We start from the raw sequence: 144179 nt of genomic DNA, 5'->3' as shown, positions 1-144179 counted from the left end.
CCACCCACATTTAAGGGAAACAGTTATAGCTCACTGGGAACAGAGGGAAACGCCTCACATTCAGCAAATCGAGCTCATGCACATTGCTGTACAGAAGTTCTTGCTTGGGCCAAGTGCATGTGCATGAACATCTTTGTACCCCAGCTGATCTTACGCTGTTACTGGGACAAACTAAACCATTCTAATTAGAGGTGTGTCAGTGAAATTTGTCAAAAGACTGTTTCAGAAGTTAAGAGGTCCAAAAGTCAAAGCATGCTAAAATTCTCCAGAAGAGAAAATGCTGACCTACCCCTCGGTGAGGGCACCCAGCTACCCTCCTGTGGAAAGAAGCAGCAGCTGTCAAAGGATTCGGCAGGTAAGAAAACAAGGCACTTGCATGGATTCACAGTTCTGGCAATGTTAAGGTTAATTTAACCTTCTCAAACCCTGTTCGCTGTGCTCAGACTATTATTTCTTCCCCTTCAGCTTGAAAGACTTATAGCTCTCTAGATTCCCCCTCCTGCAGATGAGGGGTGGGAAGCAACTCACTGCAGCCGCCCATGCCAAACTGTGCTAGTCTGTAGATTATATGATTAAAAAAAAAAAGACTTGCCATGCTAACCTGAAGATACAGGTTTTACATCTTCTTCACCAAAGCGGGTACCTAATTACCTTGTCTCGCCTAGGCCTATGTGTACTACATCTTGGCAACATTCTTGTCTCTGAAAAAGGATGACACCCAGTATCCACATCCCAGGATTAGGAGAGAACAAATCCTTCTACTGCTATCTTGCTAGTACCCTTTTTTCTAAAACAAAACAAAAGAAAAAAACCCTGTGTATAATAAACCTATTCTGCTAATTTCTTTCACAATGTATCTAAAGTCCTAAATAATTAGAAGGAAAGTTAGAGGACTTTGCACACTCACAACAGCAAATCTTGCCCAGCTAATTTTCCAAATGAATCGAGAATCCAGATCCAACCAACTACATGTTAGTCACTTGGCTAGCAAGGAGGACTTAACTTACATTAATGAACACAAGACTTCATTAAAATGTAGTTTTAAATGTAGCTATATGACAGAATAATCTATTGAAGGAGGAAAGGGATGGGATTGAAACTGCAGACGCAGTTATTTCTTGCTACTTATCACTAACAAATTAACATAAATTAAAAATCAATACAGCAGGACACTGGAGACAAATGCTAATGTCCATGAAGAGAGGATGCGTTAAACTCATCATCCCTGTGCTGCCAGGCACATCACTGTAATTCTGCAGGACTGGAGACGACAGGGACAAGCTGCTTTCCCCAGCAAAGGCAGAATTTGCATCAGCTTCCCCTCTGCACTTGATTTCCTATTCCCTCATGCCCAAACCATTATTTTCTTACATAGACGGGACCAGTACCAACTTTCAATTTATTATAGTGAGGAAGCCTGTCACAGAGCTACTCGAGCTATTTGCTTCTGTCATTAAGAATGACCACAGAGTGAATGGGAATACATTTATATTTCATCCTAAGCATCATATCCTAGATTATTTGCAAGGCCACTGATGACACCAGTAATCTTGGGCAGTCAAAATCCCAATCATACCAGCCTCGGGTGGAAAGCTGAAAATGAACACAAAGGATCCGATATGTGACACTAGCCACACACCATGTAAGAGCAGTTTTTCCATTCTCCAAACAAAGCTAAATATAAAGCTCTTGGACAAAAAAAGGGGTTTCCTCACAGGTGCTTAGTATAAAGTTAAATTTTGACAAATCTATTACACAGTGGCACTTACCACAAGGAGGAGGAAGGAAAACTGGTGCCACACAGCCGAGAGAGATTCCTTCTTCTATATGACCTGTAATTTAGGCACATTTCATATACAAAATGCAGAAATTTCACCATCATGGCAAGTCAGAAAATATTCATGAAGGTGACTTGCCACATATTACTTAAACTGGATTCATACCCTTTTATTTTTTAATTACACTAGGTAGGGAGACTATCTAAAAAAAAATAATCATCTCTCTTTTACATTCAAAAATATCGATCCTCTTTCAGTTCAGTAGCACGTTTCTCATAAGCACACGTATGCTCGTTCTTCTATCAAAAAGGCAGCTACAAATACCTAACCTTCAAAGTATTTAACAGAATTAAGCATGTATTTAATTTTAATTTTTAAAAAAATAAAAATCAAGTGTCTTTCCCTTGTCAGTAACTCCCCACCCATGGAACTCATCTTTAAATCCTAACTTGTTACTCATTTAATGTAGACAACTATCTTTGCATGCATACATAAAGATGACACTCCACTGCACCTTCTTTCCAACTACTTCATAGCAACCTAAACATTTAATACATATTCCTTTAAAGAAATTTGAGTGAATTTATTGTATAAAATTATGATTGGCATGGTACAGAAAAGTTCCTTTTAATGCACATTTCCCATTAACTTGTACACAAATATTACAAGTATCAAGCAAAATGCAAAAGTCTTAAGAACTAATTCCATACTACAAAAGTGTTCACATTGTGAAGTTACTCTGGTTACAAAACGTCATGGAAATAAAAGCACTTCAAAATACGTATTTGGGAAATGTTCTCGAATAATCAACACAACCTTAAGTTAGTTAAAAAATGCAAAGAAAGAGATACCCTCTTCAAAACACTACTGTTGATTTGGCAAGATGGAGCAAAGTTCAGATCAGTTCATTTATTGAAGGATTGTTCTTTTCAAAAAACAAACAAACAAAAAAAAAACCTTTAGTTAAGAAAGGGCTCAATTATACTATGATGACAAATAACGCCATCAAAAAGTTATCTGGCTCTCTTGTTTTCACACAGGAGCTGTCAGAGGCAGAGATGTGTAAATGAACACTTCCACGTATATACAGATTGCCTTTACAAAAACCAACCAACCAACAAAAAATACCAAACCCCAAAACGATAAAAAGGAGACAATCTGAACTTTGTTGTTTCATTAAACTAGTTCAGTTCCTTAGGTCACAAGACCCAAGCAAAGCGGTCTGCAAAGGATATATATTTAAAGAACAAAATTGAACATCCACTACCAAGGAATGCGTAGATGTCACGTTATGCGAGTCTCGTACATCCTCACAGTAAGACTGTTAGAGGCTATCAAATCTCTGCTTCCCAATGACATGAAGACCTGCTATTCTCAACAAGACAAAAATGCTTGAACCCAACAAACAGCCTTACAAAAACAGCCATACTGTTAGAAAATAACAAAATCTTGACAACTGAAAGCATCCTTAAAAACTTACACAAAATAACTACAAAGTAAGCAATACATTACATTATTTTTGTACCAGATGACTTGCATGTGTTTGAGCAGTTGAACATTGGCACATATATCTACATGAAACTCACGCATACAAGACATCGTGTTCAGGCATTATTGTTGTTTTCCTTTTACACACACACACACACAAAAGTTACTGTCAGGTTATCCAGTCTATTCAAATGCAGTGAAAAACAGTCCACAGCACACGTAAAAGGAGCATTATCCGATACAGTGTTGTCTTGCAAAAATGGAGTCAGAATTCCTGAGTCTCAGAGACATTACTGTCCTCCTCCATTACTGGATTGTTTCTTTTTCCAAGGAGAACCCCTAGTTTTCATTTCTTCATGCTGATGAAATTTATAATAGATTGCGTCTTTTAAAAAATGTAAAACTTTTAGAAAAAAAACATGCCAACCAAAGTGAATTTTTAAAGCTTTTTAAAGGGAGGGGGGATTCACTTACAAAAGAAAGGCCACCTTCATGTAAAATTAGTACTGCCAGTATCCAATCATTTTGTTTAAAGGAGATATTTAGCTCCCTGTTCTGGAAGCCTTATTACATGCAGTCATGCAAGTTGAAAAACTCCATCTGTTAAAATTGTTAAAATTAAAAATATTATAAATAGGACTAATGTGGAACAGCCCTTTGTTACAATCACCAGGGTGGTAAAACCAATGCAACAGTTAAGTCATGAAGTCTCCCTCGAATAGTCACTGCAATCTATTATAACTTCTGTATTTTCCCTTTTACTTTGCATATTACACAGTGTAACTTAAAATGTTATTTAAGAGCACTTCAGTCCCACAATGTAGGATTTAAGCTTGTGTGAATACATATGCATGGCTCTGCAACATTTTTAATGACTTACAAAAATACATTCAACCAAAACTTTATATAGGGTTCTCTTTTTTTTTTTTTAAATCAAAAATTAAGGAAAAGCCAAATGGTCCCATCATTAGCTAAATAATACACTCCAAGTTCTGGAAGCAATTCCAAAGCAAAAGCACATTCAAGAATAACATACACTGAATTGCATACTTTCTCATTCATCTTTATCAGTAATAAAATTCTACTGCATATAATTATTCAGCCTTATAAATAATGCTAAGCAGAAAAATATTTACCTCTGTGCTACTTTTCTCAGTTTATAGAAGCATTTCTCAGTTTATAGGAGCAAAGGAAAAAAACCTAAAGTGCAGACTACAGGCCATGATAGGCATAATAAATGACCAAAGGTGCAGCCAAATTTGCATTTACATCTTAAGTTACTTCACCATCTTTCTTTTCTTGCTAGAAGTCACCCCGTGTGCAACTGAAGAGCTGGTCGATTGGTTTGTGCCACAGTACAACCTGTAACCACTTGTAATTTTTTTTTAAAACTACTTGAATTGTCCATAGATATTTCTAGGCAATAGCTTAGGTTCACAAAACCTTACTTTATTAATACTTGAAATCACACAATATTGGCACCTCCTCCAGAGAATGCTACTGTCCTTTTGTTGCAGTATGTGGTTGAACCACTGATGCTCGGTTGACTGTCTTTAACAAGCGATGTCTTCATTTCCATTTCACACGCTACAATAGCTGCATTCAGTTCCACTTGAGCTCGGTGAACGACATAAAACATGAGTCCTATGCTTATCACAATCTGCAAATAAAACAAAAGGGTGTTGTAGGCTATATAAACTGTAAGCACGAGTACAAAGCAACTGTTCTGAACAAAACAAAAAGTCACCGACGCACAGATTCATGGAGGCATCTGTTGACTCAATGTTTCACAGGCAAGACATTAGAAGGGAGATGAACTTAACCTATGAGTGGCTCTAAACCTACATACGCTAACAACGTAACTAGCATATCAGAACACAGACATTACATCGAACTTAAATATTGATATGAAGTGAAAAGATATTTTCTTTCTTTCCATCCACATACTTGTTAGAAAGCAATCCCTTCACTTTCTCTCTTGGCAAAAATGTTTCCACAAAGAAATGACATGGTGTATTTCTGTAAGTCAAAAGGGCTGTTTTCCATGTACCAAGTGAATAATAGGTTGAAATTGTACTGGGCATCTGCAACTTGCAAAACAGCAGAGACAGAGGATGATGCAGAATGAAGGAAAGAAAACGTCCTTGCCCCTCTGGTATGGAAGATAGCAAAGAACAGCAGTGTCATTGTGCTTCTCAGGTATCAGGACTAAACAGGACAGAATCAGAGTTTCTGAGTGACTTACAGTAGTCTGTATAGGAAGAACTTCGTTTCTGGAGGATGGCTTGGGAAGGGGATGGGATGTTGGAGGTGTGGGGGTTTTTTTGTTTGTTTGTTTTAAGGAGGAAATATTGTCCAAGATAAGGGAACTATGGTTTTAGTTCAGGTTTTTGCTCTGAATTTTATTGCTAAGAATTTTTAAACTTTCACTACAATAGTTATCAGGAATAAACCTGGACAACTTTTGCTTAGAAATTATTCATTCAATAACATTGGCATGCACTGCACTCCCCAGAGGTGGCCTTTGGTTTCAATAAAACACCAGTTAAGTTTTCAGCTGAGATCCTCCTTAAAAAAAAATAAAATCTTCAAATAAAAGTCAAGCTGTCTCATAGTGACAGTCCCTTTGAAAGAAGTAAATTCCTCTGCTTTTTTAAAGAATGTTTTATGAAACTAGCTGGAATCTGCAACTTCCTTTCAAAAAAACAAAAAGATTATATTGTTTACAACAGAACCTAAAGTTTTGAGTCCAAAATCTGAACTTTATTATTAATTGGTAGGGCTATGTTTTCTTTAACATTAAGGACTATCACTTAAAACATCTGTCAGCATGGCATAGAAGATGCTAGAATATCACCAAGTAAGATGATTGACAAGTATGGTCACAGGATAACTATGGCTGGAAGGCATCCTGGCAGTCTCTAGCCCAACCTGCTGCTCAGAGCAGGGCTGGCTGCAAGATCAGACCAGGCTGCTCAGGACTTTTGTCCAGTCAGGTCTTGAAAACTTGCAAGGATAAAGATTTCACCACCTCTCTGGGCAGCCTGCTCCGCTGCTCAACTACCCTTGTGGTGAAAAAAATGTTCCTCACTAATTCAAGTTACACACTTCAAAAGCTGGCCAATGCAAGAGTCAAAAAGAGACTACGGACACCAAGTTCTGAATATATATGAAAAATCCTACTCTAAAAGCTTACCCAAATATTTAAATTTTACTGGTTTTAGAAATATTACTACCAGTAGCCTAGTTCCCTAGATTAATAATTTAAAAAAATATATACACACAGACAACCATGAAACAGGAAGGATTTTTTGAGCTATTTACTAAATCAAAGTCCCATCAAAGCCCAGTCAGGCAAAGCACCAGGCAGATGCCTGAAAGAAAGTGGGAGAACATAAGTAATTCCTCCACTAACAGGCTCCCCTTCATTTATTCAGTCAGCTCCCAAGGATTGCTCTCAAGGAGGTGAGCACTCCTATTCAAACATTCAGCCTCTCCAGCTAGCGCTTACCTGAGTGACAGTTATGTTACAACTTGTATAATCTACAAAGGAACATTAATGTAATTTTTTAAAATAAAAAAAAAAGGGGGGAAAAGACCACTAAAAACTACTGCCCTGGAAATAACATTTCACAACTAAAATGAAAGCTGATCAACTAACCATTTATTTTCTCTTCGATCTATCAAGGCTATTCACCCCACATTTACAAAGGTATTTTTAATACTCATAAAGCTGTTCTATGAAGCCTATAAATTATACGTTCCATTTAAGAACACAAAAGTTTCGGGGGGGGGGGGGTAGAATGGTCCTAGACTTAGTTTTATATCTTCGCATTGTTAAACATCAGCTTTATGATTGTAAAAACTGAGGAAGATAAATGATTGCAGTACCAACTGAAAGTCTGCAAACCATGGTTAACTGCTGTTCAAACACAGCCTGCAGTACTGATGCTTTCAGAGGAGGTTTTAACATATAATCTGGTTCTGAAATACTCATGACCTCTATGCTCATAATGGTCTCAGACTTAACACTTACCCCCAAGATTTATTGACAAATTATTTCATCAGCTAAGCTCATGTAAAGGTACTATATACTTCTCATGAATTTACTCACTTGCAAAATTAGGAAATTCTGATTTAGGCATTAACAAAATGGTATTTCTACAGCACTTTTTGTCCTTTATACCTATGCAAAATCATGAGTGTTCAATGCTAACAGTGAACAGTGCACAGGTGGTGGGTCTATGCACCCTGAGCGCACTACTTCACAGCTGGTGGCACATGGGCTTTTGTGTAGGGGCAGTTTGACAAGTCTAAATTTCAGCAGGACATTACCACAGAGGGCAAGAGAAGAAAACTTGACAAAACTGTGGCAGAAAGAGAAACAAGAACACTGAGCAAGTTCTGCTTTGTGTCATGTGAGGTATGAGAGAATTAAACTTTTCTAACAGAAGAAAACAAAATCAAAAGAAAACAGTACACTGGAAACCCATTTCTCTGGGTATCTAGCAGTCAATAAGCCTGTGAAAAAGAAACGTCAGCTCAGTTTTACACAATCTACTGAAAATACCAGAGTTAAAAATTAAACACTTTTTAAAACCTGCTACTTTTCAATACCACATGCCATACTTGCTTGGCTTTCAGTCTGTAAGAGGTAAGCTGCCTCAGACTACGGAGCTGTTATGCCATCAGAAAGCAGCTCTTAACCCCGGAGACATGCATTCCCTCAAGCCTCCTGCAGCCCACCCCTTTTACACTCGAGGCTGTACAACCTGAAACACAAACTGGCAATACTGAATCTCTCTCTGTCTCACACACATTCCTATGGGCATGCAGCTTCCAAAGCAAAGATTCAATGACTTGAAGAGACAAAGCTACAGGAAGGAAACTTTTCCACTGTCTCCAGAAGAAAAATTCTGTCTTGAATCCCACTGGTCCGGTAGATGAGCAAGAAATTAGGGGAATACTGAAATAAACTCAAACACAAGAAGATGACTGTTTCCAAGAGTAATTGGTTACCCAAGCAGTCATAAAGAGACTGACAATACTGTCACCAAGGTCTGTTGAAGCAATCATTTTAACTTACCTGTAAACTGAATATAAAATAGCCACTAACACTTTGTTCTGCAATCACATCCTCCATGGTGCGCAAGGTAGTGCCCAAGTATGAGTTCAGGAGCTGAGTAGGAAGCAGCCCAACCGAAGAAGCCATTAGGTAGTTGGGTAGTGACAAATCTGTAATCTGAGTAAAAGACAGCATAAGAAATCGAGCACAGCTCCAACACAATCTACGTGCACAAACAACCAGGCTGCCGCTCCCACAACCATCCATGCAAAATAATGAAAGAATTTCTTACATTCCTTCACTGAAACTTTCCACTGTGCGTGAATCCAAGATAATACAATAAAACAGTATGTGGCTAGTTTTCATCTGGCCTTTTTAAAGTTCCTAAGTTTTATTTCATTTCATCTTACATTATGCAACACCTCTGTGCAAAAGTCATTAACTAAGGCTGCAATTACACTGTTCATTGAAGATGTTTATTTCTTCATGGTGAACAGAGGCCTACAATTTATGAGAATTTGCTTGCAGGAAGAAATTACTTTACGAAATGTGAAGGGCTAAAGCAAAAATCTATTTGCTTTGCTTTTTACAAGTATGGCAACTAATAAAAGAGGCAATTGTTCAAATTGTCACTGTATTAAATATAATCTAGGTAAACAGAATGGCAGATACAATTTGCCTCTGCAAGGGAAGTTATATACTCATTAAGATACATATATCTATCAGTGATCTTTAGCAGCGATATCTGTCTCTACCTATCAGTGACATACATGGGTATCATTAAGATTCTTTCCCAAAGATATTTTATATCACACTTTAATTAGTGAACAAAACAGTAGACACTGCTATGGCTTTTGTTAGTTTCTCTGGAAAAAACACTAATAATACTTCAAGATATTTTCCTCTCTTTGCTGTGAAACTCCTGTTTTGAGTCAGTATGTGGACAGTTTACATGGGAACAAAGTCACAGTACTAGCTAAATTAGTATCAGCAGCCATTGGGAAATATTAAATGCAAGAGCCAAGAGGCCAAAAGATATTTACACAAGAAAAATTAAAACAGGAGGAAACTATGGGTTAAAAATTAGTATGAAAAGGGTGATTTTGAAACAAGCAGTCTAAGGAATTTTCCAGACAATTCAGTTGATCACACAGTAATAAAAACAAGTTCTAATTAAGAACAGCCCCTAACACTGGGAGCCTACATGGAAATTATTGACCTTGACAGTTTTGTACAATGTCGAAGACAAGAGAATAGCAGCAAAGTTACTCATTTCATCATGCTATTCTTAAAATAAACTTTGGTTACTATGAAAGTCACAGTGCTGAATTCTCAGAGCTCTAAGCACCATCAGTGGAAAGTTCTGGGGAGGAAGGAAGGGCAACGGAGGAGGAAAATGCAATGAAACATAAAGATTAAGAATAATTCACTGGAACAAGATCCAATAAGCTGATTCCAAACTCCACATTGCAAATTACACTTCCCACAGACTGAAATATATGAGCAACACAAATAATACATTTCCCTCTCTATACAAGATTAATTTAGATTTCTAATGAAAAGGCACTACGCAATTATGTCAGAACTTCATATTTAACCAATGCTTTGAAAAGACTTACTTTTTTTTAGTTTATTTTAAACGTTATAGTAATCTGGGCCATGTAGTAAGAATGCAGAACCGAAACTTCCATATTGCCAAGGGAATGATGGAACTGCTATTAAAAGTCTCAGCAAATCTTGCCTCAGCATTAGTATTTCAAAGTAGGACACTGTCATTAAATCTAATGGAGCTGGGAAACTTCCCAAAGATTGTTTTAACACTCCTGGGCACCTCTTTGATTTCTGTATACATATTAAGGACACTTTGGTTGCAGAGCAACACGTCTGCACATCTGGACCCCTGTCCTGAAGCAACTGGACCTCCTGGACCATGAGAGAGACTGTTTCCAAACGAAGAGGAGGCTGCCAACAGACACACTGGACCGAGACTTATGCTCCCCACTAAGATGAAAGTCGGGGGGGGGGGGGGGGGAATTTGCAGGTGCCCTTTTAACTCCTGCTTTGCAGGGTTTAAACCTATAGTGGTAACCCATTCCCCCAGAAGGCATAGGAAGTGGACGGCATCCATACCAAAGAAACCTGAGAAATTTTCAATAAAACTTACAGCTTTCCATGTTTTTCCTTCTGTGAAACTTCACCTGTTCTAGAAACCTGCCAGACTGGGGTATACGTGGCCAAGCAGCCAAACAGAGGCTACCAGGACTCTGTTTCTACGGAAAGCTCAAGCCAGCAAAAATTAACAGTGAAATCCCAATGCAAGCATGGATGCAATTGTTATAGGCCATACCAATGTATTAAAATAAAATTAAGAACTACCTAACCACTCTGGTAACAAGAGTGTTAGCCAGAAATTCTCCCACTAAGCCTTGGAGAGGCTTTGTCCAGTAAAACTTTTGTGTATTCTTTGCAGCTGTCACCTTTGGTTCAGTCCTGTCAAAGAATAAACGCTTGTGTCAGGACTTTGTTGGGGGCTCACATGCCTTTGGGGATCGCAGCAGATTTCTCTCCCCTCAACTTACTAAATCCCGTGTTTGAGATCAGGTAGGCTTAGTAACCAAAAGCAAAGGACAATTTTGATGCTCTTTACTTTCGGAAACAAAACAAAACAAAAAACCCACAACAAACAAACAGACAAAAAAAAACAGGTAGAGACTAAAAAACAAAACAAAAAATAGTTAGCAACTTTCCAACAAGCAGAGTAAGCATCCTGCATGTTCCTGCAAAGCAGGTACTGTTTCTTGAACTCTGATTTCACTGTGTGCATTTCTTGAACCAGAGATGCACACCCGGACACATTATTTCTTCCATGCAATACTCCTCTCAGAGGAGAAAGAAGAAATATGAATTCTGATCTAAGCTACACCTGGCACAACAATAATCAGTTTGCACAAATCTAGCTCCAGAGACCCAGTAGGGGGAAGGAGGTGATAACCTGCATACCAGGCCTCCTTACAGACCTGCCTTCAAAACACTCAGAGTTGCCAAGGGGAGAGGGCTGTGCATGGGCAAACACTTCAGTAAGAGTTATCAGGCCACCCCAGCGGCCCAGGCCACCCCGGCGTCACAGTGAGCAACAATTAAGCAAAACTCACTCAAAGAGAAATACAAACATGCTTTCAGTTAAGAAGTTTGTAGGTCTTCCAGAAAGGCAACTAAATGCAGTGCTCCCACTATCAGTGCTTTCCCAAAAAGCAGCAGAATGACCTTAAGAAGCAAGACGTTCATGTCTGGCTGGTGAGAAACTAAGAAATTCATGTTAATTTTCTTCTTGTGCTGTTTCAGATAATATGACCCCATCACTAATCAAATGCTAGGAAGCTCTTCCTTCCTCTGTACTTTCCCCTGCAATTCAACCTCCCCAAAACCCTCAGCAGATGGTACACGCCACAGAACAAGTGCTTGTAGAAACCCATTAATCCCAGCCCTGCAGATGACCCCTCTCACATCAAGGTTACGCCTTGTCCTGGACTTCATGTGTCACTTCCTCCCTTCCGTCTCATTTAAGCATTCTCAGTGTATCCAGTTTACTTATAAATATGCACATAGAAAACACGCATAGACCAGACTGCTGGAAAATTAAAGATGCGTAGGTTTTCTTAAGTTCACTGTTCTTTCCTCTACTATTAAGAGCAATCCTTTTCAAATTCATTGCTGAAGTTGCTAGCATGGGGAATGGGTAGATGGTTAGGACACTCCAAATCCCCTTGCATTTTAAAGGTAAGTAGAGCATTAAGTTTTCAAATAAGTCAGATTTCAAAGAAATAACAGCTCTGTTTGTGTAGGTAGAATTCTGTATTCTATACGTAGCTTAAATGTGACTCACAGTGAGAAACTGCCTTGAATTCCCAGATTTGCATACAACATTTTTATTTTTCACTAATCTAGTAGTTCATGTTAAATGTTCTCAGTTAAAAATTGAACACACTGTGATTTGACTATGCTGCAAAGTAATAAATCCAGAGTAATAAATGCAACCCAAACTAATTTTAGCAGGCAACATCCATGTTATTTGGCATACTCAAGAATCCAGTTCTCATTTTCTATCTGTTATTTTAACACTGAAACCTTCCACTCAGAAAGAAAATTATTTAGCTTGCAGTACTTAGAGAATACAAAACACTGATTTACAGCATCATTTTAATATCACGCTGGCCTGAATACTCTGCTGAATTGTGTTTCCAACAGAACAGTTATGCCAGGAAGGAAATCATTTAAACTTGGTAATTCTCTGGTCAGTTCTTCAGATCCAATACTGCTCTACAACATTTGCTGACTACTTCAAGTGACACCCAGAAGCTGTGAACAACTGAAGCACAACAGCTCTCCCCACTTTAGGAGGGTCACACTACAGCAGAAGCTTCATCTGCTACACCGGGACCTTGGGCTCTGGGGGGACTCTGCTCCCAGCAGCACGGGTCTAAGCTTCCTCAGTCCTGCAGTAGTATAGGTAAATAAATAAAACAGCTGAGGTTATTCTCATTCATAGCAAGGAAATGGTTAAAGGATCTGCTTAAAAAGAGATAAGTTCCTACAGCTTTTATGGGCAGAGATTGCAGCCCCCAACACGAATGCCCCAGCACACATTGTTTTATACATAGCAATTTTAAATACTTGATGTGGGTGTTTGTGGGTAAAAACTGTTATTTAAGAAAAAATTAATCCATACAAATTTGACATTCAGTGACCTACTCATTTCAACCAGATGATTCTGTCAAAATTAAGCAAGCGCTTCAGAAGGGTACAGGATCAGGACTGCTGATTGGGGATGGAAAGCATGCTATAAGAAAGTGGCAGACCAAAACACTTGTTTACAGGGTCTCTTACATTACAGAACATCCGAGCTACTGTTAAACATTTAAAGTATTTCACAATCTGGTTTGCTTTGTTTTGATTTCACCGAGTTAGCAGACACAACTGAAGCATAACACACAGCCAAAAACAGAACCTTCAGACAAAGCACTCAAGAAGAGCTGAGGGTCTGAAATTGTCATCATCAGCATGATGGTACTCAAAAGCAGTACCCTCTATGTTCTGCTTTACTTTCTCCTTTAAGATGATCAAAGAGAACAGTAAGATCATAAGTTTTAAATAATTATTCTCAAAGAATGTATCAAACTTCATCTAAAAGTAGAAAGAAAAGCAAGTCCAACCCTTTTCCAAACTCAAGTTTAAATTAACTTTCAGTACCACTCTGGTGTACCAAGTCCCTTTTCAGCTCTGAGCCTACATCTTAATGCTCTGCCCAAAATGCACGACCTCTCTTGTGTGCATGGACTTAACACTCTTTATGGATTTGCTAGATGTATGCTACAAACATCAACCAAACTGAGCAAGAATTTTAATCTGTCCACTTCTTTCTTTCCAACATGGTTATTTAAGTAGTTGAGGGAGATCTGGCAAGACTGCTTAAAAATACTTTTCCTCCCACTCATATAACTTTAAAAACACAAGTACTTTAAAACTGTTGAGTTCTCCCCAGATATTACTACACAGCTCCTCGGTGCTTCCTTCTAACACCAGAACATAGCCTTGAAAGCCAGAGAGCAACTCTAACGCAATGCCACTGGACGAGGCACCTTGAGAACCTGCCTGCCGTCCCTCTGCAAGCATGGAAGAGCCACTAGCAAGAGCTGGCAAGGGGGTTGCTTTTACTCTTGTTAAAAGTGAAAGAAACCAAGGTTTCTTCCCAGGAAAGGAGGCAACCTCCACCAGTTGACACCGGCCACTATGCTGCAAGCCAACCTTCCAGCCAGAGCTTCTTCCTTGGCCGCAGCCACTGAGCTGTGGCCCACAGCCCGGGCCGGGACTCACCGCGAAGATGGCGTTCTGCAGCCCGAAGGGGATCGGCGTCAGCCGCGCCAGAGCCACCACCTTGAGGCCGCTGCCACCCTCCACGACGCGGACGACAGCGCTGAGCGTCTCGCTGCCCTGGATCCTGGCCCGCACCCAGTGGGCCAACAGCCGCTTGCAGGCCACATGGGCAACAAGGGTGCCGACGAGGACGCCAAGCACCATCAGCCCCATGCCCAGCACGAAGCCATAGAGGTAGCCGGCCGCCACGTTGAGCAGGATGTAGCCCCAGCCGCAGGGGAAGGACACGACGATGAAGCCCACGGTGAAGAGCAGCACGCCGGCCAGGCTGTCCAGGCTCTCTGCCCAGAGCAGCAGGTCCCGCAGGTACTGGCGCACCAGGGCCAGCGAGGCGAAGCAGAGGGCCGCCAGGACGCACACGCTGAGGCAGCTCTTGCACCAGCAGGTGCCCAGGAGGCAGCAGGAGCAGCGCCAGCCCCGGGCCTCGGCCAGCCCGGGCCCGCCGCCCGCCTCGGGCAGCTGGCAGAGCAGCAGCTCCGCCGGCGGCAGCCCGCCCTGCTCCGCGTAGGGCCCCAGCAGCAACCCGCCGGCCCCCGCCGCCTCCGCCGGGACGAAGCCGACGGTGTCCCCGCCGCCGCCGCCTCCCGCCGCCGTCCCGGCGGCTCGGGACAGCCAGCGGCCCAGGTCCTGCCGGGCCCCCTGCGCCGCCGCCTGCTTCACGGCCCGGGAGAGGAGCTGTAGCGCCGCGGCCCCCGCGCCCCACATCCCCCCGCCCCGCCGCCCGGCTGCAGCGCCGCCGAGCCGCCCAGCCCCGTCGCTCCCCGCCTCCCCACGCAGCCTGCGGACAGGGGCGGCCGCTCCCTCATCGCCCCGCCATGGCCCGGCTCCCGGCGGCGGAGCCCAGCCGAGGGCCGGACGGGGGCGGGGAAGCGGCAGCGGGGAGGGCGGGGAGGAGGTGGCCGCGCTTCGCCGCCGCCGCGCGGGGCCGGCGGTCGGAGGGGCCGCGGCGGCCTCGGCACTGCCCCCCCCCTCGGCCGCGCCGCCGGGGCTGCGGCTTTAGGCGGCGGCGCCGCGCTCTCCGTCCCGGCAGCGGCGGCCCTGGCGGAACGCGAGTCCCGGGGGGCGGCAGCGGCGGTGGCAGCAGCGGCAGCGGGGCTCCATCTCCCGGCACGCTGGACTCCCGCTCCGCTCCGGGAAGTGCCTTCTCGGCGCGGCGGTGCCGATGTGGCAGCCCAGGCGCCGCTCGCAGCGGAGGGGGAGGAGGCTCAGCTCCGGCGGCAGCAGCGCCCTGCCCCGCTGCGGGGCTCGGCGGCAGCGTCGCGGCCCGCCCCCCGCGCTGCTCTGCTCTGCCCCGCCCCGGGACCGCCGCGCCGGCCGGGGTGTGCCCAGCGGGGCGCCGCGGCCCCCCCGCCTCGCCCTCTTCTCAGGCTGCCGGCGGGCTGGGGCTGGGGCTGGGGCCGGGGCCGGGGCCGCCGCTCACGCCTCCCGCAGGTGGCCCGCCGGGGGCCCGGGCCGGCTGCGCCTGCCGTTTCCCTGACCCTTGTTCAGAAGTCCTCGTTCACGGCAGAGCCTTAACCGGCGAGGTTTGGAGCCGCCGTGCCGCAAGGCTGATCATTTTCTGTCAGAGGAGCGCGTGGCTGAGGCGTCTCTGACTAGGCGGTTGCTCTCGGGCTCCTGTGACACGTTGGCCGCTCTCCCTCCCTTACATGGAGGCTTTGTTTCACAAACACCCTGGTTTTCTCCCCTTCACAAGCGAGAAGAACCTCTCCCAGCCAGCAGCCCGGGGCTTGAGCCAAGGGGCGACGACCAAGGCACCTCGGCTCCGCGGCTGCTGGGTGGTGCTCGCGGCACCTCCACAGCTTGACTCACTTGACTGCTTGGCGCACATGTCGGAAGGCTCAAGAGACAGTTTTGGATGGTTTCAGCTTGAATTTTGAGCCATTGCTAGAAAGAAAGAAACAGCCTGAATACGCAGCGAGGGCTCGATTTAGACTGGTGTTTTCTGAGGAGCCTCACCGAGGCTCGACAGCTTCGTAGGTCACTGTTGCTCTGGTGTTACTCGTGACAGGAGCCGTACAGTGCGGAAATGGTTTTGTTTTCTTTACAACACTTAAACGTACAATGTGCTCCAGTGGAGTTCTGTTCCTCTGCTGGGAAATTTTGCAAGCGTATATAAAATGACAGTGCGTGGGAGAGTTGTAAAGGTTAAAGGGTGATTGGAAAAAAAACCCCAGATCTCAAAATGAAGAACGTATCTTGAAGAATATACCACAAATATGTTCACTTGCAAAATACACCATTAGAAACTATATAACCTGGGCAATCCAACAAATCAGCCTAAGCAAATGACAGATGCCTTTGAGCACCACAGCAGAATAATACAATCCTGGGAGACAGGATAGTTGCAGATAGGGTAGTTGCAGGGTAGTTGCAGATAAGTATCTCCAGCATAATCTGCTTTCTTGCTGTTACCTGTATTCGAATGTGAGCATTCGATTTTGTGTGTGCTCTTTACTTAGGATGCAAACACAAGCACGGTGTACATCCGTAATAACAATAATAATAATAATAGTAATAATAATAATAATGTCAAGAAAGCCCTGCTTTACGGCTTGTAAAGGATGATGGGCGTACTTGTACATTCAGTAAGGCATTTCAGCAAACTGGGGAGGACTGGAAGTTCAGTAGAAAAACAAGAAGACAAAATAATTAATTTCTGATTTTATATTAAGAGCATGTAGGTCTTTGATGTAGATTCAGCTTGTGTATATTTTTGTTCAGTACAGTTGCTTTCATACAATATGAAAAAGCCTAAGTGGAAATGTCTATCAGAGTTACATGCTTTATGCTGCCCCTACATTTCTGCATTTAAAGTGCATAACCTTGTGCTCAGAGCTGGAATGAATCTCCTGCTGCCACTCCTAAAAGCTACAGGGTTCTGTATTTATAATCACAGAAAACGTACTTGAAAAGGGACCACGAAAGGGTATGAGGAACATAATGGTCTATCTAAGTGACAGGCCTGACATTACACTCCAACCTATAAAAATATTTTAACTAGTTAGTTAGTGGAGGTGCTTCTCCAGTCCCTAGGAATACACAGGCTGAAACTCCTTGACCTCATCCAGTGCCCGGCCCCCCTAAAATAGCTAATCCTGGCATTGTACAGGTCCTTGGAGCAATAGCTCGGGAAGGAAAGACAACACGCAGTCAGATTTTGAGTGACAGAGAGCATGGTCACTGAGCAGGAGCTGAAGCATCTTTGGATAAACATCCAAGCGAGGCTGCAGGAATTCAGCAGGACTCTGGCGGAGCTGGGAGCCTCTCCCGCACAGAGAGCACATACAGCCACAGAGCTGAGAGGCAGCATCAGCTGGCTCCTGCGAGTCTTCCCGGCATGCTCTTACCGTCTGAAGGGGAAAAAACCCAACCTCACACACCCTTGAAAATTTGCCAACTGCTGGACGAAATGGTTTGCCTTTCAGACTTATTAGTTAGTGAATCAAGATATTCCCATACTATGAATGATGCAGTTCCAATGGTCTGATGATATGAGCAAGGCAAGATCTCTAAGGAAAAGCAGTTATCTTTTAACAGACCAATCACTACACTTAGAAAAACAGACAAGCTCTTGAGCACACAGCTCCTGGACAAACACTTTGTGTTCCAAAAGATAGTGCTTTTTTTTTTTCCCCCAAGTAAGTTAGTTAATTTAGTGAATAATTTCCAAGAAATGTTGTCTAACTTGTTCTTTAAAAAAGCACTGCTGGCCTGGTTAGCTTCAGAAATTATTTGAAGTAATAGGAATAAAAATTACAGGTTTAGTACTTATGGGTTTAAATGATTACATTACATCAACTGCTCCTATACTACTATACAACTAAAACTACTCCTGTACTTCCTCAGACTGAATTACTTAGATTCTCATTAAACTCATCTATCTGAGCTGATTTCTTACCTGTCTTTATATTTTTTTGGTATTTGTCAGCAAACAAATTTAAATCTGAGAGGCACAGGGTAACAGCCAGAGGACTGTACTGCTTCAAGAAAAGGTGTTTCTATAGAAAGAAGCTCTCATAATGATGTAGATTGTAGTGGATATTGAAGAATTTTTGCCATGCGGGTGTTTTTTCCAGGCCCATGTTGTAGGTCCAGGGTATTTCCTTGATCTGACACGAGCAACAGAAAAATGCTATTTTGCGTTATGAAACTCTGCTTCTCCTGTCTCATTTTTTATTTCGAGGAATATTAGCATGCAAACACACCCAACTAAGCATGTGAGTCACCTTATTGAAATGAAAGACATGACTCATTTAGGCCCATGCGACTGGTCCACACTGAATAGGGGTCCTGAAGCTGGAGAGTAGAATACATTAAGCTACAAGTCAGGAACCAAAATAATTCTGAGCTGCGAGCTCCTGAAAACTTGCCATAGTTATTTCTGAATTGCTCTTTGGGAGGGAGAAGCAGGACTTTTTTGAGAAGACGGTATTAAGGACAGTAACTCCGATGTACATCTAAATGCCTGAGCTGTTTAATTCTGTCAGCATTAATGCGAAGGTCCTCCGGTGGAAACTGCAACATTGACTAATTTATGTCAGGAGTAAGGATTCTTTGGCCACAGCAGACTGTCACTAGAAGTGCCTCCATCTTATCTGCAGTCTTCCTTGTCATACGTTCTTTTACACCCACATGAAGGAAGGTGCATACACTTTGCTCATGCAGGGCATACACTTTTTGCTGTTTAACAGAGGATGAGTTGCAAGGATTTAGGGGAAGATATTAGCAAGGAGCAAGCCATGACAAGATAAATTGTTTTGGTAGACCAAATTAGGTCTGCAGGCCCTAGCCTGGGCACCACTGATTTGGGTCGTTATGTTTTAAATACATGTGCATTCACAGTTTTGTCAAAGCGAATGAGAAGATGCTGAAGGAAAACAAGCTGTCATGTAGCTTTATATGAGATTGGTTACATTCCCAGTGAAAGGTGATAGTTATGAAGTTGCTACATCAGGAACAGGAGGTGTAAGAGGAGAAATGGCACTATTAGCAACTTTGCATCATCCAGTGCTTTAATTTTGTAGACAAATATCGATCAAGATGTAACAAAGCTTGCATTGCTTTCACCTGGAGCTATCCTAGATCAGAAAAGATCTTTAAATAAAAGTTACAAACATAAAAAATGAAATGCCCATAAAATTCAATAAATGTATCCATTGAAGAGTACACTTTTAAAGTCTTAGGGTGGGAATCCAGACTGTTATTTTGCAGCTTGATTGATTAGGTGTCTACATATAGGACTAGAAACTTTATTACTTTATTTATACTCCCAGCCTTCCAGATAAGTGCCATACAATCATGTTAAAAACATTGAATGATTTGATATACTACCATAAACTCATATAATTCAGAAAATGAATGTGTTTATTTTCATACATGTTTGTACATAAAAAGTATGTTTAATACAAGGATTTTACAAGAAACATTTCAAACAGATTTTATTACAACTATATGTAAGGCATGAGCACAATTAAATACAGTAAGCAATGTGCTGAAATATTTACATTGAAGGGAAGATTCTGAGACATCACTCTGGTATTAGTTATTATATAAATAGTGACACACCTAAAACAAGTCCATTTCAGTAGAACCGAGGATTTGTGATGACTTGCATGATATTCCTTAGAGTCTCCTAGCCCAGAAACAGCAAATGAGAAACCTTAAACATTCTTATACATAACGCAAAAATACAGCTATATACTTAGTACATCTATAGCTGCTTTCAGCTGTTGCAGTAATGGAAAACTTAAGCTTTCCATTAAAATTAATCTAAAAGACTCACATGGGATTCTTCCTTGCAAAAGGATATCCTTAGGTTGACAGAAGAAACTTCCACCAATTTTTCATTCCATTAAATGACTGCTTTGTTGCCAAAAGACTGCTTTAGTCAGGGGCTGTTGGTGTAATGCAGAGTAGTTAGCCTAAAGTTTGGAAGTCATGAAACTGCTCGTGAGGACTAGACTAGCATTGGCAGCCCTAGGAAATGGTAAGCTATAGAAGAAAGACCAAGTTTATTCATAGTGTCCTCTTGAATTGCACAGTGCAAACATTAGATGCACCTCAAAATGTTAACCATATAATTACTTCTACCAGGGCCACAAACTGGGAATCTACATTTTCGTGCAACAGAATACTTGAGGCAGTTCTTGAGAGCACTAGCGTTTAGAAGTTGTGCTTTCAAAATGAATTTTATGTGTTATGAAATAAGGTACAGTGAGCAAAGCTTATTTGAGGAATAGGAAACTCTCTCAGTAAAGTAATTTAGTGAGGTTGTTTACATAGAGATTCTTCTCCACTTAAAAGTGACTAAAAGAAGAAGTATATCTAAATATATACCATGCTCAGGGCACTTTTAATGGGAGGAGTTTAGGAAAATTGAAATGTTAGCATATCCTTAGTGTTGTATTTTCATCAGTTACCACACATCTGTGGCTTTCTAGCAATATACTTTGAGAGTCTTCAACAAGCTATCACATTCCTTTTGATACATCTGCAACGCTTTTTATCCAATCCCATATGTAAATGCTATATCTATCTCCTAGTTTCGGCTGGGATAGAGTTAATTTTCTTCCTAGTAGCTGGTATAGTGCTGTGTTTTGGATTTAGTATGAGAATAATGGTGATAACACACTGATGTTTTAGTTGTTCTAAGTAGTGCTTATACATGAGTCAAGGACTTTTCAGCTTCCCGTGCTCTGCCAGGGGCACAAGAAGCTGGGAGGGGGCACAGCCAGGACAGCTGACCCCAACTGGCCAAAGGGCTATTCCATACCATATGATGTCATGATCAGTATAGAAACTGGGGGGAGTTGGCTGGGGGGCAGTGATTGCTGCTTGGGGATGGGCTGGGCATCAGTCGGTGGGTGGTGAGCAGTTGCATCATGCATCACTTGCTTTGTATATTCTATTATTATTATTATTATTATTGTTATTATTATTATTATTATTACTACTACTACTACTATTATCATTATTATTTTACTTTATTTCAATTATTAAACTGTCTTTATCTCAACCCATGAGTTTTCTCACTTTTACTCTTCTGATTCTCTTCCCCATCCCACTGGGCGGGGGAGTGAGCGGGCAGCTGCGTGGTGCTTAGTTGCTGGCTGGGGTTAAACCACGACAATATATGTATTTTGAAGTATACTAGACTAAGTTGCAAAGAAAAGTAGACTGCATTTTCACTGCATTTTACCCACAGCAAGGGTATAGTCCTAGCAGGTTATGGATTGGAGGTCAGTTTCTCCTTATATTTTTGGATCAGTGATTTTTGTAAGAGTATTTAACATTAAAGGTTAACCCAAGATCCAAAGATTCTATTTTAACAGCACAGTGATATTCAACAGAGTTTTACTATTAAGCTTTATCAAGAAGCTTTAAGGTTAGCTTCAAGTCAGCACTGAAGCAGAACATTGAATATGTTTGTGGGTTAGATAAACAAACACGTATTCAAGTTTGCAGGTATAAAGCAGGCCACTGATCTCAGTTACAGCCATCTAAGATCAGAAAGAAGCTCATGGATATATTTTTTTATGTTGTCTTGATTTATAATTAGCTTTTACTTAGAAAAGTTTGAGCAGCCCTTTCCCATCCTTGTTATTCCTTTATCTGAGAAACCACAATGTGGTATGCGCTGGCAGGCATTGAACATAGGTGGATTTTATGCCTTGGAAGAAGGATGAGGATTGAAAAAATCCCAGCTTCTAGAATCAATGGCAGAACCCTTGTCTGAGCATTACACTATATGAGGCACTGTTGCTGCAACAAAGCACAATTATATCAGTCTACATGTTTACAAACCTTGTTGTAGTATATCTATTACATTATTTAGTTTTCTTAGTTTCCAGCCAGACTAACTGATGAGTTACAAACTTCCTCCAAGGGAACATTCACATTTTACATTAAACACTGGTGAAAACATGATTTGGAGCCTAATTTGCCTCCCATTTTAATTGTTATGGCCCTAATCCCATGCAAAGGAGCATTTTAACTAGAAGCCCCAAAAGTCAGAGTTCAGTAGGCAGCCTGGCTCTCCTCTGCTGTTTAGTTTAAAGGAGAGGCAGATTATGACTGAGTTTGGAAAACGTTTCCCAGTCTCTGCTAAATGGTCTCACCTCTTATGTGCTAAGACTGCAAAATGGAAACTCCATTTTTTGCCTGCTTTTTCTAGGCTCTGGTGTCTGCACCGCTACTCCAGCAGCTGAGATCGGGGACACAATGTAGTTGCAAGATCTCAATCCATTAGATTTGCAATAAAGATTTTGCCAAAGGCTTGGAGTATCCTCTCTTTCTTTTGAAGAATTCAGTAGTCCTCAGCAGGCTTAGTTGGGCACTCAGGAACTCTTTAAGAGATGCTCCACATCAAGCAGTTTAGGAGACAGACACAGAGTTCAAACAAATGATTGATCAGATGAGACAGTGAGGGCTTAAAGAAACTTGAAGGGACTTAAAGAAAATGTGTTGATAGGAAACCACATGAAAAAGGGTTGTGTGTTCTTTTCAGGTGGTGTCCTCCCTTGAGTCACAAGAGGTCCTGTAAACATAAAAATGCCCTTTAGTATTACTTAAATGGAGTTATATAGGAGAGGCTACAAGAAACAGGGTAGAGGGGCAGGGTGTGTGCATAAAATAGCCTTCTCTCTCTCCAGCCCTAAAACCACTCTATCCAAGGCAACCTCCATGCACCCTTTTCTGCACTTGAGGGCACCTTTCCATAGCAAGAAGGAGGAACCTCTAACGCTGTAAGAGACAACCTTGCACACAGTAATTAAGATTAGTGTGTTTGCTAAATATGAAGCCTGTGTACAGAGCAGATCTCTATAGGGCAAACAGCTTAGGCAAGTAGGAGTCCAGGTGCATGGCAATTTGGACTTTTGAAAACAAACATTCCCAAATTGCACCTCTTACCAGGTTCAACAGAGCCAGAATAGCTGTGTTAAAAAATATTTAGACATGTTGAAACTATTTATTGACTTTGAGACTGACTTAAACTGTTCATACATTGATACCCAAAAGCATGTGTTTAAACTGAAGTTATTTAGTAAACCTGGTTTAAATAATATTGTTAGATAAAACCAGAAAAAGGTTTCCAAACCTGATCTTGCAGTGTCATAGCAGCACATGGGTTTTAGTCCTGTAAGTAGATACTTTGGTCTGCCCTCTTTTGACTGTATCCTGGGCAAAATTGTGCTTTCTGCAGCCAATAAAACCCAAAGGAATATTGTAAACAATTGCATACAGCATTATTAAACACACAGAAAAGTTATACATGTGACTGGTAGACATGTTCAGGCAAAGACATCCACAAAACCTGAAAGCATCCAGAGGTTTCCATTGCTATGCTCTACGGCTCATCTCTCCTTTAGCTCAGATCTTTACCTGGATTTAGAGTTTGTTTGTGAAGGTGGTTGGTTGGGGTTTTGAGCCATCTACACCATTGCTGCTCAGTCTTTGTTATAACAGTTTCAATTTCAACAGTTTTCACTGGGCTACAGCAATTTGTTCAACTGTCAGGGTCTCCTGTACTTTGCATCCTCAAAATACTATATAAGCATTTTGTGTTGGATTTATTGCCTCCACCTCTCCCTTGAAGCACTTAAAATTACCTTTATAAAATATGCGTATGTTAAATCAAACACATGGTACATTTGAATGAATCTGCTCTAAAGTGCTTTCCAAGTCATCAGGCAGAACAGGCAGTCTGCAAACCCAGCTATCCCCTTAGAAAATAAACACATTGGCAGCATATCAAAGATATCCCAGGAAGATGTTCCCAGCCACAAAATACAGTCTTTCCCCATCATTCCTCCCAAAGTAACACAAATTATGTGAACCATTGTAGAAAGTCCTAACTTTGGTAGAGAATTTCTTCTTTATTGAAAGAGCACCTTAAAAGCTTTCTCCAACATTGAACTGGCTATCTCTATAAAACCTCTGCGTAGGAGGTAGTGTGTTTGCTTGCTTGTTTACTTCTTGTGATCAGAAATAAGGCAGAAGGGTTAAGTTAGACAGAAAGGGAGTTAGTACCAAATCTGGGGTTTGAAATCAAAAGTTCTTTGCTTCTATTACACAAATTTATATTTTTGTGAGTTCTTTTTCTCTTAAAAAACTTTAAGAGGATCATATTTTTCTTTAAAAGCAAGTTTGTGCAGCAGTAAAAGTTCCCAAAAATTTCTTCATGTTTTTCACAGTTTCTTTAGTCTGAAATCACTGTTTCAACATAGTTTGTATTCCTTCATGAAATCGCATGCTTTATTAATATACAGGCACCTCATACTGCTCCATCTTTAGGAAAATGTTAGCTTTCATCTTTATGTACAGTCCCAGTGGTAACACTGAACATCATCCGTTATTTCCTCTTTCCAGTCGATAATGGTGGGAGGTTCACCTCTGTTTTCCTTCCTCCTCTGTCTCCTTTCTGGCATTCTGCCTATTGCCATGGGGTAGCAGGTGTATATTATTTCTTCAAGCAGTTACACCAGTTACTTCAGGCATGCATATCTCTTCAAATTAACTTCTCCATGGCCCTTAGCAGCTGTTGCTGCTTTATCACTTTACTGCCAGATGGGCAGCAGGCACCGTTCCTGAGCCAGGACCAGCTGAGATGCCATTCCATCCTTATAGCAGCAGCGCCGTTAAATTCCTCACTGGAAACTGGATAACATAATCAGCTATATTTTTTCATTGGAATATAGTTTCATTCTTCTTTTTGTGTGTTATTAATAATTGTCGATAAGGCAGGACTAGTTTTGTACTAAAGGAAATAGTGAAGAGCTATTATGTGGACATGTAGGTATGATTCTTTCATGAGTTCTGAATGCAGCTCCACACCACTCCAGCACAAAATTTACCTGAATCTAAAGTATTCCTAATTTTCTTCTTTATGTATCAAGGCCTTCCAGATCAGTCTCACCTCTAGCAAGATATACAAGAATATTAAAAATGTTTTGCTATAAAATAGTTACATTTTAATGCATCAAGTCTACCTCACATCCTCTGAAGCGCACAAAAATTTCCATAAAATAATTATTTGACAAGGAAAAAAAGACAAAAATCATTAAAATACCTTTGGAGTTGACTTTGATATTTAATAACTTGAGCAAATAGTTAGTGTGTGATAGCAACATTATGCTTCAGTATAAAAAGCAGACCAAGTTACACTGCTAAATCTAATATATGTACTTTTGTGATATTCTCAAACACACTATATGGTTTATAGGAACTAATATGCTATTTGCTACTTATGGCTGGAGTAAAACCATGGCATGCTGTATTATGAGCCTCTCCATTCCACAATAGCTTATTGCAATCATAAGAGAGAGGCTGTGGTGCCTTTTTTCTTGACCTATGACTTTTTCTGTAACACATACCTTCATCCAAGGTGCCAAAAGAGAACTGCTGGATTCCTGCAAAAGCCTTTACTGTCTCACAAAGTAGATGTTGTAAGCTGTTTCCTTCTAGATCGGCTTCATCAATTGTATCATAGACACACAACCCACTAATGAGAGAGACATACATTACCTCTAGTCTGAATTCATGGACAAACTGTACTTGCTGTGCCTCAGAACCTGTACTACTCTCAGGACCACTGACATCAAATGTGCAGATATCCCAAACTGCCAAGCTCAATACAGGTAATATCGTTTATTTTGCACTTAATTTTCCTTAATGCCAAGGAAATTTGTGTTATGAATGCAAACTACTTGTATGGTTTATGCATGGCTAATGTGCTAATAGAGGCTGACAAGTATAGAGGAGTATCATGTCTTATTTGCATAAGTGGCATTAAAAAGGTTTTGGGGTTTTGTTTGCTTATCTGTTTGTTTGTTTGTTTTGTGGTAGCTGTTATTGTTTTTCCTGGATTTTTTTTTTCTTTCTTTCTTGCATGGAGGTAGAAATGAAGTAACACGAAGCAGATCCTTAAAGAAATCAGAAAACTGGCAAGAAAACTGGATGCGAGGTATTGAGTTTTGCTGAGGGCAGAGATCAAGTATCTTGGGTCTGTGTAACACCTTCAGTCTTTATGGTTTCTCTCTCTTGCTTGCCTTGTTGCCCCTTCCTTTAACATTTGTCATGCACTTGAAACTTTCAGCCCTTCAGATGCTTCACGTCACTTCAATACTCACTACTCCTCTGCTTGCCCATTTGGCCAAAAGTTGCTGGACAGAAAGCAGGCTACATTTCTTAGGCAATACCTTTGGAGATGGCTTCAGAATTAAGACAACGGATCATAAATCTGGTGTGTAATGATAAGGTCAATCCCAGTAACGTCCCAAGAGATACAGGAAGCTTCTTCCAAAGTTATCCTTTACAGGCATACCAAATACAGGAACAACGCATTGCACTGGCATTTGGAATCCATGAAGCATTTACTTATTTTTTATTGGCTTGATTTTTAAATAGCATTTTACTTAGCTAAGTTTGAGCAGCCTTTTCCCATCTTTGTAGTTATTCCTTTATCTCAGAAACCACAAATGGAGTCCATCGAAGGTCATCAAGTTGCTCAGGCATGATTTTCCCTTGGTAAATCCATGCTGACTGCTCCCAATCACCTTCTTCTCCTTCATGTTCTCAGAAGACTTAATTTGCACTGTGTATCTTTTAGGTAACATGCAGAAAATATCTAATCAGAGTATATTTTTATTGCCGCTACACATTTCTCACTACATATTTTATGGTGCAGTATGTATACTATGAGCACTGAATGTCACCAATACATAGCAAACAAGCAGGGCTGGATCCAACCCTGATCCAGAACAGGGGACTGTGCTGTGTGTGAGGCTTCACACCATGTGCCTGAATCCATTTGCCACACAGAAAGAGGCTAAGGATGGACAGAGAGAAGGAGAAGGTTAAGGGCCATGTTACCTGTCTCCCTTCCCTTCCTGCCATCCTGCCTCTTCTAATAAACCCTACCTGCAGGGTACTGACCTCTCATTAGGAACTATTTCTGTAAACAGATAACAAACTGGAGGAGGGAGATTAATAAAAACTCTATACAACAAGTAGTTACATAGCTGAAGACTTGATCTGATTCAACAGAGTGTTACAATAGCTCTAGGACAAGTTATCCTCCTTGACGTTTGGTTTTGCATGAGCAGAAAAGCAGGAAAACACACGAGCAGTCATACTGACCTGGTCTTCAGAAGGCTGCAGAAGGCTGCTTCAACAACAGAGGCAATAAAGTAGTTGTAACTCTGCTGCAACCAATTACGAAGTTTCTAATTGTGAAGAATTATTTAGGTTTTCCCCCAAGGAGTTATTTTTAAAGAGTACCGGAGATTATCTCTAAAGACGTCTTCTAACCTGTCACATTTAAAAGCATCCCAGCTTCTCAGATGTGCTGCTCAAGGGAGCTCTTTCTATTTTATTGGTATCCACTAGAGAAAAATAAGCAACAGCCAAGTCATTAAAAGGTTGCGTTTTATTACTTAACATTACAGCAATTTGCTGCTGCTAACTTTGTTGAAAAATTACAGGGAGTTGAAGATGAGTGGATGAGCTGATTCACTGGGGAGTATGATTGACTGATGGTGGGAAAATAATGAGAAGTCCCAGGGAAGCACATAACAGAGAGAAACTAAAGCAAAAGGAGAGTTTAAAAGAAAAGCGTTCTATTTTTCCTCTTTTTTTTTTTTGTTTTGTTTTCCAAAAGCACTTAACATCTTCATGATACACTTTGATTTGCACAACTTTGACTAGGTTACTTTCAGAGAGCAGAAGGCCCTTCATCCTGCATGGAAGTGAAAAGTCTGCTTGCCATGGCTGGACACAGCTGTGGGATTCACAGTTCACCCAGAGCTCCTAAGAAAGTAGATTCTCATATGTAGCCTGTATTTCCTTCTGACAAGGTAAAACCAGCTAGTTCTAAGCCGTTAAGAAAAGTCTAGAGTAGGCCACCTGTGGTTGGAGAAAGTGGACGTATACCATGACTGGGCTATAAACTGCTCCTCCACATGCCAGCATTCAGTTCAGAGCAAAGCACATGTAAAAAGCCCCAAAATATTTCTCCACCTGTTTCCTGCCCTTGCACAGACTGTAACAGTCTCTGTGGTTTGGAAGCAGAACCGAAGAGGGAAGCTGTGATTTCAAAGCAGCACAACATGAGGGAAACGTTCAGTGTGGCAAGAGGGTCCGCTGTGCCTGCTGTCCTGCGGAAGAACAAAAAGGTTGCCCTGCCACTATGAGTCACTTGCAGATTCAGTGCGTCTGTGGCAAAGATCACCAGTTTGTGGTCTGGAACAATATCTTGCTTTACCGTGAGGGGAAAAGAAGGAAAATCTGGTCAACTGAGTGGACAGACTACAGAGCCAAGGGATTTCTTCCCTCTCAGAGCTCAAGCAAGAAAAAAACGTGGCAAGGGATGATGAAGACACTTCATATCAAGATCTCAGAGAGGAGAGGACAAGCATGCATGAGCGTTAGAAGAAAGCCATGCTGGCAGGAAGCCAACCAGCCTGTCTCTAGCAGACCTTTCAGGGGAACTCAGGAAACGGGTGAACTTTCTGGTTCTTCCTCACTGCTGACGTATACAGGCAGTGCCGCATTAAGTCCTACCCTTTAACGTATAGATTACTACACAAACATGATTCCCCATTTTCAGGTTTTTCAGAATTAAATTTAAACATACACTATACTAGCACAACTAGTGTTACTACTGCAGCAGCTATGCGTTATTTCCTATATTTCTGCAACAGGGCAATTAAAAATTAAAATAATGAATGTGATTTTAAGACAGAAGAGCCTCCTGTAAAGGAAATAATCTCATTGGCCCTCTGAACTGAACAGAATAGTCCTGTTTCAGTGTAGAGCAGACCAAAATTACTACTACAGAAGGTGACTTAAACTTACAGTTGAGCTTTATGCCCTCTCAGGGGACTGCCACACAGGAGCTCTCTTGGAGGGTTTTTCAGAAGCCCCATGTCTTGGATGCTGCAAGTCCCTTGGCAACATCGCTGTCAACAAATACACACAAAATCACCTGATGGTGTACACAAAACTCTCTACTGTGACAGCAGAATCTAACACTGAAATATACACCCCGAGATACGGAGATAACTTTTCTTGTAAAACTTGGCTGGAGGCTGGAAGGCTGCTTTAGCAGTTGTGCAAGACAGCCTGTACTGTTCGTGCAGCTCTAGGAAGGGGGAGCAATTGTAAAGGGATTATTCCCAGTGCTTACTTCAGACATCACTTTTCGGCCCAACTTTGTAACCAAAAATAAAGCAAACAAGGATTATGTTGTGATGTATCATCATTAAGATATTAGTTAAGTAATGAGACAGGTTAAGAATAAAACAGGAAATTATTCTTCTATTTTTACTTCCTGAGCTTTTATTAGCTAGCAAACGCAGACGAGCTCCTGAAAAAGCACTTGTTTAACAATTGGACAAAAATCGAAAAATAAATTTGAAGGCCATCTCCTTTGCAGGTCTCATGACAGACTCTCTTCAGCACACAGTAAGACTCATTTAAAAATATTAAGTCAGTCTATCTAAAGATGCCACGTACCTTTTAGGAGAGGCTCAAAGTGAATCTAATCTGCTAGAGCCGTTGTATCCCACAATCATTTATTCTGTCTGTCCTCATCTAATCTTCAGAATATCAGCATGCCAATCAGATTTTCCTGGAGAGCATATTATTAATCTTTGCACTTTATAAAGTGTTGGGTTTAGTTGTATTGCATACAGTATGAGCCCAGGATCCTGTCAAGGACTCTATGGATCTCCCACAGCACAGCAATGTGGGGTCTTCTGAGACTGAAAAAATGTCCTTTGTGATTTCCTTTACCCTATGGGAGGGAGGAGAGGGAAAATGCTATTAACTATATGGAAAGAAGAGTAAATTACACCAATTACAGTGGCTTCCATATGACCAACTCTGAGCCAGTTGCAGCCATGCAATCGGATGCATACACTGCAATGGAAGGAGACACGCTAACACTTCTCTCTCTGGAGCTCAATCACTCCCTGAATTAGGCCGGGTTCCCTCTTGGGAAAAGCCCCCAGGAATTAGCAGCTCTAATTGCATTACCCAGAGAGATTTTGGCCATGGTGAGCAGAGACAACCATGAATGAGACCTTGATACAAACCTTTAGTCTCTTGCCCATCTCTAGACATGTTTTAGAAAGTTTACCCATTCTAAGCAGCTATAATTTAGCAGAATGATAGCTTTGTATAGGCTATATAGCTTTATACAGCCAGCTTTAGTGCTGGGGACTGAAGAAAAAGAAAATAGGAATACTCAGAGCTGGAAAGCCTGAGAGAAAGAGCAGTGCAAATACAGCCCATCCAATAAAAGATGGGCTTGTGTTTTATTTTGATTCTGTTGCCATTTAAAATAATCTGATTAGTTCAGGCTATTCAGCACCTGGAATGTTCTCTTTACTGCTTGCCAAAAATAATTAAGCCTTATTCTTTGTGATAAAGGACACTGGAAAGGGAAGCCATGGAGAAAAAGACAGGAGAGTAGGCTTTGAGAAATACTCAAAGCAATGGGTTTATAAGCATTTGTAAGTTCACCTGAAGCCTACAAGAGACCAGGATTTCTGGCCCATGAACATCAGAGACTTCAGGAACTGCTCTGAAAGTTTGAAAGCAAGGAATGATGGACAAAACAGGCCTCACAGGAGTGCCGAATGGTGGGGATGCCCGAACCGTTGTCATATCCCTAGCAAGGGAGAAAGTGAATATTTCTGTAATTTTGCCACTGGCTAAGTATGAAATTCTAAGTGAGATAGAGTGTCTTGATGCTGTTTCCCTGCTCACAGATGTTTCCATGCATAGTTTTGTTCATATTTACTGCTATGCCAACAAATGCACATCAAATGCCTTTCCCCTGCTGCTTTTTCTCAGAACCTCTGCCAAACCGTACAATCGATTTTTTTTCAGTGTTTACAGACAGTTTGAGAGTCTACAAACTGTAGCTCCTGCAATATACACACAAAAGCAAAGGACAGAGAGGAATAAAAATGTCTTGCCTGCTATGATAGCAAAATTATCTGTACCACAAGGAAATACAGATTTTTTTGTTCTTTTCTTTTAAGATTCAACAGCTGCCAAACTCATACTCCGCTGAACTCCAGTACTTAAAAAATGTGGCGACTTAACTGCAAGGGATTTTGCCAATGAATTGAAGTGCCATTCCTCTAGTTCTGAAGCTGGCTTTTCCAAACCAGCTTGTACAGCCCGTCTTGTATCTGGCTGTAGAGATTGTCCCAGCCCCAACATCAGACCCCATCTTCTGCATGTAATGATCCTTCCTCATATTCTCTTCCTTCTGTCATCAAGATCCACTTTCTTCCTTCAAACTAAATATGGAGATGCTAATTAGTACTAATTAGATTAATATGGATGTTATAGTTACACAGAGGACTTGCCAATGGAACCTGGGAAAGAAGTGAGGAAGGAAAAGAGAGAGTTTATTTGTGGAAACCACTTCATAAGCACCAAGGACACCTCTGGTTGCTATTTCTGAAGTACAAAACCAAAGCAAAGACTTGCATTGAGACCCATAAGCCTGGCTGAAACCAGTACAGCTGACAAATAATTAGGCCGTCTTGGGAAACTCTTTCACTAAGCAGTACTCTCCATTATACTGTTGTTTTCCAATGTGAGTTACTCAGTAAAGTGAGCAGAAGGAATGGGTCACGGAGTGAAGGAGAGAGAAAGTCTCCAAGAAGAGGGAAGATCAAAGGCTGTTACACACTGCCCAGCTGCAAAAACTCTTCTGCTGGAAAGAGCACACAAAGCTCAACTGTTTCATTCCAAATAAGTGTCTTGGCCCGGGTGGATATTAAAAGGAACAACAGTAGAAAAATTGGGAGGGGAATGAAGCAAAGCAGAGCCATGGCACCCAGACAAAAGCAATTTGAAACTTATGCAGAGAAGAGGGAAGGCTTGTGTTGGCAGGGATTTAACAAAGGATGGTGAGGTGATATGAGCAGAGCAATAGGAAAACATTATCCCAGCAATGCAGTTCCCAGTAACACTAGTAAATGCTATATAATATATAATAATGATTAATCAGTTACCATCTTAATAATTAAAAGGTAATTGTCTAACCCTATGGCTGTAATGTAAATGGAGATCTGCTAACCCAACTGAAATTTGTGCCACTATCATCAGTGACTAATCATACCATTCTTCTCTATAGGTTTGCTTGAATTTGCTTATTTTGGAAACAAAGCAAAGCTTTAACTTCATTTGTTAAAACTGTATAGGCAGCAGAACTAGCCAGTATTTTACTCTGCCTCATGACCTATTAGTAAAGTTCCCAGAATCAGCAGATTTCCAGGTGTAGAAGTTTTAACTGATGCCAATGCAAGGAAGAGAAGTGACTTGTGGGGTTTAAGGTTAACAATGAAATAACTAGCTCTGATGTATGTCCCAGTAATGTATTATTTCACTGGTGGATATTTATTATTTTAGACCAGAACATTTCTGTGAGATGTCCTGAAGGTCCCCAGCATTAAAATTAAGACAACATAGTCGGGTTCAGTCATCATAACAGTACAGATCTAGATTAACTTCAGTATTAAGTTTACATCAGCAAGAGAATGAGAGACCAAGAACACTTGGCCTTTTCTGGAAAGACCCAGAACAAAAAACATTAATATTACCTTTCCCACAAGATTTTACATTGGCAGAAGTGATGGAACAATGTGGCTACTAATTCACCAGCTTTAGAATTAATTTCTAAACTTTATTATTGTCTCCACTGAGACTCACAAATTGCTTTTGCTATAACATCATTCCAATTATTTTCAGCTGCTCAGCAATCAGAATTTGTAGGAAAATTCTGACTCTTTGAAAGTTGTGCTTATTCTGAATGAGAACAAAATAAACTTTTTATAGTTTCTTAAAACACAAGTTTCTGGAGGAAATGATGTTTCAGGAAATTTGAAATGCATTACCCTAAGGTAATTAACTAGTAAAGAGCTTTGAGTTTCAAACATGACAATTTATTCTGAAAAGGATCAAAATTAATCACACTGACATTGTTAAAATGCTTTTCAATTCTTTTCATCATAGAATTTCATGAAAAGCAATGCATTTTTCAGATGGTTCAGTTTTTAATGAAGCTTCATTTCCCACAGGAGAAATTTTCCTACAGTAAATTTCTTACCGTTTTAATTTTATCCTTTGTTTCATATACTCTATTCATCTGAAACTCAATTATACAAATGCTGAAGACAGACACTTGTACCACCACCACTTTTTCTAGGTATGAGTCTCTTACTCCATCTGCCAGTACAAAAGTGTATTACAACACAGACATTACAGCTCTTTGTATATGGCATTTTATAGTTTGAAGATTGTCTAAGGGTTAAATATTGATACCAAACTATACCAGTAAATGCTGTAAATCTACAGTACACCCCAGCTTTAAATCTAGTTTTGGATATTTGAAATGAGTGCTAGCTAAACGAGGCCCGTCTGCTTTTTAAGAGGTGATCAGAGAGAAATGGGTAGATTAGGAAAAGAAGCTTAACTAATAAAATCAGGAGGGAGGAATAAGACTTGAAGTTGCAAAATACACAGACAGTATCTCAATTAACAGGAAAAAGCTTTCCAAAGAACGGATGTAGTTGGAGCATGGTGAAAACATTAATTGGTTCTCTTTAGGGTAATATGGAATTAGAGAGAGGATGGAGTCGCATTGCAGACCTGTTTTGTAATTCCCTTGTCTGCTCTTACAAATGAAGTGGATGGAGATTTGCTTTAGCTGGATGTCCATTTTCTCGAAGACAGGGAAAAGACCTAAGAAATAATGCTCAGCTATAGGTACAGGCAGGACACAGCAGGGCCAAAGGGAGTCAAAGCGAAAGGTTTGTGGATGGGAAACTGTCAGAGAGAGCCACTGACAAATACTTGCCAGGCTGGTTTTGGTAGATTCGGACTGAACATCTGTTCTGTTCTGAAGTATAGGAAAGAAACAAGTGTAAACCAAATACCAAGACAAGAATCAAGGGTTATTTGCCAGAGATTGCAGGGATTTATTACTGAGCACACATATAGAAAAATGACCTTTGGCAAGAAGATATGATTAGACAGAGTACGCACACTGCAGACAGCGCAGCTTTCCCACAGAAGGAGGATGCTAGAAGAAGCAGCGGCTGAAGTACACTGGGGTTATAAAGCGGAGACCGACACATTCTGTGCACGTGTCACCTGTGTAGCAAATAAAACACGTTGTCCTCGGGAGGAGGAGAGGGTAGCAAATACAACACGTTGTCCTCGGGAGGAGAGGGTGCACACCCTCTTTGCAACACTGGCACCTCACCAAGTTGGTGAGACGCATAAGATCTGGCCACAGAGCCTCTCCAGCAAGCCCAGGGTTTTAATCTTCTGCAGACGCATCTTTGCCCTTACTTTAGATAGTCCAGAGTTAGCAGAGGAGTTATTCCCAGGCTCCCATGGACAGTGGTGATGTTCTTTTACTAAGGGCTGCTTTAGTGGCTTAAAAATGTCTTAAATATTATTTGCTTCCTTTTCAAGTGAGATCCACCTGATAAGTACTTATGTTTACTTTTAAACTGCCTGTACATTCCTCATTGTTGACAACATAAAGCAAGAAGGGACAATAAATCTTAGCTGTTAATTAAGGCTGAGCTGAATTAAGGACTCTGCCACATATGACCATTTTATCGCTACATGCAAGAGCACAGTGCAGACAGTTTTAGTGTGAGCTAAAAAACATGAAAGGATAGTTTATATAACTCATCCTCCAGCTATCCTTACATTCAGCGTAGATGTTCCTCTGGTGTGTGCCACCTCCCAGGCAGACTCCTGTTTTCCACATGTGTTGCTGAGCAGGTAGGCAGGATGGTCAGGACCAGGATGGTCCATATAATGCTTTGCACAGTATGAAGCAAGAAGGTTTGTGGGAAGGAAGCTGGCATGGGGATAACAGGACTGCAGAGGCAGCTGAAGGGAGAGACTCCTCTGGACCAAGGTCCTGGGGCTATGAGGATCTTGTCTGTTATAGATGAAAGAGACATCAGCTGGGATCCTGTGAATATTAAAAAATAGATAAATAAAAGAGCAAAAATACAGCTGCCATACATCTCCACAAACTTTCTCATCTATACAAGGGTTTCAGACATTAAATCCCCTCTCAGCCAAGAAACTGGAATTGTCTAAGAATATTCATATTGACAAATCAAGTGCTGAGTAAAGGCAGATGGGGAAAGGATTAAATCTGGCACTTTTGTAATTTTTTGTGCATTGTATCTACCACAGACTTTCTTCTTATATTCACCAGAATTAAAGCTCCCTCCTCATAATCTTTTCTGATAATTTAGTCACTTTCTACCTTGAGAAACAGAATCAGGAGCCAACAGCTTCGAGTTATTAAGGATGATCCAGTTAAACACACAGTGCTACTAAGGAGAGAGGAGCATCCGACAGACCGTGCCAGCTTCTGCAAACAGTGCACATGCTTGTCTTCCTATGGCCAACGGGCAGAGCGCTCTCAGTGTAAGCACTTTCCCTGCTTCAATCTGTGGTTTGTAGAAATCGTTTGATAGTCCATTAGTAGGTATCTTTCTTAGGTCATCATCCTGTTAACTGCTTTCATGGTTTAATCAAAAACACCACAAATACTACTAACCCTTGTTAGCTCCCAAATTCTTATCTGTGAGAAAGGCTTAGTTTGGGTAATGCTTTTTGTGCATGCATGCATTTTATTTCCACTGCTCTCATCTAACCTGTTTATATCCTTTCAGTTGTAGAGATTTAAATGCAAAATGGAGGGAAAGAAAAGAATATAAGATGGGAACCAGACATGACTGGTAACCCTCTTTCCATGCACCACAGATTTCTAAAGACTAAACAAAATTGCTGAATGTCATGCAGATGGGAATAAGAGACTAGCTTTGCAGAGCTTTAAGTCTCTTGTTTTAATGACTTGGTAGGTAAGAGTCAGAATTTCTAAAGCATTCCGTTCCAGAAACTCACAGAAGCCAATGAAACAAAGAAATTGCGTTGTTCAAACCACTGTTTAATCAGATTACGAGTCTGATTTTTTATTTAAATATAATAAGCTCAAAATGAGTTAAAGTGAATATAAGCACAATGTTTATACTTCAAAATATAAATTAGAGATTTATAAACTCTATTTTCTAAAAAGGTAACATAAATTTCCCGTTCCTTTTGCATTTTAAGGGAGAGTGATCTGAGTATTTGTCAATGTCATTTTAATGTTTTACAATTTTTGTCAAATGCCTTATTCACAAACATAGTTGAAGATTTACCTATTTAGTCCTGAGCAAACACTTTAATGTGGGAAGTTGGAAAGATTATTCAAATATTTTTATTCTATTCAACCAACTCTGGTTGAGAGCCAGAGGAAGGCACGTTTGCTGAAAATATGTTGTTCTAGCACTTTAATTAGGAGAGACCAGAGAAAATTCCCTAAAGCTTTTGGTTAGACAATATTAGGCTGCAGTGTAAAAAATAAAATCTAAATTAAAGGAGGAGCTCCCCCCATGGCAGATTAGAGTTCAGACAGGAGACCAGAGCGTGCCTGCAGCCTAGGTCATTTTGCTCAAAAGCTGAAAACAGTTTGGGTTTTGTATGCCTTTTACAGCAAAATTTCAACAGGTAAGAAGAGAAAAGTAACAGATATCTGAGATTTAAGACAAGAGTAGACTATTTAAAATAAAAATCTGAGAGCCGCATGCTATTCAGAGGCTCGATAGCGGGGCCCATTGGAGGCAGAGCATTTGCTCCTGTGGCCGGAGGACAGCCCGTGGCTGTGCCCAAGCAGCCCAGCTGGGGCACGGAGAGCCCTCGTTCTAGACCCTTTGCATGGGATACTTCTGTCCTGACTTCTCTAGTGCAGTCTGCGGCAGATGTGAGCGCAGCATTTCCTAAGGCTGTAGCCTGTGCTGTACCTGACCCGTAGATTAATGGAGTTCAGCAAGCCCAGCTGTTAATCTCCCGCTTTTCAGGAACATGGTATGTATATTTATTTATACTCACATTGATGCTCATGAATGTAAAATCAAATGTGAAGGAAACAAAAGGAAACCATTACAGTAGAAATAAAAATTAGACTCATGGGAACTCTGATTTCTAATTAGAAACACTGCACATCTATTATAATTTTAGCTCACAGAGGTTAATAGAAAATGAGATCAAAGGCAGCATGTGTTTACCAATGGTAGATCATGCCAGACTAAGTTTCTTTGATGTGCTAACAGAGCTGAATAGGAAATGCAGATATCATCTATCTAAACTTTAGGAAAACATTTAATGTGCTGCCACTTGGGATCGTATCTATTAGACGAATGAGAAAGGAACTCATAAAAGAACTGTAAAAGTGCATGAGGTTTGGAACAGGACAGATGACAATCTGATTCTGTTGAAAGGAAAATGACTACACTGGAAGAAGGTTAGTAGTAGAGGTCCTCAAGGATTTGTGGTGGGTTCAGTCATCTTACACTGTTTCTCCTCCCCCAACCCCATAGGTTCCTTAGGCTTTTTTACCAGATGCTCCAGGGCTGCTCGGCAAACGAATGCAACTCTGCCTTGGACCCTGAGCTGCATCACCCAGCAGGTGGGAGACCATCTCGCAAGCCCCTTCCCTTCCTCCTGGGGAAATCCTCACCTGGGCTGCAAGCTCTGGGGAGGGCTTCAGTACCCAGCAAGTACAAGGGTGGTGATGCCTCCCACTTCCCTCGAGCATGGACACTTTCAGAAGAGCTCCGCAGGGCCACAGAAACACCACAAAAACCTTCTGGACTCAAGTCCAGTTGATAGCACTGCCAGGTCATCTTTCAACCGGTAAAGAAAATAGGTTCCTGTGTTGGTTGGAAGCAAATAATGAACACAGAGAGAGCTTTCATTCTTAACCTTAAAATGTTGTTTTTAATTGAAATTGCAGATGTGACAAAGCAGAAGACTGCAATATCATTCAGGCGGAACTAGAGGACCTTAGGGCATGGAGTCACAGCAGTGCAATGGGCTTCCATCAAATATATTGTAAGGCCATGCCCTTTGGACCTACAATAAGATTTGTGTTACAGACTAGAGTTCATCATCTGGGGAGATGACGGACCAAGGATGCATTTTCAAAGAAACAAAGATAGCTAGAAAGTATTGTTTGAGCTACTTCTAGCAAAGAAACATATAACAACATTTTCCTTGTGAGTTACTTCTGGAAGATGGCATAAAATCCTTGTCCCTTGCTTTGAAAAAGTAGCAAACGTGAACCAGTGCAGAGGAAGCAGACACGACAAAGGAACTGACAGCTTCTCTTAATGAGAGGAACACTAAATAGTTTCATTTAGCTTAGTTTCATTTAGTTTAGTTTACTTTGTCTAGCAAAACCAAGGCTGAAAGAGGAAGCAATTATTCTCCGTAAAGCTATCAAGGCCAAACCTCAGGGAAGGAAAAGGACTTTTTAGCTGACACAGTAATACATGGGAATAAACTGGACATGAATATGTTTAGGCTGGAAAATAGGAAAATATTTTTAACTACCAGGGAGAAGGTTGTCTCCCAGAAGAGGTAAATATAAAAGCATATGCAATTTTAGGACAGCACCTAATCAGCTTATGGAAGGGCCACCTTCAACACTGCCATCCTACAGCAGGAAAAAGAAGCCGTAAGGCATTTCTAATTTGCAGCTGGATGTACAGAAGCCCAAGAGATACCAAATTGCATGGCAGTAAGTAAAACCACCTCTTCTCCTCTCAACAGGAGAAACTGCTATCAAAGCACAGGTTATTAACGCTGGGATTAAAAGGCCAGTCCTACATCAAAAAAAAGCAATTTCTTTGCTCTGGAGTTATAAGTGAAACTGGAATCAACTCTGTCTAGCCCCTGTAGACCCATCTTGCTGCTGCTCCTAAAAACAAAGGCAACAAGAAGAGCAACAAGCCCACAATAAGTACATTCAGATCCACAGCCTAAGCTGGACTGCAGTCGCAGAAGGTTGGTTATAAATCCTCTGCTTTGGAAAAAACGCAGGACTTCTAGAAAAGCTTACATACACTTTTGCTATGAATTATTGAGACTCCAAGTAGGACATGCGTGCATTTTGAAGGTGAAAAGATCTCTGTACATTATCACAATGACAGCCTTTGCTCTCCCTGGCTGCCACCCCAGGAGCCTGCTGACCTGAAACTTTGGTTTGGGCATGTATCCGTCTGTGAAGCATTCTCTGCTTAACAGAGTGCTTGGACTATTGCTTGGGGGTTGCCATTTCATTCATGCTGCTTTGGCTGTGGCTGATGACAAGTTGCTACACTTCTGATTAATTTCCAAGCTACAAAACATTACAAGCTTTGTGCAGACCACAAGGTGGCACAGCTGTAGTAGCTATATAGAACTGGATAAGGCAGCCCAGCATGAACAGATTAAAAATAAAAATTAACATAGTATTTAATATCAATTAGAGATGAGGGGAGGTAAGCAAAAAATATCCTATTCTGGTGAAAAAGTTCTTATTTCTAATTGAAAGGTGGTGTTCTCTGAGCCTATAAACAACAGACAATGCTGAAATCTTTTATTTTCAATAATCAACTGCTTATATATTTACAAAAAAATAACACTTCAAAGCACAAGGGACTTTTGAACAAGGAAACCAGTTTTGTCTGAGATGTAATAGAATCCTGTGACTTTAGATTTATTTTCAGTCGAATGTTACAATGATTATGGAATAGTTTTTTAGTGATTTTTTTTTTAAGCTGGAAAATTCTTTAATACCAACAAACTCTCTATCCCACAGACAATTCCATTTGCAACCACTTTCAATTTTTGAATAGCAAAAGAGTTTGAGAACAGTCCCTAATTAGATGTCAGAGACCAATGACCTTTTGAAAATAGTCTTTTTATGACACAATCCAAAAGGCAATGAATGCACTCTATGAGAAAATAATGTTAGTAATATGGATTTATGGGATTCAGATTCACTGCTCCGAATGACCCAGAAAATATTACGGAAATTTAACCCAATCATCACTCTGGCAGCATATCACAAGGAACTGGACAGTACAGGTTTATTGTCTCCAGGATATTTGCTTTTATTATCCTCTAACTACTGAGGAGATGAGGTAAAGAGAAGCAGACATATATTGGGGACTATGCAGGGAGGCAGAATTTCTTTATGTTTTTGTTGTGGGGGTTTTTAACAAAAATGATGTCATTTGTATCATTCACCAGTGAGTATTGCTATTTGTCCTGCAGCTGTTCAGCACTAGCGTAACAGGGTGATGATCCATGGTTAAGATTTCTAGAAGTGTCTGCAATAAAAATAAGATTTCTAGAAGTGTCTGCAATAAAAACTTTCCATCCATTTATGTACTGCCATATTTGTCAATAATTGTCACAAATGCCACAGATTTGAAGAAGTCTCGTTATGGCAGAATAATCAAAATCTAAAGATAAGCTCATCTAAATACCAATATATGTCCATGAGAGATATCTATATCTAGTCATCTAATCTATATCCAAAGGGGAGGAAAATAATAACTTTATTAGTCAGGTCCTCTTGGAGAAAATCAGAATTCCTGATTAGCATCCAAATGAAAAACTGGCCTTTCCAAATTTGCTGCATTTCATCCAGGCAAACTGTTCTCTGACTTGGAGAGTGAGGAGATTCACAAAAGCCTGCGTTTTTTAAATGAGATCTGAAGCTTTAATTAACAAGTTTTTCATTTGGGTTGACAGTCTTCCTTATTTTAACTGGAAAATGTCTGCAACTGTTATTGCTATGCCTGGTATAATATTTATAAGGAATGTCCTAGTAAGTAAGAATATAAGTCATTGACATTCATTGATAATCATGGATACAATTTTCAAAACAACCTGAGGGATTTGACCACATAATGTTCTTCCCCCTCTAAGTCTTCCCATACTTCTGTCATTATCATCCACTGCAGTATTGTATCTACTTCAGGGCTCAATCCTCCAAACACAGAATGCAGTTCCAAGAAGCCCGGAATGATGGGGGGAGCTGAATCTTCAGATTAAAATCTTTCCCAGGGAAGAAATGCACTCTTAGAGCTCTGTAGGAAAAGAAAAAGAAGGAAAAGGAAGAGGAAAAGCAAAAGGAAAAAGGGAGAGGGAAAGGGAAAGGAAAATGAAAAGGAAAAGGAAAAGGAAAAAAGGAAAAGGAGAGAAGAAATGGTGATTGATTCCTACAGCTCTCATGCTAACTGAAATGAAAGGAGTCAGCTTCGTATCTCATACCATTAGATCCTCTACTCACACCAGCAGCATTGCTTCAGGTGGCTCTCTAAAGATCAACAGACTGATACAAAGAATACAATTATTATTTTCTTATATTAATATAACTTAGCACAGAAACACAACAAAGAAGTATAAAATGCCTATTTATTTTTTAATTGAGAGTAATTTAATTGAGAGTCTTTAAAATTTCACAGAGAGGATAAGTATCCCATGTAGAAAACTCAGTCTTGCAATTCCCATTAATTTTTATATGATTTGAACAATCAGTCCCTGAATGCTCAAAATGCCTCTGACAGTGAAACACATACAATGTCCCTGTTGTTTTATTGCATCCTTTGATGATTAAGTTTGTGTATTTTGGCTTTTGTAGAGAATACGCATCCTAAAATCTTGTTTACAGTTCCCTGCTAGTATTGCAGTGAGTGAGCACATTTTGAGATCACACATCTGTCTGTAGAATTTTGTTTTCCTGCCCCTATCTGTATATTTATATACACTGATGAAGTCCCCCCTGAGCATCCTCTTCTCCAGGCTGAGCAGTCCCAGCTCTCTCAGCCTCTCCAGCCCAGCTGGAGGCCAGTCACTAGTGGTACACCACAGGGGCTGATACTGGGACCAGTACTGTGTAACATCTTCATTAATGACAAGGATGATGGGACAGGGTGCACCCTCAGCAAATTTGCAGATAATTCATGGTTCTGGGGGCTTCTAGGCACACCAGTGCTACTAAATTATTTGCCTAGGACCCTACAGAAAGTCTGCAATATGGCTAGGAATTTAACCTAGCTGTCTTGGGGTTGGGCTAGCATTGTGGCGTTGAACCAGCCTTCACAGGCCTGGCTCCAGGGTAACGACAGCATTAGTGGGATGCGTTTGTCCAAACCACTTGCTGCTATTCTCAGTCTCAAATCTCATCTGTAAGCAGAACTTCTCTGGGAACATTTTATGTAAAATTTCTCCAAAGAAGCATAATATTCAGAAGCAGGCCAGAACTTCGACTTTCATTACTGGAAATGATCTCAATTTCTAGTACGGATTTGCATTTGGATAGAAATTTCTCCAAAGCTGCACTCTGTTTGGATTAAAGGTTTTGGTTCTGTCATTTAGCAGAACTTATTTTTTATGTCAAGTAAACATGTCTTAATTATATTAATTATTGACCTATTAATTGTATTAATTATTGTTAAAATCAATAACAGGACATCACATCCTAATCCCCCCGCCTTTTTTGCATTTTGTTACATTATTGTCCTTAGCCTAGGACTGAACATTATAACAGCTGGGGAGCAAACAGAGTCCTTGTCACTGAATGCTCTGGCAATATAAAGTTGCTAGAGATTTTTTTTAAATAAGATGGCTCCATATCTGCTTTTTCTGCAAGGATTCAGTTCCCCAAAAAAGATCCTCTGAAAGCAAAACAGAGTGTCAATTGTAACAGTATGAACACAAACATCAGTCAAAAAGACCTCAAAGAGCCCTTGGCTTTCCACCAGGTGAGAAGTTCCAGGAGATGTGCCACCAGGCTGTGAGCATTGCCCGTCGTGGGGAGAGGGGGTTGCTCGCAGACTCTGAGCTGTCAGCGTGGCTGTAAGTGATGAAATCACTGACCTGGAATAAGGCGGGTGGCTGTTTCTGAGAGCAGAATTTCAACAACCGCCAAGGGTTTTCAAACTGAAAAGCAAAGAAAAGAACTGGCATCATCACATCAGGTACAACTTCATGGGAGTTGTGTACCTCACGAGCAGCGGCAGCCTGGGAAGCGTAGAGAGAAAATTCTTCATTTCACAAAGCCATTGGAATAATACAATTTTTCTAAAAAATATATCCAATTTTCTCAAATCCAGCTATGGAAATGAATTTGAGATACTCTTCTCAGATCCATCATCTTGTTAGTGGATTCATGTAATTAAAACCCTGTTGCATATGAAGGATGATGGCCTGCACCTAGAAAAATGTTTGGGCGCCTAAAGCAAAGCTTAAGCACCGAAACTTTGCTGAAGTCCAAAACCATGACTCCATGTCATAGGTCTCAGACACTCTCCCAGATTGCTGTACTGTCTATTAGATGTATATAGGTGCTTACTTTTGGCCCAGTTGTGAGGCAGAAAGCCTTTGGCATTTTTATCAGTGGCAGTCCTCAAACACTTGTTAATTCAAAACATGTTACTCACAGGTTGACATTGGTGGGAGGGTACATAGGCACGGAAGAAGAAACAGTAATTTTTTACACACCCCAACAAGCCTCAAGCACTTGAATAAATTGATCAGGCTCCTAAAATTACTTTGTAGTCAATGGCTTCTTCAGAGCCAATATAAAACTGGACTTAAGCCTTTGGTGGAGCCTCACTCCCTTCTTCAGCTGTGTGGAAAACTGTCCTTCCAGGTTTGACAAATAATTAGCGACCAAAGCTTTGCAATACAAATAACGTTATGATCCCCCTTCTGACGGGGAAAGGAGCTGAGGTGCGTGGACTGCTCTGGACCATGGCTTATATCTGAGTCTGACAGGTACTGTGAACTGGGCCTCTTTGGGTTTGGATTAAATATGAAATTATTTTTAGCCGCAGACTAACAATAGCAGTTTCCTTCTACCTTTTTTCGGGGAATGTTGCAAATACAAAGAATGAAAGTGCATCTTTTTTACTGTGCTGTTACGTTGTTATGCTTCTGACTCTCTGTCATGTTTTGATCTTTTCCTTTGTTCCTTTTCTTAGATCATATAAGTAAATATCTGACTTAGCCATCCAGCCACACAGCAGGCTTTTTCTCAACATGAGCCATAGTCTCTGCTGGATGCCCCATTACAGTCATTTTTTATTACAATGTTTGCTTCCAAAACGCCCCTGCAGGGCTGGTCATAAGCAGAATGTGCATAGGATAGTCTACATGGTATACTGATTGTCATCACACATCTTATGCATTTCACATGTCCCTAAAAAGTTGTCCTAAAATCTACCAAATTGTCTGGATCTACGTGAAAGAGCGTGTAAAAAAATGTGTGTTACATCTTGCAAGGAACAACCGATATTCTGTGTACAGTGATGTGCCTATAGTTTCCTTAGGCACTTCTAAGGCACCACTGTGCATTACTGACCCAGAACTGTTCCATCTTTACTATGTTTATCTTTACAATGATACTTTTCTATCCCAGGAGTATTATGTGTCCCCCACAGACAGAAAGGGGCCCAGTAAAGAGAGGCTGAGGTTCACAGCTGCTGATCTAAAGCCTCCCTTAGACACCAGGAGATCCCAGGCTTGGCATTTCCCACTGGCTGGGAAGAGTCTGTCAAAGCACTGAACTATTAACAAAAATTAGGCTTGGGAACCTACATGAAAACTGGATTGAATGAGTAGGTCTTCAGTGATTTTTCCCAAATATTTATAGGAACACTGTGCAAATAAACAAAAAGAACAAAATCATATTCTAGTGCAAAGCTGTGTGGTTTCATCCTGCAGGAGCTCTTACCAACACGGAAGCCAGCATCTCCCTGAATTCCTCACGTGTAATTACGGCTTTACCTTACATTTCTTTTCCTGGTGATTTAGAAAAGAGCTCTGTCCTGGTTTCAGCTGAGATAGAGTTAATTTTCTTTATAGTGGCTGGTGTGGGGCTATGTTTTGGATTTGTGCTGAAAACAGTGTTGATAATACAGAGTTGTTTTAGTTGTTGCTGCACTACTCAAGGACTTTTCAGCTTCCCGTGCTCTGCCAGGTGCAGAAGAAGCTGGGAGGGGGCACAGCCAGGACAGTTGATCCAAACTGGCCAAAGGGCTATTCCATACCACATGACATCATGCTCAGTATATAAAGCTGGGGAAGAAGAAGGAAGGGGGGGACATTTGGAGTGATGGTGTTTGTCTTCCCAAGTAACCGTTACGCGTGATGGAGCCCTGCTTTCCTGGAGATGGCTGAACACCTGCCTGCCCATGGGAAGCAGTGAATGAATTCCTTGCTTTGCTTTGCTTGCGTGCGCAGCTTTTGCTTTACCTATTAAACTGTCTTCATCTCAACCCTCGAGTTTTCTTACTTTTGCTCTTCCGATTCTCTCCCCCATCCCACCAGGGGGGAGTGAGCGAGCGGCTGCGTGGTGCTTAGCTGCCGGCTGGGGCTAAACCACGACAGCTCCAATACACACAGACTGCATCCAGGTTCACCTGCTGAGGTACAACCCACATCCCCGTTGTCTATGCTGGATTGCTGTTGGAGCGTGCCGTGGCTCCAGTCCAGCCTGTGTCTGCATTTTCCTTCCACCAAAGAGTGGGTATGGGACCAGAAGGAAAGGAGGAGGGGAGGAAGGGGCATGGGGGCAGGCTCAAGTCTTGCCCCAGGAGGGATCAGGATGACAGTAAAGTGAGCTTCCAGAGCTGGGAGCTTTGAGGTGGTTTTCATCCGATGAACTAGACGTAGCCACGCACTCCCTGTGTAGGTGGTTGACTTAATGTTTTTCCATGCACACCATCAGTCCTTTTGGGATTTAGTACATCTATCCTTGCTGTCACTGGCACAGATACCATATGGAAGGAGACTCACTTTTCCATCCTCACAGTCCCATTCGTGGAAACACAGGGCTGTAAAGATACTGGCTTGGGTCAGATTAGTCCCTGTGCAAGACACAAGGTAAGGGAAAAGAAAGGTGGCTTCTAGCATCCTGTTACTGCTCATGTAACAAGCCACGGCCCACACACATACTAACTCTGAAATTTCACTGTTGTTACAGCTTATGATCAAGAAAAATAATGAGAGAGCTATTACAGGGGGCAGCCCTTGCGTACGCAACGCAGAAGCTGTTTTGGGGTTGGCCTACAGAGCACCAGACCAGATGTTCAAACCGAGACAAAGACTACATGTTTTGAGAACTGAAGAGAGACATCTTATTATGCTAACTTAACTCTTTTCATAAGTACCAATCCAGTCCTGCAGCCAAAAAAGGACCATAAATCAGATCCATTTTCTTAGCCACGGGCAAATAGTACCTTTCACTCCAGACCCGTGGGGTACCCGAGCGTGCAAGCTGTTCTGCTGGAAAGGTTATATTTTGACATAAGCATTATATAGTGTTTTTCCTCTCATTTAGAGGCAACACACATAGCTAACCATCATGGAGTGATTTAGAAACTTGATTAGACAGTTAGGCACCTGGCATTTCCTCAGTAAAAAGGAAGCTTTGCTGTCTGTCTAGCTCAGCGCTGATGGCTCTTGTTGCACAGCCCACTGCACAGTAAGTGTAAGGTAGCTGTTGCTGACAGTTTTCATTTGTTTGGTTTTCCCAGATAAAAGGGCAAAATCATTAAATACTGGCTGACCACTTCATTTCACATGAGCAAAGATGTTGGTACAGTAGGCTGGTTTCTAGATAAAAGTTTAATGATGTGACACACACAGCAAGAAAAATAGCAGGCAGTTTTTGGTTTTATCCTCATCTGCACATGAAACTTTATTTCTTGTAATAGATTATGAGCAGCAGGGGTCTGTGGCTGCAGAAGTGAGCATATCACTGTGTGCTGACCTCTGCCAACCTCACCTGGGTATTTCACAGAGCCATCACCCTCCCATTAAGGCAGCAAGTGCCATACCTGTACTCCCACATCATGGGGAACCACGCAGCCGCATTCTCCTATCCTCCCTCCCCTTGCTCAGAGACAGAGGGAAATCATTGAATGAATAAGGAAACTGGTAAAATTCAGAGCTTTCATCGGTTGTTAAACCTTTCATCAGAGCTTGCTCGGGTTGTTAAAATTGAGATATTACTTCAGAAAATTTTGAAGTGGTAAAAAAAACTATCACCAGTAAGTTACGCACCTACGCTACTCACAGATTTGCTTGCTCATCTAAACCTGAAAACTAAAGTCTCTAAAAATGACATAGGTGATTTGCAGATAAGTTTTTTAATAATGGAAATAATGCTTCCTTATATAATAAAAGGCCTGTGAGTTATTTTTGCTTCTTGTGTTTTAATTTTTGCCCTAAAAATATCAGGATTACACAATTTTTTTCTTACTGGTTTTTAAGGAAGATTTCTCTAGACAAACTTAAAATATTCACAGTAAAGGTTAAGACTAATCAAAGGGGAAAGATATTGGTTCTTCAACAAAAGTATTTTAATTCTAAGATAGTAATTAGTCAATACAGTTAAATATGTAAATTATTATTGTTGTTGTTGTTATAACAGTTAACAAAAACAAGGCCCTATTCAGACTAAAAGGTTTTTCCTTATCTCCACTCACCCTCCTGGCTCTTGAGACAACCTTTGGACTTTTTTCTTTTCTGTCCCTGGAAACAAATATATTCCCATACTTCTATCATAAAAATCAGATTAAATAAAAGCCTTTCAGTATTATTAAAAAGCAAAAATAGCCTGAGATTATTTTCCATCTTTTTTTCAAGCCATCTTTAGGAAGTGAGATAAAAATTTCTCACCCTATGAAATGCCTTGTCTTTCCTTCTGGGCAATCCTCTCTTGTTGTTTTTCATGTTCTCTTTTGAAACTTGAAAAGCGAGGTGGAAGAAACAGGAACAGCCACATACAGCAAGTCACGCCACGACCGAGGCTTTTCATACATGAAGGTGTTTTAAAGTAAAAACTTCACTCTAACATTTGTTGTGAAGCATAATATAATCTATAATAATATGTAATAATAATATATAATGTGTAATATATAATATCATTGTAATATATAATGTATACTTGCAATGCCATCCGCTAGTGATGCATGGTAGGAGAACAAAGACAAAGCCTCCGTTACGCGATGTCCACGTAATAAATAACCTCTCGGCATGCATCTGAAGTAACATGGGCAGGGAGTTTCCCTAAGAGCTGCTCTCCCCCTCACCTGGCATCCTCCTCCTCACCTGCCCTCACCCCACAGAGCCCACTCCTGCCCCATCCCGCAGCTCCCCGCTTGCTCCCCTCCGGTAACCCCAGCACTCCCCGCTCCCCACAGCCCCTGATTTTTGGCCAGGCCACCTTCAGGGGTATGTTGTATTCAAGGACCTTATTTTCAAGGCCGAGCGCTTTCGCAGAGCGCAGCTTATCGGGATGCCTGCATCAGCCGTGTGAAAGTACAGTTAAGCCTCACCACCCCTCCGCACTGCTGAGACTTCAAAGCACGTTCAGGCTGGGGTCTTGTGGTTCAGTAAGTGACCCCCCCGCAAGTGACCGTATCGAAGGGGAAAGCAGCCAAAACAATGCGAGAAGCAGAAAACTTGACCTGACAAAGGCAGCCCGCAAGAACCAAGTTTCTTTCATGGAGAGAAAGCAAGTCTAGCCCTGAACACACTTGAAAGATGCAACGAGGCGGCTGCCGAGCGGAACGGGACAAACTCTTCCCCGAACCCTCAAGGGTGAGACGAAGCAAGAGCGGCCCCTTCTCCAGCCTCTCTGGGGCTGCTTTCCCAGCCGCCGGCGCGGCGGGGCGTGCGGCTCGGCGCAGCAACCCTCCCCGGAGCCGGGGGGCGGCGGCGGGGCCGGGGGCGGTCCGCCCCCGGCCCCGCCGCCGCCCCCCGGCTCCGCCGCCGGTGCTCCGGGCGGTGTCGGCGGCTGCGGCGGGCGGATGGCGGCGGAGCGGGGAGCGGGGCTGCGCATCTTCCGCGATGTGAGTACGCGGCACCCTGGACGTGCACCCCCTCCCTCCAGCAAGGGCAGCAATTGCAAGCGGTTGGGGGGGGGTGTCTTTTTGGTTTCGGCTTTGCCTTTTTTCCTTGTCTTTTTTCCTTTTTGCCCTCCCTTTTTTCCTTTTTTTTCCCTTTGTTTTCTTCTTTTATGTCTTTTTTTTTTCCTGGAGCCATGATTTCCCCCACTTCCTGGGGTGGAAGGGGGTGAAAGCTTCCAGCAAGGCTGTGGGTCTTTCCCTTTCCCTTTCCTTTTCCCTTTCCCTTTCCTTTTGTCTTTCCCTTTCCTTTTCTTTTTCCCTTTCCCTTTCCTTTTCCCTTTTCCTTTCCCTTTTCCTTTACTCTTTCCCTTTCTTTTTCCCTTTCCCTTTCCCTTTCCTTTTGTCTTTCCCTTTCCTTTTCCCTTTTCCTTTCCCTTTCCCTTTCTTTTTCCCTTTTCCTTTCCCTTTGTCTTTCCTTTTCCCTTTCCCTTTCCTTTTCGCTTTCCTTTTTCCTTCCCCTTCCCCTTCCCCTCTCCTTTTTTTTTTAAATGTTTCTAACATTTAAAATGTTAACGAGGGGAACGAGTTTGCTTCCGATGGTGTGCATGTGTGAGGAGAGCAGGTTAGCAGCTGGGGGTGGTTAGGAGAGGCGCTGGATGAAAATGCTGTCACTTTTCAAAAGACATTGCTTGGATTTTTATTATTTTATTTTCTTCCGGGCTTTTCACTGAAGGGTGTCTCACGCTGCGAAAGTTCTTTCCCAAACTGTGCAGGCTCCCTCCCATCCCATTAGAGCGTGCTGGATTTGAGGTGCCCAGGGCTGGTGTCACCTGAGCGACCCTGAGCCCCTCAGCCCTTTGAGGGGGAGCCCGGCGAGGTGCCCTCCTGCCCATCCTGCCCCTCAGGGCTGCTGTGCTAGACCATCACTGAGGGCTCAGCATCTCACAAGATGCAGCTGTAAAGTTTTTTATCTAAACTTGCCCAGCACAGAGCATTTCTTGGTCCAAGGCGAGTCCTGGATAAAAGGTAAACTCCCACCCAAAGATCTCTGAAGTATCCTCTGTCCTTGATGAGAGCAACAAATCTTCAGACCAACTCTACTACCAACTCTGACCTACTTCAGCCCAATGCTTATACCAGGGTTAGTCCACAATATCAGCTGGAAATGGCATGTTCTGTATTAAAGATTGTTTTAAAGACCCTCTATCTAGATGTTTTCTCTATTGTGCCCACATAAACTTCCCCAACATTTTCCTCAAATTATTTCAAGCAGCCCCTGATGAAAGCCACATCTCCTTATCTCCCGATTGCTTTAGGCCCCATAAGAAATCATTGAAATTAGAGTCTTTGTTGACTTTTATTGTTTCCATTCAAGTATATAATGAACAATGCAGCTTTTTGGTCTTATAAATACCCTTGTAAGAGAAACAGGAGAATTACAGGCATACATCGCAAAGACAGAAGAGAAACCCAAGCTGCCAGGAAGGAGTTAAAAAACATTAAACGGAGCCAACTCCCCAGTTAACTCAGCACACTGGCTTGGGAAACTGCAGATGGTCAGAATACCTGATAACCCAAAAACTTTTCCTTTCCCCAAAGTAAAAAAATTCATTCAAATCAAAATTATTTGTTTAATTTTCACCAATTTCTTAAACCAGTGTCAGGTTCATATTTATAGAAAAGCAGGTGCCATTCACAAGACTGGTGACGAGGAGGGAGGGGAGCTGCTGCTGTACTTCTGCTCTTACATCTGGAGGAAACCTTAAATTCAAACCCGGTCTCTGCCTGCTTCAAAGCAGGGACTGGGCCCTGGGCACCCTTCCTCCTGTGGGAGTACACGTATCACAGATATTTGGGGATGTGCAGCTCTCTGATAACCCCTCAGTGAAGCACCTCCACCTGTATAAACACTTAACTGCATATTAGACCGGGCAGCAAGAGACTGGCTGTAAGGCTGCACAGAAAGGGCGGGCACTGAGGTCCTGGTCCCGCTGGGAGCTGGGCAGAGACCTCATGAGAGTGACACCTGATTTCTCATGCAACCTCCTCCCTGCTTTTGTGTCAAAGTCCCTATCAAGTGTCCAAAGGATTTTAACATTTCCATAAGTTTTTTTAAAATTAATTAAAATAATTAATCCCAAAAATTAAATAATAATAAATAAAAATTAATTAATTAAAATTAATTTAAAAATAAATTAATTACACTTTGCTGCCTTTGACCCATATTTACGGGGCACTTCTAGTTGATTGAAAATCCACTGCTACCACTGTCCCAGTCCTATACATCCATAAGCCAAGCCCGAGCAGCCAGTGCTCTTGCTCGCATGGAAGTCTTGCACAAGGTGTGGGCTGCATCGCCTGGTGTGGCTGTAACACCCGTGTGGCTCTGCGTGGGCCCTTGCTACTCGTGGCACAAGTCACTGGTCATCTGTTAATATTGCTTGGGTCCGTGCTGGGCATATTTATCAGCTGGCTGAAGCACCCCTTGCTCTTTCCCATCAGACATGCTTGCGCACATGCCCACAGCAGGCAGCTCAGCCCAGGCACCTGTGAGGCGAGGAGTGAGATTTCAGCGCTAGCCCCTTTGGTATGCACCTGCTTGGGGCACCCACTGGTCCCTTTTATCGGGTGTAACTGGGCAGAAGAAAGCCTTTAGATCTCACAGAAAGCCTCTAGATCTCAGAGCATCGTGTTTCTCCACCCTCCCCAAATTTCACGAATCTCTCCACTTCCAGCTGAAAATCTGCAAAACCTTTCAGCACGCTGGCTTTGCCATCTCTGTTAGCATGCTCAGTGACTAACTCCAGAGCAGCACCGAGCCCTACAGGCAGCAGGGCGGTGGGCACCTTGGCAAGCAGGCTGGCTTTTCCTTCAGGTGACAGAAAGGAAACAAGGCTGCTTGCCAATGAGATAGGAGAACGATCAGCAACGGTTCCCTGGAAAATCCAGCCAAACCTGCCAGGAATCTAGGACTGTATTTTACATGTTAAGGATTGTAGAAAGAGGTTTTATTTCATTCTAATAATGATTTTAATGATCTTTCCTTTGTTCTGCATTTAGTCTTTTAGTTCTCATTAGGAGAAAATTTCCAGTTTCAGAGTAAAAATTTAAAACCCCTAAACAGTCCAATCCTCATACTGAAAACTGAGCTGCAATATATGATTTATTTGGATATATAGGGAGGAAAGATGTCATCTTACTAAGTTTATTCCATGCTTTATGTGCTGTAAATTTGGTCCAATGCAAAGTTCAGCTTAGAGACCGTAAGTGAAGTCCTGGATGTGGGTCACAATTTTCTTAGTTCCCTGCCAACCCCACCTGACAGAATACAGTCACGAAGATGCTCCAACAGAGCTTGGCACCTGGATCCTTGGGTTTTGCATTTGGTTTCACGTCTAGGAGCAGAGCAGTTATGGCACGTGCTTGAGAAGCTGTTTAGATACTACTAGCAGTTTATCAAACTGGATAACAGAATCACAGAATCTCAGAATCGTATAGGTTGGAAAAGACCTTTAAGATCATCGAGTCCAACCGTACACCTAACACTACCAAGTCCACCACTACACCATGTCCCTAAGCACCTCATCCAAACGTCTTTTAAATACCTCCAGGGATGGCGACTCAACCACTTCCCTGGGCAGCCTGTTCCAATGCTTGATAACCCTTTCAGTGAAGTAAAATTTCCTAATATACAGTCTAACATTTCCATTGCTATCAGCTCTCAAAAATATATGTGCCCATTTTGAAACTCTTTCCTTTACTGATATTCATAGCAGCAATAGAAACTATATTCGGAAGATTTGCTTTCTTCCCTTGTCTCAACTTGTTATGGCGTTGTCCGGACAACTCCCCATTGCGGCTCAGGCTGAAGTAGTGATGGGGGCTATGTCCAGAAATGTATCAGGGTCACAGAGCATGGCAATTGTGCATATCTGAAGTGTCACATGGTGGCCCATGCCACAGCAAAACCACCTCATCTAGAGAGCAGGGAGCAAAGAAACTGGAGGAGACCCCCTCTGTCGCTTCCATTCCCTATCCCTGATCCCTTCTCCAAAGCGTGGACTAATGTGGTGGTACCTGCGACGGGACTCCAGCAGGGACAGGCGGGCACGCCAGCGTGCCACCAGCAGTAAGACAGGGCCGGTGCACCTGCGTATAGCCCCGGGTGGGCTGGTGCTGTGTCCCCCCGCCGACGGCAGGGCTGGGCCTGGAGGGCTCTGCCGCCTCTCCTCGCGGGATGCACCCCCAGGATCACCTTCTCAGGCTTTGCACGAGACGTTACAGGCTCTCACCTGCATATTTAAATAGCTTCTCCAGCATGTGCCATGTACAGTGGGGAGAAAAGGCAGACCTGTGGACTGTGTGGGTAAGCTGGGGTCGCATACAGGTTTTGTGGCAGAAGTATTGCAGCGAAGGATCTACAGCAGGCACCCCCGTGATGCCCTTGCCTTCCCAGCTCATAAACCTCTATGCTTTCCCTCTCCCCTTTCTTCTGTATCTGGTTTCTACTCGCTATCAGAGCAATCCTCAAATTTGCTCCCACACATCTGATCTCGCTGCCTCCCACACTCAGATTCCTTCGTGCCACCCAGCAACTCTCCTGACTTATCCCTTTGCTTCCTCCACCCACACAAACCCTGAGTCTTTCTCACCGTCTCAGATGCTCAGCACATCCTCCCAGCTATCAGCCTTGCCCTGCTTCTTTAAACCACTTCTCTCAACCCCAAATCCAATATCATGGTAGCCATACGGTATCAGGTTTTGTGCCTGGACATCATCCTTATAAGCTGTGCACAAACTAGAAAATAAAGCTGGTTCTTATTACGGTCTTGGTTTTCTGTGCACACAGCACAGGAGGAGTTAAAGAAAGCAATACTCTGAGGGAAGGATGGAGACACACTAAAGGCTTTTCAATTTTATGCAGCCCTGTGAAAATATGATGTAGAGCTCAAACTATAAATGCCCACTAAACACAGGATTGTGTGCTATTAACCCATACAAAAAAAAGTGATTCTGTTCTCTCTCTCTTTTTGTGTAGATATTAAGAAGAGCAGACAAGAACGGTAAGACCGGTCACATGTCTTCCCCCTCCCTTTGGAAAAAAAAATCCATCATTGATTCAGCATTTTAAGTCATGCTTTAAACATCCTAACAGGAAAACCAGCCATTCCTCATGTCATTTTATGTTTTCTACAGGCTCAATGCAATGTATTTTGTTGTGCACTGATCCTTCCCACGGGTTCTTTAAGGGCAGATCTTGTGCTTTCACAATTTGGCATGTTTTTGATTTGCTCTTTGGGTGCATGTAGGTGTTTTCTTAGTGACACTGTGTTCACAAGAAGGTTCGAAATACTTGTTAGTAGCTCCATCTTATTACTTTTTAAAAACACCATAGGATATATCTAGCAATCAGACTTGTTTCCTACATTTTTCAGTTATGTATTTGTCCAGCATGTCAGTAGGCAGAATAAAGCCTTGAATTAAACTCACATATTTATAACATAAAAGTCATGAGTTTTTTATTATGTTATTAATCAAAAGTTTTGCCCTCATGCTACTGACTGATTTTCTTTCCACATGTATTTTTTCCCTTGTTTAAATTCAGCAAGCTGTAAGGCTTCACAAATGCTCCTATTTTGGCTGCAGCAGAGAAGGGTCCTTACTATAAGGACCACAGGTGTAACCACTGGAATTTTTTGCTGGTATACATAGTCATGGTCTTGAACCTGACTTTAACTCCTTTTCCTCAGAATTGCTGCACAATTTTGGAGAAGTTACATTGTCGTTTTTGTGCCACATACCCCAGCAGAGAAATGAAGCCTCTACTACTTCCCTGCATCACACAGAGTGTGAGATTCAGTATGTTTGAGGCTATGAAGAGCTTCTGTAGCTCTGCAGTTACCATAATATTATTTATACTTAACTCAGATAACCAGAGTTAGGTCTTGCAGGACGAGAAGGAAATACAAGCTCACAATTATTTAGCACTGTAATACCAAAGTACAGGAAAAAGGGAGGTGCAACTTCTTGCAGAAGCACGGGCCAGACTTCGGCCTTTTTCTGAAAGCATTGAAGAGTGTCAAACCCACAGCTCAGACAGGTTTAACCCTGACAAGTAATTCCCACTCAATCCTCAGAAAACAGGTATTGTGCAGGTTCAATAAAGTGTACTCTCAGGTATTTAAAGGCATAATGGATACTATTGGGGAAATCGGAGAGAATCACTTGCAAGGAAGAACTGTTGGACAGTAAGGGGCTACCATAGGGTTTGATGATATAGCTGAGCCTGTCACATAACTGTTTATTTTCACATAACTGAGAGGGCAATCCCACCCCCACAGCCCACCTCCGGCTGCATATTCCTGCCCCAGCTCATGTGCAGCAACTGGCACTTCCCACTAAACCAAAGCTTGAGATATCTCAGGGACCACAAAACCCATCACTGTGAGGGTTTTTGTTAGGGGTTTTTTTATCTCCAGTGGCTTGGAAGGGCAGTGATGGTGCAGGCTGAATCCCAAGGTGAGAGCTGGGATGGGGAGGAGAAGGACCTTCCCCTTCAGCCGTGCTTTTCTAGCTTAGCTATGTGCCAACCACAGCCAAGCTCTGCTGGCATCCCCCGCAGACCTCCTCACGGTGTTTGGAAGAGGTGTTTATGCGTCTACCCTGAAGGCGGATGAGAGTCAGAGCACACGGTGCAGAGCAGTGGCCGTCATCCCCCTGGAGCCAAAAAGAGCCCCTGCAGCTTCATGTCCCTGCCCTGGACTTTGAGCTCATGCTCTGCCCCAGCCCTGGCGGATCCACAGCACTTCAGTGGTCAGGAAGACTCCCAGTCCTCAATGGGGTTACCCCACAGTTTATTATTGATACTTTGCTATTAAAAATAGGGGAAACAGCTCACATGATGAGTGGCAAACCTGCTTGTTCAGAACAATATGAAGTCACATCGGCCCTAGAGACTTTGGTCACTGGAGTTCATACCTATATATGGATCCTTTACAACATATTATTGGGAGAAAAGTGGCTAAGTTCAGCCACTTGAGTTCTATTAATTTAAGTCCATGAGCTTGAAATGGTTTCAGCTCTTATATGCTTAACTGTGTTTGTTCAACCATCATTTGCCTGTGGGACTTCCACTTTGCTAATCTAGCACTGCACATGCTCATGCCACATTAATAAGGAGGAGATTTGTTTTAAGGCTGGGATGTTAAGTACCTTCCCAGAAAGTGAACACTCATCTAACATGCTTACACTGTTGTCAACACAGATTATTAGCTTTTGTTAATGACTAAGATACTTACACTTTCAGTGTCATCTTTCTGTGCTGCAGGAAACCAAGTATTGGCTTACAGTAACAAATACTACGTTACTGTCCGTGACATGCTCCTGTTAACCCATACACTTTTAATAGGACTTTCTCCGAGCTGCTGTATTCATTCGCTGTGAGATTAAAATACCCCCAAAAAATTTATTATCAAAAACCTTACTAGATACTTGCTTGTCAGCAAGAAAAAAAACACATCCAAAAAAGTGGATCAAGCTGATAAATAGGAGTATTATAGGAGATAGTGTTCTTACTATGAATTTAGGAACTGCGGGACTTCAGGTTAGCCTTCCACAACAAGGAAAGACAACTATTCTTGCAAAGGCAATATAAAATAAGAGATCAAAAGAGCCAAGAAATCCTGCTGAATTGCTGTTACTCAAAAATACTACAGTGATTTATGACAGCTGGATTTAATTGAGAAACTCCTTTATCAAACAGTCATTCCCCTATTTGAAAGACAACGTACAAATGTTGTTTCTTTTGGGGTGGTGGCTTCTTTCTTTGCCAGCCCAGGTACATATATCATTCTGTTACCCTCCCATTTCTGGAAATATCATCTATGCACAGCTTCCACAAGAGGATCGGCTTCATAAACTCTATCTATAGTTCTTATTTCATGGCTGAGCAGCTCTGCTCTGTATGGAGCAGATCCACACTCCTCCCGTAACTGAAAAGGTCGTATGATTTTCTTAGAGGGAGAACAAGGCATAGGGAAGGAATATCACATTTCTAAGAAATATATGGTTCATAATATTGACAAAAGCAACAGAAAACCCTGAGGGAAAAAAACAATTTCATAAAGGTGAGATGTTGCACACTGACCTTTTTGGAAAGGAGACGTTTCAGGTTTGCATGTCAAAACGAAGTTTTGGTCAGGTTTACTTTACAAAACTCCATACATTCAAAGGAAAGCTAATTTGGAAAAATTCCAGCTAAAAGGAAAGTTCTTCATTTATTTCATTCCTTTCGCTATTGAAAACAAAATTGAACTCATTAAATTCCTCTCAAAAAGTAAAATCTTGCCCCTAGCCAGCAGGGACAAGAAATATGGAAAACTGGAACTGCCAAATGCAGTCTTTCCTAATCAAGATAATTTTTTACCTCCCTCATCTCACAGGCAACAGTGGTTGCTCAACACACATGTGACTGCAGCACCTATATGTGCTTATCCTCCTGTTTGTCTGCATGAGGCGTTTCTCTTATCTTCTGATATGCTAAGAGGGACGTGGGGCACGCTATGAGCCTTGCAGTGCTTTGCGATCAGATGAAACAATATCAGTTGTTGGTAAAGGTCACCCTGGGGCCTCTCCTGACCATGCAGCTTTGACATGTGCCCTATTAGTATAGCCTCCTGCTATAATTCCCTCCTGTTAGCACAGGAATGGAAATTCAAATATAGACTATGTTGCAGAAATCCAATCACAAACAGTCTGACTGTCAAAATGGAGAAGAAAATAAGTAATAATCTACTAAGAATTCAACTCTCTATCTTGCAAGAGTAACAGTCGTCTTTCAGCTGAGGGAAGGTGCTTCAACACCGACAGTTCAACACTGAGCAGAGTCAGTACCACAAAATAACTGGAGAGCAGCGCTTCCCTTTGCCTGCATCATGGTGGGGGACATTTCTCTTCCCATCCTCCTGTGGGAGAAGAGGGCTGCTCTTCCCTTTCTACTTTATCATCTCTAGCTCTTTCTGGAGGGGAGCCTGGCTTCTTCAGGTCTATTCTCTTATGAAGGTGGAAACGAATGACTCGGAGCCCAGTGGCATGCTTGCCTGGCTGTGGACTGCTGAGCGTATGTGCCAGGACAATAACCACCCTTTAAGGCATGAGCTTCCTCTCCTGCTCTGGGAAGCTGGCATGCCCTGGCATTTAAAACTCCCCTTAGCACTTTCAGTGTGGAAATAGCCATCCAGTTAAACCTGGAGGGAGGAGAGAGTGACCCCCAGCCAGCTCCTCCAGAAGGAGGACCTCTCAGCTGTCTCTCTCGCCTCTACAAGTTTAGAACTGGTATTTGATTATGGCTTTGTTCCAAACTTACAGCTCCTGCCCCCAAACCCTCAGATCAGCTCCAAGCAGGAGTTAACTAAAAAGGGCAGCTCATATGACAGGTTTAGAAAAGATAGTCTGTATATAGATGCTGTCACTGATTTGCAAATAGTCAGTTGTTATGAAAAAGCACTGAGTGTAAGCTATATCTCAAACATCCTTAAAGCTCTTAAGAAGAAGATATTTGAAAACACCATAGGTAATATCTGCTGTAGAAGCAGAGACTTTCCAAAAAAAAAAAAAAAGCCTTAACTGTAAGGAGCACAGTAAACAGTATGCTGCAGGCTGTCAGGAATTACTGCAACCAAATGAGGGAAAATCAAAAAATTGACTAAGCAAAGCAAGACTAAAGCTCCAGAGGTGGCCCAACCTGAATATCAAACACCCAGAACAGGCCAGCAATGAAATATTATTAATGCCAGAACCAGCGCATTTATGTTTGGTTTCATTTTTTCTTTGACATTTCAAACAAGCACTCACTGAAAGCTTTTTTTTTTCCCCCGCCTAAAAATGTGTTTTTCATAATTTCATTGAACTAGAATCTGTAAAATGAAAAATACAGTCAGATGAGACTAATCTTCTCATTCTGTCATATATCTTCATTCAGCACCCCCTGAATGCACGCCCCATGATATAGAGCAGGGACATCACACTTTTAAATGTAGAATTCTAAAGCTGTATAGCATGATAATACTAACAGTATCTTCTCACCTGCCTTTAGCATAAGAAATTATATAGGAGAAGTCCCCCAGTGCCCTCTGTAAAACACACAGCACTCCAGCAGTAGCAAAATTGTTGACTGCAGTGGCCTAGGGATTTCAGACCAGCTCTAAAACCATGCGAACATTAGCCCAACAGAAAACTGTAGGTCATAAATAAAGGACTCCTTAAAATAAGGCATCAGAGTGCAGCAGTAGCATCCTATAGCTTCCACTGGTGTCAGTGACCAAAGGGACTTATTCACAGAGAATACACATTTGAGTCCCCTGACAAGATTACCACAGAATAACAAAAAAGCCACCAAGATGCACCTGTACGATGATCAAGAGGAAATCTCACAATGCTCACTCTAGAGTCAGTTTTGCAGAGATCAAAATAGGTGTTTCCATATTCAGTATTTATTGACAGTGCCATTACAGGACAAACACTGACTTTGCAGGTCAGTCTTCTACCAGCTGCATCTGCTCATGTGTCTCCAGGTGAGCTCCGGCAGGGTGATAGCTGCCTCACTATAGTCCTCAGATGGTGACTTCTCAGTGGCTCTAGCTTGTAGCCCAGAGTGCTAATCCCAGCCATCCCAGAGGCCTGAGTGAATATGCCTGGAAGAGGCAGGGGAAGCACCTCAGGAAGGAGATCTCTTGGATCACCCTAATGTGAACCATCGGAGTTGGCCTGGAGGCTCTCTGAAGATCGCCACTTATGGGACTAAACTTTTTTTCAAGGAAAGTTTTAGAGTTACACCAAAGCAAGGCATGCCAAGTCCCTGATTTCAGCATTTTTTTCCTCAGCCAGCATCTCCTAATCTGGGTCCGCAATGTCTTGGCATCTCATGAGGTCTTCAACTAGCCCATAGACTGCCCCAGCAGTGCTGCGTGGTGGCAGCTGCAGCAGTGCATGGGCTCTCCTCTCCATACACACGGACTGGCCAGATATGTCACAGCATGACAGGGTGACCCTGCTCTTGTGTGCCCTTCCTTGAGAAAAACAGCTATGTGCAGGAATCCCTTGGGAAAGCTCTATGCACCATGATACCCAGAAGGGCCAGGTCTTAACATCATAATGGCTGCGTTTGAGCTATGCATTTACTGGATGACTTTACAGAATATTTATTGAATACATACAGAATATATTGAATACTATACAGAATATATATATGAATGGGAGCCAGAGCACAGAAATTTTCTGAACTGCAGCATTGCTGATTTGAGCTCCCAAATTATCCAATCAGTACTGGTAAAATGGATTTGTAAGGCAAAACCCTTGTAGCACAGCCTCCGGAGACTCTTCCCATGCTGCTGTTTGCTTCCTGACCATCTGAATCCCCTGCAGACACCACCCTGGCTCCGGTTTCAGAGCCCAGCCTCTGTGTGGGGTGGGATTCCCCATCCCACCTCCCTGGGTCCTTCAGGTGCTGCAGGGCAGGACTCTGTGTTCCAGATTCCAAACGTTATTATTTCTATAAAGACAAAATGCCTACTTTTAAACTTAAATCCTCTCCCTGTTAGCCTAGTCCCCTTGGGACCACTTGGTTACATGTGCTAAGCTTTTCCAGCATAACAGCTGGAATAATGGCTCAAAAATCATTATTTCTGGTTATATCAACACTCGATACAGATCAGAGTCAATGAAAGCTTAGTGCATTTGCCCAGAATCTTTAAAGCTTCAGTCTATGTCTGTGCTTTTTCTTATGCAACCTCTTATGCCTGGCACCTAGTGGATATTATCAGCATACTCTTTGGCACACTGAAATTTATTATTTTGGCAGCTCTTCCTTAGTCTCATTCCAGCCTATGTGCCGTGTGCCAATAAATCAGGTATTTTTTTCAACTTTTTGCATCTGGTTCAGTCCATCCATGTGTGTTGTCATGTGTCCATCCTCCCAACCCCCACCCTCGTTTTCTCTGTGTATAGGGCAATATCTTTTAGCACTCAAGTGCTCTGATCCAAACCTTTTACAGCAGGTATGGACTATCAGTTCCTTCCAAAAAGGCAAGTCACACAACAGGTCCCTGGGAGCAGATGGTCTGGGAGCAGGACCCACGTTTACGCTGCCTTCCCATTGTGTTTGCTTCAGCCATGCAGCAGACTGTGGCCTGAGTGAGGCACTTTAAAGCTTTAAGTTCTTCAAAGGCAGCCAGACTTCAAAAAGCCATAAAGGGCTGTCACAGCTCCCATGAGGTATTTAGAAAGTCAGCTCCCCTTGAGAACTGTGAGGGCCTGGATGGGGCTGTGTTTTCAGCCCTTGCCTTTCCCATGGCAGAAGTGACTGCTTCATTTTGAGCACTGTCATTTCCTAGTCCCTGTTGTACCTTCCTGGGGAATAAATACTTTCTGCCACGGGATTTTTCTATTTATTGGTTTCATTTGTTGTTATCTCTTCTCCCTTTGCTAATTTTTGCCCTACAAGGGCAGAGGACTGCACTCGTAGAGCCCCAGACCCTAAATAACCTGACCGCCCTGTCAGTGTGCATGTTGCCAGCCTGGAGGCAGGCTGGGCACCATCTGGTTGGGCTGGGACAGTGCCACGGGCTCTGCTTTCCAAATTCCATCCCACCAAGGCGAACCCCAGGATGAGCTTTAGCCCAGTGGGGTTTTTCCCTCCAGTTGCCATAAGCTCTTCCAAGTGGCTCTTCCAATTGCCATATAAGCCCTAGGGCTGCCATTCACCTATATGAGCTCCATCTAATGTGGGTCCTGCTATGGAAAGACTGCTTTGGTGGTCCTCCATGGAGCCCACAGGCATGTTTAACTGCTAGGAAAGGCTCACAGTCCTAACAAGAAGCCTGAAATAGGTGGTAGTGGAAGCTGTTTTGTTGCCCTCCAGGATTTGCTGGCATCTCTGCGAGATATCCTGCTCCTCTACATCACCGTAACTTCTTTCACTGGCTGCAGACTCACTGTTTGCCATTGTCTTTTGGCACGTAGACTCCAAATATATACGTGCCCTTGTTCATTATTTGCTTGATATCTTTTCACTCACTGAAGTCATCTTTCAACTCAAAAAGAGAGTATGTGTGTGGCTTTCCTTTGTCAGATATGCTGTTGTTTATTGAAGTCATAAGCTATCCAAAATGTGTCCTGAAGATTACTAGTGTTTCTGGAGCAAACTGGCTGGGGGATATCACTTGGGCCTATTTTACACATAAAAACATCTATTCAATAGAGAGGTGAATTTTACTGAAGTCAATGTAAGAATGCAATTGTAACCCAAAGGAAGGCTCCCCTAAAACACCATGTAAATAGATTTCTAAACTTGCAAGTGCTACATGGGGAGATTCATTTTATTGTTTATATTTTTGTCTGCCAGTCAGGAATGTTTTGGCTCTAAGGAGGATGGGCAACTGTGCCTGTTTTTGAAGAAACCCTGCTTTTGCAAGATGTCAGAGAAGATACACAAAAGCAAGCAAGGCTTGCAAAACAGCTTCTTTGAGATAACGTTGCCAAGGCAAACGCTGCTGGTTGATTTGTCTGAGGGATGCATAGCTTCAGAGAAGTTTGTCTTTCATGAATCATCCATCCCCTGTCGTTTTGCCAGGGGCAAGGACTGAAGCATCTATAATAGAGGTTTCTGCTCAGCTGCTCTGAAGCACTTAAACCAGACCGTATTTATCTGGGCGCTCCGAGGGCAGCGAGGTGTGCCCCAGGGAGGCAGTGCTGAGGATACGTAATGCAGCCTTTAAAATAAAAGCCATTCTTGAAAGCCACACTTGAAAAAAAAACCTGGCTAGGCAAACGTGTCTTCAATTAAACAGCACAAGGAGCACTTGTTAGGGTTTGGGTCTGAGCTTCATCTGAGCACTGAGGAAGGGCAGGGGTGGCCTGGGCCACCAGCAGCTGAGTCCCCAGCTGCACTAGCAAAACAGTTACACTCATACAAAATCAGAGAAATGCCCTGGAGAATCAGAGCTTTTTTCAGTAAAAGTAACTGTATGAAGTCTGTAAGTAACCGAACAGTTTCAAACCTCCTTGGGTTTTGCCAGCAACAAGCTCAGTGATGTGTCAGTCAATGTCAATAACATTCAAAATGTTATTGAGAATAAATAGCAATGAAGCAAAAGGCAATGTCTGCTCTTGGATGATAAAATTTAAAGAAAATAGCTAAAGAGCCCAATCTGGCTGTTGGCAGATCATTGATTTTCTGGATTGATGTAAAGCCAGTGATCCCGAAGAACAGAGATAAACAGACAGATGTTTCAGGTTTTGTGTCATACCCAGACTGCTCTATGAGTAAACTCATAACATGTTTATCTCAGGGAAGTTGCCAAAAATCACTAGTTTCTTGAGTATGTGTATAACTTGCATGCAAATCACCCTTCCCAGCAAAGGCTAAAGCAGCAGAGGCAGTTTGATTAAACAATCGATTGGATCTGTATGAGCCAAAGGAAGCATAGCTGTGAAAAGAAGCTTGTTTCAACATGCTCAGTATTTGATATTCCTTCTCTGTAACCAGTGCCAAATGGCAGATGTATTTAGATTCTCAATTAGGTAATCATGGCAGCTCTGTCAAAGAAAATTGCCTACCTTCAACACAGTATTGTGCCATCTTGGTTTTTAGCTCTTGTAGATCTTGACATTTTATTTTGATCGTAATGATGATTATCTCCAGCTACAGTCTGTCTTTTCATATTAAACATTTCAAAATGTTTTTGTTGAAGCAGACATTTAATTTGTACGATTTTGAAACCTCTTGAAGATTACATATTTGAAGCCATATATTCAAGTCAAAGGAATTATGAAATAATAGCAAGTAAAAGAGTGAGGAAACTCCTCAGCTCTGTTCTTCAAATCTGCATGCTGTAGTACAGCATGTAGTTACAGGATTCAGAAACTGCCTTTATAATAGATTCTTCACCACTATAAAATTAGGCCACAATATGTTATAGATTAATCTGGTGCTTAGGACACCTTAGTCTTGTCCTCTACAGTTGTTTAGTGCCCTATGAGTGATTCAGTGTGTTACTAGAGGAGAAAGAGACATGTGAACTTAAATTTAGTGCTACCCAAAACAGAGTTATGAAGTGTTAGGCTTTGAAAATATTCTTTACGCTTCATGCAAAAGCTCAATCGGTTTACATAAATTATTACTTAACTACCATTTAACCATTCAAACTTCTAAATACAAGCAAAAGGTGGATCTTCTTTCTTTGGCTTTTGTTTGCTGATTATCAGTCCTGCATTTGAAACTCACTACACTGGTCAATGAGGAACAAATTGCCCTAACTGTTTAAAGAATTTACAGATTTGCCTCATCCTGACCCATGCACTTCTTCTGAAGTCATGCCTGTACAGTAAAGAAAAGAGGACAGTTGTTCTTCAGGACAGAAGCAAATGTCCACTGTTGCTGAGGGATCCCTGATGAAATCCCATGGACTTCTGTGGGGTTCATCTTTCCATTTACAAACTTCTGTCTTTCATTTTTTTAACATCCTGCTGACAGGCATTGGTTGGTTTCTCACATCACCTTCTATACAATGTCATTCAAAGCCCCATCCAGGCTCTAGGTCATTTCAGCATGCAGAATTATTTTATATATCTTCCTTTAATTGATTCCTTCTCCTCAGCCTTGAATCATGTACTCAGGAAAAAATTAGTCATGCTGACTGTCATATGTTGTTTAGTCTTTGTGATATGATTAGAGGCCAGAGTTAACAAAGGCTAATGCTCCTTGCACCCCAGAGTCCTACTTTCCAAAACAGACGATAGTCTAAGTCTGACACTTCTGTCACTGCAACCACGGCCACCCTGTGGGTGGGCCAGGCTGTCCAAATTGCAGCACATTTTATCTATTTCTGATGTCACTAATCAACTTCTCTGGGATTATCAGATGTGTGAGGTGAGTACAATCCCTTCTTCAATGAAATGCTGTAGTAGTTATTGGAATAGCCTTCAGAAAGCATTGACGGTTGTGCAGAGTTTGACCTGACAAACGCAGGGTAAAGCCTCAGTCTGAAGTGGTAACATCCTGAAAATACCAGATGAATTAATCTGCTTAACACATCTCAAGGATTTTGCCTCATGTAGTCAAGGGCTTGCTATAATTAAAGCTAACTTAAGAAACAGATGAAACAGACTCCACTAAATAATGTAGTAGAGATTGTAATAAGGACTTTCTCCTGTTGAATTAATGTACATTCCATTACTGTTCTTCTAAATGTTATCATACGGTACTTCACCTCCCTCTGAGTCCCATTAGTCCTGCAGACACTTCCTAACTACATGAACATGTTATTGATGATGATCAGGACCCATGTGGTGTTGATCGTTTTTGTCCCAAACAAATAAGAACAGCAGATACTTAGAAAATAAAGTCAACTTCTTCATAGTTGGGCTTCACTGTATATTAAATGGCCAATTCAAACACCATCTGAAAATCTGTCTGAGGATTTTGACTGACCTCCGATATATGTCCAAACCAGTTTTCTCCTTCCTATATTTTGGTGTAATCTCCAGATGAATCACATGCTGGCAAATAGAAATTTATTCTTTTTTATGCTGACCAAGAAAATGAGCTGAAATTCTTTCCAGTGGAAGAGGACACAACGCTGGCTTCCTATTCCATGAAAGTAAAACTTTTTTTAAATTTATTTTGCTAATTACACACCAAGCATAGACCTTTTTCAGAAAGATGTATTTTACGAAGAATCAGAATGCTGCAAACCAGTGCAGTGTATTGATTAGTGTCCTTAGCTAGAGAGGAGAGCCAGGGTCAGATCCCTGCTGCTATTGAATTGCGCACTTGAGTCTCAGTCTCCTATGTGGGACTCAGGGAGCAGACGAACGGGAAAGGGAACGGTAAAAGGAATGGGAAGTTGATAGCTCTAGATAGCTGAAGAAATTTTCATTGAACTAACGTGTTCCTTCAGCAAATGTTTGCTTTTGCATTTCCCTGGGTTTTGCCTGCCCCACTGAGTCTCAGGAGGTCACTGATCTTCCATGCAGAGGCAAGGACACAGGCAGGGAGCAAGTAGGGGAAGCATGGGGCAGGACGGGGAGAAGCCACAGTGAATGGGATCAGGGCAAAGACAGGACTGTATTGATGTGTTTGTCAGTAGAGACTTAGCAAAACCAAACTATCTTTGCTTGAAAGATGAGAAAGAGGAAGAATAACAGAGTTACCAGACAAACTGAGAACTCTCATACAACAGCCGATGTGTCTTGATCAAATATGTAAAGTTTCTACATTTAATCTGAAGAGCTAGAGGTTTTTAATAGTTTCCTCTTCTACTGCATGAAGCAAACAAGCAAAACCATAAATGAAACTAAGGCATTTTCCATTTCTTCGTTGTTTCAGACGATGGAAAACTGTCCTTTGATGAATTCAAAGCTTACTTTGCTGACGGAGTTCTGAGTGGAGAAGAACTGCATGAACTTTTTCACACCATTGATACACACAATACTGAGTAAGTGCCCCCTTCTTACAATTACAGTGCTACTCTCTGTACCTGAGAATGGAAAAAAGACATCAGAGTGATTTTAGAAAACAAGTCTAAGAAGAAAGCTGCTTCAGGGAAGCTAGGCTGTGTCATATGGCTCTAAACTGTATAAGTGAAGTCCTTCTAAACCTTGTAGAAATACCTGCATGTTCCAATAAATGTGATTTGGGTACTGAGAACACAGGGTGGAAACTGGATGCCTTCTGTGTTCCCCACCCATGACAGTAAGGAAAAGGGGCTGTGGCCTCCTTCAGGCTTAAATAGGAGTTCCTCAATTCTTGATCCCACTTCGCTAATTCATTACGTGAGGTGAATACTTGGACTAGATGTTGAGCAGGGAAAAAATGAAGCAATCATATACAGAAAAGAGCAGAAAAAGCCATCCTGTCTGGTGCTGGCATGGTAATTGTGTTGGTGCTGTCACTTAGGCTGTTTGGATATCCCCGTTATGGTTGGGCTTAACAAGGCCACAGGGAAATGAGCTGACAGGAACTTCACGAAGTTTAACAAGGAGAAGTGCAAATTCCTGCCCGTGGGGAGGAACAGCCCCATGCACCACTATTTGCTGGGGGCCACCCAGCTGGAAAGCAGCTTGGCAGAAAAGGACATAGGGTGGACACCAAGTTGAACATGAGCCAACAATGTGCCCTTGCAGCAGAGGAGGCAAATGGTATTCTGGGCTGCATTAGACAAAGTATTGCCAGCAGGTCAAGGGAGGTGGTTCTTCGCCTCTACTCAGCACTGGTGAGGCCACACCTGGAATGCTGTGTCCAGTTCTGGGCTCCTCAGTACAAGAGAGGCATGACATACTGGAAAGAGTCCAATGAAGGGCCACAAAGATGATTAAAGGACTGGTGCACCTCACATATGAGGAAAGGCTGAGAGAGCTGGGACTGTTTAGCCTGGAAAAGAGAAGACTCGGGGGGACCTTATCAGTGTATATCAGTACCTCAAGGGAGGGTGCAAAGAGGAAGGAACCAGGCTCTTTCGGTGGTGCCCAGTGACAGGACCAGAGGCAACGGGCACAAACCCAAAAACAGGTGGTTTCCTCTGCACGTCAGGAAACACTTTTTCACTGTGAGGGTGACCGAGCACTGGCACAGGCTGCCCAGAGAGATTGTGGAGTCTCTGCCCTTGGAGATATTCAAAAGCCATCTAGACACGGTCCAGGGCAACTGGCTCTAGGTGGCCCAGCTTGAGCAGGGGGGTTGGACCAGATGACCTCTAGAGGTCCCTTCCAACCTCATCCATCCTGTGATTTTATGACTGAAGAAGAGAATGAATTTCCTTTTTATTTGCTTTCTGGCCATCAGCAGTTATTCACAGCAGGTCTCCCATTTACTGTTAATTAGGAGGGTGTTACTAAGCTAGTGGTTTTTAAATCGGACTACTCCTGTGGTAGAGAGGTCCTGAGGAGAGGCTGTTTATTGCTTTTGCTAAGAGGTTATGAAGACATCATGTAGTAATCATGGCGTGGGTTGTGGTTCTGGTTACAAGGAGTGAGTACACAGTAAGTCAGTATTGCTTTTCTCAGCTGTGTACAGTGGAGCAACAAGTATTAAGATGCTATCACAGCCCTGCTTCTGATACACAGCCCTGCTTCCTACTGTAAGAAAAGGTAGGAGCAGTGTAACAGGACCTTATCTCATCCAATGCTGAACTCCACTGTGTCTCTGGGATTTTACCTTCCACAGGGAAACAAAACCAACAGGCTGCAATTTTGTAATTCATCTATTTTGTAAACATCAGACACTAACTCACAGTGAGATATTAGTAGCCTTGTTCCTCAGACACATGAATTTGGCAATCACCTTAATACTTTAGGACTTCCACATTACCCCAGGTAGCTCCAGACAGGCCTTTCCCCTTGGCCACTTCTTCCTGACAGTGACTCTCGTGTGGCTTTTTCTCTTTCGGATGTCTGTGTCACAGCATCGCGCCCCTCCTTGTTCTCCTCTTTCTCAGCTTCTGCCCAGTTCTCCTCTGCAAACACCCAATTACCATGACAGTTGTGTGTCACTAGCCCCAAATGCCGACCCGAGCCCAGGCCCATCACCCTGGTGGCCTGTCAATGACCAGGCGTGATGCTGGACAACTACCCTTGCAGCAGAAGGCCTGGAAGTCCAGCGAAGGGCTTTTTGGGGAACCATCTCAGAGCTCATTCTTCTGAAGAAGCCTCACGGGAGGCCTTGTGTGCTTGGAAGCTTGTCCATTTTTTCCACCATTATGAGCTGGTCTAATGAATATATTCTCTCTCCTTAAAAAATTTGCCTCCCTCCAGTCTAGATGGAATTATTAAACCACTTTACCTTTTCCAGAAAGTATGAAGAAATAAATCAATTGAAGTCTGAAATCTGATCAATATTGTACAAGTGTGTGCTAGGGAACATGTATCTCAATTTATGATCTTTACAAACAACTTTCAGGAATTTAAATCAAAATTTTTAAAAAATTTCTAGGTTTTCATTAGCCATTATACAAATCTTTTTTGTAAAACATCAAAAGTTAAGTGAATTCAAATATTAACTATGCAAAGTGTTGCTTATTTCAAGCCATTTAAATATACAGTCTATATGCAGAACCACATTTCTTTGCTGTCTTATGAGCTTGGTTGCTTTTTTATAAACATGTATGAAGTACTGTTCATGAGCAGTATTGTCTGTGTGAGTATATGGAGCCATGAAATGCCTACAGTTAGGAATCCTCTTTTAGATCTGTTCTCTGCAGTCCTAAAAGCATTCACATAGGCACCCAATTCATATAAACAGAAGAATATATCCCCTAGGAGTAAATGCCTAAATAACTCTGTGGATTTGGTTTTTAGCTCTGATCTCACTTACATTTCTGTAAATCGGGCATAACCTCCCCAGAATCATTAGATTTGAGCCAGCACGAAATGGAGGTATGGAATTGGACTCCTAATCCCAAGGCCATCCTAAACATCCAGTAAACCATCCCGTGTTGAAGACTCTTGGTACTAGGATGCAACAAAGACAGAGAAACAGGTTTCCCAGATGTATCAATCTCCTTAACAGACAACACAGGGGAAGAAGCAATATAAGCACGTTATCTCTTATCATAAGAAAAGAAGAGAAAGCTGTCATTATTTCCCTGATTTCCCATATTTCCCTAATTTGTCAAAAGTACTTACGTGCTATAAATTCAAAGCAGAAGGTTGCAGAAATACTGCTAAATAAATAGGTAGTGTGTACAGAAGAAATAAGTGCAACATTTTAATTTCCTCAGGTTTCTTAAAATCAGTGGCAAAGACAGAAAAAAATATGATCTTCAACAAACGCAATGCATACAGTCTACCTAATCTTAGCAAAATGAATGACATGCTTCTTAGAACACCATGGGAATTTACTTAGCAGATTAAGAGACTTCATGCAAATTTTTAACCCAGAGTCAAAGACTCATTCATACAGCTTTGGACATGTGTACCACCTATCTGCATGAGAGTGGTTTTATCTTACCATGATTCCATTTGTGTGCATTTGTCAGGGAGCATCCTGATAAGGGCAAATATCCTCGATGACTATGTAAGATTTCTAAGAAAAAAGAAGATAGATGTTCTACATCTATTTTTCCTTTCTTTTTATTTGTAAAGCTTTTTAAATCTGTAAAATGTTTTTATTTGTAAATATTTTATTATTCGTAAACCTTTTTCTCTTTAGCAGAGAATATCTAGACCTGAAAAATATGTAGAAAAGTGAGAATAACATTACGTTTTTCCTCCTGGGAGATAGGCATACCTGAAGAATAGGTGTGACTGTCAAATGCTACAGTTATTAGCTGAGAGCAGATAATGAAACTGGCGCAGCAGCCATCTGCGAGAGAGATGATTCTCACTGTCCATAAAAAGCCTGGCAAAAAGCAGGGCACAAAAGTCACAGACAATATGTACTGTGAAGGACCATATTTTCATGTATTTCGGGGAACTGAACAGGTGGAAGACTAAGAAAACCTACTAAATTACCTTTTCCAGCCAGAAGAAAGGGTGCTTTCTATTGACTGGTTAACTCTATTTGTTATCGAGTAGAACCTAGATATAGCTAATAAGAAAACATGCTTAAAGCTTAGGTTTAAAACAGCAACAAGAAGCTTTTTGAGTATGTTTTTTCATGAAGTCTGTAACTGATAAAAGGCTTAGTGTCTGACTTCGCAGCTGAGAAGTATTCTACACCACTTGATCTTTCTCTTTAACAGAGGCAAATATATTTTAAAGGCTTTTCCTTAGCACCTTTGAAAGGTTTTGAGAACCCTGTCATCAGGCAGGCAGCAAGATGGAGCATGCCAAATATCAGATGGATATAGCAAAGAGAGACAGCTTGGACAGTATCATATAAATTCCTTGTTAGTATAGCTTTCCAGCAAAAATCACATGAAGCAGATACAATGAGGAGGCAAAAACTTTACTCACTGGCATTTGCTGAAAAGGGCAGATTATGTAAAATGTCTCAAATTAACCAGCTGGCTAGGAAAAATAGCAAAATGTTCATTGAACCTTGGGAAGTTTTGTGATGTAAGCATTAGGAGAATCATCTACATATCAAACGATTCCCAAACCACCTATTTTGTGATGTTTTCACTTGCAAATTACCCAAGGGAATGAAATTAAAATCATGGGTTGTGCCTGTAATTCCCAAGTAGTTTATGACTGGTTTTTAGTAGGGGAGGGTGAGAAATTCTACTCAGTTGTGTATCTAGTAGGAGAAGATTTGCACAGATTATTTCGTCTCTCTTATCCAGTTAAAATACAGACTCTGTCAGACTCTGGGCAAATCATTTATCTCCTCTCTGCTTCACTTCAGTATTTACAAAATGCAGACCATAGTTCCCTATCCCAGAAATATTTTGTAAGCATTCAGATTATGCAGTGATTTACACTGCATGTAAAAGCCTAGGACAGATGGCGAGGGAAGCATGTCATGATCCGCTGGATCATTTCTTGGAGTATCTCAAGATTTCATACCCAGCTTGTCACAAGAGCAGACTTCAGGTTGTTTCCACCTAAATTAAATCTTTCAGCTCTGCCAGCATTCAAAACCTCACTGTCTGTGTGCATGAGTCTTTGTACTTCAAAGCCTGAAGATAAAAAAGGAGAGGTGGCCTTTGGGTGATATCCATGGGCCACAAGCTCAGGAAATCTGAATTCCCTTCTCAGCTCTGTTGCAGCAATCTTTCAAAAAAAATATTCAAAGCATAAAAGACTTACACTGGCTTAACACTTTTAAGGCAACTAAATTAACCAAGTATTAAACCCCCCTGTTACATGGGTCCTAATATCAGTGTTGTTGAAGAGAGATTTAGAAGATTATTAACTTTTTAAAAGACCAAGCCAAGCTAATGTAACATACCTGTTACAAAGCAGATAGGCTCTGGAAGACTGCTAGAATGAGCAATTACCATTTGCAATGTGATAGCAGGGCAAATAATAGGGGGTTTAGCTTCCCAGTAATTAAGGTTGTGTCTGCCTAACTGACTATGATCTCTGCACCTTGTTATTTGGTGCAGACAGATGTTAATATTTTTACAAAGTGAAAGAAGAGTCAATTGGTACTGCAGTGACCACAATCGCTGGGAAAAAAGATGAGTAGGAATTAGTTTCCACCACATAAAGTTTCCTAGAGATAGGTTGAATAGGAGTTCATTATGCCAGGATGCATTTATATTTACAATTTGTCTAGACCCTAAAGTACATGTTATTCACTCAGGGCAGATCACTGCTTTTACTGAAAATTTGCATTAGCTAAGGATCTTTCCTCAGTACATCACTAGGACCTATATTTTGCAATTTATGAATGTACTTATGTGTAGACTGGCTATTTTTTTCTTCCTAGTTCACAAAATCTACATTACCTTTTTATAACATTTTAAATATTAAATAAATACCAGTAAAGACATGCCATACAAATTGATTGCCTCATTTTTTTAACTTCCATTCCTTTTTCCTTTTGATACAGCCAGAAACAAATGTATAAGTTCATATATACCAAGTATGACATAGATTAATAATGATGCTATCACTGTCTAGACAAGCAAATTAGGTGAAGTAGTGTGTTCATTCAAAAAGGAAGTTATTTTTTCCCATATTTTAGTACTGCTACAATGTTTTACCTTTCTTGAGGGTGTTTTAATACAAGAATTATATTTGTAAGAACTGGTAATCAAAAAGATAAATTGTAAACAATTAAATTTGTGGTGGGGTCTTCTGCCCACTGAACCACAAGCCAACATAATAATTATTTTATTATCCAACTACTAGATACAGAGTTACACAGAAATTTCCCCCATGGGCAGACTAGCTCATACCTGTTCACAAGACCTTAATGTAAGTTGTTTTTTTTTAAAAGCCTCCTCTGACGACAAAGAAACAAGAGGACACTGGACCAATGGGACACTGTGGAGACCCAGTGAATGGCAGTCTCCTGTTTGCTAAGGAAGGCAGGGAGATAATACCAAGAATTAATTCATACATTAAATTAATTTTAACATTATTCAGTAAAACAAGCAACTTCTGATTTTTCGGAGATACTGTGCTTCAAAAGCTGCATAAAGAGACAGTAGAATGCTTTGCTTAGGCCATACAACTAACATTCCTGATGTGTAATTAACACAAGGTGACTGCTTTAGTGGGGTAGAAATTCATTATTCTTCCTTAAATGCAGTTTCCAGTATTGTCATTACTTCAGATTGAAGCTGAAGGCCAATTAGGCATTTGACTTCCACTGAAAGTCACTTCTATTTGTTCTTTTCAGGATCTCATGAAACCTTTGGGCCATCCCTATTCAAACACATACCATTAAATAATATAAAGAAGCTGTTATGATGCTCAGATGCCCGCTCAGATGCCCTCACTCTGCCAGTGTAAGAAAAGGCTTTGCGTTGATGCAGCAGGGGTTAGGTCTGGGCTGTTACAGTCAGGTCTCTAGGTTCTCGTTTCCTAGCATGCACTTAGCACTTGCATCTACTGCAAAGTAGTGTCTTGTATTTAAAGACCCTTTAAAAATTGAAAGTATAGGCAAGAAATCAAGAGCAGTGATTATTAAAGACTTAAGCTTCAACCTAGAGTTGTACAATGATCCTTCTCCCCTTATTCATAATGGTTTAAGTGTTTTGCAGATAGCCCAGAAATAAGCACACTATAAGCATCTGGGCGACATCGTAAGCTCTGTTGAAGGTATTGGGAGGCCAAGGTAGATCCCCACAGTGTGTTGAGTAGGAGCCAAGCTACCATAGTATGAGCTAGACCAACATAAGGGCATGGCTGTGAGCAGGGAAGGAGCAAGAGGAAGAGCTTATCTTTGCCTCCTGATTTGACACATATTTGACATGACATCTATGTTACACATCTGTAATGTCACAGTGGGGAGCTTGTCAGTGGTGAGGTTCTGAGATCTCAAAAAACCTCAATGCACTCTACTTGAAAGCTGAGTTAGCCTTTACGGAGGAGTTTTGTAAGGGTGAAGGGAACCCAGTGTGGTTCCTCACCCCTCTCTTCCCTCACAACCTCAGCTCCAAGCTACACAGTGCTCAGCAAGGCTTTGCAGGGCTGATGGGAGGAATGGGAAGGGTGTTAGATGCAAATGCAGGTGCAGCAAAGGCACCAGAAGTCTTTCCTGGGGCTGACAAGGAGAGTGACAACACGCAGCTCATGGAGGACATGGCCTGCAGGTCATAGCTGAAGTAATTTTGAAGTTGAAGACCCACATGCTCTGCTGTCTTGGAGCATCCTGGTTATTAACTCCTTTATCAAGTGAATGTGAAACACTAATTTTGGTTGCGTAGCAATTTGTACTATCATGGCACGAGTGTAAATCAATACACACAGCTCAAGGCAAAGGCTATCAGGGACTGATGCTCAAAGCCGCCTGAAGATAGAAGTGAGCTGGTGATGTTAACTACAAGAATCGCTTTATGTTTTCAAAAATTGCAGACATTTACAAAGGCAATATCTGAGAAGTTTAAGGCTGAGGAGAGAAGAGTGCAGTTCTCTTGCAACTTTAAGCATTGTGTTTCTTAACATATTCTCCTAAGCACTGTTTTTAGGAGCACATTGGAGCACAAGAATATTTTACAGATTAAATAGGAAGAAGAATCATGGAATGTGACTGGCTTTGCTGACTTTCCACTTGAAAAATGTTGAAGAATTTTTTGGTGTTATTTCCATTGCTATTTCATTTCTGGGCCCTTTTGAATCATTAAATCATAATATAGATCAAATACAAACCTGAAGATCTTCTTCCTCCCATATTTGCATCTAATCAGAACAAAAGTCATATTTTTATTGTAAACTTGATATTTTAAGTGCTTTAATAATGTGTGCATCATTCCTACTACCTAGTTTGTATCTTAACATTTCTATGAGCTCTCATCTGGTTTCTAAATCCAATGTGTGCATATGTTCAGTGCAGCTGCCTGGGGGTTGTAATATTGCTGAAGAAGCTTTTTAAACTCCCAATTACCCCAACTCAGAAAACCCTAACTTGTGGGGTTAGCATGCTCTACATAATTAATAGATTGCATTACCTGGACTTCACATCTGCCTTTACTGAATGTTAAACAGCTTGCGTGCAAGACAGTATTGCAGCACTGTTCAGCTTCAGAGGAGGTAGTTCTGCAGAAATATAGCTATTTTGTTTACATGTGTTATTGCCTGAATAATTGTACTGAAAGCAGAGAAAAGTATCAGCAGCACAGGTCTTCTTCTACATGGAGAGAAGTATGGAGGAAAAGTTTGACAATTGTGGCTTATGGGGTGAATGCTTTTACAGCTCATTTCCTTGGTAAATCTGCCCCTGCCTAATTTTAATGTCAACTCTGACGAGCCCATGTTTCAGCAGAGCAAGAATCCTTGACACGGTTAATGGTTTAGTGAATAGGTTTTAGCAGTCATTGCAAATGTAAACCTCCCTTTTACTCTTACCCTTCTCCCTTCCCTCCCCCCACTCATAACTTCCATGGAAATTGTTTTTGCATAATGGCATCCTCAGGGAAAAGGTGTCAGAAGATAATGAGAAGATTTGGCAAAGTTACAAAGAGATATGCAGAGGATCTCAAGGGGATTCAGTCTGCAGCACTGCCAGAGAGAGAGTGTGATAAATGCTTCACTGATTACTGACTCATATGAGTCAGTGGGGAATCAGACTTGTTTTTTTCACTTTTCTCATTGGTAAAATGAAGTCCTCAGCCAGGAACTTAGTTACAAGGTAGGAGGGATGCTAGAACTATTGAGGCAGACCTGGGGCACAGGCAACCTCCTGAAGGTAGGGAGGTCCCATTAAGCCTTTGTGCGTGGCACAAGTTAAAGATAAACTACGCACAAGCCAGAGATGACTTTTGTGAGGATCTGAGAGCCTCGTCCACCTGCAGCGCCGAGCTTATGCTGGGCATTTGGGAGAGCTGTCATGCTGTATGTACTGCACATGTAGGGATGGGACTTGGCACTATGGAGACACACCTACACTTGCATGTGTATGTGTCAGCAGGGTGTCTAAGGCTCCCTCATAGTCAATGAAGTCACTGGCACCTAAGAAGTAATTCTGCTCACATAGGCTTCAGCACTATTGCCCAGGCATAAGGCATTTAAGATGCTCCCACCTGAGCCATCAGACACCACCACAAGGTGGACAGGATGACACAGGAGAAGCAGCTGGGACATGGGTGGTGGGAGAAATGCTAGAGCATCTGAAACACTAGATGCCTATGTTATATCCAATTACTCAGGCTCCTGCTAGCTGGTGTACTGAAAAAACCCCAACTCCATTGAATACACAGGGGCTCCTTTGCCTGGCAGAGGAGGTTGGACACCCAGCGCACATGTGGCCGACTACATTTAGGACTCAGCCCCAAAGTGAATCCATCTCCCTCTGCCTGCCCAGGTCTTCATTAGCAGAGCCCTAGTTCCTCCCTTGGGCCAAAAGAGAAATGCTGAGATCATCTTCCCGAATAGCGAACTCCAAAAGGATGCCAGTGTGATGTCTGAGAGCAAGAGGTTGGTTAGCGTTATCCTTGCAATCGTGGGAACCCCTCTGACTGCATTAGCCTGCAGCCCAGTACTGTGCACTGAAACTAAAATGAAATGCATGTTATATGGCCCCCCCAGTGCTTCCTTCAAGACTCTGGTTGCAAAGATAATAATGACAAATCCTCAGTAGTTTAACAGTAGTCTAAGGATAGCAATTATCTGTGCCTTGGATGGTTTTCTTTTGTTTCAGTTGGAAGGCATATTTTAGTCTCATGCTATTGCTGATTTATCACGGTTCAATAAAAGTACACAGAAAAAATAATTAACTTCTAAGTACAATGAGGAAAAAAAAAAAAGATGTATTAAAACCAGCATGAGATAGAGACAGGCTCTTTAATTAGGTGAACTGCAGGTGAGTGAAAAGTAGTTTTTCTAAAAAGGAATTATTGAATGCAAAAAATTACAGGAAGAAAATAATACATTGGTTTTTGACCATTTTTTTAAAAATGATCCTTTAGATTAAATAAGAATTTCAGGCACATGGTGCAGCACTGACATCAGAAAGGTGTGTTTGCTACTATTTAAGAGACATAGTCGCAGCTATTGGCTTTAACTCTCAGACTTTTCAAGACAATAGCTACAGAAACCAGTTTGGAAATGAAGTACAGAGAAAAAGGCAAGATGCTGGTCAGAATGAGCTGATTATACAGTTTAGTATTTCATGACTGAACAAAACAAGTTCACTGAGAATGATTTACACAGTCCTGATGCTAACAGATGCTTTAGTCAGACAGACAAGCTGCAAATAGAGTTGCTTGGAAATTTTCCATATGAATGGTTATTTTTAATGGGAAGTTCAGCTTTCTGCAGAAAAAATGGGAATCGCTCACACTGGGAAAAATCAAACTGTAATGAGTAGTTTCAATTGCATTGACCTAAATGGAGCTGACCTAGAAGTTTCATTTCAGTTGAGTTCTTCAGAAGATAACATTGGCTTCCTAGCAGTGCGCTCATTGCTTAATGGTAGGTGTACTGCAACTTTTAATAGTATTACTAAGACTTTTAGCAACACAGAGATTGTTATAGCTGGGATGATTAAGGTGGCTAGCCAGCTATGTAGTCATTGCATCCCTGTGAATCATTGCCTAATGCAAAGGACCAGGGTTTTTTGTCAGACAAGTTGTTAGTCAGGAAAAACACTTTATTCTCTCTTCTAGTCCTGCCACACGCAGACCAGTAAGTGACGATTCTGAAGTTATCACTTGGCCTGGAGCTAAGCATAAGCAAACCAGGCAATTATATAGTGAGGCACAATTTGGGACATTAAAACAGCCGTGACCCCACTGCCTGTGTCAGAGCCCAGAAAGCCAAGTTGGCTGCTGCGTTTGAAAGGCCAGAGGGTGCACAATCCAGCTAGCCCTGGGGTTGAAGAGCAGCACTGTCCTCAGGGTTCCCCAGGGACCAGCCCCAGGAGCTCTGTCCCACTTTTGCCCCTTCCTCCTCTCCCTTTTCTGTGGCAAGAGGCCAACGCCTGGGCTTGTCCCAACACTCATCCTACTGATGGCAAAAGGCAGTTTTGCCTCCACTGATAAGAAACCTTGAACAAACCTGAGCGAAAAGGTCTTTGCTGTTGCAAAGGAGCTGTGAGGCAGAATATCCTTAAAATGGAAGTGCACATAGAAGACTCCTTTGCACAACACCCTCTGTAGTGTTGGAGTACTTATCTCATTTCACTGACTTGAAGTGGGATGGTATGCAGGCTTTCTTGTTACAAAGAGCTTACAGCTTTTTGGCTGAGATTGTCCATGGATGTCTATTCAGTTAACCTTGCACAGTCTAAGTAACACTTAATTCCTTTCAGTCACAAATTATATGCTTCTACTTAACAATAGGAGATACCAGCCTCAAATTTTCCTCCCTAAAACCAAATTTAGTGAAGAGACATGCAAATGGCACCCAAAAAAGAGTTGGTTCAAGCCTTTGAAATAAATCTCTCTCATATCTGAGAATGAAGAGATTTGAAGAAGAAAGTGTTATCCTTCTCCGGTTATCATACTCATGGCAATGAATTTCCTAAATTAAGTTAGTTCATAAAGCCTTTCATATACTATTGGATTCTTCAATAAAATAACTGCTTTAGATGCCAGAGTCCATAGTTCATATATAATTCCTGTACTGAAGAGATGTCATTGCTTCTTCTTGTGGGCCAAGGAATATATGCAGATGTTCTGCTGATACCTTTGCCTAGAGGTGCCTTTTGTCCCAGAGAATGGTATGTGTCAGGTCAGTGGATGGGGCTGCAGATCGGTGGATTCACAGCAGTGGATGGGTGGAATAGCTTTAACCTTCCCTCCTTCCTGGCTGGCCCCAGTCCACAGCTGACTGTGGTGGACAGAACAAGAGCGTGATCACAGCTGCTTTGCACTCCCACATTTTGGGCCGCTTGCAGAGGTACCACAAATAGGCACTTTTGCCACAGTTCATTCAAGTGAATTTGCTTATATTTCTGTCACTGAGCAACAGGTATGATCAGCTTTGCAGTGATCAGGACTGCTCAGTGGAATATTTGTAACAGTCCTTTAAAAATAGCTCATGTTATTAGGTAGAGAACATTTTAGACACAAAGTCAGGCACGTAAAAGGACTGCATTTAGTAGTCAGAAAGAAAATTGAGAGCAGAAGTTTAAACAATGATCGTGCTGACATGACATGAATGCATTTGGCTGCACCCTATGCTTCAGTTACTTACCAGGAGTGGAGTGCTGGCACCTGGATGTGAGTCATCCAGCAAATGTTGCAAATAACATATTCAGCATTGCCAGATTATAGATCTAAGCAGAAGCATCCTTGGCATATGTACCCACTGAAATGATGAACAGGTGCCCACTATAACCCTGAGTACTGAGTTGCAGAAACAGCCCTTTCGTGTGCACCTCACTCCTGTACTATTAAATATATTCCAAACTTCTTTAATTGCTTCTTTAATTTCTACTTCTTTAATTGTAGCATCCTGCAGGGAGCTCAAAATTGTTTGTATACAGAAAAAGAATTTCTAGGTTTGTTCACAACTGTGTTTGAAGCAGCATGTTATTATTTCTGAGAATGAAATAATCAGTGACACAAAATTATAGTTTCCCTGCCTAGAACAGCATCCCCTTCAAATATGATGCCAAGAACAATGGAAACTCAGAGGGTATTTACAATAGAGAAGGAAATACTATGAGTATGCTAGACTGAAATCCACACTCTTTAGGTCATTTCTACGTTCTGTCACAGGCTTCCTGAAAGCTGCTGCACAAATCACTTTGGACAATAATTTTCTCGTTATTCAGGTACCCAGTTCTAACTGAAAATTAATTCAGCACCCAAATACATTTCCATTTTTACTTGTAGTCCACTTGCAGCTGCATCACTTCTGTCAATAGGACTAACAGCGATGTTCTGATGACAGCAACACTGAAAGCCTCTGAGCCACTCCCTTACTATATCGCTACCACACTGCTGAGGATACTGCAGGAGAACAAGGACCGGAATGGATTTTAACGCGAAATTTGAAAAGAGAGCATGAATTTGACTGGCTAACAATGTGAAAGGCTGTTTTAAACACAGTTATCAAGCTGTATATTAAGAAACGCAGAAATATCTTTTACAAAGAGAAGGCAATAAGGGCAGATGGTGTGAAGGGGCAAAACCTGCAGGGACAATGAACAAAGAGTAAGCATCATAACAGCAAACTCCTGTCATTAACATCATCATATTCTGTCACTGCTTTTCGATTCAGGCAACTTTCCAGCTTTCAGGGTTTCAGTTTGCATTCAAGGAGTGAATGACCTAAGAATTAAGTTTCTCAGCTTCAGCACCGATTCTTACTCTGAATTTCATTATACCTGCCACAAAGGTCAGTGGAAAAATCAGATGCAAGACCTATTTGCAGCCATCCAACTTGGCCCATTCAAATGCAGATCAGGTCACCTTTAGTTAATAAAAGTTGTGGGAAAATCTCATTTACATCATCAATTAAAAGTGTTCAGAAGTTTTTATAGCCCTGAGTATGCAAGTTTGTGACAACCCAAGATCACACATTTTCTATCTGTTTCTCTCTCTCATGAAATAAAAGCCAGATGTATGAAGTTAGCATTGGTGAAAATGACTTTAAGATAATACTGTGTCATCATTTTATTAAAAGGTCAACAAAAAAAGCCCATTAAAAAGATAAGTGAAAAAATCCTAAGTGCAATCAGCCATTCAATATTCACCCCTCAGCAAGATTCAAAAAGGACATTCATGCTTTTAAGTTTCTTTAATAATCAGTTTCTTGTCCTCCTTGGAAGAAAGTCAATATGCTAACTTTCAGAATTGAGCTGTAGGTCAAATGGTTTATCTTTTGACTATTAAAGCCTCAGAGAGAAAATATTGCTTAAGAGAGAAAATATGGCTTAAGAGTTGATCAAGATGAAATCTGTTCAAAATGAACAGTTTTGAATTGTATGGAATACTTGTATACACTTACGTATTTATATGGGAATATGGCAATACAGCTTTTCTTTTCACATCACTAATTTTGCTGAAGTTAGTACTGGTGAAACAGTTTTGTATGGCCAGAAAGGCTTAGAAACTATGTGTGCTTCTCCTGGTTTCGTCTGGGATAGAATTAGTTTTCTTTCCAATAGCTGGTATAGTGCGATGTTTTGGACTTAGTATGAGAATAATGTTGATAACACACTGATGTTTTAGTTGTGCTAAGTAGTGCTTATACTACTCAAGGACTTTCAGCTTCCCATGCTCTGCTGGGTGCACAGAAAGCTGGGAGGGGGCACAGCCAAACTGATCAAAGGGCTATTCCATACCGTATGACAGGGCCCCTATATAAACTGGGGGGAGCTGGCCAGGGGGCAGTGATCACCGCTCAGGGACGGGCTGGGCATCAGTCAGTAGGTGGTCAGCAGTTGCATCACTTGGTTTTTTTCCTTGCGTTTTGTTCCTCTCCCTCATTGTTTTCATTACAATTTGTTATTATTTTAGTTATTAAACTGTTCTTATCTCAACCCACAAGTTTTCTTACTTTTGCTCTTCCAATTCTCTCCCCCATCCCACCGGGGGAGAGGGTGAGCGAGCGGCTCTGTGGGGCTTAATTGCCAACTGGGGCTAAGCCATGAGAGTGCTGACGGACTACGTCTAGTTTTATCCTCCTGCTGTACCGTGTCTCCTGTGGAGCACTACTGCTCAGTGAAGACTACAAATAGGAGAAATCTGTTGGGTTTTCCCCTCATGTAGCATGGAGGGCTGAGCTCTGAGCCATGCTGTCCAGCATGACAGCCCCAGAAGAAGAGTACAGGCAGAAAGGTGTGGAAAAAACCCCACCAATTTCTGGTGTTTAGATGGATTTCTGCCAGCACTAGGACCAAGTGTGTAAAGCCTGAGGAGTGATGACTCTGCACCATGGTGCCCAAAGGCTAGGTGAGGGGTTTCAAAGGGGCTGCCAGTGAGTAGGAAGGTGCCAGTGGGAACATGACCAGGAAGGGAGGCTGCACCTGCAGCCAGCTACACACAGCTACAGCCTCCAGCTTAGGACAAGCCTCCCTGAGGCAGCAGAGCAAGGCCAGCAAGGGCCAGGCACCCACATCTCCTGCTACAGCCTGGGCACGGAGGCTTCATATCCCAGTCAGGTTAATATTGAGTCCTACTATTTACCAATCCAACAAGAAACATTACTAAGCTCACTAACCTTCTATCCTCTTATCTTTCCAGCAATCTTGACACAGAAGAACTCTGCAGTAAGTTCCTTTTTCTGGCAAGGAGATAATCTGTGCCTGCAGCAGCCCTGTGCAAGTGAACATACCATGTGTTCTGATTTCTTTTCTGTTTAATATTTGTAACTCAAACAGAAAATAATTTCCATTGAAAGAACTCCTGGGAGAATGCAGATGGCTTATAATCTTTCAGACTGTCATCCATTACATGCAGAAATTACTTTGAAAATATTTTTCCTAATCAATACTTCACATTCTCTGAGCTGAAAGTATTTTTCTTAATCAATACTTCATATTCTCTGAGCTTCAAGATCTGTTCTGATGTAAAGATAGATAGATACCTTTTATCTTATTTCCCTTTCATGTGAGATTTTTTTTTCTAGTTAGTTCATCCCTTTCAGAGGTATGAGTACTTTGGCAATTCTGAAAGCGATTGTTGTATTAGCACCCTACTGGAGGAAAGTTCATTGCTTTCCTCCAACTTGAGCCAGTGAGAACAGCAGTTTGACAAGTTCTACCATGCTTCATCACAAAAAACTCCTGCAAGGCCTAGAATTTGGCCCAGTTACACATTTGTGTGCCCCATTCTGGGCTGTGAGTCATTTCCCCAAAACCCTGCTTGCTCTCCAGCTGATCTTACAGCACCTGATTGAGGAGTGCTGCTTGCAGCAGAAAACAATTCACAGAAAATTTCTGCAAGTCCTCCCACATGATATCAAAAAAACAGTTATACTTGTCAAAACCAGCCTATTTCTGAGGGAAAGATGTCAGCAAATGGTTGCCTGATAAATTTTCCAATGGTCAATAACATTGAAGACCTATAAAAGCTGAAAACTCTGTCAAGTTGAATGCCAGCTCATTTACTCACCCACAAGATGACTCTACCCACAGCCAAGAACCCACTAAGAGACACCTCAGTCTGTGGCTTATAAATCTATGACAAGAGGCTCAGCTGAAGCGAATTGGGCTGTGAAGACTTCTACTGGTTCAGAATCTGGCCAAAATTATATAAAACTGGCCAAGGAAGACAGGGGGTTTGTTCCATGAGAGTTTTACTGCTGTTGATGTTGTGCTGGAGGCTTACAGGTTTGCTCAGCCACCTCAGGCTGGCCAGAGGGCTGAGATCCTTCTCAGAGCCAGCACTGGCTCTGTTTTCTGTCTGTTTTGGTTAAATATGGACTGCTTCAGCTGCCTTTTAAATCTTTTATAGATTGCCACTAGGGTGTTTCTCATCTGTGAATCTGGTACTGAGTTTACTCAACACACATTTAAGCTAGTGATTATATGGCTCTTTCTGAGTTCTCAGCTCTCCTCAGAAATAAAGCTTCACTTCCATGATACTAATTCACAATACGTGTTCATTCTAAATCATTTCATTCAGCTTCTCAGCAATACCAGGTTATGTCGCAGTGCTCCTGAAACCCTGTGCTTTCATGACTCCCTGAGAAGCTCACACTGACCTCTTAAAAGCCTCAAAGTATTGCTATTTATTATTTCAAAAAGCTCCTATCTAATCTTGTTTTTCCTGTCTGCCATTCAGATGTTGTTTTTCATGCTCTTCCAGGTGATCTGATACCTAAATGCCTTGTCTAATACACTCTCTAGCTTTAACATCATTTTCTTTCTGTCTTTTTCACATTTTTTCCTTCCTGTGCCTCCTTCTGTTGTATTTTGCCGCATTGACCAAATGGGAACTTGAGTCGTGATTTCCCAGGGTTGCCTCCTCCTCTCGCTGTAATCCCTCTGGATTGAATTATGCCCCCTGATTTTACATCAGCTTTTGCTGTTAAAATGTCCTTTGTTTTGAGCAGCTACACAAGGACATCCTGCAACTTACGTTATTTCCATGATTTTTGTTAAAAGTATTTCGCATGCATCATCTTTGTTGAAAATATAATCACAGTACATGGGACTAGAAGCTTATCTGGCCAACTCAAGGTCTCTTCACTTCTCAGAGAGAAATAACTGGTCTCATCTGACCCCAACTCACAAAATCCCCCACTTGATCGTATCTCTTCTAAGGGCTTTACCAGTGTTATTCATTTTTGTATCAATATAATCAGATTTAGTACATACACATGAAATCTTCATTTCCTGCTAGTAACTGTAAAGTAGACTATTAAACTGAAAATCCAGTTTAGAAAGAAAACGTAGATATTTTGAAAGTAGGTCTCTTTCAGCTCTCAAACTGATATTTTAAATTTTTGTCAATTTGTCAACTCATTTATTGAAAGAAAATGCTTTGAAACACTGATTTTGGTATTTTAAGTACTCCAGGAATGTTTTTGAGGGAAATAATACAAAATTTAAAAATAAAATCATCCCTTTCATTGTAAGGGGTAACCATCCCATTCTTGTTCATTTTATATATTGAGATAGTTAATAATACCATAACTGAATTCAGACTTGATAAAATTTATATTTAATGAAATATTGATTTTTCAGGTCATTAATAGGTGATGTGGGTTTTCTTCTTCTTTTAGAATATTTTTCCCAGCACTTAGGAGAGTATGAAAATGTTCTATCTGTCTTGGAAGACTTAAACATAACCATACTGAAGGCAATGGACAAAACAAAGAAAGTAAGTAAAAATTGTGACATTTTCTTTACATTGTATATTTTGTTTATTTGAACATGCATCCAGTATTTTTCTTATGTAGATAAAGTTACTAATTCATATTTAAGTTCTTCCACGTATACATGTTTGTAGCAAAAGTCCAGTAGGAAAAGGCTTGTCAAAATGGTTGAGTATCAAAGCTGTAAAGCTCTGTCTGCAAAGTATTACAGTTTGGATATAACCAAAATTGTCTTTGTGAATGATCTGAAGAATACTCTTCATATTGTTGTACCAAGAGAGGGTTCCATGTCCCATGCCAAATGTGGGTAAGTATTACCAGCAAATCAACATTTGAAAATAGTCTGAATTTGAAAAAATAATCCAAGTTTTTGAAGTAGAAAACATGTTAGTAAAAGATGCTAATGACTTAAACTATATTAATGACTACCATTAAATTAGGTAGGCAAGAGTCATCTGGCAACATACTGGGGAGTCGTATTTATGTTATTGTTAAATGTAGATTCCAGGATAGTTTAAAAAGATTAAAAAGGGCTGCAATATCTCTCCCCATGTTCCCTGAAGCTGAACCTCAGTACTTTTACGATTATAAAAGCATCCTGTAGGCAGCAGCTGTGCGTCCCAACTACTTAGTCCCAAAATATAACTGGCCAATGTAAATCATTTGAAAGTATTCCTGAGAGTAACAACAGAAGACATAGAAATTTGGGTTGAGTGAAACATCCTGACCGAGAACAAGATTTCGTTTCCATTTCAGGCATTTTGAACAAAAACAGCACTCACAGAGTCAGCAAAGAGGAGGTCTTGGGGCTGTTGCCCACCAGTGCAGTGTGGAGGCATTCACCCCAGAGGCAGGAGTCGTTTCTCAGGAGAAGCTTGGTTCTCCATCTGTCCATCTGACAAAGGATGTAGCCGTGCTGCAGGACATGCTAGGCAGCTGATCCACTTGGCACTCAATTCATTATGGTCGTACCTGCTCGTGTGTTCATACCTGCTCGTTCATACCACATCCCAGCTCGATGTCTGATCAAAAATGCATCAAGACATCGGTAATATGCTCCTTTTCCCTGGCTGAACAGTTAAATATTCTGTGCAAGGTGCAACAGCTTCAAAAGGTGAGGGAAAGCACAAAACAGGGAAAGAAGTGAACCTAGATCCTTCAAACCCAACCCTGGACCAGCACCACAAGGCTATTCACTTGAAGGCGAGCAGTAAACAGAAATTTCAGCCAAAAGTATTCAGTGAGATCCCGTGGGGGAAAAAAAGCCTGATTTTTTCAGTCAATCAATGGGGAGAAAGCTGTGCTTCTCTAGCAAAGCTATCTTTGGCATTCAGGTGTTTGCAAGAGTGCAGTACTCACACATTTTACATGAACTGCCAAAATAAAAACCTGCAAGTGTAGCTTATTTATTTAGAGCTTGAGCCAGTAAGCTGAATGTCTCTCTGTTCACGCTGTGCACCTTCCACTCCTAATGAAGTGAACGTGCGCTGACTCACTGCCTCATTGGGCTGGACACTGAAAAGCAACAGATTAGTTTATCCTAGCCATGCATAATTTAAAAAAAATTAGTCATGTGTATAAACTGCTGCTAAAGGGCAGGACATGTCATCTGATAACTACTGGAAGTAAATAGAACACTGCACTTAAGAATTACTTCGGAAGTTAATTACAGAGGAGGAGTTCCAGTAGACTAATCAGAGTTGTAAGAAGTAAGCATTGGCCTGACTAGAAAATGGATAAGAAAATCTGGAATATTAATAAGCATTTCATTTGTCTGCTTGAAGAACCCATCTGAGGAGGAATTAGGCATAGCAGGAGTGAAAGGGTTAACAAGATTGAAGTACTGAGAGTTTGGGTTATGCCTGAGGGAAGGAGGCTGTGTGTCAGGAGTAGGAGTGGATAGCATTGGAGAGAGATAAGGCCAGCGCGTGATTTTTTGTTGTGAAGAAAGGAACTGCAAAGTTGCAAAAAGATAGCCAATTGTATTAGCTGAAGGAACGCATGAAGGACGCGTGAACAAGACATATAAACCAATAAGAGTTCTCTCAGTAGCGCATGTACAAACAATTAGAAAGTATATAAGCCATGTAATAGTTCAATAAAGGGTCTTCAATTTACCCCTTGATCGGAGTCCGTGCATCAATCTGCTACACCCATCTAAGAAAAAAACAACACACCACAATATCATTGAATTGTATTTTCCTGACTGAAGATTCAAGCTTAATGGGTTTTCTCTCTTTCAGGAATATGCCAACTGACTATTCGTTAGAGGTGGCAGAACTAGAGCAAGGCTAACACTGGAAAAAATACTTTTAATTCCAATTAGTAGACATAATGTGTGAACACAGTCAAACAAAATATGTGTCCTCAAATATTCTAAAATAGAGCTTTCTGCCCAGGATATGCCCAGAAACTACAGCTTTGTAAGGAAATTAAATTCTCAGTTCAAACTAGGGATTATTCACAGAAGGAACTCAGTTCTCAGGAAACAGATAGGTTATGTGACCTGACTACCTGATAAATCATTGGAGTGCAAATAATAAAACTTCCATCTTAAATAGTCCAAGCTTTTATTGAAGTCTAAAATCTGGAATATATCCACCTAAAATCAGAGCTGGAGGTGGAGCAAAAGCTAGTTAGCATATTGAGATAGCATGGATAAATGATGTTCTTCACCAGTGACACACACTAGATGTGATGTAGTTCCCAGCTCAAGTTGACTCTGCAGCTCAAACAAGCAGGTACTCAGAAACGGGTGGTCTGGTTATGAATGGCCGTTGATATGTATGCAGAGCAAGGCTTGGGTTTCCCCTCCTAGTACAAAATAAAACTTTGTCATTGCTCTGCCGTTGCAGCCACCTAGTTCCTTAAATAGTCACTGAGTAATGGCAGCAATTATTACAATATTCTAAGCCATCATCTAGTTGGAAAATTCATATATAGAAAAAAAGCCCAGAAATTAAGACCTACACTTTGAAAGCTACAAAGACATGGTGTATCTACAGCGGCTGAGTCAGTTTCCAATGACCAGGACCAAATTTCCAAGGACCAAATTCTCCTATAAAAAACCAAAAGTAAAAACTTCTCAGACTGAACCTGAACTCCACCCTGCAGAGCATGGGGCTGACTACGGACCCAGTCCTCAGGGTTGCTGTGAGCTTTCCATCCCCACTGACTTTTCGTGGATTGGCGAAAGCTCAGCGCCTCTATCAGTCTCTGCTCAACTTTCCCAGAGTGCATGCCACTTCAGGTAGGCAGCTCATTCAGTCTTAAATATTTGGGGAGAAAAAGGAGCAACTTAGTACTTCATTAATTTTATTTCTCCAGTTTAGAGTCAGATAAACAATCACCACTCAGTCCATCCTATAGAAAATCCCTGCTTTCCTACCAATTCATGTTGCCCGTACTCAGTAGGTACTTTGCACGAGAGGCAGCTGTGGAATTGAAGCCCTAGAAAAATTGTTCAGCTTCAGTTTCCAAGGAAAACCCAGAGAAGGAAGATGTGTCAGTCTTCAACGAAAAGCTGAACAATGGATCTGAGTGTCCGAAAAATCGAAATACCTAATCTATAAACTCTCCTTATTCCAGACATAACAGAACTAGAAATTTAAAAAACCCTAAATGCAGTTTAATGTACTTCTCTTTACTTTTTGGTGTACAGTAATCTAAGTTGGATAACACCAAAGTGTGTGGCATTATTTGACTCATATCTGTAAATCTAGTACAAAAGTGTGCACCAAGTAGCTTTTGCACATGAAATAGATTTGACTCTTCGTGTTGTGTTGTTTCAGTTTTGAAAATCACATGCATTAACGAACAAATACCTTGGGTTTTGTTTACAAATATTCCCAACCTGTTCAGCCTTTAGTCAGAAAGCTCTCTCACCAAGAGCAACTGGAGTTTGGCTTGGCTACGGATTCCTGGATTTAAATCAAGATCAACCAAACTGTCCCCATCACTCCAAATTATTTCCATGTGTAGATATTTTTAACCCAACAGATTAGGAGATAACTGACTCCTGCAAGTTAATTGCAGCATAATTTCTGTGTACTTTATTGGCCTCTGTGGTTTGAAAGAGTTGTCAGCACAGCTTTCCTGAACTGAGCTTTTCTCCACTCTTCCAGTCCTGTTCTAACTGAAAGTGAAAATATCGAGTCATCTGTGGGAGAAAATGTTCCAGTGTGTTAGCAGGTTCAAGAAAACTTGAAACCAGACTTCCTTTCACCTTTCGGGGGCCAGATCCCTCCAGCCTATCCAGACTAAATAGCACCTGGGAAGACAGGAAGCCCTTGGTGGTGTAGGAGTGGTACATGCTCCATTGCTTGAAGGGAAGGTGCTGAGCTAAAAATACAGAGAAATAGATATAGCAAGGAACATCTTTCAGCAGGGAAAAGACTGAGTTGCATTTGCAAGCAACATACTTTTAATACAAAAGACATCTTACCAAAGAATGCTGGGGAAGCTACAGCCCTTCTGTTTTGGTACTGGTCTCTTGTGTTTTATCCTTACACAAGGAAGGGAAACACATATCTGAGGATTTTTAGAGGGACTTACAGCATTTGACATTTGATAATTTCTCTTGTTAGGATGGAGAGTCTGCATGAGTTGCTTATACAGAACTGGTGAGGACAGATTATTCATTGGTGTCAGTTGTTTTTATTGTACGTGCAAGGTTGATATTTTCCTGATCAAAGTACAAGCTGGGATAGTTCTGTTTATCTTGTTTCTTCTTCATCTTATATACAGGAAGCATTAAAAATTAAAGACTCAGCAAACTTTACAAATGCATTGGAAGGCTTGTTTCTTTAAGCCTTTTTTCTCGGATGTCTTTTCTAGCAAAACACAGGAGCATATTTAATTAAAATATTTAATCTTAACTTTTTTATTACCCAAATAAACATAACATTTTCAGCAAGCTGCATTTTTATAACTTTCTGTAATACAATGAAGAGAAACTTTGCAACCCACAGCACAGAAAATAAAATCCGTCACTGAATAATGATGTAGATAGATAGATAAAAATAGACCAGGTTTTTTAAGGTGCTTGACATCTTGGTTCTATTGACTTGTGAATACTGAAAATCAGAAACTTACAGACTAAAGAACATGTCTTCCTCGAGTTATCAAGCCATAAAATTGTTGCTATTTGTCAGCTATTCAGTGAGAACAAGTTTTGCTCTATCATTTTTATTTCTGGTATTGCTATAGTTTATCGCAAATGCAACCTGCTGGCAGTGGTGAACTATTCTGTACTCAGTAAACTAGCAAAAGCTCATTTAATCACCAAAAATGTAATTTTCATATGAAATGAAGTTGGCAATATAGAAGTATTCAGGGGTTTAAAGAGGCATCTAGTGGTATTTTAGAAAATCTGGGATATTCAAGGATGTCCAAGACATCTGCACAGGCCTGACAAATAGCACACAGGACCTCCAGGAGACCCAGGGGCAGGAGGACACCCCCTTCTGGGGCAGCAGCTGGAAACCAGGTGGGTCTCTGTAGGGCACCAGACTCCAATTTAGGTACCTGAATAGCTCTGAGGTCTCTGAACGTTTTTTTCCAGAGGAACTGTCTCACGGAGCAAGAGCTAGTGATGGCTTGCCCTGGTCCGACAGTGCCTTTTATCAAAGTCATAACACCCATTTGAAGTTCACTCTTTTTCACCAGCTGAAGAGCACTCCCCTCTCCTCCTGCCTTCCCTTTTGCCAAAAGCACGGGGTCATTTTCCAGCGAGGACTGATCCCCATGTGTCCCCACTGGCACTTCACTGCCAGTGAAGGCTGGCAGCAGAGGCTTGGGAGGAAGCAGGGACCATTTCAGATGATTTTAAACTCCCTGATCCCTAGGGCAGTTTATGCTGCAGTGCTGGTGAAAGTCTAACCAGAGCTGGCTGGTGGCCAAGTGACTGTGCCAGGGGGATTTCAGGATGGGACATGCTTCCTGCTCCATGATTTCAGTGGCTGTTGGCTTGAGCCTCACCTAGCCCATTAGTCTATCACAGAGCTGACAGCAGTCTTGATGTACAGCGTACCAGCTCTTAACTTACTGGAGTAACAACTAAAATTCAGACTTTTTGAACTGGCACATTGGTGAAATAGTGGGAACTGGGAATCAATGAGAGCAATTGAGCCCAGCAGAGATGCTTCCTCGGGAGAGTGGCACTAAGTGCCCATGTAGTTGGGTTTTTTCCTTGCAAATGGAGGCCACTCTGTGAGCTGTCTCCAAAGTGACTTAAGACCGCCATACCTGTTGTAAAAGTGATCCGACCTCCAGCAACAAAAAGCTTCATATCTAAGCTGTTTCTTAGGTTATATTGGTTATATTTATTAGATCATATATTTTAATTTCAAAAGGAAGTAGTGCAATAGATTATTTTTTTTTAAGTAAACTGAAACTGGCTTTTATAGTTAACAGTGCTTATAAGACAAAACTTTGACTCAGTGAGTAAGAGTGGAGCTTGATCCTATATAACTTCATATCTGAAGTGCAAATCCAATAACTATAACGCAACAGCAACGTCCTGGATGGACTTGGGTAGGACTTTTGTACAGCCAATGAAAGCATTTGTGAACAGCAAAATGAGAAATTAAAATCTAAAGTAAAGGGACCATCAAAATAATCAAGAAGGACTGTCAGCACAGTAGGAAATTGTTTCAACAAATATTGAAGATCTCCCCTTAATCTGTTCTTCTGTGTCGTCTTTTCATCATCCTTATTTCATTGACCTCATTCCATTTCTTTACATCTCTTTTCTTCCTCAAAAGAACTGCAAGATCTTTTTTCCACAGATGAAAGCCAGGAAGTGCTTTGGCTAGAATAGTTAACGTACACTTTTTCAAAACTGAATCAAGAGAGAGATGACCTCTGAGTGCACACTCCTTCGGTAAATACTGAGGTACAGTTCTTTTGGAGACAAAAGCACTGCAGACTTCCATAGAAAGGAATGGCAGGCAAACATAGGAAATGAGGGATGGGACACTGCAAAATTTCTCCTTTTCAGACTCTAAAGTCTCATGTTCTTTGCTTTGGAGGGACTTTCTTTCCTCCTTTGCAACTATTTTATGAAGGACACCAAATGATCTGTCTGTGATAGCTGGGGACCAGCCTCAGTGAACTAGCAAACACCACTTAAGCAGCAGCAACCATGACTGGTTTATACCCAGCATTTAAATATGCAAAACATAAACATAATAAGTTTAGGATGCAAATGAAAGATAATTCTTATTCAATAGAGCAATCAAGTTCTGGAATAGCCTTCCAAGCATTTGGGGGCAAAAAAAACGTAACTGCTTTTTACATGTTGCTTGCAAAAACATAGGGGAGTGTGTGGTGTGCAACAGCAAGATGCTGGATTCAGTGACTGACATAGCATGTCTAATTCTTTGCTCCTATGAAATCATTCATTTTTCTGCTTTGCTCAAAAAAACCCCAAAGCTAAGTGAAGCAGCCTTGTTAATACTGGAAAACTTCTTGAATAGTCTAAAAATAGGAGCCAGTCAAAGTAAGAGAGAAGATTATAGGAGCTGAAAGAGTAACACAGGGACATGCAATTTACTTACTGATGGTGCATTTATAGTAATTATGTAAATCACTGCACTCTGGAGGATTGATACCCATTAGGAACTAGAATACCTAGATTTTTTTAATTGCATATTTGAGTAATAGTAACAGTAGTGATTATGTAAATTATATTGCAAAACAAAACTGAAAAAAAAGCTAGACAAGCATATGTCAGCAATAGAGTTCCACAACTAACATTCTGTTTGAGCAAAAATGAAGTTTTACTTCACTGAAAGGGTTATCAAGCATTGGAACAGGCTGCCCAGGGAAGTAGTTGAGTCACCATCCCTGGAGGTATTTAAAAGACGTTTGGATGGGATGCTTAGGGACGTGGTATAGTGGTGGTCTTGGTAGTGTTGGGTTTACGGTTGGACTTGATGATCTTAAAGGTCTTTTCCAACCTATACGATTCTGTGATTCTGTGATTCTGTGATTGGGTTTGGTGGGGTTTTTTGTTTTCTCAAAGTCTGTGTTAAATTGGCTGGCCCCACTTTTTGCACATGATTAGAATTTATTAACAGTTTCCACAGAATCTAGTCTGGTTCTCTTTGAAATTGCACTTTTTACAAATGCATCTTTTGCAGAATGAATGTAATGAATAGCTGCTGACAAGAATAACTTAAGGCAGGTATTACTCAGTTTATTCTGATTATTAATTTTCATGCATTGGCTTTGAATCCATTCATTTGTTCGTTGCATTCATCGCTAAGTTTTTTTCAGGTCAGCATCAGTCTAAAATACCGTAGCCATCTCCCATCTTGATGTTTTAAAATGGACAAAATATCCAGATTCCACTGGAAATGAAAAGCCAGAACAAAAAGGAGTTATTCATTTTATTATTCTTCATAAAGAAATAGAAATCTGTTCAGGATGAAGATTACATAAAACGCGGAAGGCAGACAGATGAAGTTCAAGACATAAAGAGCAGCAGTGGTACATACTGCAGCATGCAATGATTAATACTTAATACTGTAAGCCAACTGACAAAAATACTGCAATCTAATGTATTTCTTAACTGCACACAGTTAATTCTTCCTGTATATTTGATTTCTTCAGGCTATCTTTTAATGACAGTTAACTCTATTGCACTAGTTTAATTGGACATATATTGTATCTCCTTCCATTACAGTGAGTAGGGGTTTTGATTCTCATACTTATTTAGAATATTAAAAGATCACAGATGAAGAAGAGGGTTTCACAAAGAGTGAGTACTTTCTGAATTCCACATCAGAAAACATCCTCTCAGAATATTTATCATCCAGCTAGTCAAGCAAACTGCAGACTCAGGATTTATCTGTCTTGCATTAATGGTGCCTTTTCACATCCTACCAGCTATCTTCAGGTACCTTCAGTGGCTAGGCACCACTTGTATGGATGTCGTAAGTTAATACCATGGAGGGGAATAAGGGCTGAAAGATTTGCTGTAAATTTGTGCTTTTCACAGAGGAGACAAAGGGAAAGACAGAGCCAGAAAACCAATAAAAGATGTGGCTGCCTACAGATTAGGCATTATCTGCCCTGCACTGCCAGTGCCCAGCCTCAAGAATACAAAATTGAATGGAGAAAAAAACCATCCTACCCTTCTGGGCACATGTTGGTTAAGTTGCAGAAAAAAATGCATGAATTATTGGGCCAAAAGGAGAACAAAAGAAGATTCTTTCAGTCAAAAAGTAGTTCCATTTTTCATTCTAAGAAAAAGATAGCAAGAATTTAAAAATTTCATACATACTGTTCATTCAAAGAAATGACAGATATGGTGCTGCTCCCACCTCCATTTCTCACAGGCATTTCCTTCAGCTCTAATACTAGACCAAGCATACCCCTCTAAAATATTAACAGTGTTCAACATTAGATCTACAAAATGAGAGAGGATTCTAAAGCAATTGTTGAAGAAAGTCCTAAAGATTGGACTTCCTTGACTGAAGTCTGAAGAATTGTCAAAGGTTTTTCAATAAAAAATAGAAAAAAGTGGAGTAAAGCAGATGCCTTCAAGGCATTTTTGTGTTGTTTAAATCTCAAAGCTTTATCAAGTTAAAATTTTGGTGGGAATTTTTCAACCAATCCTTTTTGCGTAATCAGAACTCAACAAAGGGATAAAAAGTAGTAACATCAAAATATCAGAGCAATAAATGAACTTGTTACTAAGCTCCAGCTGCACTAGGCTTTTGAGAACGGTTCCTATTTGCAGGCATACTTGTTTCTCATATTCTACTTTTTCTAGCTAAAATAGTTATAAAACTGATTAAACACAGTCTGTAAATGCCTAAAAAGAACCATCTGGAACATTTTTTCTTTTGACCATGGATGACGTGACCTAAATTCTGTGGGTTGTTTTTTTATCATTCCCTAATTTCTGATGAGACCAACTTGCCAGTGGTTAGAACTGAAGTCTGGATCCTTTTTGCATAAATCCATGTACTCAACTGTTCATCTGTAAACTCAGCTGAAGAGAGGAATGCTGGGGACAGTGCTAAATATATCACCAGTTGCACCCTGCTACAAGGCAGAGAGGACCCTATGAATAAACAGCTATTTTTATCTAGGGACATTATTAAATGAGGTTTTGGAATTTAATTTGATAGGATTTTCTATCTATAAAATTTATTTAAAATCGTAACTATTAGTGCAAGTCTAGTCAAACGCAGATAAATTCAAAAAGCTGCAAGCGATGAATTCTGAGCAGTCGTGCAAGGATATTCCAGAGATTCACCCCTTTCCTCTGAGCTCCTTATCAGAGCAATGGAAACTCCTGGGAACTTCTTTGATCTTTTTTGTGGAAGTCTTATACCTACTGGGTCAGAAAGAGACAATGCTTAAATTTTTGCTGGTAGCAGAGAAGATGTGTTAAATAGTCAAAACTTAAAAAAAAAAACCCACCAAACCTTAATTAAGTTAATATTCTTACCTTTAAACATAAAAGTGGATAGAAATAACTTCACAGCAGAAAAAGAAACATTTAACCTAGCCATCCTCCTGTCGATACCTATCAAAACTACCAACAGCTTTGATGTTTTCCTTATATTCCTTCAACCTTTCCCCAGGAGCAATGGAATTAGACATATCCCTGCTACTGCTGATATAAAGCACAGACAAAACACAGTTTCTTGTCTTTAAGCTACATGGTGCACTTAATAGCAGTTAAATAGGAGTTACTTTTTATCCATGTATGAATTTTGTACATATTATTATTGCAATAAGAGTATATTACTTCTTCAGTAATCCCAGTAAAGGAAAGTGGTAGACTCTTGTGCTGTTCTGATGGATGCTATTACAAATGTCTCTCAATATTCTCCTATAATCACCCATGGCTGCCTATTTTATTTCATTGCTCTTATGTCAGCACTGCAGGTGGTCTACAGAGATTGTCACTGTTCCAGTTCTCTAGGTAGAGTTTAAACTTGTAATTTATTCCAAATATAATACTTTGACAAAGCTGTAAAGTTTGTGCCACACTCTAAAATTGAAGTTGAATCTATTTAATAGTTGGGCATGTTATGCCTTTGCTCACTCTTACAACGAAGATGCTGTAAAAGCTGCGTTTGTGTGAAGTCAACACAGTGAGCATCTCTGGATCTGGCTTCTGTTGAAATTACGATTTTATTCTGACTCTGTTCTGACTCCTTCTCACAGTCTGAAGAATTAGATCTTAGTGATTGAAATGAAAAAGGCTTGAATTCTTTTTCATTTTAGTACAGTTATTCTGACTAATTTAATATCCTCAATTTAAAGTTGTAACCCAGGGCGTTGTCCCACTAATGTAGGATCTAAACACACAGGGCAGGAGACATTCCATGATTAAGGGAAATTTAAATAGATTATTCCTTACTGAGTTTTACTCAATAATAGCTACTTTTCAGTTGCCTTGGGGGTATTTCTGTAGAGATAAGCATAAATAATTTTTATGAAATTATTTTGATATGACATATAAAATAGGAAACAGAAAGTTGCAAAGTAATATAACAGTAATAAATAACAATTATAAGAAATGTTACAAATAAAGTACAAATAAATAAGTTATAAAGTGTTACATAACATAAACTACTATATAGCAAAATAGCAATATAGAAAGCAGAAGCCAAGGGGACCAGGTTTGTTCAGCCTGGAGAAGAGGCTGAGGAAAGATGTAATTCTACTGTCTAAAGAAGGGTTATAGAGAAGACAAAACCACGTTGCCTTTTTCAGGGGTGCATAGCAAAAGCACAAGAGGCAACGGCTACAGCTTGCGGAAGGGAAAACGCTGACTAGACATACGGAAAACACTTTGCACAGAGAAGGTGGTGCAACAGTGGACCAGAGAGATGGTGTAATCTCCATTCTTGGAGATGTTCCAAACTCAGCTGACATGTCCCCATGCAGCCTGAACTAGCTTTGAAGCTGGCCCTGCTCTGAACAGGGGGTTGGACTAGATGACAGCCAGACATCTTTTCCCACTAAGTTTGTGGAGCTCTTGCCTACGCTCCCACCCCTTCTGAGACATTTCAGAGTTATTTTTTGTCCCAACCAAGTTTGGTTTGCTTGCCCGCAGTAAGCAAACACAGGTATCTCCCTCCTTCCCCATCTCAAGGAGCTGCTTTTCTGATAAGTGGATCAGCGTGGTGTCAGGTCACCCAAGGGGAGAGGATCGGGGCTGGCACCAGGGCTCGACAGGATCAAGAGAGTTGCTGAACCTGTGGTAGCCCTGACATGTGGACTCCCTTAGGAGATACCTAAACCCTGCTTCCTCCACCTTTATAAAGGGAGAACCTCTTCTGCATCTTTTAAGATAGCCATAAGCCAGTTCTGAAGACCATGGTGACCTTTTCCACAGGGAAATCACTAATTATGTGTATTTTCAGTTGCATTAATGGAAACTCAAATCTTAGCTGCTCACAAAGGTTGCAGTTGTCTCTTGATGAGGAAGATGTGGAAAATTACCCTCATTCACTCACAATCAGTAAAACTAACAAGCAGAACGATATGTTAACACAGCCTTATTTCATCTGGACTGCCCAAGCTGCCATGCAGTATTATGTATATGCTAATGAACAGTAATTTACCGCTAATGAAATTCAAGAAACAGGCCATTTTTCTAGTTTACGTACAGATGCCATCAGTGAGTCCCATTATTAATTGGTGGCGCAGTATACTGACAATACAAATGTTGGGCATGCCAGTTAAGTTGATTCTACCATAATATGCACTTAATATATTGATACCCATTTTTCTTAATTCAGAATTAACATTTTCTTTCTTCTAGTGAAATCTTGTACAGTCTGCCTTTAGTAAAATGCAAATGAGGGCACTTTTCTGTAGGAAGTAGAGTGGTGAAATGATAACAAAGTGTGGCTGGTAATTCCTCATTGCTGAGAGCTGGAGTTGAGGTTTAAGTTGAATTGTAACGGACAATCTTTTTCCCTCCGTGACTTAAATTATAATAATGCTGACAATTTATATATGCTGAATACTTTCTTCTGTGATCTGTGAAGAATTTTAGAAAGATGGGTAGGAGTAATCTTTCAGCAGGCAGGAGTCGAAGTTGCCCAACATTACTGTGAACTCAGAATTGCTGGCCTCAGAGACATTATTTAAAGAAAAATATCTGCCCAACTGGGTGCATTAAGAGAGGTAAGTAATTCCGCATAGAAGAGTTGTAAACACCAATATTTGGGTAAAATATACATAAGGAAAGAGTCTTTGGTAATTCTAGACTCCCACAGATGATGTTAGCATCCTGCCTAGCCCATCTTTACAAAAAAGCTCTGTGCACCTGATAAGACAACTCTAAGCCATATTTAAAGATCACAAGGACCATAGGGAAGCCTTTAAATATAGAACTTATGGGACAACAGGACAGGAAGAAAAAAGACTAAATCCTGGTGCAATGCACAAACCTGGAGTAGTTAATGATGAAAAAAACCTTAATAACTTTCAGATGCAGGAAAGCATTTCTGAAGGAGTCAAAAAGCAGCCAGCCTCAGACAGTAGCAAGTATTACACAGCTAATGTTTATATGACGCCCCATCAGCAAGGGCCCACCTGAACAGTTTGCAAAATGAAACAGTATTGATGTACACTTTAAGTTGTTATTCAGCATGCTGGTATCAGATTTACCATGACTATGAGCAGGAAACTATATGGAGGTATCTGTAGCATTTACTTTTTGGATGCCCAGAATTTTAAAACACTTTGATTATCCTCCTCTCGTGAGATTGCTTTGGTATTCAAAAACTTACAAGAAATGGTCAGTTCTGTCATGTTTTGTTCACTTATTTCCAAGAGCAGTAGCAAAAGCTGAAAAATTAAAACATACCCTGGATTTCTACTGCAGGGATTTATTTAGCTGCCCATGCTACACAGATGCACACACTTAGTTCTAACATGCCACAGAGAATCTAAATTTTTGGAAATTAAATTATCTCTGTCAGGTGCACCTAAGTTTTAAATCAGTTACAGTGGAGACAATTTAGAAGAAGAAGAAAAAATATCAGCTTTCTTGTTGCATAATAAGATTTAGTATTCACAAAGGTTGCCATAAATGTTATTTATAGGGCTGGTGTGAGTCTCAGGTATTCACTCAAAAGGTAGACAGACAATCTCAGTATTTTAAAAATGTATAAATAAAAACTTATTTGTTCGAGAGTGGCTCACACCTGATGATTAATCTGAAGACAGAAGTAAATATAGAAGACCATGCAGCTCCTGGCTACATAAGTAACTTCTGATGATTCACGGGTGGTTTAACATCTGAGATTTCTATAGCAGAAGTCTTCCAACAAGAACTAACAATAACATATATTGTGAATAGATTGCTGTCATTTGAGAGCAACGTGCTTTTAAAGGTATTATCTTACAATCTTTTATTTTACATTTAAATTTCAAAACATCCCGTATTTGTGTTCTGATTGCAAACACATACATGCAAAAATTCCAAGAGAAGTCAAAAAGGCATTTCAGATGTAATTCACATTGGGAAGAACAGGGAAGAGCTTAAAAATACCCATATGCATTGCCAAAAATACTCAAATGGATTCTCAGCTAGAGTAGGAGGCAACACCATTCAAATGACAAGTTTTCTTTAAAGCTTGGAGATAACAGACCATCATCTATCTTCAGATGTGGTGACTAGAGAAATCTTTCATTCAATGCACCTGATATTTTATGAAACCATTTTAGATTTACTTGTACTCAAAGGCTTTCAGGATCAGCTGAGTGGGTTTTCTGCACACATAAGCAGACTTCAGACATACAAAAAATGGATACCAGCGTACTTTCATCAGAGTAGAAGCCAACAAATTCATTCAAGTTTAAGAGATGAAAGTCCGTTTTCCTTCTCTGTTCCTGATGGGAGCTCTACACAGTAAGCAGAGGCTCTAGGGGTCAACTCCATTCTCTCTGTTACATTTATTAATGAGAAAACAACAAAGAGGGAGTTTATGTTACTGTATGGGTGACCCCCCCTCACACAGCATTACCTGCATGTCACTGCAGAACTGGGTTTTGCAGATCTGGGCTTGCCAGAAACATTAAAGTTGACCCCATCCGTGGAAATATGATTCATTGGGCCAGGGAAAGAGCAGGAGTAAGAATTTATTTCTGAAATTATCTACACAAAATAGGCATAAATATTTTTGAATACATAAAACATATTGAAAATGTTGTTACACAAAGGACCATTACAGACTGCTAAATATAGGTGCAAACTTTTCTAATAACCAAGCTGCAACTCAAAGAACATTTAGGTGCATTTCATGTAATTGTGAAATATATAGATATAAGGTTTCAAAAATAATTAAACAAATTAAAGGAACAAAAATCAGTCAAAGACTGTTAAATTCAGAAGGCAATCTCTCTGGCACAGGCAGTTCTTTAGCCAAACTGCTGGGGGAGTTTTCTAGGGCAGTATCACTAAGTACGTGCCCTGCTCAAAGACTATTCCCGTAATCACTGTGAGAGACAGGCCAGTGGGCTGGATAAACATCTTTTCACAAGAGTGGATCTGAATAAAAACTTTAAATTCACTTCTGCAGTTGTGAGTCATATCTTGGCTTTTCCATACTTAAGAAGTAATGTGGTACTGCCACCAACTGGAGTTAAGAAATGTAAGGAAAAGGGGTTTTTTGAGTAGAAACTGTGTTGTGCCACTGTGTACCTGGGCCTTTCTCAGCTTGGGTGGGATCAATGTCTATACCTGGAAATTCAGAGGTCTTTTTGTCCAGAAGCATAAAGGTTGCTTATGTGGTTTGCATGTATAAGCACAAAAACATCCAAACTGGTTCCTTTCTGAATTAAGTCTGAATCTTCCCTCACATATTTCCAACCTAGTAGGCAAATCCTTACCTTTTTTTTTTTTCATATAATTTTTAGGACTATCAGGAAGCTTCTAATTTGGAGCAGTTTGTGACTCGCTTTCTTTTGAAGGAGACACTGAACCAGCTTCAGTCCCTCCAGAGCTCCCTGGAGTGTGCCATGGAAACCACGGAGGAGCAGACTCGGCAGGAGAGGTGAGCAAACCTTCTGCCCAGCTGCAGTGAAGGGGGTGAGGAGTGGGGTCACCGTGAACCTCCAAGACCATTTTACATTTCACCCAGAAACCTGATGTAGGGAATAACAGGAGAAATAACGATACACTTTTTATTCCATATAGGAACTCACTGATAGTTTTCCTGAAATTGAATACAAGCAGGTTCCAGTCTGAGCCTGTGGTGGGTTGCATGGAGGAGGACCATTTTGTTACATCCTAGGCTCTGCTCCTTTGACTTCTTTTTAAATCCACTGACTATCTAGTATCCAATGCAGAAACCAGACCACTGCAACATGAAGAGCTCTGAAATTACTAAGACCATTGACTGTCTCCTTGTTTGTTTCTTTTGGCTTTATGATTTTTTTTCATTCCTGGTTGCACACCAATCCCAATGTTAAGAGCAGAAATAGCCAGGCACTTGCTTGTTACAGCTTCTTCCTAGAACACAGGGTCATAGTATTGGTTAACATCTAACTCTATAAACTTTCAGTCACCTGGGTAACCTAGATCCATCCAAGGGGTTTAGCTGAATTTAATACCATGACCTTATAGATGAGGGTTTGTAGGATCAAGGATCAAAACATTTTTGAAAAGGTACTTGGCTTTCTGGGTTTGTTTTCCTCAATACGCTGTTGTTAAAGATAATAAGGAAAGCAAAATACAAGCTGCTGTGTTTCATGGACAAAGAAGATCTCAACACTTCATATGTTTTAAAATGCATTGCTTTTTCATTCTTTCTTTTGGAAATGTAATTTTCTTGTTTATTTTGCTGTTGGTTTTGAGATCTCTGAAGTATATGAATAATACACTGGGGTTTTGTGCCAGCAGCATGACCACAGGAATCAAGCATGTTTTGAAAGGCTGAGGGTGCACTCAGTATGCACAGTATATATACCCCTCCATTCGTGCATACGTCTTTCTAGGTTCCCCACACAACTGATGGGAGAGAAAGAAGTCTTGAATGGCCAGTTCAGAGCTGGAGCCTAACTTAGGTGCTCTTACACCCTCTGGAGTAATCATTGACTTCTTCTCTGACTTGCCTTTTAGGACAGCCTCTCTAGATACACAGTCTAGAAAGTCTAGATATGAGTAACTCAAACTACTCGCTTGGGTGCATAGAATTGGGTGATACGAACATCCCTTTTGCTGCCAGGTTTCTCAGCTGCATTGACTGTCTGGTAGGGCATTGTGGAGACTTCTTTCTCCAGTTTTATCAGTACAGTTGTTCAGAAATATCCTCTTTGGTGGTGAATTTGGAAAAAGAGAAAGAAGTGAGACTATTAAGCCAAATACCATCTTCCCCATTTTCTGAGGTAGCAATGGAAAAGCCAGGCAAACTCAGCACTTTAACTACAGCTATTTTGGAGAAAATGAGTTAGTTCCTAGTGTAGATGCCCCAGTCCCTATGTAAAATAATCTTCAGTTATGTTTAACTTAACTCAGGGGCAAACTGTCTGAATTAAAATCCCATTAAGACACTCCTAAACTAATTTAAGAGTGCTCTCACAGTGGGGAACTGCCATAATTTGGCTTACTTTGAAGGGATTTTACGCTGCAGAAAATACCATCTTAAAACATCTCCTTAACATAGTGTGTGAGCTTTTGGTGAGCCTTCATTCTGTGCTTCAGGAGACCAGAAAGCTTTCCAAAGCAGTGACCTGGGAATTATTTACTGAACTGTTTAGACTACTGTCTGATATTCTTTGCAGCCACTCATCCAACTAACTGTTCAAAACTAACCATAGTCCTGGTCCTTCATTGCTCTCTAGCTGGATGATGAAGAACCACCATGTAGAGACAGCCTTCAGTCCTCACACAAACTCTCAAGCTTCAATGACTCTGTCATCGCAGTACAAACATAAGTTATTTCTATATCTGCTTCTATATAAGTTTCAGTACCGGTCCCAGAAATGTATCTGTCCTCCATCCAATATTAGCTAATTCTCATCGGTTTTCCTTCCTTATTAACAGATACATGTTGCTGTTTACCTTTTCAATCTTTAAGCTAAAGGGGTCAATGTTTAAAGTTCATATCTCACTTTCAGCTGTTCTTGTGACCCCAGTTCCTGTGCAGAGATGCTACAAAACTCCCATAAATGAAGGAACAGTGTGAATGGTTCTTAGGTCAGGTCAGAACCACATCATGGACAGACACTGACTTCAAGCTTTCTCTCCCTAAAATATAGGTTTATGACAGCTTAACCCTCCTTTTTTTTTTTTTAACTTCTCTAATGACTAGCAACCTAAACACAACTAATTAGTAACAGTGAAAATGTGGAAAATAATTCAGTGGTGTCAATAGGTACTTCTCCTTTTTTAATTCAAAAGGGAACATACAAGCACATCTTTTGAGAACAGAGTTCTCCCACATGTTTTACCCTATGAAGTCTCCTGTGTTTCTGTGCAGACAAGATCCAACAAAACCAGAAGTGCTCTCAATTCAATGGCCAGGAAAACGCGCAGCTCGAAGGCTTCAGAGGAACAACAGCCTGTTGCCAAATAGCCCTCATTTTAGCACAGGTATGGTATTTCACATTTTAAAGATATTTAAAACACGTGCATACACACAGAAAAATATACATGTATCTTCCTCTCAAAAATGTAATTTAGACGTGGTAACTAACTCAGATACTTTATTGACAGAAATTAATCTTCAATTTAATATAGAAGGCATTAGCTCAAACTGTAAGGAAAATAAATATGTAGCCATAGATCTGAACTGATAAAAAATAAATACATAATGATGGGCCAAACTGTGGTATCATTTTGGGGCTGTCGGTTGATTCAACATTTCTTAGGTAATATTTGTAGCCTTCAGATAAGAATGAAATGGTGAAGGCTCTAACTTATACAGAACCAAGTTCTCTGTCATGACTTACATCCCAGCTGAGGGGAACAAACAAGAAACAGAAAGGGAAAAATACAAAAACTGAAGGAAAAAAAGATTTAATTTAAGATTATACAAAAACATCTGAAACAGCATTTCTGGTTTGGAAAACGTGAGAGGGTACTTTGGTAATCGGGATTCTTTGGAAGCAGCGACATTGAACGTGAGGCTGCAATGAAGGCATCTCCAGGCTTAGTGATGTCTCCCAGAATCAAGGCATGAACATGACTGAAACACCAAAGTACATGATGGGTCAAGCCCACTTCTTGACCAGTCATGCAGATCTCGCTGCTTGCAGCCATGTGCTTACCTCTTCCTTTTTAACCCTCTTTTGAAGACCCTTCTCTCATTCACATTCACGAGTCACTTTTTGCCACTCACCAAATGATGCTGTTCATTCAGCACAATGATGCAGGATGATGTTTGGTCCCTTGCTGTGAGTTGCTGGTGTTCATAACAAGGAAGGTCACATAGCCTTGTTGCTGCGTTCCTAATTCACAGAATTCAGAAGGAACCCAAACATATGCAAGCTGTACCAAATCCACTTACTGTATTAGTGTAATTTTAAAGAGCTAACATCTTTCTCCACAGCTATTCTAATAGCTGCCTAACAGCTGTCTACTTGCCTAGACAAGATTTGTGTTTGTCTTGGAACTTGGTCTCCCTCCTTACTGCTTGCTGCCCACATGCACAGTAACACTGTAGGTGTGTGTACGCACTCAACGCTCAAGCCAGCATTTCTTTAGCCTTTGTACTTGTTCAGGTAAAGCCACACTCTGCCTCCTCTACAGATCACACCTGTGGTATGTCCCCAGCATTAGGATTTCTTTGTTTGGTCAAAACATAGTCCAAGTGCCACAAGAACGCTCAGGTGGAAAATGAGCGGGTTAATGAATGTGCGTATCAAGAGCATGTGTTGAAAAATCTTCAGTTTCTGATAAACAACGTCCCTCTCTCCTTAGAGCAAGCACTTATGTACACATTCACACTGTGGGTGATGCCAGGAACTGCTCTCATAATGCACTTACCTGTTTCCTTGAGTGTCATCCTTTCCATCTGATAGACAGTTTTCTTGAGACTTTAGCAAAGCAAAATTTTCCAGAGACATTAGAGAGGCTCAGAGATGCTTGTGCCTTTGTAGAACAACATTTTCTAACTTCACCGTTGCTATATGACATCAGGTCATTATACAGTCACAAGTATGAGTGCAATAGAGATGGAGAGCTAGGAAGCCTTGACAGGGTCATATCCTATCTATATAAAGAGACAAGACACAATTAACATCCAGTGTCTTTAGTCTTTCCTCTGCTGCTGAATTCCATGACTTTGGAGAAAAATAAACATAGGAAAGTTATTATGATGAAACATAATCAGTCCTGAGTTTGTCAAAATTTGCAGTCACCACAGGCATAAATTACACATCTCAAAACCAAAATCTCATTCTAGAAAAATCTAGTGTAGGAAGGATCAATCCTAAGAATCATATTGCTGCAATTCATCAAGCACCTAGGAACGCTGTTTGGCTGGAAAGGTAAAGAAGGATCATTAGCTGCAAGGGACATCCAGTTAATGTTATTAAGTCAGCTATAGAGTCCACTGCGAGATTATATCCATAATTAGTGGATGAACACATGAAAACCCCTAAGACAGCATATTGCAGATGACTGTAACAAAGCTGAAAACCTCTCAGAGTGTAAGTATAAAAACAGCTGTTGCAGCTAAATGAACCTTGTCTGGACAAAGAGAAAGGCCCTTATTCCCAATGCATATGAGACATTCTACGATTGTGTTAGGAGGCTCCTTCAGGAATCCCTTAGTATCAGGATTCCTCAACATGCCATGCCAGAAACCTAAGTCATTTAGCTGCACATGTACACCCAATTAGTTCTTTTCTGCTGCTCATAAGAATGTATTTTTTTATTGGGAAGGAACATATATACTCTTAACCTTTGAATAATCCTGGAATCCTGCTGGAAGTGCCGTATCAGGACCCTAAGAACAGCAACAGGCCGACCACAGCAATGTCCTTGCAGTCGGGCCCTACAGCAGGTCTGCTGTCTCTCTGCAGGAGGAAGAATGATCCTATGGCCTGAGCTGTGTTGGTGTGCTAGTTTTGGCTGGGATAGAGTTGATTTTCTTTATAGTAGCTAGTATGGGGCTACGTTTTGGATTTGTGCTGAAAACAGTGATGATAACACACTGATGTTTTAGTTGTTGCTGCACTAGTCAAGGACTTTTCAGCTTCCCATGCTCTGCCAGGTGCAGAAGAAGTTGGGAGGGGGCACAGCCAGGATAGTTGATCCAAACTGACCAAAGGGCTATTCCATACCATATGACATCATGCTCAGTATATAAAGCTGGGGGAAGAAGAAGGAAGAGGGGACATTTGGAGTGATGGCGTTTGTCTTCCCAAGTCACCGTTAATGCATGATAGAGCCCTGCTTTCCTGGAGATGGCTGAACACCTGCCTGCCCATGGGAAGGAGTGAATTAATTCCTTGCTTTGCTTTGCTTGTGTGCGTGGCTTTTGCTTTACCTGTTAAACTGTCTTTATCTCAACCCACGAGTTTTCTTACTTTTGCTCTTCCGATTCTCTCCCCCATCCCACCAGGGGGGAGTGAGCGAGCGGCTGTGTGGGGCTTAGTTGCCGGCTGGGGCTAAACCACGACAGTTGGCCATGCCAGGATATTTAAAACAGTCTTGACTGCATTTCTTTCACCTTCACCAGTGCTCTCAGGGGAAAGAGGAACTGTAGAAAAGACACAGCACGTGGTCCCTCCATGGGATGTATTTGAAAGGAATCCCAGAGACAGGCTTGCTATGCAGCAGAAGAGCTGACTCTTACTTTTATAGAAACTTTCACATAAAGAAGATTAAGAAATGGATAACTAAGAAAAATATTAAGACAGAGAAAGCTTTAAAACACACACACACACACACACCCAGGCTGATTTTGCATTTTGAGCAGAAGGTGCTCAGGTTATGAGTTGGTTCCACCTGCAGAGGAGAGCATTCCTTTGTTCAGGTATCGGCATGATTTCAAAAGCACTGGCATTAATCTAGAATGTAGTTTTCATTCTGTATTGGATTTCTATTCTATCTTAAAAAGAAAGAAAATAATTCATATAGTCAAAATCATGCTTTCCTTTAGTTACACCTAAATGAATATTGAACTAGTTGCAGCATGATCTCTGAGAAGCAAAATAAATTGCAAGCTAAGCTAAACTTTTTTATAAAATAATTAAATACACTATGTTCCAGCATTTAGTAACATTTTATAAGTGTTCATTATTTGTATTTTCCAAAGGTTGGATTGAGGAAGACAGCCAGTGGATGACCCAGATAAACAGACTCCAAAAGCTGATTGACAGGCTGGAAAAGAAGGTGTGTGTTTCTTTTCACCTCTTTGTTCTCTCATTTTCAGTACAGCAATCCTTAAACCACAAATGCTTTCAATGTCCCAGTCGCAGTCTTTCCAATCAATAACGAATGAAACTTCAATGTCATCTAAGAGAGCTAACACTCATTAAATGACTACATATTCCTTTCACCTTCTTCTTTCCTATTTCATTAAAGCATGACATGGTTTTCCCAAGCTCCTCTTTCCCTTCCCATCACCACAGATCCAACTTTTCATAAAGATCTGAAAAGTCACATTATTCTATGACTGGAGGATGTTATTGTATTTAGTTATGCTTGTTTTGGGGAATATGGGACAAGCCTCTCTTAAGGATCCGATTTTTTTCTCTTCCTCTCCAAACTTTCCCACTGAAGTTTGACAGAAAGTTTTGTTTCCTCCTTCCCCATCAGAGAATACTAATTTATAAAGATTAAAACACTTTCCTAATAAGTACAGTTCAACCAGAAGCTGATGCAAATCCCACCATCCCACTTGGAAGCCGTGGCAGCCACCCCAGCTCCGGGGCTGCACCAGCCCCCAGAGCCCTGACACCGCCTGCGGTTCCCACGCCAAAGCAGAGCCCTCTGGGAGGCTGACAAATGACCCGTCTGATCCAATGATACCAAGGCTTCCCAGGGCTTGTAAAAACCTGAGTAACAGCTCTCTGTACAGAAAATATCTATTTATTTTGTTTTCAATCAGATTTATTGCTACCCTAGGTTTTAAAAGTTGGTTTATGTCTGTGTGTGGTGAGGGGTTTTTTTTGGAGAAGAAAGAAAAGTGGAAGAAAAAGTAAGGTATAAATTCCTGTGTCATTCTCTACTTAAGGTGTCCCTATTGAAGGACAGACAGACAATTTCAGATAAGTGCTAAGGGAGTGGCTGAATTCAGTGGATTTTGGGACCCAGGGGATTTCTTCCCCGGTCGACTAGAGGTTGAAGCGCTCTCAGACCCAGGAGTTGCTCCAGTCCCAGTGCAGCTGATGCTGGCCCTCCCTGCAGGTCAGTGCCCACCACCGGCGAGGCTGTGCACGTACTCCAAAGACATGGATCCGCACACCAGCACGGGTGCCTTCACCAGCACCTGCAAACAGACAGGCAGCACTCATGGAAACATGAACATGCAACAGCCTGATCCTGTACCTTCTTTCCAGCTGATCAGGATGGACGTTCACCCGTGAATGTTAATCATGAGCTTCAAGTCCATCTAGTATTTGTGGCTGGACCCATGCCCCTTACCTAGGCATTGGCTCAGACCTTGGGTCCTGGCAGACAAGTGTCTCCTCCTACTTACTTGCTAGTCCAGTTCAGTAGCAAATTATATACCTAGAAAATAGTTAAGTAAGGGATTTAACAAGAAGACAGAAGAAACAGTGGTGAGCCGGCACAGGGCTCAACTAGACAAGAATGCTGACCTTTCCCTGCCATTGCTCCCTCCCAAATGACCAAACCACCTCTAATTACTTTTCCCCTTTGGTCCCAGTTTGGGACCAAAATTTGGTATTTTTGTTATCTCAGCCTTATTACTGATTAGTTGCATTACCCATACGGCCACCCCCAGCACTGCTGGCCTTGCAAGACTCTGCTCCTGAAAAGGAGCCCAGTACTCCCTTTGGTTATCCCTGAGGTCTGACAGTCTCTCGCATTGCTTCTCCTCAACCAGCTGTGAAATTCAGCCATTTCTTGTGGCACTGTCTGCAACTTCTGTCAGCTTCTCACTCTGTTCCTTGCTATGCTCAGCAGCTCCTCATGGTCTGCTCAGTCCATTAAGCCTCTGGCCAGGGCATACTCATCTGCCTGCACACAGCAGCTTCCTCCCAGAGGTCATTTCTGCATGAGAAAAGCAATTACACAGCAGTTGCCACGTTAATGACATTTTAGTAGCAACTTTATTTTTTCTGAATAGCTATAAATTGGATTTTGAAATGTCAAAGTCCGTCATGAAATGTAACTCTTGGTTTTGGTCCAAGCTTTACTCCCAGCTCTGCTTTGGAAGCAGCAGCTCGCTGGTCTGCCAGTGACCTCCTGACACAGACTGATGCCAAAAGGAGTTTAAGGAAACTCAGCATTTAAAAGAATGTTACTGAAAAAAGATACCTGGCATACAGAAATAATGCAATGCAAATGTTACAGAAAGCAGCCAACCATTTAATAGTAAATAAACTTACAACAAGGATGTTATAAAATGATCAAATCTGCTACAGATAAATGACATAGAATCTCAGTTTGAAAAGGAGCTCAGTGCCAAAGGGAAACAGTGGCAGGGCACAGACCTTCCATTATTATCTCCGTATCAATATAAAACTTGATTAAACATAGCAATTAGACAAAACTACTTTTGCCAATAGACAGACTGTATCCACCTTTGCCTAACAAGTCTGCTTGACTTCGTATCTCATGGCCAAGTCTAACTGTGAGAGGTGAGAAGTTCACCATTTCTGCAGCTTTTCCAGGACCACCTCCTTTGATTGTTCTTCTCTTGGCACTTCTTTCTGGCCTCTGTGAACTAAAAAACCCAATTTACTAGGCATGCAACTTAGAAATCATAAAACTTCTGGTCCTATAAAGTATCCCAAGGTGTATTAAAAAGACTGTGAAAATTCTTTTGTATTAACAACATTCCCTCTTGTCCTCATTTTATCAGATCCTACACTTCATTACGGTAGGAGGAGCTCCCTGTGATCCATGTTTAAACAGCACCTAGCACAACAGTGTCTGGGTCGTGACTGGGACAGGCACGTATTGCAAAAAGGATGTCAGTGCCTCTTAGCAGTAGGAGACTGTCAGCCCATCTACTCTATTCCAAAGCAAAGTCAAGAAAAGGCAAAGTCAAGAAAAAGCAAAGCTGATTGCTTGAATGACCACCAACTTCAGACTGAGATGAATTAGGCAGAAACATCAACCTCCACCTGGGATGAGGCCGTTAGATATGCCATCTCTCAGCAGTGACTTAATCATTTTTAGCCCAGATGATGTTCCAGGTTAATCCACCACATCCAAGCAAGTGTTACATTTCAGCTGTCTTTCAGAAACTGCTAAAGCTCTTCTTTTTGACTTTGCCCTGAAGCAGATTAGAAGGATCACACAACCACACTAAGAGGCAATTTCAGAAGCTACCAGTTCTCAGCTGAGGTGAGGTAGGACTGAGGAGGCATGGTAAAGCCTCAGCTCTGAGCTGCAGTCCCGGTCAGTTTTCATTTCCAGGCTACATGATAACTGTCCGGCAGGAGCTCTCATCTCCGCATTGGGCTACTTCACTCATGCTCAACGCAGAGTCAGCCGATGCCTGAGCACTCTTTCCACACAGATGAGGACTATGTGCCAGTGCTCACATACTCCGAGGTCACAGCAAGCTGTCTGTGTAGACTTACCTCATCTATGTAGTCATGCCCTGTCTAATGACATAATATTACTGAAGAACTTGTATAGATTATTTTTAACTTCTTGAGGGGGTCAGCAAGTTATCCATCAGTGGTTCCTACTGGAAAACTACCTGATGAATGGTTGATTTAGTGTTGTCTAACTCTTCTGCTGTCCTCTGTCAAAGGTGAATTTAACCATGAATCAATCTCATAAGTCATCTTTTTTTTCTCAAGTTCTAAAATTATATATACACTGGAAAAAATAGAATTCTTTTCTTGCTACCTTAAGAGAAAGTTTGCAGTACAACTTGAGTCATTCCTTTCCTCTCTTTTTCCATGTTTCCCTAGAAAAAAATTGCACTGAAAGTACAGAAGAACCACAGGAATATACATTTTCCCTCAGGGTTTTTCTCTGAAGTGTCCGCACTGACAAATGAGCTATTAAAGCTGGGTGTTCCCCCCCCATTTCATGCCTTTCTATGCACATTCTGCAGGAGAGGTACAGCTACACAGCAGTTACTGTGTGACTGCTACTTAACTTCTGCCTTGCTGTCACCCGCTGCTGGTGGCGGTCCCCTGTTCATTTGAATTCTACCTGCACACCTCTTGTTGGCTTTTCAGCGAGTACAGTATTTGTGCTGGCAAAACGCCTGCTACCTGAGGTTAATCAATCCTCACCCAGCTGCAAGCAGAAGAGATTTTTTTATCTTTGTTACACAAGAATTGTTTGCAATGAGAAGCGAAGCACTACTAACAAAGAGTGCATTTTGCCCCAGCTACTTCTCGATTTGCTTTTTTTCAGGCATAGGGATATTTTTCAGAATATCCATATGGCACTGGGTTAGAGGGTACTGCATGTCCCTAGCATGCAAGTGATAATTTTGTGTGCATTACTAGGTGGTGTTTGCATGAATCACCGATTCATGAAGTGCGCATCCCGTTTGCGTGTTAAGCAAGCATACTGCACAAATGCATGTTTGCTGCTGCCCAGTCTGTCCTCAGAAGCAAGTGCAGCAATTCAGAAACCTGACTTGAAGCACCATGCACATCTTTTTCAATGCTAGAAAACAGTCCCTTGCAACTATACCCCCTCCCGAGAGGTTTCTTCTGTATAAAGTTTTATGATGACGTAATAGTAGCTGATAGTTCATTTCAAATTACCATCCTTGCTCATCTCCATAGTCCACGTGACAATTTGAGAAGATACCTATCTTTTCTGAATTACATCCAACATATATTTGTGAGCAAGCGGATTTGTTACAAGTGAAAAATTACCTGCTCAGCATTATAAATAAAACTTTACAGAACAGCCTGGGTTGGATTTAAGCACTGAAAGGTGCAAGATTCTGCAAACGATGCTTGTGTTTGACTTACAGCCAATAAAGAAGGGATTTAATTATAACTTCTGGAGATGTAACAGAATCTAGCTATTGGAATAGCTTGTTAAAAAGGTAAGACCAGAATACAGCTGTAGTATTGCCTCTTATGTTTCTACTTTCTTTTCAACTGCCTGAAAGGACCTAAAGCTTGAGCCATTTGAAGAGGAAGTTTTGGAAGAAAATGCAAAATCTGTAAGTGCTTTTCAAGATAATGATTTTTGACACTTGGTTTTCCATGCCAGGTATTGTGACAACTATCTCACCTGATCTCTTTTGTTAAAAAATAAAAATAAAAAAATCACCATCCTCCCTTTTCCCAGTGGTAAGAACCCATTTTGGTCAGCAGAATACATTGTGCAAGACACAACACAGCAAAACTTAGAATATGTGGGAAAAACTTTTATATTAATTTTTGCATTGTTTTCAAAGGATACAGTAAGCCAAAACCTCAGCTCACATGAGGAGTAAAAGGTGTCATTTATAAGATTTACTGAATTTGGCAGCAGTGTTTATGGGATGATAGCTTCTCAGCTCCCAATCACCTAAGTCATGGCTGTACAGCCAGCCTCCTCCTTCCTCTCCCTCCCTCCCTAATCAGGAAAGATGAGAGAGTATCTAGTGTTAAGCAGTAATCAATATTACAACTTACAAAACCAAAATCATAACCAGAAATAAACTTACTTTTAATTAAGTTCATGTCCCAAGATCAATTTTTTCAAATACACTAGCATTCCTAAATTCTGGGCTTTGAACCTAACAAAATGCAAATCAAATACACAGGACAAATAACCAAAATAGATAATCCATCAAATTCCTTATTTCATCACAGGAGTTGTATTAGATTTTTTCTTTTTTAAATGAGATTATACAATATTGCTAGACAGGCTGCTTATGATGGAGGGATAACCCATGAGATAACAGCATCAATAAACAAGGCAGAAATAAGTCAAAAAGCTGTACAAGAGATGAAATTGTATTAATTAAGAAGCACGTGGTGTTTCTTTATGTATTTCATTAGTAAAATTGACAAGCTTCAATGGATGAATCAATATGTAAACTACTTACATCAGCTAAATGATAACCATAATAATTCAGGATAAATAGGTCTTCTGTATTGCCAAGTGTTTCCATAGTCCTGTTTATAAAGATTGTTCATTTTTTGCAGAAAGGTGGAGGGAAAAAATCCCTCTCTATTCATCATTTAACACGAGCTACCTTAGGCATCTCATTCAGCTGTGAGTCAGCACTCTGAAAGGTAAAAGTCTACAAGAGCACCTCAATGAAAGTAACACAGCAGCCAGTGCAGACTGTGGGAGTATGTTCTTACCTCAAACCTCACCCCTGCTTGCACACAGATTAATCCAAGGAAAAATGCTGACTTTATTGCTGAATATTCCAAAGATAAACATTTGCTTTGCACTCTTCTGAAGACTCTCTCATCCAGGCTTCAGACAACGCTCAATTTCTCTAAGGCTGACACTAATTTTGGGTGTTTCCATTCTGTGCCTCAGCCTGCTGAGATATAAAAGCTACCCTCAGGTGTTTCTACTTCTCCACTCCAAAGCACTAAAACAGGGACTGCAAACTTCAAAGGAACTTTTGTGGGGGTTTTTTGATGATTGTGGTTTTTATTGTTTTATGATAGACTTTTCAGAGGTTAAAGCACAAGGAATTCAGAGGATGATATGGCAGTAATATTGTAATGTTTTTGTATCAGCATATAATGATTGTTCAACGTCAAATGTCTGTGATAGAAGACGAAATAGAGGAATTCCGGCTTGCTCTGAAGCAGTACGTGGAATCTGCTTCTACTCAGGGTGGCTGCTTGCAGTAAGTACAATGCTATTGCCCCTCGGCTGAAGCAAGGAACGTAGTCTGATTTCTTGAATAACCTCTAAATGGAGCTGGATTGTTTATGAAGAGAGAACCTGTAACATCTTCTTTCCTGGCTGGTTATGCATGTGTGTAAGACAGAGCTTTTCAAAGACAACTAAAATCAGAAAGAGATGTCAAAGTATATGTGCAGACTTTAAGTAGTATCACAAAATGACAACACAGGCTATCCCAAAGATGCTAAACAATCTTTTAAGACATTTCAGCTCTGCAGGTCATCAATTCGTGGCTTCTGGAAGCTCCTAGGCTGACACTCTTTACTGGAAAACTCATTTGCCATCCTTCATTTGTGCTTACCTGGCAAGTGAGCAACTTCTCAACTTGTTTGCCAGTTCTCTGTTTGAAAGCTTTCCAAATCTTCTCTTTAGGCTGCCATTTAAAAATTTTCATTCATAATAAAGAATGGGAAAAATTAAAAAGCAAAATTTTCAATGAAATAGCATATTTCTGCTTTGCTCCTTTTATAATTAAATAAAACATTAGAACTGGGTTAAGAATAAATTTCAGTGACTCGCCACTATACTGAATTTCTTAATTTAACATACTTAAGAAAGCTACTACCATACACACTACAGACCGTTATGAAATAAATATTTTTATAATGTGTACACAAACCAGGATCCTCCTAGATATTCAAAGGCTTCAAAGGCTGCCTAATTTATGAGCCTTGTTGCCATGAGATCATCACACTTATGTGATTGTATCAGTAGTGTTCACACAGACCAGAAAAAGCAAGTTAAGCTGGAAGAAGAAAATAGTGACCTTTTTGCAGTGGTTCACTTGTAAAGGCAGACCGATGAGGAAAATAAAATTCTCTTGTGGGCCAAGAGCTGGAAAAAACAGAGAAGCCCCCCAGCCCCCTTCCAAAAACTAACATCCAGCCAAACACTGTAGTGACTGCAAACTTGTCAGGGGAGAGAGCTTACATGACTTCAGAAGGTAACTTAACAAATGATGGCAAACTATTACTTGCTTTCCCAAGTTTACAGGCATTTGGTAAGTCTGTAATGCCACCTACCGGATGTTTTTCACTGTAGCTGTTTATGACATTGACGTTTCTTCCAACAGTTCTTGATATTTTGGCTATTTTACAATGTACTTTTGCATACAGCTGGAGGAAACCAATAAATCATATGAAACTTCTTATTACAGTATGAAATAATCTGAGACCAGTTTGCAAGCACATCAGTAGTAAGATCAGCAATCTCACACTTGGGCACTCAGAGAAATAAATACATATTTTTTATGCTATACATCTAAACACCAATTTGAGTACCCAAATGCCTAATGCTATAAAGCTATTATGCTCAGGATAATAAGCGGGATGATGCTGTGTAGAAGATCAACAGATAATCTGTGGGTCATTTTTCACCCATGATAAATTGTTAGCTGAATGACATAAGGACAAGTAAATAATACCAAAAGGTATTATTTTAAAAGTGTATCTGCAGCAGACATCAGCTTAACTGTCTTTATACTCCATTGCTATTTGCTTCCAAAGCACCTAAACTCTATGCCACTTCGATACATCTCTCGTACAAAAGGATGACTTCTCACAGTGTAAGTCTTCAATGAAACAGCACAAGTTACTCTACAAACTTACTTGAACTGTTCTCTATGTGCAATATGCTCTATTAGCTGATTTTCCCTGAACCACAGTTGTTTGGTTAATTTTCTGTATTACTGATTAGCATTTCTTTAGATAAATTACACTATGGGAGCAATATGAAAAATGAGTTTCTCAAATAACAGTCCATCATAGGTGTACTAAGATAAAATATTAATAAATAAAAAGCCATGAAAATACTACATGTGTTTAAAAGAAAAAAAAGCTCAGATAATTCACAGAATATTTCCCCAAAACACTTATTTGTTAAATTTATTATTTGGAGGGTTTTTGTTTGTTTGTTTTTTCAAAAATCGCTGCATTTGGTTCATACTCATAAGCAATTTGGAATAAGATGTGTATGTCCAATAACTTTATCATGTTTGATTAAATTTGTTCTGTCCTACAATTCTTAGTGTTTCCATACAGAAGCTTCCAAGTGATTCCCGCTTCATTGTTTATGAGTTCTGGGAGAACAGCAATGCCTGGAATAGGTAAGTTTTGGGGGGTTTTTTGTACTACAGAAAGTTTTGAAGGTTAGAGAGCAGTTGCGTAGAAGGACTGAATACAAATTCCTTTAAATACTGCTAATGGATCTCTTGCTAAATATATCACAGGTAATACTTCAGAACAATACTTCAATTGCTAAAAAACATACTGAAACATATAAATAAAAATGTGAGAAAGACACAGCTAGTTCAAACAGAACAGAAAACGTCTGAAAGCAAACAGAGAAAGGTATGCATCAGATGTGTGGTAGTTGATCAGGGACAAAAGAATAGGGAAACGGCAATAGTTCAGTGATGACAATGGAAGAAATGGATGACACAGGAGGTGTGCCATCCAGCAACGCACTCAAGCATGCAAGCAGTCGTGCGGAGCTGTCCCAAAGCTTTCCAAATCCATATCACAAAAACCCATCCGACAGCTTCCCAGAATGTCTGGTTTGGGCCCAAAATAGAAGTTATAGTGATTAAAAGTCCTACCAGCTGAGTTCTAGCCTGCAGCAGGCAGATGGCTGAGAAATTGAGCAGAGACAAAAAGATTTTGCTTAAATACTTTTACTATTAAAAAAAAAACCCCAAATAAGACCCACGATCCTAAATCTGTAGACAGAAACCATTCAGAAGGAAGATGGAGAAGTCTCTTGAAGCTTAGTTTCTTTCCTTTTGAACAAAGCCCCAGTTCAAAGCTTACTTTCAGAAAGACTCAAGAACTCTGGTAACATGTCAAAACACTTGGAATAAGAACTGCTACACTGGGTCACAACCACGAGATGAGTGTCAGGGTAACAGTTAAGCATACAGAAAAAAATGTGTGTTTAATAGAACATGCAGGAACTTCACAGCTTATCTGGTCTCCTCTCCCACTATCATCGTTTTCTACGTTTTGAAGCACAAAATCTCTGTGATAGCATTAATTGTAAAATCTCTGATGCTCATAAAAATTTTTAGCCCAATTATAAAACTTGATTCTTATTCTCATTTTTTACAACTATTTAGCCACCTTCAAATGAATTACTGCAAGACGTTCCAAAGAAGTAACGTGGACTTCTTGGAAACTCCAGAGCTCATCACAACAATGCTAGTCCCTGGTAAACATCAATTTTTCACATTATTTTGTTTATTCCATGTGAAGAGTTCTGCTATATTAGCATGTTCCATATGCAGGACCACTGCATAGTATCACCCTTAGTCAGATTTTCTTTGGTAAAGTATGAAGGAGAAAGGGACTCCAAATGTTTTTATTTTAAGCACAGAAACACAAAATGCATCAGCAAGAATAAGACCAACAATACTTTATTTTATATAGTGGAAAGTTACGCTAGCATATACTATTTAAGAAAATATCTAGAATAAACAATACTATTTGTGATCAGTAAAATAGACTCTGTTTAAGATTTTCAGGCAAAAAATTGCTTGCTGATGAAGACTCCAACTTAATCATATTTACATTAACTGACGCAAGTCTTAATTACTAATAATTTCTATTTACTAACCAACTTATTGTACATGCTTCCTGCTATGTTAAAAAGGGGAAACAACAAACTACTTTGAAAAAGCAAGGTGTTAATGATTCCAAGTTACTATTTCTAATACAAACCAATGAGCATGCAACATCATCTTTCTCAGAGAATGATAGTTAAAAGAGACAGTGCAGGATGAAGCAAAGCAAGCATCAGTCCCATATTTTTGGAAGGAGGACAGCAAAATTTTTATCTTAGGCAACACAAATCTATTACAATGAAACCCTAATTTCCCCTATGTCTGAGTACAGACTAAACTTAAAATAATAAAACCCCACCTAGTAGAAAAAAAATTACTAGTCCTGTACCTGGGATTTCTCCTTAAAAGAACCCAGCCAAGACATTTTCAGACCTCATGAGCCTGATCTGAATACACAATTATATGCCAGGGAGTCCTGCAGTATCAGGAGATTGCACTTAATGAACCAAGAATCCCTTCAAATCTTGTATCTTACTGGGAAATTGCTGGATTTAAGACAAACTTGGCTGTAGGAAACAACGCAGCCTTTTCCCAAACTTCTGTTGTGTCCAAGAGCTAGACTGGGTATGACCCAGGAGTGTTCCAGGGGCAGTTTACTCACAGTTAAAGTACAATTAACATAAAATAAAACGTAAACATCATTTATAAATGCCTAAATATAGAAGTGTCTGAAATCGGATTCAAAATCCTCATTAAAGCATCGACTCTGCCTGCTAAGACGGATTTCAGTCTGCAGCACGCCATCCTGGCAGACAGTTCCCATAGAAACAGCATTTCTCACCATGCACCCGTGCTGGGGGGGCAATGGGAAGTAATGCAATCACTGTTATTTTTACCATTTCATGGATTATCTATTATTTAGAGATCTGTGCAGATATTTGAACTTTTGTTTCATGGGAAGTACTTCCCATATTTGATCTATACAAATCATATTTGTATTTGAAAGACAGAAAATGTTCATGAAGTAAAAAATGATGGCTGCAATGCTACCAGTATACTTTCTGAAAGAATTTTAGACACTATAAAGTGATACCACTGTAAAATCAGGAAAAAACCCAACCTGTCTGCAACTAGCACATAGACAGGCTCTATTTTAAAAACAAATATACCCTAGCTCAGACACATCTACAGTTTTTTACACATCTGGTTAACTAAGAACTGAAACAATTCTAGATTGTAATCTGAATCTGATTCAAAGATTACAACCCAAGAGTCTTCACTCAGATGATTAATTCAAACTAATAAGGACACACTTACCTGGCTAAGAATGATTCAAGAAGACATGGGATTTCAAGACTGTTAGATCCAGTATTATCCTAAAGCGAATTCATTTACCATCAGTTAATAGGAACCACAACCTATTATAATCACTTGCACACCTGTTAACTGACCAAGTTGCTTCAGGCCAATCTACCAGGGTGGCATCAATTCATCTTCAGTGAATGGCTAATCTTTATATAAGATCTGGACTTGAGGGCACTAAGGAACCTTCTGGTGAAGAAAACAAAAGCTAGGGGAAAACCATTGAACACTTATGACACTGTAATCCATGAAATAAACTGTTAAATTGTAATTTTTTTGGCCAAAATTCATTAATCCACTGATGTGTCAGAGACTACTAGGCTTTCATAGCCCAAATTCAGGTAGGATTCTTCAGTATCTTCTCAACATTCTTCTTCAAGAATAACATTTTTCAGAAAAATACCATACATGGAAGGATTTATGGACACATTCACAGAAACAAGCTGTGTTAATGAATTTAATCTCCAACCTGTGTAGTGCAAAACCTACTGAGCCTAGAACACCCCTCCGCTAAGGGGATGTGGCATCTCAGATACAGTCACAATCCCTTTCCTTCCTTCCTTTCTGTCTCTCTCCATAAATCTTGTGGTTCCTCTCTGCATAAGGTTCAATTTCAAAAGGGCAAAGGGGAGGAACTGTAGGGAACAAGTATAAATGTGTTTCACTCCAGCCCTCTCTATAATCTGCTGATTACAGACCTTTTATGGGAATGACATTTTACAAGCCCATCAATCCTCTTAGTTTTGGGGCAAAACACTCTTAATTCCTAGACATGTATAAAAAGAACAGCACGAGGTTTGAATAATGTCATCAGGAAAGAAAGTCATTAAAGGCCGCACAACCACCCAGGGGACACAGTGCTCAGCTAAAATACTGACACACGCAGCAGAACAGGAGTGAGGATTTATGTGGTTTGCTCTCTGGGATCTGGGTGCTTAATTCTATGCAACAGCACCTATCACACGTTAATACTTCTTTGGATGTTATCAAAAGGAGATATCAATTCTTGTGCTAAAGCCACCCCCCCACCAATTATACTCAGCTCTCCTAGTATTTTAAGTATTCTTCCCCTGCCTGCAGAGGTTTTGTCCTTGAAAGTGTGCAGCTTTCAAATAAAGTAGTATTAGCTGCATATATAAATGAATGTTTCTTGATACACGTTATAGCTATTTTATTTAGGATTTTTACAAAAGGTAGAAAAAGAAATACTGTTTATATTAACAAATAAATAACTAAATTCTCCTCTCTTTCAGCATCGTGGTGGGTCCTCAATAACAACTAGAAACTGTACTTCCAAGTAATGTTAATGTTGCATTGTTTTTCATTACAATAACATTCGTATAGCAGTGTACAGGTGTGCTGGGTTATGAATTTCTGATGTGATACTGTTTGTTATTATGGATGTGATCTTCTCCATTTTAAAATATGGAAAACTGCACATTTATTATCTTCTTCTTGTAAGTAGTTCAGTGAAATGGTACATTCTAAAGCTGAAGTAAGACAACTATGCTAAACTGTTTATTGTGTATATTCAGTCCAAACTGTCACAGAAAAATGCATCTTGATTGGTATGACTAAATATTTGTGGAAAGTTTTAGTCTTACGTTAATAAACAATTGTTACTTAACGCTGCTGTTTTCTCCTTTTACAGAAGAAACAGGTATAAACATGAACACACATTTTCATAAATGTCATGCTTCAGAGAAGCTGCAAGTCATTAATTAGGAAAATAAACATAGGGACAACTTTTTGTGTTAATACAGAACTTTACAGGAAATTTTCTGCCCACAACATGACAAGGCAGTACCATTTTCTCTTCACAGCCTCTAGCCCCTACCCTCGCAAAAGGAAATATGTCTGCCTGTCTGCGCAGCCGCTGTGGATCCACAGACTTAACATTTCACAGCCAATTTGCTTTGAACCCCATGTCCTGAACGCTCAGAAAATATTTTCATTAGATCACTGGCAGCTCCCTGAAAAGTCATTAGAAAAAACGCTGTTTGAACGTAAATAGCCATAAACCTGGAAGTAGAAATACCTTCTTCCCCAAGAAGTCTTGCTGTTGACCCTTGTATCTGAGCCGTAGGTGTCTCCTCGTAAGAATGAAAGGCAAGTGACTATGGTAACCTCACACCTCCATGACAGGTTGACAAGCTCTACATGCTAAATGACCACTCTCTCCACTCATCTAGCAGTCCGAAGTTACAAACAGTACCCAAAAAGTAACTTAAAATTCATATTCAATAAAATATCTTCTTAACTGTAGGATTTATCTGTTTTTATTTCAACTCAAACAATACATTACCATATGTAATCAAAAGTGGGGAATTTAGACTACAAACGAGCAATCTTCACTGCAGTAAGGTTCTATATTCCAGAAGCTATGACAAGGATTGAGCTCAAGATTAAGAAAGGTGTCACATTTAAGTACCTGCGTGTGACCAAGGCATCTTAGCTCCTATTGTATCAATGGAGTTCTGCCTAAACAAAGGCATCTAGCACATGTAAGATGCTCTAGGGCATCCCAACTGCTCTCCAGCTCCCAGCTGAGAAGGACATGAGTTACCTGTAGGTTGTGTGTCATTTATGCCAGCCCCATGCAGCTGCTTCAGAGATCCTACATGTCTTGGATGACACCAGATGCCTACCATTAGGCAACTGAAACCCTTTGCCAATAAAGTCAATGGAGTTTAGGTTCTCTAAGCAAATGTGGATGTCAGAAAGTGATGCCTACACACCTAAATTTAGGTGCCCACGTTAGAGACAAATTTCACCTTTAACTCTTCTTACAGTAACTGGGCAAAAGTGAATGCTTTTAGTACGGAGGTCCAAAGCTTTCCCATATTGGTATGATCCAACTACAGATCTGTTCATTCTTAAAAAGGCACCCAAATAGCCATATTACACTCACAAATGACAGATCACTGAAAGTTTAAAGGTTTCTTGTCTTTAGCAAAGTAAAAGTAAAACTACTCATATTCCTGAAGATTTGGCTGGCTTTTTTCCTATGCCAAGATGTCAGTCTAGTGTATAGCATGTTTTCTTTTGTCACTACTGATCTACCAACAAAGAAAATACAGTGACATGTGACACTGCTGCAGGGTAAATCCTTAAGTGAAAACTGACACACTACACTGAGGTTTACGACATTTTTCCTTTTCACTGGATAAACTGTATTAAAGTTATTCTTAAAATAACCTGCTTTAGAACTTCATGTCAATTAGGTACTGGAGAGGGGAAAAAGTTCTCCTTTTCTTTCTCCTTGAAAAGGTCATTCTCCTTTGCGTATTTACTAGTAAACAAACACTTTGATAACCATACACAAGAGCAAGTTTGAGAAGTTTCACATAAGAGTTTTGAGAGCTACACACAGAAATTGCCTTCACCACATACTGGGGAAAAAGATCGCTAGGACTCACTCTAAAAAACTCCCAGTGATTAAAAAAAACAACTGACCAAACAAACAAGATTTCGGTTCTTTGTAACATTACTTGTAAACAATATACAAATAGAATACACTTGGAAGCTTATTTTAATTGACTAACTGCTGCTAAACGTAAAAGAAACTGAGTTCAAACAAGTTTATTTGCATAGTTCATGGAAAGAAATCTAGTGTCTGTCAAATGCAACTTGAAAAGATTTCTGCACCATTGCGATTACCATTCAACACATTCTCATTTAGCTTCTCATTTGACAGTATTTGTTGTTGCATTATTACTGCTAAGGAAAGGAGGTGAGAGCAAGCAAAAAGCCCCAGTCAAGTATTGGTTTAGAATTTATCGTCAGACAAACTACATGGCTACATAACACAGACAATTCAAGGACAAAATTCTGTCACAGCAAAATGTAAAATTATTTATTTCACTGTAATTGTATTACCATCTCAGGCATTATAAATTAAAGGTTTGACTTTTAAAGCATTCAGGCAATTACAGGAAGAAACAGGCATTTCTGTAAGTTTCACAGGGTCCTACTTTCATCTGTAGGCACCCAAGTACCTTCAAAAATCTTAAAAGATCTACATCATACGCAGCTCCTTCACTGATGGATTTCTCATCTTTCAAACAACCTGTCACTTCTTGCATATGTCAGTAAAAGGGTTGCTCTTTTCCTGTAAGACAAACAAACCCTCAAATTACCTCAGTTACAAGAGGTCATTTAAACTAAGTTTTCATGGGTCTGCTTAAAACCCTTTTCTACTCTAGGTACATTTAACAGTTTAATATTTTTTTGATTAATGCAAACAGTTCTACTTTCATTAATCATAAATACTTAATCTGAAATCTTCCTGGAAGACTTTGTCAACACAGTAACATCGATTCAGTTCAAATGCTGAGCTATGTATAGGTAGGCCTGATCCCCACATCTCAAAAAATCCCCATGTCTTTTGCAACAAATGCAACCCCCAGCCCACTAACTGTAACAGCAGCATCTCCCTTGTACAAGTCAGTCTAGGAAGCCTTCTCCATCTGAAAATACAGCTTTCACTCATAGATGGGCACATGCTTCAAGCAATGACTTCAAAAATTCAGAACTAGGGAAGTCTTAAGATGGGCAAGAACTGCCTGAATACTCAATTCAGCGGCAAACTGTTGACAACAACCTGCTCCTAAATACAAGCTCACTGACATGTTGTAGGATTGTCTGTTCCTCATTAGAAGTTTATCTGGAGGACTCCTTCTGCCCCTTTTAAGCATCGTTCATTTAATTTACACATGAATCTCATGGATCCCTCTGGTTTCTATGCAGAAAAAAGGGTGACATGGGATCAGTCAACACACTGGAATTTTCCCATGTAACTACAGAATCTGCTGCATGAAGGCAACTAAAGTGCAGAGCAAAGACGATGGATAATGGAACAACTGAACACCACTTACTGTTCACTGTAAGTAAATTAAGTGGGTTTGCACACTCCACTGAAAACAAGTCCTGAATAATGATATCACCAGGATACAAACACTCTACTATCATTTCTAGTACTGCTCTACCAAAAGAGTACTGTCTTTAGATGACTTGTTATCAGGATGCCACAAGCAAAACTGCACAGAAATCCACCTCAACGCTTACCTCAGAGATCTCAGAAACAGCAACATTCAGATAACTTCTCACTATCATGTCAGCTCTGCTACAGGACGTCCTTAGAATTACTGTATCTCTCCCACCCTCCTAGAAACCACTAAGACTATGAGGAAGATTTTTTATTTATTTTTTAACTAATGGGAACATCCAAAAAGATCTGATGAAAGAGAAACAGCTTTCACAGCCTCCCCAAACCAATTGTTTTTTCACTGTGAGGGTGACCAAGCAGTGCAACAGGTTGTGCAATCTCTCCAGAGAGAGGTTGTGAAGTCTCTGCCTGTGGAGATACTCAAAACCTGACTGGACACGATCCTGGGCAATCTGCTCTAGCTGACTCTGCTTGAGCAGGGGTGTTGGACTAAGTGATCTCAAGAGGTCCCTTCCAAACTAAATGATTCTGGGAAATTCATTAAAAGCTTCCAAAAACATGCTTAGGAAAGAAAAACAAACAAACAAGCAAAAAAAAAAACCCAAAAAAACCCTAACCCAAAACAAGGCTGTAGATTATAATTCTGTCTCATCACTAAACAGATTAGAAAGAAACAGCACCTGGAAAACACTGTTTGCATCAAAGCTAAAGCTGTTTGTACTTGTCCTATAGGCTTTCTACTATTAACTTGTTCTCTGCTTCAGTGAGGAATGCTCAAACTCTGACATCCAGTCTCAATAAGCAAGGTGTCACACAAAGCAGGCAATTTAACATGACAGGCTGATAGGCTGATGTCACCGTACTGCACCAGAAGGAGCCTGAAATCACTGCCTTTTATGGATAAATTAGTTGTGAATTTATCTTCACTTGTTCTTTGACTCCAGGTGCCTTCTCAGATTACATGGTCAAGAATTATAAAATGCTTTTCCTCCAATCTACATATTATAAGAAGTATTAAGAAAAACGCATTAGGGTTTTAAGAAAAAAGGCTCAATCCTTTTATGGGATATTGGACTCAGACTATTCTTATTTGAGATAAACCCTCTCCTGGATAGAAAAATTGCTTATTCAGTGTCATTGTTTTAAGAGGACCTATACACCAACACGCTCAGCATTCTGAACAGACAGAGGCCTCTCCTATTTCCATGTTGACTAATCAGTCCTGTATTTCATTCAAGTCTCACTAGAAATGTTTTCCAAGAGATGCATCTAACTCAGAAGAGGAAATAATGCAGGTCTTTGTCCCATAAAATGTTTGTAGTTATTGGGGTTTTTTCTTCTAATTTTGAAATGTGTTTTATCACTCCTCATTCTTCAAATTCAACATATATCTTTTCACACTGAGACCCAAAAGTAAGATCCATTAGTTGACAGGCCAAGTCAAGTCTAAGGCATTCCTGGGTAAGATTCAGCTTCTATTCTATTTACGGATTCTTATATTTGGATTCCCATACAGAAAAACTTAACATCTCCAAGTGCTTCAATCTTTTTATAGAAAGTGACTAGCTGGGTAGGGTTCAGATGTCCCACAAACAGAATTTTTACTTCAGTATATGGGAATGGAATTTCTAACAAGGTTCATCTACTTTAACTGAGATCTTACAATGATCTTGGAAACAATGGTAATTTTTTCCTCTTCCTTGCCAATAAGGAAACTGCTTAGTGAAAAAGCTGGTATAGCCATGCAGACACACAAAATACATCTTAAGACAGTCCACATACAAAGAACTTATATGTTTAATTCATGTAAATATGCCTCCAAACAAACTCCCAAATTACTAAAAATTCAATGTCTACACTAAAATTCAACACTAGAATACAACACTGGATAGCTTTATCCTATATTAACAGCAAAACATTTATTCTAGTCAATTCAGAAAAAAAAAGTACAGACCATCACTGGCCAAGTTTCATACATATAATGTGGAACTAACTTGTGAAGTATAACTGGCAAGCTAACAATATCACCTTTATATACTAATGAGACAGTATACTTGCAATACCCCTTTCAACACTGTCTCCAAGATCACACAGCGAATTCAGCAGCTTTTGCTTTCTTTTAATGAGAACAGGATTTTTTTTCCCTTAGCTTCCTACTCAACCATCCATACTTTGTGCTTAAGACACCAATAATGATAGCTGTGATACACTTTATGTTATTCTAACACAACATCCTGACTAATAAGGGTTTGTAATTTACCCATCCCGTCTTGCAGCTGAATAGAATCGGAAAACTTACTACTTTTTTATCTGTATGATAAACTAGCATATGCAGGTGGGGACTTATATACATATGACTAACACAAAGCAGAGGAAAGACTTTAAAAGCAGGCCTCACAAACAGTGAGATACTCTTATTTCTAAAGACAAGACTATATATAACTGGATATACACTTATGACATCATCCTACAGACAGATCCTCCGGCCCCAAAACAATCTCTTAAAACACATGCAACCCATCTTGGCTTGCACCAGTTTTTACTATCCTTATTTCCCTCTACCCAAATTATTTGCAATTTAGCGATGTCATGAGCAATTTTAGAGTTCATTTGTCCACTGATTCCATTTCTGCAGGGGTCTTCCTTGACCTATGAACATAACCATGTGAAAGTACATATAATCAAAATTTGCCCCCCTTAGGAACTCAAGGGACAGGAAGAGGGGGGGGAAAAAGTTAGGAAATTCAAGAGTTGAAACTTTCCTACCTGCAGGCAGCTTTTCAAACAAGTAAAGCTTTCATCTTTAAGACAAATATAACAGAAAGATGTAAAAAGTAAGATCAGGGAAGGCCGATTACTGTCATATATTAGTTTGTTTTTCCAAAGAATAGAAATTTTAAAAGTTTAAAACTGCCTCAAATTGTGGCCAACACAGTAGTCATCTGGACAAACTTCTCCAGGATAGGAATCCTATTTCTAGAAGAACTACACCCTGATGGCCTCAAAAGCAGCCTAGTATGTAGCCGTATTTGATATTATAATGTTTATACCCAAGAACATTTTCCCACACTTGGTGTGTTGAATGCAAACCATTAGATTTTTTTTCTCTTAGCATACGAAGTATCTGAGGATTATTTCATCTCAAAGGTTAAGGTGGCACTCCTGGATATCCTTCACATTCATTTCTATTCATTTCTCCCTGACAACACAAACCAGAGATAATGGTAACACAAACTGCATTAAGCTCATTACTAGTTTTGTAGTGGACACTGATGCACGGACAACTTAAACACTGGAATCAGACTTTCACCAAGCCAGAAATTTATCAAGATTGTTCTCTTTTATTTTGAAAAGACAGACATGGAATTCACATAGAATACCAAAGCTATGTACTATGATTTCATAGCAGAAAGCTTTAATATGATTTCATACTCACTTTAAATTTGGAAGCATACCTGATCTTTTTCCTGAAAACAAAGAAAAAACCCTTTTCCTTTGTATGGTACTTGCCACGGTAAGATGCCAAATACCGACTGGGGAAGTTATGTACAGTAAAAGCCACAGAGCTGAACTACACAATCTGTCTTTTGAAGGTTTTATCAGTTTGGCAGGCTAGTCTGAAGACAAATGTTTCCTATCAAATGGGTTGTCAAAACCTCCATGACTCTTTTTATAACTTCACTTAATACAAAAAATGCACTTACTGGCTTTTCAAGTACAATTGGATGATCAGGAAGAAACTCTGGCTTCTTCTGAGAGAGAGAAACACTTGAAAGTTGCAGAAGGAAATCTCTGCTGTATTTGATCCTTTCTGTGAATATATAAAATTAGTAAGTTTAACATTGTTGTTTAAGGCATTAAGGTTGGGAATTCAGATTTGGTTTCTTATAGACGGGTGGAAATGCTGCATATGGAATATAAAAATCAATATTAAAAACAGCAGTAATTTAAGTCTGACCTTGCATCAGGACAATTTGTAGTAAAAGAACATTTCACTTTAACTCTATCAGATTGACTTAGTAAATATTGAGGACTATTCCAAGCTAATAAGGGTTTGTTGTTTTAATACAAAAGAACGCAAAAAGGTGAATCCAACCTTACACTACAGACAGACTCCCTATATCTTCTTCTAATTAACAGAAACACCACAAACTGGTCTTGAAACCCTAGAAGAAAATCCATTTATAACTCACACCAAAGTGGCACATTTCTATGGGACAGATAACAAAAACTGAGTCTCTTTTCTTGGAGCTATTAAGCTGATGTCTTTCAACAGGTAAAAGTAATTATGAGAACTGCTGCATGTAAACTGGCAAATGGATTAATACCAATGAAATAGTTTTGAGGGTTTTGCACTGAATCAACAAGAGTCAGGGACTTTGCTTAGAACGTTGTCCTGGTTTCAGCTGGGATAGAGTTAATTTTCTTCCTTTTAGCTGGTATAGTGCTGTATATTTTGGATTTTAGTATGAGAATAATGTTGATAACATGCTGATGTTTTAGTTGTTGCTAAGTAATGTTTACACTAGTCAAGGACTTTTCAGCTTCCCCTGCTCTGCCGGCTGCACAAGAAACTGAGAGGAGGCACAGCCAGGATAGTTGATCCGAACTGTCCAAAGGGCTATGCCATACCATATGATGTCATGCTCAGTATATAAACTGGGGTGAATTGGCCAGGGGGTAGCGATTGCTGCTCGGGGACTGGCTGGACGTTGGTCAGCAGGTGGTGAGCAGTTGTATCACTTGTTTTTTTCCTGGGTTTTGTTCCTCTCTCGCTCTCGTTTTCCTTCTCATTACAATTTTTATTATTTGTGTGTGTGTGTGTGTGTTCCAATTATTAAACTGTTCTTATCTTAACCCATGAGTTTTCTTACTTTTTGTACCACTATGTCTACTCTAGCATAGCCTCAGATATGTCTATCCATGTCTGTATTTTAAGCTGATATTCTTAAAGAAGAGCAGAAACAAGAGCAAAGGAATTAGGCAAAGAAGGGACAAACTTTGTCTCTGGTCTGTGGTGACAAATAAGTTTGTTCCTTTTGGAACAATGGGCTTCCTGTAAGACTGTTACACAGTCACTTGATGGACTACAGTTTTTGCTTCTCAGGCGCCAGGCTGTTGATAAGAGAGGCCACAAAGTCAACCGGGAATGTGATTTTTCCTCCCTTTGACCACAAGTGATCGTAATAACTGCTGAACCCATGTGAGGGCATGAGGATAACTTTAACAAGAGTAGTTTAAAGAACATGAGCATACTTGAAAACTTACGGCTTGTTTCCCACCCCCCCTCATTTAAAAACATATGAAGACGATAACTTCTGTAAGGCTTTGACATGGTCCCTCACAACATCCTTCTCTCTAAATTGGAGACATATGGATTTGATGGATGGACTGTTTGGTGGATGAGGAAATGGTTGGATGGTCGCATCCAGAGGGTAGTGGTCAATGGCTCAATGTCTGGATGGAGATCGGTGACAAGTGGTGTCCCTCAGGGGTCCATATTGGGACCAGTACTGTTTAATATCTTCATCAATGACACAGACAGCAGGATCGAGTGCAGCCTCAGCAAGTTTGCAGGCGACACCAAGCTGAGTGGTGGGGTTGACATGCCTGAGGGATGGGATGCCATCCAGAGGAACCTGGACAAGCTTGAGAAGTGGGCCCATGTGAGCCTCATGAGGTTCAACAAGGCCAAGTGCAAGGTCCTGCACCTGGGTTGGGGCAACCCCCAGTATCAATACAGGCTGGGGGATGATGGGATTGAGAGCAGCCCTGCAGAAAAGGACTTGGGGGTACTGGTGGATGAAAAGCTGGACATGAGCTGACAATGTGTGCTCACAGCCCAGAAAGCCAACCACATCCTGGGCTGCATCAAAAGAAGTGTGGCCAGCAGGTCGAGGGAGGTGATTCTGCCCCTCTACTCTGCTCTGGTGAGACCCCACCCGGAGTACTGCATCCAGCTCTGGAGTCCTCAGCACGGAAAGGACATGGACCTGTTGGAGTGGGTCCAGAGGAGGGCCACAAAAATGATCAGAGGGATGGAACACCTCTCCTTATGAAGAAAGGCTGAGAGAGTTGCGGTTGCTCATTCTGGAGAAGAGAAGGCTCCAGGGAGACCTTACTGGGGCCTTTCAATACTTAGGACAATACAATACGACAAGGGGTAATGGTTTTAAACTAAAAGAGGGTAGATTCAGACTAGATATAAGGAAGAAATTTTTTACGATGAGGGTGGTGAAACACTGCAACAGGTTGCCTAGAGAGGTGGTAGATGCCCCATCCCTGGAAACACTCAAGGTCAGGTTGGACGGGGCTCTGAGCAACCTGACGTAGTTGAAGATGTCCCTGCTCATTGCAGGGGGCTTGGACTAGATGACCTTTAAAGGTCCCTTCCAACCCAAACTATTCTATGATTCTAAGAGAAAGCAAGGAAGTGGCTGAGATAGCAGTAAAAAGCACTTAAGAACTGTAGAGACAGATAATTGAAGGCATGCTCCCAGTGAACAGATATCAAATGGAAATTATTATCTAGAACTTAAGGTACACCTGGAGATAAAAATGGAGTTCCAGTGGAAATTTCACAGTGCAATGGAAGAGAGGAAGGAGGGGGGAGGGGGGAGAGACTTATTTGTAGGCAGTAGCTGAACAACAGGACCTCTAAAGTTGTGTTACTCTGAAGGAAAGGATTACAACAATCAGCAAACAAACAAAAGCCCTTTGAAAACAAGTGTTGGAAAACGTTTGACATTATGGACAAATGTGGAGTAGACCCAGGAAGGCATCACAGAGCAATTAACCACTAAAAAAGATCCAAAGTGATGGCTTATACAAGAGACCAGGATCTGATGAGAAGCCATTTAAGATCTTGTAGAACACAATAGTCTCTACACACCACAAGCGGAATCAATGAGAAAGGATCAGAAAGCGACCACCAAACTTGACAAGCCTGACACCCAACTAGATCCAAAGAACAGAACATTATTCTATTTACCAAGATCAAGAATAAAAGAAACGAACCTGAGCCGGAAAGGGGATACATGGAAGACTTACTTTCAAGTCAGTAATACACGACAGTGTAGAATTACTGCTCAAGAACTTGGGTGATGGTAACCTCAGACTGAGGAAAAATAGGAAAGGCTCAATATAACAGCATTCTTTCAGTTTTTTACTACTAAGAGCAACAGAACGAACCAAGTCTCCAGAGATTACTTAAGGACTGGAGATTACAGATGGAGATTTGAGATGCCTGATTACAGAATGACGTTAACAGAAAAAATTGTCTCAATGAACTGATAACCTAACCTGGATCACTGTTGCAGTTCCTGTGATGTTTAAGAATAAAGAATTAGGCAGGAAGCAGTGCAGAGGAGGACTGTGAGAATATATTTGGAATCTGAGGTTATTCCTTAATCAAAAAAAGAGTAAAAGTTTGGCTTGTTTAACCTACCAAACCATGACAAAACCACTATTATGCTTTATGAGTGACAGGCAGTACAGAAAGAAAAGCACAAGAAGAAAATCTTAAGCACAGTGTTAACACAAGAACAAACTGTCCAGGACTAATCTTAAAAGAAATTAACTGATTTCTAACCATCAGAAAATTAGTATTTCAGAAGCACTGTAGTAAGATTAGGAAAAGGAAGCCAAACTACTGAATTCTTAAATTGGTTGCACGCAACAGTCTTAAAGATCGTATGCCATGACTGATCCATGGAACAGGCTAAAGGATGCAACTCAAACCTGTACTTCTACACACAGAAGCAATTTACACAAAAACAAGCTTTTGTGTGAAGAAATTCTTTTATGCCTAAGGTTTTTTCTTTGTTTTGTTGGTTGTTTTTTGTTTTGTTTTTTAAATAAAAAAAAGACAGGTATACCCTTATATGCAAGCAAGTCTACCAGTGGAGGTTTCCCACCTCACTTATGGCCAAGTTTTATACTTTCTCTAGAGTATTATGTGAAAAACAGAAAGGTTTCCTATTGCTCTCAAATTGTGGTACAGAAGGAAGCCAAACTCTCAAAGCAGTGGCTAATCAGAAAAAATAATATGCAGCCCACATCTCTTCGAAGTTCAACTGTCTTCCATCCAGAAAATACAATTCTGACACAGATCTCCATGCAGTATTTTACCTTTTTTTGCTTCTGATTCATGCTGTTTTGGTTGACAGGGCATCATAGTTTGAGTTAAGATCTTCACTTCAGTCATTTCAGATAACTACAACAGGGAGGAAAGAGTTAAACATTTTTTGATATATTTCACAAAATTAAGCTATGAAGCTTGTTTCCTTTAAACATATTAAAACACAGATGCATGTTTCTCGGTTTCTTAGTTAAAAATAATAGTTGTAGCACAGTTTCAGTAATCAATTTTGCTTTCACCAGTCACCAAGATTTTGGATAATTAATACTTTCTGTGCACAAAGAAAACTGGATTCTGTTCATTTTTTCTACTCCTTGCAAATGAATAACCGTCTTCTTTACAGTATAAAAACAGTCTGAAAAGAAAGTCTTGCACAAATTAAACTGTAGTCAGAACTGTAGCTATTTATAACAGTTGATGCACCTCTAACTTGAAAGATGAAGGGCCTGCAAAATAACTGCAGAACACTTGTAAATAGGAATACTGGTGATGTAAAATGACTGAGAAGTTTAATTTGAACCTGTAGAATGTTTGTTGCTCTTGATTACATACAATAAAGGAATAGTTCAACGACCTACAAGGAGTATAGGTAAGCACACTTGAGATAGGAATCTTTTAGACAGAATTTTACAGTGCTATTGCTAGTTTTTAAAAAAGAACATGATTATCTCCTCCTTTTCTCTTATCTCACCCAGAACACAGCCAGAAGCTGCTACACTGGGGAATAATAAAAGCAGGAAGGACTTCCCTTAAGACCAAAAGAGAAACTTGGATTCTCTCACTTAGCAAAAAGCTTTGTAAGCATCAAGACCCAACATCTACAGTATAACACTGAGTTCCTTGCAGCTACCAAAACCTTAAAGTGAGTGTTCTGGAAAGTAGGAAGGCAGTTCATCTTGGCTCCCAAAAGGCTCCACAGGTTTGGCTGAGGAATTTTAATCTAATTCTGAGACAGACTGGGCGGGGGGGAAGCAGGGGCAGAAAGAACTGAAAATTTTGGGAAGCATTTGTCAAAAGCAGAAGAGATCCTATTTTCTGGACAGAGACAACAGTTAACACTGTCCTGTAACTGCACCACCAGCTTTCATGGTGCGCTAAGACTACAAATTGTGAAATGGCAAAATATTTCTAGTATATTATCCACCCTGCTTGGACTTCCATTTTCTGTGGTTGAAATTTAGTTATGTTTTCCTGATTTGTCTAAAACTTCTGGGGAAAAAAAATCTGAAAAATCTAGGGATTTCAGAGAATGAAGTTAACAGAGAGCCATACTGCTAATTCTAACTGCTTTGTGATGTTCAACTAGCCTTCGCAAGTCTTAGCTATTCAACGGCTCTTTCCAAGTACAAACAAGGATTTAACACATTCTCAAATCCACAAGAAAAAGACATGCATGATAAAGCAGAATTTACAGCAATGTGCCAGACAATGTCACTACAACATTTTTACATTTCCTCCTGCACCATTTCCTATCACATCAGGTCCAAAACTTAACATTTGAGTATCACCACTCACAACAATACTCTCATACATGTTCCTATCTGAAATCCATCTACAAAGAATATCCCTAGAATATCCCTACAAAGAATATCCCATCTATAAAGAATATCCCTAGAGCAGGGCATGTATTTCTGAAGCTCAACATCATTTTTAAATGGTAGTTAATAAATAGTAAATTAAAACTGATACTGACTGATGGGGACTTTTCAAGCCTCTCTCTCTACCTCAGATAGATCTGAGGTAGTAGACTCAACACTCTCCAGATCTTCTGAAAATTCTTTGCATACCATGAAGGAATAAAAATTATTCTTTGCTTTATATTACCCAGTTAGGGCACAGTGAGTATTCAGGCACTTTCACTCTGAACACCAGTTTGGTGGAAATTCCCTATAATCAAGGCTAACACCTTAGATACAAGCACTATCACTGTGCTCATTATTAACAGTAGCTCTTCTCCACTTCCTCTAAGACTTAAGACTATAAGTTTCAGACTATAAATTCCTCAGATAGTAGTTTTAATTCTGTAATTCACTGTTCTCTATACTCAGAGTTGAATCTAACACTGAGCAGCACTCCTGATGTGCCATAATGATGATTCTTTTTTCCTGGCAGAAGTCTAAGCAGCTTTAAGTATGCATACTAAATATCCCAGAGTAAAGAAATCTGGAGAATTTGGTTGCCAGATTCTTCTTCAGTTCTTTCACTGCTTTAAGAACCTGGTTTGTCAGAGTTGGCTTGTTTGTTTGTTTCTAAAGCCTCTTTTATTTTTTAAAATCTATTTATAAGTTAGCGGCAAATACAATCTGCTTTACTTTTTAAAATCTTCACCATCCACCATGCTTTCCAAAAAGTAACCTGCATTTCCTGTATCCTAACCTGTATCAACTTGAATATTTATTCTCTAATAGATTGTCACTACATAAGACTGAATGGTATAAAAAGTTGCAACAAGTTGGTTTTCCTTTAGCAATACTAAGTGTTATGTCAACAGTTGTTCTTGTTTTTCAGCTTACAGTGTGTTTAGTGTCATGCTCATTTATCTTCTGTAAAAGGAAATATATTGGAGGAGGAAGGAAAGGGGATGAGGATAATTAAAGTTTTATGATTGTAGATACAGAGCACTATTACTGTCTTGCCAAAAAGGCAGTAAGATTTAAAGTACCTGAAATACAATAACAATTTTGAAGAACAGGTTCTTGAAGTGAAATATATATATAAATTATTCTGGGAATGGGGACATTATTTCACCGTATCAGGAGCCAAAGAGCAAATGGATAACAACATACAGCTTTCTCAGATCATCACTGATGCTTTTTGAAACATAGAGAATGTTCAGCAATATTCATTAAAGAGTGATAATACGCAACTCCATATAATCAGATTCAGGTCCCAATATCTTCAAAACTAGATACTGAATGTTCCTGCTTAGAAAAATATTCTGTGAAACTTCTATGCCAGCCTCCAGGCCAATGCTGCCTATCAACTAGGGGTTCATAGGGTACTAATTAGGTTGTATTTGGAGGTACCCATGAAGCAGCTGGCAGTCAGAAGTATTAAAATGTCTTTTCAATATCCTATGCCCAAGAAAAAGTTTAAAAAAAAAATAATACAGCTATACTAACATCAAAGAAATACAGAATGTAGCTACATGTAGCCAAATACGGATGAAACTGAGTACAACATTGCTGACCACAGGCCTGTTCTAAAAGGGAATAGTTTGTTGTCCTAAATACATATTGCTCAAGAGACAAGTATAACTGTTAATTTCCCTATGTGTGATAAGGATAGGCTACCAATACCTTTACTTTTTTTTTTTTTTTTTTTTTTAAGTCAAAGGCAGCTTCCAGAAGCTTCATGCAGTAAAGGAAGGACTACAGGATTATCAGACCTCCTCTAAAATAAAAAATGGAGGAACAGACACTTGGTCCAACAAAAAAAAAATTAAAGCTTTCAATACACTCTGAAGAACATTCTAATCAGTATCAACAGAAAATCAAATTCAGACTACAAAACATTAAGCATTCCAGTTGGAATGCTTTTGTGAAGTTTGCTGCCTCAAATGAATTTGTGCATGTGCTAACAAAACAAAAAAAAATATTTCTAATGTTATTCTTTACACATAATAAGCAAAGACTGAATATGTGTACTTTAAGTTTAAAATAGCTGTCTTAAATTCAATGAAGACTAAAGGAACACCACACAGACTTTCTTAAGACTCTTAAATAAGTAACTCATAAGATGTATTTTTCAGCTACTAGTGCATGCAAATATCAGGGAAAGGCATTGCAGAAACTCATACTTCTTTTTAACACTTCTGACACTGCTGGTTTATAACATACGGATTCAAGGACACTCCTAGGTGGAAACACAATCTACTTTTCATTTGGTAACATAAGGGATCAGCTGACCTCGAATTCATAGCACCCTAGAACACACTCCATCAACTTTGTCATCTACTATTTACTCAATACTCACCCAGTCAACCTTACTCTGCAAACATACTTCAGCGTTGCTAGGTAATTCAGTCTGAAAGTTTAACGCAATGGCTGATGCCGGTGAAGATAAGAGAAAACATTAAGAAAAAATACTTTAAATAGACTCCACATTTTTATTTTGTGATACTTGCCACAAGAACATTACTGAAATTCAACTGCAAAGAGATTACATGGGCATTTATTCACAACTTAAAAGCTCTAAGTCACCATAGGACCATCTTTCCATTTCTTCCATGAATTTTAAACAAAGGAAAAATTTACCATGTCCCTTAGCTTCTGTCCACATAAGCACAGCTGTCACTGTTTCTCTGGCCACCAAAAATTTCTAACTTAACAATAATAATAGCTGTAATACTGCAATATCTAGAAGGCATACAGAGATTTAAAAACAAAAACAAAATATATACACCTGACATAAATACTGCATGATTTTTTTCTTTGTATGTTTGTTTGTTTTAAACTTGTATGAAAGCTAGGTAAGAACGGTATGGTACAGTATACTGTACTGGCAATAAAACCTAAACAATAATCTGTTTGTTAAATCATGTGTATTTTATGTTTTCAATAGCAGGAGTCAACTAACCCAAGAAATCCAAATTTAATAAAGAAGCCTGATCCGGCTTTCTGAAGCCAGAATTTCAGATGCCAAGCTAGAAGAACACCAAAAAGAGTTCTGCATAAATCTAATGCAGTTTAAATTCAGATTTTATTACAGAGATGATGCAGTAAGATCAACACACAGCAAGATAGTTATACAAAAAAAAAATCCAAGTCACCTTACACGTCCTTGTTATTTCCTTAAAAGCAAGTGAAGCTTTGGCAAAGTGAACCGTATCTTAGCCATGCTACTCACCTTGTTTAGAAGACAGATGATGCACAGGTCGTGCTGGCTGAAGGGATTTACCAATAAACTTTTTAGTTTCCTTTAACATTTTGAAGCATCACACTTTAAAAAAGCAGCAGAAATCAATACAGAGCGTTCAGTTTCACATATGGATGTTAAGTGAGAAGAGCAGTCTATCTACCACTCATTAGTTGCATTTGACAGGACGATATTATTTTTTAGTATCTGGGCAGGAAAAAGAAGAAAGGCCTAACACAGAAGTTTTCTTAGATGATAGAATATGCCAGACAAAATTTGCATAAAGACAGAATCAGACATGTCTCTCATTTCTTCTTCCAATCAAGCTACCCTAGCTTCTTCTCAAAAATACTTTTTTCCTGTACGTATGTCTGTACGCTTGGAGAAAGGAGATGGGGACATGTGATGGAAATGAAGGTATTTTCTAACAGTTAATTTAATTCAATGGGTGTTTAATTATTTAACATCAGTGTAGCCTCTACAGTTTATACATATCTCTACATAAACTTGAATAATTGTTTTTTAATATCTACTTTAGTTAAATTAATACAGTTTTGCATCTTCCCACTCAGTTTAGTTGCTACAGAAGCACCAAACACTGCTAAGGTGGTGCTGGCTACAAATCTCCCAGTATAAGTAAACCATCAGTCATAATATCTTAATTCATAATATCTATATCTAAATTATTCTCCTTCCCACCTCCATTTCCTTTGTCAACTGGTAGATTTCATGATTTGAAGGAACTTCGGCTTTGTTTACAGAAAAAGAATAGCAGAAACAACAATCAACCCAATAATAATGGTACTGAAATTCTGTTTTCTCTCACACTTCACGAGACAAGGGAAGAATTGTAACAAAAATGATTCAAAGGAAACTATCATGACTTCAAGAGTTAAAAATATAGACATTATTACCCAATTCCAGTATGGAACAGGAAAAGAGAACTTAGGCTATTTAAAATATGATCCAGTATCACTCCCCACTTTAATTGGTCTTTGCATTATAGGAAAAAAAAAAAAAAATCTATTTACTACGTTATAATCTTTTGAACTTGAACACTGAACTTTCACTAGATTCAAGTAACAATTTTCCAACATAGCCAGTCTGAACTCATTCAGGGCTAGAAACCAATCATTAAATGGTTACTCTGTCTGAATTAGAACAGTTGAGCTAAAGCTAGGAAAAAAGTTCTGGCTTGATTCCCTGGTTTTCCTACCTTCTCAACTTAAAAAAGACAGACTTGAAAGCTGTAGTCAAAAGCAACAACGAAAACTCCTGCAAGTGAATGAACTGAGACTACTGACATGGATGATGTATTTCATTTTACCCAGATTAGGAATGCTTGTTTAAACCATATTTATACTAGATACTAAATTTCTGCATAAAGCAATGCAGTAATGATATATGCATCAGAAGATAAAAGAAGGCAAGTTTTCCTCCATACCCTGATTGTACATGATATGCACACACTTTCTAAAAACAGAAAAAACTGTTTAAGAGGCAGGACAGCTTCTAGAATGTAGGACACACACTATTTTTTAAAGCATTCTCCTGTCAATGAAAAAAAGATTACTTGTGGTGACAGCAAAGCACCACGTTTTGCCCCCTGCAATTTCTATGAGGAGGATGTCTAAGGAACCACACACTCCCAAGGAAAGCAAAACAGAAGAGAATATGAGAGGAAGAGGAGAGTTTGGGCAGGAGTGAAATCAAGTACAGTGTTGTAACAGCTCTATTTCCTCCTTTAAGTTGAAGGAAGAGGCTAGAAAAGATCTCAACAAGTTATCCAGCCCAACCTTCTGGATTAACACAGTGTTCTGTCTAATATCAGGAAAAGTGGAGAAAGACTAGTTTTAATAGCTGAGAAACAAACTGCTTCCAGGAGAGACTATTGCTGCAGAGGCACCTCCTGCACCCCAAGACTTCCCCCTTACAAAGACCACATTGCTTCTCAGGAGTTACTCTGGTGACCTGCCACCAGAAAGGAATCCTCCTGCAGTAGCCAACAGGCCTAGCAGGATTTCTGTACAACCTTTTTTTTTTGAGCATCTTAACAAGTTGGACATTCACAGCAGACAGCCTACAAGGGCCCATCAGAAATGTTCTTTGGAAGAACCTTTCCTGAACACGTGCAAGAGAATTAACACAATTTTTGTGAAAAATCCCCCGAGCCCAGCAGGCCCACGAGTAACCAGAAACTGACTGTCTCCCCTTGCCCACAGAGGCACAGCACTGTTTCATCCAGAGCCCCCTAACACCTACCACAACCCAAAGCTGCTCTCCTCCAGCCTGACAGGAGCCGCCTCCCCCTCCCCGGTACCTAGCAGCCCGCGGCGGCCCGGCCGCCTCCCCGTCCTGTCACCCCGCCGCTCGCCAGCCCCTCCCGCCCCGCTTCGGGCCGAGGGACCCCAAGGGCTGCCCCAGCACACCTCCAACCGCCTCCCAGGGCAGCTTCCCCAGCCGCAGGCGGCGCCGCTGCCCCCTACCCCAACGGGCTCCGAGCTGCCGCCCTCCCTCAGCGGCGGGCGGGGCCGGCCTTCGCGCGGCGGCTCTCGCCACAGCCGCGTGCCAGGCGGGGTCGGGCGCCGCCGCCGTTTAACGGTCGCGCTGCGAGCGGGTGGGGGTGGCGGTTGTAGCCCAGCGGCGGCCTTCGGCGGCCCTTGGTGGGGCTGCTGTGGCCTCTTCCCGCCACCTGCTGCGCTGTGGGGAAGGGGTGCAGGCTGGAAGGGTGCCGTACGAGGCGCGGCCGTCTTTGCCGGCCCTGCCAAGGCGGCAGGAAAGGCAAGATGAGGTGCTGCTGCCAGCTCCCTCTTGTGTCAGGACCGAGACTGGAAATAAAGGTGGTGTCTGTCGTTTGTAAAGTAAGCTTTAGTTGATTCTTTTTTCGCTTGCCTTCGAAGTTTTGCCATTTCAGGTTGCTGAGTGCTTCGTGGTTATGTTTTTTGGCGAAAGTTTTTTTGGGTGTTTTTTTTTTAATAATTATTTTCTTAATAATCATAGAATCATTTAGGTTGGAATAGACCTTTAAGATGTTCGAGTCCCACCGTAATTAAAGTGTATGTTACCTTACAGTACCTAGTCCACCACCAGCGCGAAATCCGCAGGAAACACTGCAGCGAGCCGAGGGCAGAACCCGCCCTCGGCTGTGGGGGAGAGGCCGGGTCTGTGTGAGGGAGGGGCGGTACAGCATGTGCCTTACTCTGAGGCGTGTAGACGGAGGCACTCGTGAGCGTGATTTCTGATCTCTGTGACTACAGTGCCCATAAAAAGTGCAGTTTAGGAGTCAGCTGGCATCTGGGTGATTTACTGGCTGGACAGAAAGCACTGCTGCACGTACTCGTCCTCCCTACCTCTGTTGGTAGTTAATGAGATTTCCCTGTTCTTTCAAAAATTAAGTCTATTTATCCTTAGAACTACTACTCTGTCCTACAAAGTGTAATCATGTTTCATCAGGTCCTTACAGTCGAAATTAGGAGAGAATAAGTGACTTGAACACAATCGTGAGGCCTCCACAACTAGACTCATCCAGAAAGAAAAGGAAAATCCACAGGCCTGGGAAAACTGTCAGGTGTGGTTTGGGAATCAGCAAACAGCCCTAGCCAACCTGCCCAATTGCACCAACCAGAGAATGGCCACCAGCTTTTCATTTATATAAGTGATGGCATCCTGCATGTTTTGGAAATTAAAACGTCTTTTTTCTTACAACATGTAATCAACAATAACAATGGATACACCCTGCTAACTCTCAAAGCGGCAGACTAAAATTCCCTGATGTTAATTTGCTAGATTCCAGGTAGTCACCTTACTTACTTCAGTACACAATGTTAATGAAAAGTCCTTAACATTTTTGTTAAATTTTTTGTTCTCTTTTGTTTTTTTTAATATTTCATAGCACCTACGAGCTCTGATGCCAGAGGTTCAGAATAGGTAGGTAACATCAAGTATACAAATTAACTATATAAATAGTAAGTACCTAAATAATAGGTATTTAATTATTAATATTAAATGTTAAGATTTACAGTCCTGGTTTGTTATATATAAAGACTTTCTTGTTCCACCAAACATTGTGGTTCTTTGCTGCAATCTTCAAATTTTATTTTTCTTAAGTCAGGTATGCAGAGTTGAATACTGTCCCTGAAATAGAGGCTAATATATAGATGTCATGCTCCTATAGTCTTCTCTCGTAACACATCATCTTCCAGTTAGTTTCCTGAACTGTTTGCGCATGGTGCACCATCACATTCTCTTTGCAGACACTGATTTAGTACCTCTGCATACTCGCTAACCCACTTGCTGCCACTTAAAGTCTGGTTTGAAGTAATTTTTCCCAAGTGAATTAGTCTATACTCAGACATATGTTTCTTCTGACCCATCATCTATTCCCACAAGATTATCATGTAAAACAGTTACTCCTCTATTCATGTCATCCATTTCCCCTAGCTAAATCAGCACTAATTGTCAATTATTAATATGTAAGTGCACATAAATATTAAATGTCTGGTGCCGCTCCAGAATAGTTACTGACAAGAAAGTGAGTGGGGCAACCAAGATAAAGGTATGGTTTTTCATGAGGCTGTTGTGGTTTTTGAAAGAAGCATGCCAGGTGCTGCAAACCAGATATGCACGAGATCAACACAACCCTTTTCGTGGTTGACATATCGAAATGGTATCATGTACAGTGATGTAGAATTACATATCCTTCCAGTATTTTTGCAGATTTAAATATGCTAAGGATGAATTAAACAGTAAAAAACCTCACTTGTTTATTTCATAGGGGCTGTAGACTGGGCTGCTGCTTTTAACATATAAGGGAAGGAGAAGGGGCAGGAGCAGAAATACGGCAAGAGGAAAGGAATGGATGGAGTCTGCCAGGTATTTTGAAAGCTTGTTGCTCCTGGGCCTGCTGGGAAGATGGGAATATTAGGACTGGTAATGGCTGTGTTTTGAGGTGCCGACCATCCCAGCAGGAATAGTTATCACCTTACACACTGCCACCCATGAGTTGGCAATACCAGCAATAGCAGTGAGGTCAGCTTTCCAGCATTCTGGCATAGGCAGAGGGAGCACTGGACTGCAGCCATTGCACAGATCCCAGCAACCTGCTGCCTTAAGCAGCTTTGCTGGTGCCTAGAGAGAAGCCTACTTCTGATTTGGGAAATGAAAACATAAGCTAACATTTTTTCCACTTTATCAATCGTCTTCCAGTTTGCCTGGTGCTGGTAATTACCCTACTGGAAATTTCTACTTCATTTTCTATTGTTTATGTTTTTACATTATATGATGTTCTTTCAAATACCTGATATATACAATAATTAATTTAAAGAGCCAATGACAAGTGTAGCCAAGAGAGATTTATTATATATAGCAAAATATACATATGAAAGGTTTTATTGCTGTGTGAACAAAATGCATATATGTAGAAAAAAAACCAGCCCAAAACCAACTGGCTTTTTCTACTTGGCGAACTAATCAGAGAGATTATTTCCTTTTTTTTAACATACTGCCTGTGCTCCTCAAGGCTGTAGATTGCAGAAAGCCACACCATCATGCTTACTCCCTTTACTAGGTATGGTTCAGGAAAACATAAAACATTTATGAAAGACAATATCGCACATGTAAAAATGAGCAATTGCACATCTAAATGAGCGTGTAATTGTAATCGCACATGATTTTAGTTTTGTAATGGATGGCACTTAATAGCAAAGTAATGGCTTTGTGCTGAAATGAAAGGACTCTTGGGTCAGCCTGGGGGCAGACTTGTAGTTGCAAGTTTAAAAAGCCATTTTCAGTGTAATTTGTCATTCAGTTGTGCAGCCAAATGTAATCAGCCTATTTGCATATGTAATTGTGATTTATTTAGCAGCACTTTTTGGGAGACTTTTTTTTTCTAAAGCCACTTTCAAAGTAATTTCATCACAAAGCAAAAAAAGCATTATTTCCAATGTTGTATGCTTTATTAGTCAGTCAATAGAACAAACACCGAGAGACAAGGTACATGTAGATGTATATGTGTGCACACAGAATATTTTAGTTGTACGTTTGTGAAGTGGCTACTTCAGCTACTGACTTGTCCTGTGACGGCAGCACAGGGAAAGAACACAAAAGCTTTTTTACCCCCTGCCTGTTCCTGAACTATTTACTATACTGATGCTGTTCTTTCAATAGATCTGCGAATTCAGAATATTAATCATGAGTATTAATCTTGTTCTTTTTGATTGGAGAAACTGTTGAATTAAAAGTGGGAAGCTATTGCTGTATTTAGTGCTTACCACATGTAACTAAAAAGAGGTTTGAATGTTTATGATCAGCATATAATACTATGTACATTAATATATGCAAATATATTTTCTTCACGTACAAAACTTCTTTCATTTCTGTCAACTGTCATGCTTCTCTTGGACTAGGATTTTGTATTTTTCTTTAATTTTCTGGGATCATTAATTATAACAGATTCTCAACAATTTTATTCAAAATTTCTGATTTCTGTGAATGTGGAGAAAAATCTTGACAACATGGATCAAAGGCACCAAAGAAGTACCAAAAAATCCCCAAATGGCAAATAAAAAGAATTTTATGAATAAATATATAAAAGACATATCAAAATTAAACATTTGTTATTTTGGGGGAGGACTGCCGTGCTCATCTCTCATCACTGAGCGATGGCAGTACTGAATTGCAGAGGTTAATTACCACACCTAAACTGAACACCGCATTCAGGATGTATGAGCTGAATATTCTCAGTAACTGCAGACGCTGAACATCAAAGTTTCGACTAACCTTATTTTGTAGGCTCTGAAAAACCACCTGCATGTCCTGCTTTTCGAAGGGGATCCCAGAAGCTACTGGCAGGAGGATTAACAGGAAGAAACGCCCATGGAACCTGCAGGCTCTGTTGTGTCACAGTGGTTTTACCTCGCTAGCAGGGTCTACTCTTACTGCCTGGACCAGCATGGGTGCTGCACGCTTCTCAGAGTTGCCCTTTTGGCTTTGATAGGCTAAACTGTGCTTGTGTTGAAGGAACTAGCATGTGGAGGGTACGCCTCAGATGCGGAGCTTTATTTTGCTGTGATTGCATTGGGTAGTGGGAGAAGATGCCATGGGACAGTTGATCCCTAGAGAAGGAAGACTGCTAGACTGCAGCTAACAGCTTGATTAACTAACTTTGTATATGAAGGAGGATATCAGAAGGTATCAAGATATCTATTGTTGGCTTATTTTTTTGTATTGACAAAAGCATAAGAGAAAGAAGTTAGGAAAGATTTGTGGTCCTCCATGAATCAATCAATAAAAATTAATCCACATCTATCATTATCCAGAACAACAAAGTTTTATAATCTATGTACACATACACTTAGTAGTAGACAGATTTAAAAAAACCCACAAAAACCATATGTTTCTCTTGTGTGTTTTTATATATGCGCAGGAAAAGAGACTCACACATTTAGTAGTTGATAATAATATCCCAG

The 144179-nt window shown here is 40.6% G+C and overlaps 3 protein-coding genes across 3 annotated transcripts; 1 reads left to right on the top strand and 2 right to left on the bottom strand.

Annotated features, from left to right (window-relative positions):
• Window positions 1–2329: 2329 nt before the first annotated feature.
• On the bottom strand, window positions 2330–15257 carry TMEM64 (transmembrane protein 64). Its single transcript, XM_072852240.1, has 3 exons — window positions 14203–15257; window positions 8353–8508; window positions 2330–4926 (listed from the first exon to the last, which is right to left on the bottom strand). Exons 1-3 carry the CDS (start codon window positions 14965–14967, stop codon window positions 4732–4734), a joined length of 1116 nt encoding a protein of 371 aa, XP_072708341.1. The 5' UTR covers window positions 14968–15257; the 3' UTR covers window positions 2330–4731.
• Window positions 15258–48963: 33706 nt separating this feature from the next.
• On the top strand, window positions 48964–120050 carry NECAB1 (N-terminal EF-hand calcium binding protein 1). The gene is made up of 13 exons (XM_072851205.1): window positions 48964–49058; window positions 54094–54118; window positions 66439–66547; window positions 82298–82323; window positions 84783–84880; window positions 100779–100915; window positions 103343–103455; window positions 107129–107205; window positions 112100–112153; window positions 113679–113791; window positions 115877–115954; window positions 116963–117054; window positions 120022–120050. Exons 1-13 carry the CDS (start codon window positions 49017–49019, stop codon window positions 120048–120050), a joined length of 993 nt encoding a protein of 330 aa, XP_072707306.1. The 5' UTR covers window positions 48964–49016.
• Window positions 120051–122840: 2790 nt separating this feature from the next.
• Window positions 122841–136783, bottom strand: C2H8orf88 (chromosome 2 C8orf88 homolog). Its single transcript, XM_072851204.1, has 5 exons — window positions 136705–136783; window positions 135832–135902; window positions 131847–131931; window positions 127421–127527; window positions 122841–122879 (listed from the first exon to the last, which is right to left on the bottom strand). The coding sequence occupies exons 1-5, from the start codon at window positions 136781–136783 to the stop codon at window positions 122841–122843; spliced, it is 381 nt and encodes a 126-aa protein (XP_072707305.1).
• Between the last annotated feature and the right edge of the window lie 7396 nt (window positions 136784–144179).

This window comes from Ciconia boyciana, chromosome 2 (genome assembly GCF_034638445.1).
Source record: "Ciconia boyciana chromosome 2, ASM3463844v1, whole genome shotgun sequence".
In the NCBI taxonomy this organism is placed as follows: Eukaryota; Metazoa; Chordata; class Aves; order Ciconiiformes; family Ciconiidae; genus Ciconia; species Ciconia boyciana.
Note: the sequence above shows the minus strand (reverse complement) of the source record. Positions and strands in the feature narration are given on the sequence as shown.

What these genes read in the sequence shown, in the direction of transcription:
- TMEM64 (XM_072852240.1), bottom strand. Translation starts at nt 14,967, where the DNA reads ATGTGGGGCGCGGGGGCCGCGGCGCTACAGCTCCTCTCCCGGGCCGTG. An exon ending in TGCAGAACGCCATCTTCGCG is followed by an intron (nt 8,509 to 14,202) that starts GTGAGTCCCGGC and finishes TCTTTTACTCAG; the next exon opens with ATTACAGATTTGTCACTACC. An exon ending in ATTTTATATTCAGTTTACAG is followed by an intron (nt 4,927 to 8,352) that starts GTAAGTTAAAAT and finishes TTTTATTTGCAG; the next exon opens with ATTGTGATAAGCATAGGACT.
- NECAB1 (XM_072851205.1), top strand. Translation starts at nt 49,017, where the DNA reads ATGGCGGCGGAGCGGGGAGCGGGGCTGCGCATCTTCCGCGAT. An exon ending in GGCTGCGCATCTTCCGCGAT is followed by an intron (nt 49,059 to 54,093) that starts GTGAGTACGCGG and finishes CTTTTTGTGTAG; the next exon opens with ATATTAAGAAGAGCAGACAA. An exon ending in CAATGGACAAAACAAAGAAA is followed by an intron (nt 84,881 to 100,778) that starts GTAAGTAAAAAT and finishes TATAATTTTTAG; the next exon opens with GACTATCAGGAAGCTTCTAA.
- C2H8orf88 (XM_072851204.1), bottom strand. Translation starts at nt 136,783, where the DNA reads ATGTTAAAGGAAACTAAAAAGTTTATTGGTAAATCCCTTCAGCCAGCA. An exon ending in TCATCTGTCTTCTAAACAAG is followed by an intron (nt 135,903 to 136,704) that starts GTGAGTAGCATG and finishes CACCGGCATCAG; the next exon opens with CCATTGCGTTAAACTTTCAG. An exon ending in CAATTGTACTTGAAAAGCCA is followed by an intron (nt 122,880 to 127,420) that starts GTAAGTGCATTT and finishes TTTGTCTTACAG; the next exon opens with GAAAAGAGCAACCCTTTTAC.